Genomic DNA, 118,374 nt, shown 5'->3' on the forward strand with positions numbered 1-118,374 from the left:
CAGGTATATCTTTTTTTTCTCATCATTATTTGTTATACTTACATGATGCTCTAGATATCTATATAAACACTCTTTAACTGAAAGCTACTAGGAAAAAAAAAGTGTAAATAGCCTTACATAGAATTGCTAGGGTTTGGATATAGAAATGTTCTCAGAAAAGTGAGTTGCTATAAAGTGTCAAACACAATGTTCTTTCCAGATTTTCCAGCAGTAGCAGTTTGGTTCTGTCCTTTCTAATGCATCTGTTTTAAGATGTTGGAGCGTATTCTCTCCCTTTTCCCCCGCTACTCAGAAAGCAAGATCCTGTTCCTACTGATTACACTAACATAGGATATTCCTACAGATCAAAAGGAAAAGAGAATCTGCTTAAGAGATTTTGCAGTCAACAAAAGATCATGAGGCTTTTGGCTATTTGCAGGCTTGCTTTGTCAGTTTGAGTAAGTGAAAGTTAAGCACTGAATATCATCATTCAGATCTCATAGCCATAAATTGGGCAAATTACTTAGAATTTGTAAATAGACATCCCTCAGATGTTTCTCAGATTTTCTGTAAGAAACTTCATGCTTCCATTTCAGCACTCCATCCTTTCCCATCCAATACTAACGTCACGAAGGTTTATGAAAACAGTTCTCCTGCATCATTCCACAGTATTTTGTGTGTAGTCCACAAGATACCTTTTAATTCAGTCTGCAGTAAATCCAGAGGAAGAGTCCAGATTCTCATCTACAAATCAATAAATCAGAGGACTATATGACAGGAGAAGAAAACACATGTAACCTACTGTTTTCAGGTTGCTTAGATGTTGTGAGACTGGTGCACCAGCACCTCCCTGTTGCTGATTAGATTTTGGTGAAGTAATTTGAGTAAGGTAAAGTAATTACGTCTGTAAGTCCTTGGCTGGGCAAATATGTGATAGATTGTCTGTATGAATGGTAAAATAATGCTGGTATATGACAGTAGAAAATGAGCACTCATTTATCAGTTTACAGTAGACCTAGCTACAGATATGAAAGCAATAGAATAATGTTCCTGACACAGCTGAAATTCAAGGTTTAATTTTCATGATGAAATTTGAAGCTGGTGTAAAGAATGTTTGAAAAAATATATATTAGAATGAACAGAATGAACACACAAGGAATTTTCAAGAAAGATGCCACCTTTATTACTCGAAAGACTATATTGCATTACATCATAATTAATGTTTTTATCTGTTCAACTGAAATGTGTGAACCTTCATGGGAAAAAATGTATAAATTTTATATTAAACTTGTATGAAATCTTTCCATATTTACCCTTAATATATTTTTTCTTTTACAGACATATATCTGTCAAGCTCATGATTACTAAATGTGATTCTGTCACATTTAAAAAAATGTATCTGTGACAAAGATGAGATGACTGTGAACGAGGCCAATGACACTGAGCTACAGCAGGACAGAATAAAGCAGAAGGTTTGATAATGAGAGATTACACTTTCCAGCTATTCTTGAAGACCAGAGGGAGGGAATTATTTGGTTTATGCTGGCAGCAATTTCCCTAAGCCATGTGAGATGGCATACCTCAAGCTGTTGCAAATGTAGGCAGAACAACCACAGGCCATGGCTCTTGGTTGGATCTAGATTCCCTGGGGCATAGAATATATTGAAAAGGCTCCTAAATAGGGGCTGATCACTTAATTTGACTGTTTGAATGGAAGTCCCACATATTCTTCAATCACTAACACTTGTTCACATCTCCCTTGAAGCTTAATAATCACTTCTGATTTTTTTTTTTTTAAATTAGATTAGCTGCTCATGGTTACAGTTTTACAACTGTAACATATCAAATGTGTTAAGCAGTACTTACGCACTGTCCCCTTTTCTGGGTTCTGTAAAGCTGCAATGAACAAAGATTATTGAGTTCCTGCTGTGTTTAAGTTTCCTACAGGTCAGTTTTAATAAACTGTTTGTTTGTTCAGAAATGCACAGTAGCCACATTAATCCTCAACCCTTGAAAACTTAAAAGTTAAACCAAGCTTTCCCCCCCAAAAACCATTCGAAAACAGAAATATATTAGTATTCATTTGTACATATTTAAATAGCCCACAATTTATCCCTTTTCTGTAAGGAAATTGTGATTAATTGCAATGGTTAAAGATTGTGTTGCACATTTTTCTGAAGCGACAGTACTTATAGCCTTTTGTCCTTTATAATGTCACCACAAGAAAAAATCATCCAAGATTTTCAGTCTTAGTGAACAAGAAACACCTTCGTCTTTATCAAAATACAAAAAAACATGTATTCTTATGTAAATTCTATGTCAGACATATAAATGACCCTTTTTGTCATTCCTCTACAGGAGTTGATTGATTCATGCTACTCTAAAATGTACATACAAATCACAGTGCTAAGAAAATTTTCTTTTCATGATGTCAAATAATGTAAACTTTATTATAAAATACTTCACAATTACTTATATTGTATTTCAATTTAAATCCAGCCAGGTATTCTGTAAGGATAATATGCCTTAGACAGAAGAAAGGCACTTATATGGAAAAATGTACTGACTTTATCCAACTAATTATGTTTAGATAGGTAAGAACGTTAATATGTGTATGTGTGTCTGCTTGTGTGTGTATTGTACAAACCATTTGTAATTGCCATAAAGATTAGTTACCTAATTAGTTGCTACTGTATATTATTTTTAAAAGATCCAGATAGAAGATACATTGGCAAACATTCAGACCATCTTTATGCTATTACATCTAATTGTAAACATCAACACATTTAATTATCATGTAAGCATGAACAATTATGTCACTACTTTGTAAACATACATGAAAGGTTATGCATCACTGCCATATATTATAAAATATTATTAATATAATGAAAGACAACCATACTAAACTTCTTCCCCAGTCTTTTGTTAACTCATTTCAGAAAGCCACAGTAATGAGGATACTGTGATTCTGCTTTAGAATATGGAATATCAATTCCATATGAAAAATTGATAGGTTTCTCAATTTTTCCTTTAATATTTTGTTGAAATTACTTATAAAAGATTGTAAACCCTTGACAATGTGAAGTCACGTACATTCCACACACACAAAAAAAAGCACAAATAAACAAACAAAAACCTCACACGGTTAAGGGGAGAAAATAATCTAGGATCATAGAAGCTTCTTTGTGCTCCTACACATGAAAGACACTGATTTTAGAAAATGCTGACTAATGCATTACTATTTTAATATTCAATTTTGAATATTCATTTTTTATTTTTACTATTTTCAATTTATTCAATATATATTCAAATATATTCATTTTTATTTTTACTACTTTAATATTCAAATTTAATATTCAGTTTTGATTTTAATATTCAATTTTGATTTGCACTTAAATTTGCTAAGTTTTTAAACTCTGGACTGACATTCTCATGTCAGATGTTGGATGATAAATATTGCTTAAGGATTTTCTAGTATTTTAAAACTCTCACAGCATTTCACATGAAATTCTTAGACCATGAATGCTTTGGAGCAGAAACCTGAATTTTGTCCACTGAGTTTTGTCCAGCCAAATACAACCAAGTTATGAATTTGTAGATACTACGGTTCATCTCACGTTAGTGGATATCACGTTCTAGTTCTTAGTAAGAACCCTTTAGAACTGGGCAATATAATTTCCTGAACACGAGGCATGTTTCAACTTAATACTGCACAACACTGAACATTAGGCATGCTTCAATTCTACCTAGCAGCTGGTAGGCCCATACGGTCTGATGAACTCCTGTTTACAAAGACTAAGTCAAATATAAAAATTGTTAGGCATGTTAGTGTCGAACTGCATCTATTCTAATAAGCCTGCTAAGACCACAGGCTCATTAGCTACAGGGCAGCAATCTACTGACATAACTATACTATTTCCTCCTTAATTACTCCAGAATTTTTCTGTTGTGAAAAAATACCTATGAAACATGCTGTGAAAACGGCTGTAACATCAGCTGAAGGAAATAGTCCACTACTTACCAGCCAACTACTTTTCCATATATATCACCTAAGTTCTGTGCTGGTAGTTACACACAAGACACAACATGGTTACAATGCAGATAATTTTTTCTATATGTCTTCTGAAAAACAAACAAACAAAACAAAACCAAAAAAAAAATGTACCAACTGCAAAGCAAGAATGTTAATTTTGTAAGTTAGAAACTCAGAGTTCAGGAAACTCAAGAACTGAGGTTAATTCAGTAAAGTCAGTTCAGTACTCATGCATAACTTTTAAGGCATAGTCCTTATTTACCTGTTCTTTGTAGAATTTTTTCACATTTGCCTAATTGAATACATTACACTATGTTCTAGGAGTATATCGAGGATAAACTGTGAAAAAGAATAAATTACCAAAAGAAAACTGATTCATCCATCACATAACTAGGACCAAAAGAAAATTGATTTATCTATCATGTAACTAGGAAAGTCTGTAGGAACAGAATATGTCTGCAAATTGTAGGTGAAGAATGAGGAATTTGAATTGTGACAGTGAGAACTGAATCTACCACAAAGTTGTAATGTGATGGTAATCGAGACACTTAAACCAAATTTCACATATGGCTCCTAATGGCTGCTAAAAATGGCCACATTTTCTGGGTACCTATTTGAGTCATCCTTGGCAGATACATAGAAGTGCCAAATGATCACAGCTGTGACTGAAATGAGTTGGATCTGTGCTTGTTATTTAAAGCGTTCTGAAAAATGAGGCCCAAACTCTTTCAAATTAGTGAACACATTAGTGTTCACTAACTATTCATGAACACACGATCATTTTAATTTCTTTCAAAACTTTAATTTCTTATATAGACTTCCTTAGTACTGACAAAATTATTTTGCAACTTCTTGTCTTTTTAATCACCTTTGTAGCTTTAGCATGGATTTTTTCATTGTTTTGTCACAGCTTTCATAGGTATAGTTCAAGGCCCAAACTCATGACTTCTGTCCTACCAAAGCATTTATGCCTAGTGTCAAATTCAAAAATGACATTAATGCTTGCAATGCCATTTTCAGTTGCAATAAACCAATTTAGCCTCTGAATGAATTTAGCATTGTAATGTTAGACTGACTGTAAACCTTATGTTGTTAAATGAAGTTTCAGATGGGCATAGGAGACACTACTTCCATTGCATCATCTGGGAAGTTCACTTCCTTGACTGTTTCTGCTGTTCCTACACCCACTGGAAATGCAGAGTGTCTTCACCATTTTCAGAAACTTATAAACAGCACCATGCAAGGACATATGTTGAAGATTGAGCATACATCAAAGATTTCAATTTCTGACCTCTGGGCTACTTCCAAGCTAGCTTTCATCTGAGCTGTTTTGTTTTTTGTTTTTTTTTATTAATTAAATTAACTGACAGTTTATTTCCTGTGGTAACAAGATCATATTTATAGACAGGATATATTGAGATCTATTTCTTTTATGCTTTTGGTTTCTACTTTGCAACAACAGTGTTTTAGTAGGAAAACTTGGCTATTTCTAGCTAGTAGAAGAAACTAGCCTGGGAGGATCACAAAATCACAGAATGGCTGAGGTGGGAAGGGACTTTCTGAGATCATTTAGTCCCACTCCTTCCTCAAGCTGGGTGAGCTAGAGCAGGTTTCACAGGACTGTATCCAGCCATGTGTTGATTATGTCCACAAACTGAGACTCCACAACTCTACCATACTTACATGCCGATATTCAAATTAGTTTATATTTATTTCTACATTTTGTTTCCTTCTTGAATTTCCTAAAAATTCTCCCTGCTAAATAATTATACCATTAGAACATAGCTGGGATAAATATTCATCAGCATTCATCAACCTCTAACCTACTTCTAGGACAACTGCTTTCTTAAATTGAATGCAAATTAAATACAGTACCTTCCATATATGATAAACCTAAACTAATATCAAATAATAGAAGGAGCAGGTTAAAAATATGTAGGGTGAAAGTCACAGTGAATTTGACTGTGAATTCAGTCCTTGTTTTTACAGCTCTTTGTCCGCTATACAGATTTAAACTATAAAGTCTGCATTTTCTACTCTGAGGTGCTGATCATGCGTAAAGTTAATAGATTTTATCTCTGCTGAATTCAGAAGCATTCAAGTTTTCCATTGTTAATCAGGGAATAGGTTGTTCCACCATTGCAGAAGAGATGGTGTTTATGCTCTGAGAATCAATGTTTTCTGCAATTTTGTTGAATATCATCTGTTCTTCCGGAAAATCTAACTTTTGATCACTTGCAATGTGTGACCACTTATAAATTGATAATATTCTTGTTAGCATGAAGGGCTTCCACTTACTATGTATTTTCAAGTCTAATATATTTTCTAAGTTGTAACTGGGGAACCTATTTGACCTCTTCTGTTACTGTTCTAGTCAGCTTTCCTGGAGGGTAACTCTTTTGTTACTGTTTACTATCTTTTCCTCCAGAACACATTAAATCTTAGTAATAAAGTATGTGTAATAAAGTATGAGATTTACTCCCTGTAAATCTCAGAATTATGGATTCTACTGAAATATTGTGAAACATATTGCAACAGTTTAGTAGAGAGATGGAGAGAAAGAAAAGATAATAAAGTGTAACTCACACAGGTAACCTCCATGCATACAAAATTCATCATTGCCTTTATAACCATATGTTCAAACTTTTCAGTCAGCAAGAGGACAGGGAGTGTGCATGTGTAAAGTGTAGGAGTATGCTGAGGTATGGACTTAATAATAAAGGAAGGTAAGTTTACAAACCAAAGGAAAATCTTTGATCTTGGAAGGGATTGTAGGAAAGGAGAGAGAGAAGAATAGTACCCTGAGTGTCAAGTGATGTAAGTTTCAGTGTTGAAATGTTGGTCCTGAGTGCTAAATGATCAAAAAGGAGGAAAAGGAAATCATAGCATGAAAAGAGAGAGTATTTCTGAAGGGAAAGCTTAAGTTCTGTTCTCTCAGCTAGAGGTCTTAAGCTAATGAGCAGAAAATTATGGGAGATTCTGAGTTAGGGATGTTTGAGTTGTGTTGTCAAAACTGAGCACAAAAAAAGCAAAATCATGCACAGAATTGGTGGCATGCATGTTGACATGCACATGTTGAGGACAAGACTTGAGCTAGATTTGAATGAATGAGATTGAGAGTGGAGACAGGGAAGAGGTGACACAGTGATAAAAATTTATCCCAACCTGTCCTTACTACACAGTGTCCCAGTTTTCTATTTTAGCAGTGAAAGTGAGATGAAGATTGCCCTTTTTTTTCTTTTTTTCTTTTTTTCTTCAAATTCCTGGCCAGCTTCCTTTTCCCTGTGCCAGAATGTTTCCCTGAGAACCCCGAACACAACACCCCAGTTTTTCACTTTAAAAATATGATCAGTCTGCCAAGAGATGGAAAGAGTCTGCAGATTGCTACTGACTTACCAGTTATTTTGGCATCATTTTCCACATGACCTATCTTGGGAGATATTTTAACTCACATTATGAGTGATGCTTCCAAATGGAAACCTCTGTTTTTAATGGTTAGTTTTGCAGCACCAAGCACTCTACTGATTTTGATCTGATTTGTAGAACTAACATTTGCTCTAATGCTTTCCATATTTGTTATCTTTGCTTTCAGCTATAAAAGTGTAAATATACTAGTATTCAGTTAAGTGCCTGAAGTACAATTTATTCTGAAATTTTGTTGACCATATTGTAAGGGACAATAGAGGTTCAAAACATACACCTCCTTTCTAGAAAGTGGTTAGCCTTTCAATAAGCTGAATGAATGTTTAGTGTACCTATCTGAGAAATAATTCCCGAGTTTTGGGCAAAATGATTCCAAATATCTGTCATCACAGCTAGAAATCTAGAATCTCACCAAATGTTTCTGGTTGTAAATGTAGATTTTATGTTTTAAGGGTAGAAGAAGTTCATCAGAAAGGGAAATACAACCACTGATCTTTGATAGAAAAGATAAATTAGATTCTGACTTCCCCATCCCTACTTATCTGGGAGTGACTTGGGAATCCATTATATCAGCATAAGTCTAGTGGGAAGGAAACAACACAATCTGCATTCTCTTGGATTCCCAGACCTTTGCCATTCTATTGGGATGGCAGTGATTCTCTCCTTTTTTGCCAACAGAGGAAAAGGAAAAGAACTTTCCTCATTCATTTGTGTCAGAGAATATGTTCCACTACCATTTAAAATACAGTTTTCCCCCATAATGAGTAAGCCATAGTATTTAGCTTCAGAAAACAGCCTCTGGATGGAATGTGCAATGTGTTCCAATACAGTTTGCTTTCACATGTGCAATTTGTTTGTGACTCATGAATCCCCATCAATATGCCTTCTGTAGAAGACGTTATAAATGCCATCAATCCTTTATTTGTATTTGAATCACATGTATAAGGCACTGAGATACCAAGCAGATTTTGAGAGGTCAGCAGTTTTCATCTCTAGAACAACAAAAAAAAATCATTTATGTGCAAGATTTTAGTGAAAAGTCAATGTGAAAGAGCAACAGAAATTCCTGACAAAGCCTCTCCCCCTCCAATCCCTCCCACTGCCTATCCTTTTGCATCCTTCCTAAGTATCACCTCTCCTTTCCATCAGGACTGGCACTCAAAGATACCAGATGGCAGCCTCAAGATTGTAGCACCCTTTAATGTCTGCCCTTTACTGTCTGGCAAAAGTGTTGACATTTCTGCCTTGAATGAGAACTGAAAACATTTAAAAATATATTCAACATGAACAGTCAGTGTCTAAGATGTTGTTTACACACTGCTAATGGGCTTTGACTTTAATAGAATGATCTTAGGTCTGCAGAACGCACAGTCAGGTGTGAACTGGATATATTTTCTTCTGTTATTTCTATTACATTAGAGGAATAGCCATCCTTTTTACCCATAAACTTAAGACCTGTGGATACTATTTCTGTCAGCAAATAAGAAGGCACTGTTGTGAGCTTTCTTGCATGCATCAGCTAAACTATGAGAATACAATTTCTTAGACTAACCCCCAGGAAGCTCTTGCCTCCACCTTTGGGGGGGAGTTGTTGCATTGGTACAATCAAAGAGAGGTCAGCTTCTTAAGTTGAAGGTGCAAAAACAGCAAGTTCATGGTTTATTATACACTTGACTCTTGACCCATTGATGGGTTATATCACTTACTGTCACAGGTCTTTGTCTTTACTTGTGCATTGATGTTCAGGAGGTAAATTGTATAAATGTCTCTTCATCACTGAAAGAAAATAATTTATTTGTTTGGCTAAACTGAGCACAGAAATAATGGAATGAAATGTTCATTTCTAAGAGTAAGTTTCAGGAAATCTCTGGAATTTGTTTTTCTGAAGGACTCCATATAGAGACCTGAATCCATAAGAAGACAGGTATTTTCTGTAAAAAGCTAAACGGTCTCAAGTTATAGTAGAGCATAGTTACAAGAAACTCTTGAGTATGTCACAGCTTTTGGGATGAGTGGACTGGCATGTGTAAAGAAAGCACTATACATCTCCTGCATCTAGATCATAGCACAGTGTTATTTCTGATACCTACTGAAGCAAACTATTTACCTCCTCTTCATCTTAAGTAATTAGGTTGCTGCAAGGGAGTGATGAACATCAACTGATTTTAAGCCAACGTGCATATGTGGAGATTAGGTTTGGATTTATCATTGGTGGAAACCTGGGTGGAGATAGGAAGGAAAAGAGGACAAAATATGTAGCACACCTATTTATTTCATGGCTGTAGTTCCATGAATCTGAAATCATATGCTAATATAAATACAATGTTACTCTGATACCAGCCTGATATAACACAAGATGATGTGAGCTTTCTTTTAATGTATTTTAAATTTAATATTCAATTTTATTATGCATGATTTTCATCAGATTTAAGATTTTGCCTCAGTATATTGACATTGTGACACTGAACTGTGAGCAGGATGTGTAATACTGATAAATAACATCACAAAGGGTGCATTTCTGTAACCTATTTTTTTAATCTTGATGACATTATCAGTACTCTGAGGAGAAGAAAAAAAAACTTATGGAACATCAGTGTGCCATTACATAGCCATGTAATAATTTACATTACTAAAATTTTCATGTTATGTTAATGTTATAACTCTTTCCGTAAAGTTTTTGAGACAGCATGTCACATTTCACATCTTTGCGAAGTTTTATTTTTTGTTGTTGTTCATTTGTCCTTAAATTATTCCCAATTGTTAAGAGGCACAACTTTTCCATTAATGATATAGGTGGCCATTTAATTCTCAAATATGTGGAATAGTTCATGATATATGGGTGACAAAATATAGGACATAATTTACTACCTAATCCCTAGGATGAACATGTACTGCTTCAAGGTTTAGTGCAGAAGGACTACAAGTGGCTGCAAAATAAATACTACTTTCTGCTTGTACACCCTGTATTTTGACAGGCCATATTGTCTTGAGATAGAACATCAGAGAAAGAATGAATAATTTAATCAGAAATAGATGAGACAAATAGTTTAAGGGACAGTACATGGATTTCCTGCTTGAAAGCTGAAGTCTGCCTGTGCTTCACATGACCAGCCAACCATTCCACTCTAAAAGCTGTAAGCTGGTTGCATACAGGTTTCCACACATTCATTTCTAAAGCAAGCAGGTAAAACATTCAGATTGCTAGTGGATGGAATGGGTTTTCTGTGGATTTAAGGGGCACATACTTTATACTGCCCTTATGAAAAGCCTGTATGGTAATTTTAAAAGTAAGATTACCTCATTGATATGAAATTTTAAAAATCTATTTTCTATTCAGCAAAAACCTGAAGACTGTAAGGTTCATTTGCATATATATAAATTGCTATGGATTTTCCTTTTGCACCCAAGCTTCTATATGAAATAATATCCCTTATGATTTATATAGAAAAATAAAATAAAGTAATAGTACCATTGTACTTCAGTAGGGATCTCCATTCTCTTCCTTAGCATCATTAAGAACTGTTGGACAGAATTATTTTTGGATGGAATGAGCAGAATGAGAAAATCTATGTCTTAAATTAGAAAAAATCACATATATTAAGAACTAAATATGAATGGTCTCTTTTGATCACAAGAGGTGGAATAAACATGTGGGATGCAAATGGCTTATGTCAAGACATGCTGTTCCTGCATTTCTGTGCTGTTCTTTCATATTTAAAATGCTGTTTTAATTCATCTTTGCATTTGTACATGCTGAGTGATAGGGTTAAGAGAGCTAGAGTTGTTTGTACATCTAAACCCTTTTTATTGGTATTTTGGTGACATCTAGTGGTGACAAAGCTTTTAGCCAGTTTTATGTTGTATGCTGATGTAGCAGGAACATCGCTTTATGGAGAATGCTTGTAACTAGGGATGCAAAACTGGGATTTTGTAAACTGCGGAAGAAAAGGATCAGCAACAGTTCTCACTTCTTCTTTTGCTGCCTAATCACAGGGAACAGCAAATTTCTGGTTCTTTCAAATACAGACAAACTGATATCATGCCAATTATTTTAAGGTTACAAAGAAAGGTTCCACTGATATTGTCAAGAGCAAAACAGAAGACTGGAAGCAGGATTAGGTGATGCCATAGTGAAACCTTGCTATCTGTTCTTCAGTCTCTGCCTGCTGCTGACAAGACTAAAACATTGTGTAACAATTGTAAATGCTTGCATACCATAAGGTAATAACTGGTGCTGACAGAAAGCCACAGAAAATAGCTGTAGATGGTCTTTTAGATGAGTCTAAATGAAAGAGAACTATTCTCAGCTGCCCTGGTTGTGAATACCAAGCCAGTTTTACCTATGTTATGTGGTTGCCTTTGTTAGAATTCACATCCATACCTGTGAAATCAGTCTCCGGCCCAGTGTGTACAATAAAGTAAAAAAAGAACTCATGCTGTGAGAGTTCTCTTTTCTGTCCCCCAAAGAATTAGTGCTGAATGGAGATACTTTGGTTGAACAGCACTATTTTCTACAACACAAACATTATATTTTTGATAAATATTTATGAGGAGTTGGCAAGGGAGGAAGAGGTTATATTTTGTTGATTAGAAAAAACAGTGATTCAATAAATGACATTAAGCTACTGGCTTTTCTGCTTTTGTTTCAATAATATGAATATATAGAGAGAGAGAGTGTGTGAGTGTGTTTTTGAAAGAGAGAGAGAAAGAGTGTGTGAGACAGGTGGCAGTGGGGTTGCTATAGCAATTACTTGTCACTAATGATAGGAGGGTAATTACTGCAGCAAATTCCCACGTAGCTATTCAGCACACAAGTTAGACTATTTCCCATCCTAAAATATTCTTTCTGTATTTGTAGGATTACCTTTTTCATCTGATGGCTACAGGCTACATTTCTAAAATTGACAATAGTGTAAATCTAGATTAAGTTAATTATTTATTTATTCTGTCACTGCAATCGGGATTTAGTCACCCCACTGACTTTCAAAGAGCTGGTGAAGTTCTGCCTTTTGGGGTCTACTTTTCTCAATACAAAATTTTGATTTTTCAGAATGCTTTTGGAAGGTTCAATGTCAAAAAACATATTCAGGTCACCTTCAATTTTGCATTAGAGTAATCGAGACTAGTATGTGATTGAGTCTGACTCATCACTTAATTGCACAAGATGTAAATCAGGATTTTCTGCAGTGAACTAATAAAATTAAACTAATAATAACTGTGCAAATAACTACAAATCAGCCTATGTTTGAAGGCATTGAGAGAGTCATTGAGAGAGTTTCATTGCAATGTGTTCATTAGTATATTTTTCATTTCTTCTCTTTCCACTATTTGTAGCTTAACAGTGGCTTATCACCTCATGCAAATGAGAAAAAAATCTACATTGCATTTCATCTTTAGGCTAGCTTAGTCTGCAGCGCTTAAAACATTTCTAAAGAAATAAATATAGCTGCAACTTCTTTGCTGATACATATCATGAAGATCTATATTTTGTGTAGAGTGGTCATCACTAATAAAATGGTCACAAAAAGTACCACAAATACATGGTGTTACCTTGGCTACAGTATTTCTTAATGATTCTCTTTTCCTTAATGATTCTCTTTATCCTTTTACCTGCCTTTTACTAATGAAAACGTGGATTATGGACATTACCTTTTAATTAACTGGTGGCAAATATGCGGAATTACAAACTGCTTTAGAAAATTTATTTTTTCCCCCCAGCTGGCTGGACCGTGATGATTTGAGGGTACACACTATAATTTCTGTCTTTTCAAAAAGTTGAAATAATAGATTTCATAACTACGAGCTGGAAAGATAGCACCTATGGTCCTTAGAAGGATGTACCTGTTGTACCATAATTAACAAACGTTTGATGCACTCCGACTTAAATGTATTTCTTTCTGTCTCTTGTTATAAAATTTGAAACTGTGCATCTCTGTGGTTACCGGTATTTAAGTACCTAGGCTTATTTCACTTTCCATCCTTAAGACAACTTACAGAGAAATTCATTTTTCCCTCTTTTTTTCTCCAACGTTCCAGTTTATTAATGTATGATCAAGATAAGCATTATTTGCTGTATTAATATGCCTAAAAGAAATGCTTATAAAATGTAGTTGTTTGGAGTTCTTTTTTAGTACAATTGAGTTATTTCAATTCATAGATAAAACAGGTTAATATGCTGAAAGTTAAAATCCATTTGCCAGCTGGTGACTTTGTACAGCAATTAAAATAATACTTGCTACAACAACATGAATAATTGTATGTTCAAATAAGGATTTTCATAATTTTCTTTCCTTTGTTTATGCCTCAGGTGAACATTTTATACATAGGAAGATTGATTTTTAATGTTCTTCTGATGTGTGAATCAATAAATCTTATGAATCAGTTTCTCATAGAAAGCACTTGAATTCCCAAGGATTTCATAAGAAGCACTTCCCATTTTTCTCACTAAAAATATATAGCTTGATGCCAATTAAAATTCAGTGCACAGTGTACCCAGTAACCCTGATAATCAGTAAAAACATGTCAGAGAGCAAGATGGTTTCTCCAGCTGAATGGAAATCTCAACAAGCAGTTAACCTACAATAGGAAGAAACTCATTACTGGGATAGCTTGCTGCCTTACAGCACTTGAAAAGCTGATTAAAGAAATAATGACGTGAAACTATATATAATCCTGGCAAAAGCGGATGACATATTTCAGCTTGCACCAATGCTTATGTTGGCTCAGAGCAAAAAATATATATTTATTGATTGGTTCCTTACGTTACATTAATGTACAAGAATGTCCATTATTCCTGAAAACCGACATCATTTTTGTTTGTTTCAGCTCTTTGAATCCTGATGACTTGAGTTCAAGTCCCAAACGGACTTCTGATCAGCAGGGTAGCTGATTTCTGAATAAAGAGAGAGAAAAAATGTGTAAACTTGGTGAAGTGCTCCACAAGCTCCAGCTTGCAAACCTCGCAGAGAGTACAGCCCATCCAGCTCACAGACTCTCACCTAATACAACATGCTGTAAGTTGTGAAGAAATGTGTTTAAGTATAAATAGTCTCTACTGGCTTCAGGAAGTAAAACTGTTCCCTTAGTTTAGTCAACACATTGCTTGCTGGGGAAGCTGAGAGGCCAATGTCCTAGGCTCACCAGTGATTTCTCCCTGTAAAATGAAAGTTAGCAATAATTGTGTGTATAATATTGTCTATTAGGTGGTGCATAAAGGCTTGCATTGTATGTACATACTGTAGTTGTATAGAAAACATTACAGAGTGAGCCTGCTTTTAGCTTGATGCCTCATACAGTGGTAATTAAGGAGAACAGCCTTTTGATTTGCTACTATTTGCAGTTCTGCAGGAAAAACTGAGTTTAGGCTATCTTGTGCTGTGCATTGTTGCCATGTTTAATCTTCTGATTCGCTAGGAACAATTACATGCGACACCTATGGAGAATTTAATTGCTTAGCTCCTGCCTCTACGGCAATTGTAATTATGGTGCAGTACTATTTGAAAAAAAAAAAAAAGAAAGAAAAAAGAAAAAAGTGTGGTGTTTTTTAGAACATAGCACTGAATAATACCAAGGTTAGATTTATACAACAGCATAGTTCCAAGAATTAGCTTCCAGAATTAACCCTGTGTTTCTTTTGATGAGAGGCCAGGCAAAATAAAGGTTATTGTAAATATCCTCAGTAAAGCTTTCCGTTCAAGTCTATCCAATGCATTTATCCTCCCAATATATGTGGGAGTTAGCACAGCGTCTTTTTTTCCCCTCCTTTTCCAGCTGAGGAAACTAAGGGACAGAAATGTGTTGCCTGATTTGTCTTTATGAAAAATCCAAAGGAGAACAAATTAGTATGTGAAAAAATTTGAATTTATAGCATTCCCAAGCTACTTTTACTTTTCATGGGTGTAGCTTTGAAAGAAACATAATAGGCAAAAGGCCTTTTTAAGCTCTAAAACCCAAAAATTTCTGTAAAATGAAACATAATAAATAAATGAATAAATGTTGCTGTGTACTATTCTGCTGATAATTCCTGTTGAGCAGAATCAAAGATGTCATTGTCTGAATCATTGTGCACAATCCCAACCAAAGGAGGTGGTAGGCAGGATTATCCTGTTGCATTCTGAAGGAAATTTTAAAGAGCATCCAGAGGGAACTACCGTATTAGAATTTCATTTCCTCCTTATAGAAAAAAAAAAAAAATAATAATAATAATAATAATAATCATTGCTTCATTTGCAGTAAGGCATTTTTATTTCTTTCATCACCTAGATGATTTTCAGAACTGACCTTGATGGCCATTCATTCCTCTTGTTGGGAAGTCCTCTGGAAGCTTCACAAATTTAGTGAAGCTAGTAGTCTTTTAGAAGTGGGCACGGATCAAAGTCAGTACCAGTACTCCACAGAATATAGCCTATCCTGGCTGAAATGTTTATGACACTTAGTAGTAATGCTGAGCTTTATTTCTCTCAAGTAAAAACTAATTGTATAGCAGTGAAATTCACTCACAATTTTCCACAGGTTACTTGTTCACCTACAACAGCTGCTATGGTCTCCTTTAAATGATACACAACGTGGCCAAACATGTGACCTATACATAGCAAAAAGGCAACCCACTCCTTTGGTAATTATACTGTACAAGAAATATATGTTTAAGATAACTACTAAGTTTTTCTCCTTGCAACCTATCAAACATAGATTTAGTCATGCCAGAGAAGGTATAATGCTGTAATTGCCTGTAAGAATCTTGCTAGCATTTAGACAGTGTGCTGCAAAAGTAAAGGTGCACAGTATACCCCTGCAGATCTGCTTCTGTGATTAACCTGAGAAATTTTGTATGAGAAAAAAAGTTACTAACAGAAATGTGTTTTCTTCAGATAATTATTAACTTCTTTTGATACTGACATCAACAGAGCTGACAAGATCTCTTTGAAAGTCAAGATTACCTTTCTGGAAGTTTTGCATCTTTTGTCATTAAAAGAAAAAATACCTATGTTGACATTTTAAGTTTTTCTCATTTCATATTAAAAAAGCAAAAGATTTGATGGAAGATACTTTGAAGGTCACAGGGAACACATGTCATACAAGAGCCACTGTATTTTGTTCCACGCTGTATATCCTTTTTCTTTTTTCCTTTTCAGTCAGTAACTCTCTAAATGCATTTAGTTATGACATTAGGTAGTCATTTAACTGAATTAGCAGTTCCACATATGAACTATCCATACATATTCTCTCCACCTTTTATTGTGTTGCAAAAAACTTCATCTGGATTGGGACATCACTGCTCAGATTTTCCACTCAACATGATCTGTGTGTTCAAAGCCAACATGATGATCTCACTTAGAATCTTCTAATATCTTCTGATATCATAAAATAGTATAGGAATTGTTTTCTGAAGACCTGTAGTTTACCACCATCTGACCAAAAAGCATTGGACAAGTTCGAGTCACTTGAAGTCTTTGTTCTTTGAATTTCTCACTTCTAAATTAAAGATATTATTAAACTGTATTTGCAAATTGCTTTTTGAATTCAGTTTTAGGTTTAAAGTCACTCTTATCTTTACTGTACCTTGAAACTGTTTTCTGACTTTGTTTTCCTCCAAATTTACATATCTATCCCTCAACCAACTTCAAACTGCATCCCTTGTTTTATAATGTGAACAGTGCAAGCATAGTACAGAAGAGAAGAGACTCCAAACAGTAAATCTGAACGCACTTTTAAACATGCTTTTCCATTGCAGATATTTGCAAATGAAACTGTGATGCAGCATTTAATTCCCACGAGAAGTGCTATTCTCATTATATCTTCTGTCTGTATACAAGCTTCTGCTGTGTTACTTGTATTGCAATTTTCAGCAGGGACTCAGAAGAGAGAAAGGATAGAAACTCAGACAGAATTACTAAACTGTAACACAAAGATAATGAACTCTAATGCAACAGGACAGCAAATTAAAAGACTGGGAAGTTGTTAGCCCATGTAAAAATAGGAAGAAAAAGAGCTTTATTCCATACTTTTGAAGCATTCTTCAAAGCTCAGAGAGCCTACTAAACGAAGCAGTCCAGTTAATCTGCCCACAGCTCCTCAGTTCAGCTCTCTTTACAAAAGAAATCCAACCAGACATTTTTAAGAGCAATTATTTTTTTATGAAAAGGAAATAACTAAGACCTAGAAAGGCACATTAGGGGCTAGAAGACACACCAATCAGGAAATGGTTTAAGATCCCCATTCAGCTCAATTTGTTTTAAAGTATTTCAAACCCCCTGAATACAGCAAATTCTACAAATAGCCAAGTGGCTGGGAGACATAGTGCATATTGCCAAACAGATTTAAATGCAAAACCAAGAGTCTTGTTTCCCAAAGCTGTGGAGGGTGATTATAACACTGTCCAGTCTTAAGGCAAAGCAAGCCCCTGTTGCTTTTATGCATTTCCCTACCAGAGTCCTAATGTTCTCCTTCTGTGCAAATATACCTACAGAAGAACCATGCAGAATTCTGGTGGTTCCAAAAGTGGCATGGATTTGGCAAAACTGGTCCCTGCTTTACAGCATTATCAACCACAAGCATTCAAGCATCATACAACATTCCCTGTCCTTGGCCTTTGGATCAAAATTCTATAAATATTTATTTAATAACACATTTTATAGTTGTATTTAATTTTCATTTTGAAAAACTCTTGTGAAAATCTAAATATGTTATTTTTTTCTAGAGGCGTGAAACTTAGGAATTTATATTTCTATTAAAACAAATCCTCAGCCTCTCATCTATGCACATAATACTAATAGCTGAAAGACATAGAAATGCACCTTGTTTCACGGGGCTGTGATAAAATCTGAAAGTTGATCCTGTTGGATTCATAGGCTGCAGTTTAGTTTCATTGTTCCAGAAGTTTATTGGAAGTGTCAGGTAAAAGGGTACAAACCAGTTGTAACCGCGGCTCTTTAAGTTAACTGGCATTCTGCAGATGTTCCAACACTTCTAATTTATGGGACTGGGGGAATTTTCTTTTTTCTGCCAAATACAAGCCATCTGAATCTCTTAGTCTGGATGGGAGCCTGGCAGAGAATTGAAAGAAATGAAGGCAATATTTCCAGATTTTTGTTGAAAAAAAGCACTACCACTCAGGAAATCAGATACTCAGCTGTGTCTGCAGGGTGTAGGAAGCTACAACATAATCCTTCAGCAGCATCAAAGAGACTTGCAGAGTCCTTTGCAATACTTTCAAGACAGAATAATTCAGAATATTTCTATCAAGACTATTGATTGCAAAGCACATTTTCTTTCCACTTAACCACATTTCTGATTTTTAAGGCTTGCACAAAAATGGTGAAGTATATGGAGCTGAATAGCCAGTAAAAGTTACATACAGAATGCCTGATCAAAAACAAGTTATCTGAGACATCTCATAAGTAACTGCAACTCTTTGAAGGGTAAATTAAAACCATTTACTGAGAAATAGTATATGAAATAATATGTGTTAAATAAAAATAATAAAGGAGCATTAAAACAGAATTGGATTATAGTCAAATGGCAAAGATCAGATTGGTTTCCAAGACACAGGGAAACAACTACAATACAGCGAGGAGGTTTTCAGCATAGAAGCACTGTGTCAGATATGCAGTGAAAGCAGTCATTTCCAAGTTTCAGGACAAGTTGCACCATGTATTGCAAAACAAACTGAAGATATATTAATAAGCATGTAGCTTGACAACAAAGCTGTCATGATGACCGTGATCAAGCAGAGAAAAAGCTTGGATCTCATAAAAATGGAATAGACAAAAGTTGTTTACAGATTATATGTTTGTGATATTGAAAACAAATTAGCATTAAAAAAAAGACTAATAATAATGATGGCCTGGTTGAAGAAAGTATGAACTATGCCTCTTTTATGTATAGGTGCATGTTGCAAATTCACAGTGGCATATTTATGCCACATTTACTAGCTATCCCTTAGATTGTGAGACAAAAGTGCCCAAAAGCAGAACCTAAAAGTGGCTTTTCATTATCTGAAGAAAAAGGTTGGGAGAAAAAAAAAATGTAGCTAACTCAGTGATCTCAAAACATTATGACACATCATACGTATAACACTGAAAACCTTGTGAAACAGTGAGATTACATGTAAGATTTCATAACCATTGAGGCTAAGTCAAAGCTGAACACGACTGAATTCTCTACCATGTGAGTGGAATATCCATGTTTACCACAATAAAGCAAAAATATCTAACTACAGTTATAGAATAAAAGCTTTAAGTAGGTGAATATAATTCATCTCAAAATAAGTGCTACCATTAAAGATAAGAGAATAAACCCTCGACCCCAATAGATGTAGCACATTTGCAAGACATGAATGGAAACACTGAACTGTGACAGGAATTACAGTTGCATGTAGATGAAATGTTGTATTTAATACAAAATATATATATATATTTCAACCTTTGAAAGTAGTGGTTAGATGATTCATTCAAAGGCCATGATACCTATTCTTGCAGATCTGTGTGGTCACACTCATTGCAAATCCTGCAGGTAGCACTGAAGTTTAACAAAACTAAGGTTAATACAGTTTTTCAGTTCCTTTGGGGTACTCAAAATACTACTGCCTATGTTCTTTCACTGACAAACTCTTACCTAATCAGCAAACAAACACTATGACAGAACTGAATGAATTGTTTAGATAATAAAGCCCTGGGATTCAGTATTTAAACCCTATGAACAAATGCCCAGTGATACACACAATCGCTTAGCTGAAATTTTGTCTGCCTCACAGGCTGTGCTGCTAAGTGATTTTATTGGGTAGTTATTGCTATTTTTATTTCCCATTATATTTTGCTTTCATTTGCATTAAATGGTAAGCAAAATGAAGTCTCAACTTCAATATTCAATTAGGTTTATTTAGGCATTAAAATAATTGACTGTTTTATGGAATCTGGCTTCATTTGAGCTACATTCTGTATCCTTTTGTCATTATCTTTTCCTATCCTTCAAAGAATGTTTCAAGAAAAATGTTTATAAAAACCTCTTTTTGTTCTGCTAACCCTGCAAACTAAACATGTTCCATTTATTTTTAAATTAAGTGAAAATTAGCCAGGTGTGATAGATAAGCTTTCTATACACAGGTCTAAATATTGACAAAAGGAGACGTGTCACTGGAAAAATCATCAGTCTAGCAATTATCACGTTAGCATGTTAAGTGGAAAAAGATGTGAAACTTCCAAATGTGTCAATACAGATTATTTCGTTTCCACCAGCTATCAGCTATACTGTGAACATCAGTGCCTTAATGTATACTCAGCAGCAGGTCGGCATTTGCAAGCAAATACTTTAACGTAGCATGCAGAATTGCCAGATCCGTGGAAAAATTGTGTATAACCCCTTCAGAAATTAGCTGCTGAGCAAATTTCTACAGAAATTCCACACATTTCTATAGAGAAAGCCAGACAACGCAGGGACAGAGATAGAAAACGGGGTTGGGAACAAAAAGTCAGCAAGGAGTGTCTTTCTCACAGAAATAGCAGGGACTTTCAGGTCCAGATCTGAGTGGACCCAAAAAAAAAGAGGAGATGGAGCTGTTCACCATATCCCTGGAGAGGAAGCAGAGGCAAAGAACAAAATGTGCTAAAAAGCATTTTGTTAGTAGGTCCAGAAACCAGCTGTGATTTTAACATCTGGTTCTGCCAGACTAAATCCAGCCTCCTTCTGTGCAGTTCTGGCCCTTTTACAATTTTTGGCCCAAAACTTAAACAGGATTTGTGACAGAAAAAGAAAGACTTTTCCTCGCTTTCTTCCAACATCTGCTACTAATTTCTGATCCCTACATATTAAGAATTTCTCAGATAAGGAATGTATTTGTCATTTTCAAAACCCGTAGCTCATTATTTGCAGGTCAGTTTAACCTTTTACATTGCTTCTGTCCATCAAAGAATTTTGCAAGAAGTTAAATTAAGGTGCTTTCATCAATGAGTAGTGGGCAAAGAAGGGAGAAAGACAGAAAGATGTAGTTGAACAGGGTGTATTTAAAAATACGTGTTAGATTTACAATGTAAAAAAATCTAACCCGCTCCAAGAGCACTGAATGAACTAGTATCTACACTAGGTTTGAAGTTTAAATTCTTTCTCTGGTGAATAAACAGACTGACAATTTTGTGGCAGCTTGTGAGAGAGAGAATCACAATATAATAGCTCTCAAGATACAGTCTTTTGGAGGAGGAACTTACAGAAAGTACTCAACACTCTGTGACCTAATGGCATGAAATAAATCCCCTTGAGACCAATTGAAACTTTATTTCAAGGATCTAATATAATCTAAGTTGTGTTTTGTTTGTTTGTTTGCTTCTATATAGGTCTTTAAAAAACACATTTATTTTTAAAAAGATGGTGTTACATGATGTGTGCTCAAAACGTGAGCCATTTTTGGTAATGATTAATCTGATGTTTATCAATAAAAGCTCAACAACATGAGCGGTGCCTGAAGCAAAGCCTGATGAAGTCTACAGACAGAATCCATCCAATTTCAGAGAATTTTGGTTAAACCCATTACCGAATGACTCCAGGCCACATTATAGAGATAGTTTTTTTAAGAGTTAGAATACATGACAATTGCATTCTCACTAAATTGCGTTCTACCTTTGCAGACTCCTCTAGGAAACATGGTAAAAGATATGTGGGATAAGGTAAACCTGATGATGCAGCTTGGTCACAGAAACCCAGTTACCATGGTACTGCATTTATTTGTAACAGCATTCACTGTACCATGGCCTAATAGACCTTAAAGGAAGATAAAATCTTTTCAGTTTTATTTGTATTAGTTTTTTCAGTAGAAACATCCTTATTTCATATTTTGAGCCTCTTTTCCCTCAGAAGTGCATTATGCAGACTGCTGGTGGGATAGTACAAGCATAATTCAAAACTTGAAACTACTTTTTCCAAATAAACAAAACTGTATATGACAGTTTCTAGTAATCTGGCAGATTATTTAGATGCATTATCTTCCCATCTATTTCCTTCAATAATCTTATTGTCCTTTGACTTTTAGACAAGAACTTCCAAGCACATAAACCAGTGGCAAAATGACAACATCCAGATAAATATCACAGTTTGTACACAAAATGCCTTAATGAACATTTCAGTTTTTCCTATTTTTCACTGTAAATAGTTTGCACTGTATTAAATTTAATTGCAATCAGCCTCTGGTCAGAAAAAGCCACGACACCGTACCCATTTATTCTTTTTTCAAAATTCTCAGGAGTCCAGGCTGGGAATTTTCTGAAACAAACAAGAATAAGTATTTTGAGGTAAAATTCCAAAAGTGAACAAGAAAGATATTTTAAGGTTTGCTTTATGTCTTTTTTACTTTTCCTTGGTGCTCAGCATCACACAAAATTTGGCCCCAAGTCATAGAGATTTTAGGCAATAGTTTCCCCATGTTAAATTTTAAAAGTAGTTGCCATAGCAACTGCCAGACACAGCATATGGTGTGTCTGTTACCTCCAAGATAACAGAGCAATTTCTAAAGAATTTTCTTTACAATATGTTACGAACCTTTGTACTTTTTACAATTTTTAGAGTGCAGTATAAGGTACTGTTGTTCCCTGACATTCTCTTCAAGTTGAATGCTCATTTTGCAACTCTCTCTTTCATATTAGGCAAATATTTTCCTCTCTTCCTTGTCTTTTTATTCTCCAATATTCAGTAAAACATGGGAAGAGGAGACGTCTATTGAGTTTTATCTGAAGATTTTATCTCATTTTGCTAGAATGTTACCTTTCTTTCACAGTGACAATCAAAAGAAAAAAATATGGAAGAAGACAAAATACAGAAGACAACAGAAATCTTAGTAAAACTTCTTTAATCAATAGGTATTGGGCAGTCAGACATTTTGCAGAGGTATCCACAGTCTTCAATCTGTTGACTACCGTATTTGCCCAACTAATCATCTCCAATGAAAAATTATTATCTATGCAAAGTGGCCTCAAACAAGAGGAACTGAAAAATACAACCTGAAACCTGTTGTTTGCTAGTTAGTGCATTCTCCTTGAATAGCAAAGACCTATATCTTCCAAAATGACTTGGTCCTAACATGTGTTGCTCCTGAAAAGAAAAGGACAGTTTGCAAGTGGGATTGCAATACTTGCCTTGCTCCACTCAGGTGAGAAGACCCCACTCAGCAGAGCTCTCAACATTTAAGCATTGCAATGCTTACTTTGCTTTGCAGAATTAAAAGCAGCTTCATGAAATAAAGAAAATAGGTCTTTATTCCTTCTTATGCCCTTTTGTGGTTGTATAGGCTGAAACAGGATTAAAAGAATAGTTACTAGGATACGTAATAATGTTCTGCTCTGTAATTCTCTGTCTCTTGAGTCCTTCATTCTGACAACTTTCTGCAGTTAAGGCACATTCTGAATAAATCTTCTAAAAAAATTAAAAAATAAAACTCCACCAAAACAGGATATATGACTCTACATTTAATTCTTCCCCTGAGGAGAAACTAAGAAAGAGAGTGAACCACTCATTATACACTTAGCTTAATGCACAACTACAAGGTGCTGACACTACCCTGATGAAGACAGAAGATAGTGCAAGTACAGAATCAAACATTTTAAAGGGCACTTGGCATGTATTTGTTGCCGTTGTTTCTTGGTTTACTTTTTATTTACTGTGGTTATTTCTAAGGTAAGGAGAAATCATTCTGTAATTGGAATCACAGTACCCTCAAGAAATATTTGGCCAAATGTTTTGCAAAAAAAAAAAAAAATGCTTATATTTAATTAAAAGGTTGCATGGTTCATTGCAGTGATTTACAGTAGAGATACATTTTCTAAAATCCCCATTTGTTGCTGGTGCGAGGGGAGAAAGATACCAAAGAGCATAGCTGAAGGTGCTATTTCTCAGCAAGCATAGCTTGCAGTAAGGTCTGAAATGACTGTGCTGTGGGAAAAAATAGAAGAGATCTTTGCAGTTAAAAGGAGAAACATCATTTTTATTCCCAATAATAACATTTAAAGTTAACTAATAACCACAGTTACAGGAAAAGCAATTATAGTAACTTCAGCTTTTAGGTCCTAAATGGCATTTAACAGAAAAAGGAGGGTCATGTGTGAGTTTCAGCTCATTTTAGTCACACATTATCAATTTATTAGTCTAGGGCATTTAGGAGATGAAAATAACTCAGTCTCCTGATTGATTGGAGGATGGTAACAACAAATTACATAAATATTAAATTAATAAAAAATGCATTATTGTATTTAATGTAAAAGTCATGATAAACTGAAAATTCTGTAACATAGGAAGATATAGTTTTCATACACCATTGCTCGTTTATGCTGTAAATTATCCTCTTACACAGATCATAAATTTAGATCAATTTGGTACTCATAAATGTAAAGTTTTTTCTTAAATTGTTGTTTCATAGGTTCTTATGGCTTAGTTTTCCTTTTAGCCCATATAAAGATAATGATTGCTTTTCTATAAAATAAATAGATCTTCTAGGAAGCACTGTATAAAATGTTCCTAACTCCTGAAATCATCAGAATCATAAGACTGTATAGATCGTTTGCAAACACTGCCTATCTCAGCATGTGTATTAACATACTATGGCAAACAGGACACAAAGTATGGTTTGGAGATTAAGTATCATGCAAGCAGTAGACAATCTTACACTGGATTGTTTGTAACACAGTAAATCACAAATGGAACAGCTGTGAACAAATTGTCTGGCTGCATAAAAGGCAATCATCATGTTAGGATGCATAAACTGATGTAAGACACATTGAATATAAGCTGTATAAGCTGTAAGACACATTGAATATTTCTTCCATTCTCCTAAACTTTAGAAATATCTCACCTGGAATGCTGTCTCCAATTTTAAGGAGCCTATAAAAAGCCATAGAGAATTTTGGTTTTATCTATAGGAAGTCAGAGAGTCTTAGAACATCAGTCAAGACTAAAAGAACAGAAGTTGTCTAGTTTAAAAAAAGAAAAATGATCAAAGTCTTGCAATATCAGAAAGTGTGCCCCAGAAGATCTGTGACTATCCTGACCTCATGACTGAAAGGACAGGAAGTAACATGCTTCAGTTGCAGGAAGAAAGACTGAATAAAGATACTGCAGTGTTTGTATATGTTGTTCATAGGGTCATCTTATCAATCTTCATTGTTTGCAGTCAGTTTTAGTTGGATGTTGGAAAACATCTGCCAAAATGACAACAATTTATAAAGGCCTTTTCCAGCTCTATTTTTCCTACAGATGCCTCATTTTATTGCCTTACTTTCATTCTAGAGTTCTGCAAAAGTTCTCCAAGAGATGTCATGGTTGCACCTTTCCAGATCAGTTTGTTATTTAAAACACAACAGGATTCTCTACAGGACCAACACCACAATGTCTGGTGCTGAGATCTGTCTGCATAATTGGGTACATGCACACTAACTGGCAGCTCCAGTTACCATTTCTCTCAACTGGGAGAGCAGGAAAAGAGGGAGAAGGCATCACATCACCTAGCATTGCACTGGCTTTTTAAGGTTCTGTCTTATTTTCCATAATAGGACAAGGGAGACTGTTTCTTGTCAGGGGCAAGACGGCAGAACAAATGCTGTTCCAGAAACTCCATGGTGGAGACAAAATCGTTACCATTTCAGGTTGTCAGCATTGACCTAGGATATCTCCTCAGCTGCCTCTTTCACCCATTTTCCCAAGGTTGACAGCAGCTTTTGGTTTAGATGTATGGTGCACATTAAAAGGAGGAATAATGGCAAATATATTACTTTCAGATATAGAGTGATCATCAAAGATCTGCCCAAGGCTATGATGCATTAGCATCAGATCCCGTCTTCAGGAAGTCCATCTGGGTGGAGGAGAGAGTTGTCATTACCTTCTGGCTTTACTACCCCACCTACTTCTACAGTCCAGCAAGCAACTAGTTTGGGGTCAACAAGTCCACTGTGGGTATGGTTATAGTGGAGAGCTGGCTCTCTATCCACTCCTCAACAGTACAGAAGTTACTGAAAAGATTCCCATCCCATAGAGTAGTATTCTGCACAAGATTCTATTGAGAAATGATCTGCAAGGGCTAACATCCAGCAAAACCTGCCAGCTCATGGATGGCATTATGTACTTGATGCTAGGGTCTCTGCAAATCCCAAAGGAACTGTTGATCTCTCTCCTGCTTAGTCACTTCCTTCTTCTGAAACAACCTCTTTCCATTAATCCTGAGTTTTTCTAGTTCTGTTCTTAGCAATCAACCAAAATCTCCATGGACACTGGCTGGCTGTACCAGCCAGCACCAGGCCACATGATGTACAACAAGAGGCTTAAAGAAATAGGTTCATTCAGTCTTCAGAAGAATAAGCAAAGGGGAGATCTTGTTGCTGTCTTCGGCTACCTACAAAAATAGGGTAAGAAGTGGTGGACACAAAATGCAATGTGGTAAATTCCAATTAGGTGTTTGGAAAAATACCTGTATCATAGTCAAACAGTGGAACAGGTTTCCCAGAGAAGTTGTAGCACCACCACCACCCAAAACTCAATCAGATAAGGTTCTAAGTAACCTATTTAAGTCAGTGTTACTTTGAGTGGGGCTAGATGATCTCAGGAGGTCTCTTCCAACCTGAATTATTTGGTGATTCTGTGATTTTATTCAACTCAATAGAGGAAAGTGTCAGCAGGCAGTGTTTGCCATTGAAGAAACTAATTGAAAATCTGAGTGAGCCTGAGAGAAAATGTGAGAGGGTGGGATTTATCAAAAATTAGTTTGTGCCACAGAGAAGTTGGTATTGTTCCCTTTGGGATATATTTTTTCCATGTTGGCATAGAGCACATTGAATTTACTAGAGTTATTCCTCATGAAAACATAAATAACACAGAATCAACTCCTAAACATGAACATAGCAAAAATAAAATAGCTGTTAAGTTTCTTTTCAGTATGGCTTATTCTATTTCAGAAAACATAGAACCCAATAAGTTATTTTCAAAGCACCTCTATAATTAAGTGTAAGTGAAGTATATCACTACAGCATATTAGTGACTCCATGTAAACATATTTTCCTCCTGAATGGTTATAAACAGGCAAGCCATAACCTCGTTTTTAGCTTTTTTCCACATTATAAATTCATTTTTCTCTTTGCAAAATGTCACTTTCTTTCCAGCAGGTTAATCCCAGGAGGTCTGGTAACTACAATTACTCCATTTAAATATTCCACATATCTGTCAAGACTCAGAAGAATTCTGTAGTGTCAGTTTAAATATAAATATATATAATTCTAGTTAATAATCATCACTTCAAGTCTGTTATGAAAACTGTATTACTCATTCAGAGTATGTGTGATGTTGTGTACGTATGCAGCATTTGTTGCAGCATTTTCATTGATTTATTGGTTAGAAAAACAACCATACTAACTGCAAAACATCAATGACCTCATACAGAAAACAATGCTCTTCAAAGGTAAACTTGTCAATAAGTTTTTATTCTCATTATTTAAGGAAAAAAAGCATCAGAAATTACCTAGTTTTTTGTATACAGAAAGCTGAAAATTTATATAATAATTTAAAAGCAACTCCTAGCAAAACATCTTTGATGTTTTCATTTCTGTATTATTTTCAACTAAATCAAACCTTTTCATTTACCAGTGATCAGAACTTTCTTTTTTTCTTGGTAGGAGGTCAGAAAGTTGACAATTTTCTGTCATCTTACAAATAGCCTGAAACACTACACAGTAAAAAATAAACATCTTAATGGTTTGAAAAGTAAAATTGTAATGTTAATCTAAAACATATCACAAAGTTTGTTTCCCTTAAGTTAGATGTCTTTATTATGTCCCTGCTTACTTAGCCTGCTAGAATAGCCTTTGTAATAAAGATAAAAGTATAACTTTTTTTACAATGAAAGTTTCAAAGTAGTAGAACATATATCCTTATGCCCAGCAAACACAACTAGTACCCATGAATTGCATTTCAAAGCTTTTAATCTCCATGACAACCCACCTCAGATTCTTCAATAAAATGCCACTTTACATGCACACAAACATACTCATTTATGCACACCTACCATGTGTTCATAAATATCACCAGTGCTGTGGATCTTAAAATCATATATAATACCACTGATTTCTTTCTCTTTGAGAGCTAGTCAGTCAGCACTCCAGCTAAAAACTTAATTTGTATCATTCTCTTTATATTAACTGTTGAATAAATAAAAGGCAAAGAGATAATATACAAAATGTGTTTCAAAGAGATAAGGCCATACCAGTTTTGGCAAGCATTAGGAGAAATACCTGACAAATAAATAAATATGAATTATTTCAAAAACCTGTATATCAATCACAAGTTGCATGGCAGAATTACTCACAGTACTTTTTCTATCTCGGAAAGGAAATGGTTGACTTATTTATTATAAGCAGAGCGCTCTATAAGTTGTGTGAGGAAGGATCTAATTATTGATATGTCACATCTTGATGTAAATGTGGCTCACACCTAATACGGGAAAAATCACAACAAATGTTTAAAAAACTGTCCCAAGACTAAAGTTCAATTTAAGCCACTCCAGGAAATAGAGATCTGCCTACACAAAGGAAACAGATATTTGCTGCCAGTTGCCCCATTTGTAATACTGCATTCACAAAATTCACTAATAATGGTCAGTTATCTTGCCTGATCTGTGTTTTCAGGACTAATGCCCTGGACTATCCATGCTTCCAGAGCTGTAAAACACCTGCTAGAGAGAATGTGCCAGTGCAGAATGTTGTATTTTCACAAATGGAAGAAACATCTATGCTCAGAACTAAAAGTGGGTCTGTCAAGCCTTGCCGTTGGATGACCTGAACTGGTTAGCACAGCTGCAACTCATATCCTCCTCCAGCCCATGGCTTCAAAAGGCAGCATACCCCTCTTACCCATAACTCTTTGAAGCATTTGCTTCAATAAATCTAGCCGACATTTCCAAATAACCTGTTTTAATAATCTCTCACATCTAAATCTACAAGACTCTACCCAATCCAAGATATTTTATTAGTCTGGCTTACATGCACGTGTTTCAAGTACAATTTAAACATGTTAAGCTACTCTGCAAGGTAATGGCTGATGAACTGAACAGATCTCTTTTTCCTTTCCTTCTCCCATGATATGTCAAAGGGTAGCTTAACCATCAGCATCAAATTTGGGAGAAGCACCTTTCTCCCTACATATAAAAGAAGAAAAATTCTGAAGAAGCTTTCAGTCATGGTAACAGCCTTCCCTGTGGCATCCCAGGTCACCTTCCAATTTCTTGCAAGTCTGCTCATCACAACATATTTTATCCTAATTTGTTATGTCAGTGCAGATCACAGAATCATAGAACAGCTCGGGTAGAAAGGGATCTCTAAAGACCATCAGGTCCAACTTTCCTGGGAAAAGTGAGCCTAGATGGGGTTATCTGGCACCCTGTCCAGATCATGTAGGACATGTATGTAGCTGCCTTATTGTCAGTCTGGACGTAGAGGTGAAAAACACAGCAGAGAAAACAGTGGAACAACTCCAAGTATCTATTGTGCTAGGTATGAACAGAAATTCTCATCATTGTCTTTGTTGTCCATTCATTTCTACCATCCCTGCACTGACCTTCTCCAGAGGTCACTCCACTGTACATGTTAGAGTAATGAAGGCCTCTTCAGTGTATCACTTTTTGCATGCTACGTCAGAGGAGCTTAAGCATTTAGAAGGACTTAAGGGCATGTTGAAAAAGATTTAGTTAGAAGACCTTCTCTGCATACATGAATGACTTGGCCTTTAAAGGAATCTCAAAAGACATTATGGATTCAAGGTGGTTGGCTCACATACTGTCTGCCCCAAAAGCCTCACCCTCTTTCTATGGCTCTATCAATATTGAAGATCTATCATGCATTCTAAAATGGCATTGCATTATATTCTAAAATAAAAATAACTTGCATAACCTTCACAGATTAATACCAAATTAAGTTATGTACAAACTTCAGTATATAAAGTCTGCAGTCCATTCCATGCAATTCATAGTAAGAATAAGTATCTTCTTTCTATTGAAATACTTTAAGTGTCAAACAAATGTTTCACTTAAAAAATAAAAAAATAAAAATAAAACATCCATTTTATAACTACTACATCATGCAGTTAATTCTCAAGTCAAAAATACCATTTGTCTAGGATCCTAATGACATTTATAGGGTCTATAATTAAATAAACAAAAGATACTTTACCATGTCTCGGTGTCTTGTCCCTGTAAAAATAACATGCTGTACTTCTGCAGAAATATATCTTTTTTTTTCTTTTTTTTTTTTCTGTTTAGTTTATTACCTACGGAGAAAAAGTTTTAGGTATCTTTTTATGTCTTGTAGCTGTAGTCCCTAAACTATATGTAATTACTTTCAATGAAAAAAGAAAACTATAATGGGAATAGCTTTATTGTCATATTTTTACTAGTGGGTGTGAGAAGTGATTTAACTTACAGGTACTGATTATTTAATTGTATTGATATAGAGCATACAGCCTACCATGACTAGTGAATCATTCAGACTGACAAGAGGAGGTGTAAAAACTCTTCTTGCTTCTATTCTGCCACATCCTTCCATTTTACAAAGGAAAAAGCTTTATTCATAGGTGGGGGTTAGTAAGCCATTAAAGTTCTTGATAACAGCTATGAATGCATAAAGCAAACACATCAAATCCATATGGTAAAATTCTGAAATTAATTGGATAGTGAAACAAGCTATTCTGAGATGACTATATCATCAGATACACAATATAGCTAACTCTGAGCCTACTTATGGTTTAAAAATAATCTTTGTAAACTTTAAAAAATTAAGCTTATATACAAATTGCTTATTCCATTTCATTTGTTAGTGTATGACCTTTACTCAACACAATTGTTGCGTAAACCCATTTACTTGTTTAGATGTGAAAAGACACCGCAAACTATTAAAGTCTTAGCTACATCATTATGTACGAAAGTAATTGTACTGTGTGTTTTTTCAACCTATGGACCTGCAGCAGTAGTTGATTAAAAGAGCATGAATTTAGCCTGCAAAATAATTGTGCTTTGGACAATACTTGACCAAAAGTAATTAGCAGAATTTAGAAAAATTCTAGTATGGCTTTCAGCAACCTGAATAGATAAGTTATCTATAGGTAAGCTTGAATATGATTGCTTGAGTTCTACAGTCATATTATACAGGAATAATAGAGTTCAGATATTGGATTCACCACAAAGCACAGACTTTGGGCTCAAAAAAAAAAATAATCTGTTTCTCTTTTCTTCTTCATCAGGTTTGGTTATATTTTTCACTAAACACAAGGTGAAGAAAAGTAAGAGACTAATGGATTCATAAAAATCTCGTCAGTTATTTTCATTATCTCTTCTTCCTGGGGATAATTAAAAATAAAATGCATGTCATCTGGTGTCTAAATAGTTATCATTTTATATAGTTCCAGACAACAACAGATTTTAGAGCTATGCTTTTCTCATCCTTTTTCCTGTAATCAAATTATGTGCATCTTTCTGTGTTTTATTTTTCACTATGTAGTATGCATATCTGAAATTATCTTGTATTTTCAGCATCATTAATAATTCCTTTATTAGTATCAATTAATGTTCTAAGAAGCTGAGCAAAAGTAATAACCTGAAAGCATTAACTAATGTGCCTAGTAACAGAAACATTAAGCTTAAGATTAGATTTTTCTTTCTTGTATCTTTGTTTCTTGAAGAAACAAAAAACAAAACTGACTTAGAAAAGATCTAGTATTGGAAGAGCTGTGAACTAGTGATTATATTCACTAAATAGTGAAAGATTTCCTCTTTTAAGTACTGTCACATGTTTGTTTTGCCAAAAATGAAGTGGGTTTCTTCAACAAATCACTAAAAATCTGTCTGGTATTTGTAGTTCATGAACAGCAATGTCATTGAAGGGAAATATTGTCTCCCTTTTTTGTTTGTTACAAAGGACTATCATAATGTGTCTGACTGCAAGGCAAAAACGGAGAAGTTGAGAATGGTTGTACATCCTGCACAACTTCGGAAGTGACATGTTAGTAATGGTCCATGGCAAAAAAAAAAAAAAAAAAAAAAAAGCTGCCACATCTAGACAATTCTTTGGTAAGAACAAATTTTATTTAATGGTATAAAAATGGATGGCTAGGAAGAGAATGAGACAGACTATTCTAAGTAATGTATCATGAAAAAAAATAAATAGAATTTAACTTATGATGACACTTGAAATGAAAATAGTCCAAAGATGAACTTTGCAGATCCTGAGGCAAGAATCTTTGTGTTTGTATATTTCTCGTGGTTTACTTATAACAACTGGAATTTCATCATTGTTGTTGATTTTCAAGTTGTTTTTCAGAACAATGCATAACACTATTTTTACTTAAACATGAAATAAATATAAAAAATATGATAATTCAACTTATTTATCAATTTATAATTACTAAAAAGGATGAAACCACTAGAATTGAACTCACTCTTTGAAATGACAAAATTGAAGAGAATCATAAAAACAACTTAGAGACCTGAATAGGGAATTTGAGCATTGATACAGGATGTTTCAAGTCTGATAAAGAAATCTATTAAAATATTGTAATTCTGAATCAAATTATAAAAATATTTTTAGATGAAGTGAAAAAAATCAGAGAATTGTAAAGCCTAAAGAAGAACAGATAATGCAATTATAAGAAGATACAGGTGAGCTACTTAAATTATCATATTCCACTTAACAACTCAGTGATCGTAATCATTTTACAACTCTATTATATCTAAAGCTGGAAGAATAATTTAGAAAATCATTAACTCCATCTAGTGGTGATTTTCCATAATTTTCACTTACAGCTATGCTTCCATAGGGAACTATATTCCAAGCTTTGATTCTAATTTGTTACACTTCAAGAAACAACAACAGGTAACAACAGCAATCCACTTGATTGGTTTATGAAAATCTTTTAGGCTTTTTATAGTATTGAAGCAAATCAGGTTCAAAACCTATGCTGAAGAGTTGAAATTATATTCTAAAGGAACTCAATTAGTAGCAATGCCAACATCTCTTCCAAGAATGGTGCTCAAAATATCTTGAAAAGAAAATCAACAGCATTTTTCATACAGTATAGCTTGGGAAACTGAGGCAAGGGAAAATTTGGCTAGTATTTGGCCACAGCAAGAATGTGGAAAAGAGCATTTGTCTCCCCAGCTGCTCTGGTCAGCCTTCAAACCACAGAGAACCATGATGAGAGAGGACTTCTTTCTCCTTGGATATCTTTGCTCAACCCAAGAACAAACTGATAGTGACTGGCACTCCATAAAGCCATATGAAATAAAATGTTACTGGTACTCTCTTTCCCAAGCCATTCCATATGTTCAATTATTTCTTCCCGAAGTGGTATTCTGCATGCTGTCTTTATCAATGCCTGTGGAATGACAGCATTTAAAAATAACTTGGTAGAGAACTGGGAGGGACTTGGTAGCTAAACAGTTAAAAAATGCTGGAATTTCATAGGGTACTTATCAGGCATGATCACCCAAAGAAATCATGGAAGTCCTCTTCCAAATTTTAAAGTAATGGAGATACAGAATTAGTTCAGACCTTCATACATGAGCCAACTGCAAAATAGCAAGAGATCAGTCAATTGGGAAATCCTTTCTTGAATAATCATTTGGTAAAAGTAGTTTGATAGTAGTTTGTGTTTTGCTATGAGTTCCAGCTGCACTTCTTTTCTGACTCGTCATAAATAAGATGTAGATCAACACAGTAAATGCAGAATTTCAAAAAAATACTATACTTTTTGTAGCAAGTGATGCAGCAAAGAGATCTGTAAGAAACACAGCTTTATTTAATGTATTAAAAAGACCAGTACTGAACTTTTATATTTTGCTTTTTAAATTACAACCCAGACATAGTCCCTTGTGCACAGTTCTAATACAGTGTGCTTACAGCTATATATCAGAACTTTCTACTCCTATTACAATCCTATGTTAGAAAAAGGAAACATGCCCAACAGAAGAACAGACATTTTAATAGGAATAATTGTCCAAGTTTAAATTTTAAAACTATCAATTTTATAATATTTTTTTATTTGTAAATATTTGCTTATTTGAAAAGAATAAAGGCAGTACTCTCTTGATAGAGGTACAAGAAAATAATGGATTCAAGAAAATAAATACTGTCCTGTTATTTTTAATTTTTTGTCAAGCCAACGTTAAGGCCTTAGGCAATTTGCAAAATGTGAAAAGTCTGGACAACCAAGGATTGTGTTAGTGAGTGTCAGCTCTAAATTTCGACAACAAGATAACACTTATAACATCTCAACCAAACTTATTTGTGTTCTTCGAAGAAGGTCTCCCTCTACAGAGTAGAACGACAGCAAATTAAACACAGAATGCTTATCTCAGGGTAGCACAGCTGAACTCAGATATTATAATAATTAAAACAATCAAGAATTCAGGTAATCTAGGCATTTGAGAGCTGAGAATGCAACCTCATCTTAGTGCTTGAGCAGAAATAGTAAAGAGGTTACAGGTCAAATTTCCTTTCTCTGTAAATACCAAAGGAATCATCAGTAACAAATATGAAAATCAAGAAACATATTCGCATGCCACTAGTGAATAATCATTCCTTGACTAGTATTAGTTCATCTGGTATTTTCCTTACATTCATCCACAACCTTTATGATAGCATTGCATAGGCCTTTCCCTCCCTAATTTTGACAAACCAAAAGAGAGAGAGAGAGAGAGAGAGAGAGGGGAATCATAATTCCCTGATATCTTCCTGCCTTTTACTTAAGTGAAATACTTAAGAGAGTTCACTGGGGCCATCACCATCTTTCTTCCACTTTTGTCAGACTCCAGAACTAATCTTGCATGCTGAAATTCCTATATTAGCATCTAAATCATTTGAAAAAAGAAAAAGTGTTTCAAAACAACACAATTGTAACAGGATCTGGATCCTGGAACTGGGATCTTCATTCATATGTAATTCAAAGGCCTTTGTGCAGCAACAGAACAATGATGTACTCCTCCCTAAGGGTACAACACCACTTACACATGGGAATGGAACATTCACCCTGTTTCCATTTTTTCTTGTCTGGGTCTTTTGAAAACAAAGGACTTCCAGAGTGCACTGAAGGATGATCTACTATTGTCTGAGAAGCCAAAATTAGCATCTTTATTGTCACAATTAAACCCTAAAGACTTTAAAAAAATGTATTTTTTAAAAAATGACACCAGCTTCCTTTTTGGTGTGTGAAGCTTTGACTCTGTATCTGTAAAAATTTTGAGTCTTAGCTGTCTTAGTTCTGAATGATGTTCAGAGCATCAGTATCAAAGAAAAGAAAATATGATAGACTGGTTATTAGGTGAAAGGGATTTAGAGTGAACTGTAAATGATAGTCGATTATCAATGACAATTCATGGCTGTGTTCCCATTTTTTTCCAAAATCTGAAGCTCTTTGCCTCATTAAAGATTAGCAAAAGAATAACAAATCCTCTGCTTTTTTTCTTCTTATTATTATTATTACTTTTTAATTAACTTCTCCATGAACTTTTAGCAGAATTAACATGCTACTCAAGTAATATGAGGGGACAGAATGTTTCTTCAAATAAAGTACATCATCTAATGTACTCTTTTTGTTGACTTTGAGGTGCTTGAGAATTTTTTTCCATTGCATCCACTGACTGCTCCCTCATCTGAGTCTTCCTGGATGGCTGATGCAAACCTGATTCATGCTGTACTGAAATGGACAAGGGCACTCCTACAATCAGTTTTCTGACTTGCTTAGTTTTTACTTTATAATAATCTGACTACAGTCTACCTGAGTAAAGCACTTCCATTTTTTTTTAATAGATTCAGTTGCTTGCTTACTTCTGTTTAATTATAAAATCCTTAAGATTTTCATAATAAACCAAACAGAAAATATCATTTCTTAAAGGAACATCCCCTGCCCACCTTTAAAATAAGTATTCTATTTCAGAAGTATTTCTCTTTAGAAAAACTAATATATGTGCTTGGATCCTGAATAAGGCATGTAAGATCACTTCTCTGTAAGGCCTGACACTGTTCTGCCCTTTAAAAAACAAGATTCATCTTACTGCTGAAAATATATTGTGACTGGTTGTTTGCATCTTAATCAAATACCTCACAAAGTTTCATCCAGCATCACCCACAACCTGCAATTAAGGGCTCTACAAAATATTTTATGCAAGGCAAGTATTACTGACATTTAAATATAACTTTCAAACATAAAACAAAACATAATCTATTCAAGCAAAACAGAACATTTATAACTACTGGCTAGTGTTTGTTCAGGCGGATTGGGAGATGATAAGTGCACTTGGGAAGGCGCAACCCTGGTTATACATGCAGTCTGGGGGATGAAATGCTGACAATCAGCCCCACAGAAAGGGATCTGGGGTCTCTGGTCGACAGCAAGCAGAACATCAGAGTGCCCTAGCAGCCAGGAGGGCCACGCGTGGCTGGAGTGCATCGGGCACAGCATTTTCAGCTGGTCAAAGGAGGCGATCATCCTGCTCTGCTATGTGTTGGTGCAGCCTCACCTCAAGTACTGTGTGCAGTTTTGGGTGACACAGTATAAGAAGGACATAAAACTGTTAAGAGAGTGTCCAAAGGAGGGCTACAAAGATAGTGAAGGGTCTAGAGGGGCAGGTATATGAGGAGCAGCTGAGGTCCCTTGGTTTGTTCAGCCCAGAGCAGAGCAGGCTTGAGGGGAGGCCTCATGGCGGCCTGCAGCTCCCTCGCAAGGGGAGCGGAGGGGCAGGCGCTGAGCTCTGCTCTCTGGGGGCAGTGACAGGACCCGAGGGAATGGCTTAGAGCTGGGACAGGGGCAGTTCAGGCTGTATAACAGGAAAATGTTCTTCATCGAGAGAGTGGTTGGGCACAGGAACAAGCTCCCCAGGGCAGTGGTCATGGCACCAAGCCTCAAGTTCAAGAAGCATTTGGACAATGCTTTCAGACACATGGTCTGATTTTTGGGTGGTCCTTTGGGCAACCTAAGAGTTGGACTTGATGATCCCTGTGGGTCCCTTCCAGCTCAGAATATTCTATGATTCTATAAGTAGAAGTTTCCCTGCCTTTTATTTACAAGATGAAAAAGGAGAATCTTCCTAAGTTTCTTTAATTTGCCACAACATTTCAATGAACAAGCAAGTTAAAAATACTTAGATACATAATCTACAACTTTCTGGTCATCGCATGTATATGTAGCACATAACAAATGCTTTTGCAACTTCAGAAAGGGTAATAGATACAATGCATACAATCACTTTCACTTCAATATTGCAGTTATTCCCCCAGTCCCTCAGGGTTTGTCTCCCAAATGCATTTATCTTGCAGAGTGCTAGTCATGGTTCACAGTGTTCAGATATATCAAAAGAGAAGTGCCATTTAAACTTTTAGCTCAGGGAGGAAAAATTATAAGCAATTCAGCTTATGTCCTGTTTGAAAGGTCAAGGAATGGAACAGAGTGGTATTGCATTTATACAGACACATTAAACTCCTGACCCAGAATGAACACAGCAATGCAGGCAGTATCTGAGCTCTGCTGGGTGAAACCACATGGTCTCACAGCAGGAGAAATATCACTCCTAACCACTGCAGCTTACATACCTGCTTATTATCTGAGCAACCCAGTACCAGGAGACCTGAAATTGCTGTTTTGTGAGGAAATTCCTGCTGCCAAGAGGTGGTATGTTTGAGTTTAAAAGACACTGAGAACAGTCAGAAGTGATTTTAGATCAAAACATTCAAACAAGAACCAGAAAAGATAATAGAAATAGGAAAAATAAAAAAGGGGGGAGAAAAAAAAAAAAAACACACACTTGTGTTTGGTAGTAAATAGTGAGCTAATACTAATGGTAATGTGAAAACAAAGGAACTAAGAGAGTCCATGGTAAAAAAAATAAAAATAAAATAAAATAAAATAAAATAAAATAAAATAAAATAAAATAAAATAAAATAAAATAAAATAAAATAAAATAAAACAAAAAAGGTAAGCTGGGCACGTTTCTGTTAACACCAATTTAAAAGAAAAAAAATAGTTTACTTTTATTAATATATGATCATACAAATGGAATATAAAATGCTGCCATCATGGTTAGGCCCTAAAAGCTTGAAAAGCTATGCCATGACTGAGCATCTCCATATGTGAGCCGGAGCTCTGGAGTATGGAGCCTACCATACGTCATATGGTTAGAGAAGGATGCTATTATTTGTCAGAGGTTTACATAAATAAAGAAAAATGTTTGATGCTCCATCTAAAAACAAAACAAGACAAAAAAAGCAACATTAAAATGTTGATTCTTTCTTTAGAGTTTTTTCTCCCTTTTGGGTAGGGCTACCTCAATGACTGATAAAGAGTGAAAGATATATTTTTTTTCTGACCACAATTGAAAAAATAAAAATAAACAGAACAAGTCAGCTGACTCAAAATGGAATATAGTGTATTTGGAAATTATCAGCATACAGAAAAGGAAATGAAGGTATATATTACAAAAGACGGGGGTTGTACAACAATACCATCCCCTCTGTATTCAATAAATCATTAGCTGGAACATTTATCCTGAGTATGGGAGACTGGGGTTTAACCCCTGACTCTCAAAAGACAACATAAGAGCTCACTTCCATTGGCAGTATGCCACTTGCTTTTATATGTTAGAATAGTCAGTAAGCCAAGGAAAGGATGGGAACAACAATAAAAATTCTTGAAAATGTAGATTCAAATCCACATAGGAGGATGAATTTACCCTGGACTTTTCATGTATAAGGTGGATGCTAGGTTATTGGACAATATGGGACAATGGGACACCGACCATACTGAGGCGCGTTTAGGAAAACCAATGTAATTTGTTATATATATATATTTTTAACAAAGTCTCTAGTTTTTGCCCTGTTTCACATCAAGAGATGCCCTTCTTCTTTTTCAGAATTACCCACTGTAAAGACATGTGCAATACTCAGTTATTCTGAGGATATCTGGTTAAAAGCTATTTAATGTACAAGCTTTGGACAACTGAAAGAAGTGTGCTAAGCCCCAGGTATGCAAACACTACATACAGAAGAGAAGATAATAGGGATAATACCAAAGACCAGAAATCTTGGGCCACTGAAAAGACCACTCAAAGCCTTGAAGAGTTCCCACTGGAACTTTCTAACTGGTGAGGGAGAAAGAGGATTATCACAAGCCTTGGGAAAGAACAGACTTTTATAGGATATTAGGGTGCTTGTGTGATTCTGCAAAATACATTATAGTATTTAGGGGAAAGGCCAAAACTGGGGGAAGGGTGCAATGGAGGTACATTGAGAAAGACAGCTTCGAGGACATGGGACAACAGGTAGGGGCCAGCTGTGTGTAAACAGTCATCTTGCCAAGACCTCTGCCTGATCACATCAGCCTTTTCTTATTAAACTCTGCTGGACTGTCCTGAGTAAGCTCTCTCCTCTGCATGTGCAGCTAGCAAACTTCAAGCCAGACAGCTTGCAAACATGATAAAAGATCTGGGGCCCAGCTACTGGGCGAGCTGGTATCTGGAGGCCAGATACTGCAGACTCCAGGTTTGGCAGACGAGTTACCAGGGGCAGTATAGGTCTGCACTAGGTATGGGAGAGACCACTTTGGGTGGCAGGATAAGGTGGGCGATCTGCTAGCATGCTTTAAGTCTAATTAGCCAACAGTTAGGAACAGAGACAGGACATTTCTATTCACATTTGTGTGGCTGCAGCATGTGTGTATGTCATGCCTGTAAAGTCCCTGTTCCTTTTGCTGTTTGTGCTACTTGTCGATTTGCTGTGGCCAACAGCGCGCACGCGTCCCATTACAGCAGCGTTCAAACGCCACAAGCGTTTGTGTAAACACCACACACAGAGCTCGAGCTGAGGAACTCCATTTTACTACGGCAAACACTGTTACCACGACTGTGACATTGACCAGAGGCAAAACTGTGGCCGTGCAAGCGAGATAGCTTAAAAAAAAAAAAAAAAAAAAAAAAAAAAAAAAAAAGCTGTTGTAGGGTCCCCACAAGCCCCCCAGCTCCTGACGCCCCCAGCCCGGGAGCTTGCCTCAGCCGCGCCCCTCCCGGCCCCAGGGGCAGCGGGCGCGGCGCTGGGCGGAGCAGGGGAAGGCGGCGGCTTCCGCGACGCCGGCGGATGTTGGGGTTTGAATTGCCTGTCAGTTAGCGCGGGCGGCTCCGGCTCGCGGCGGCGGGTGAGTGGAGGCGGCGGCGGGCCCGGGCTCGGCCCCGCCGCCTGCGGAGTGGCGAGGGGCGGCCTGAGGGGGGCGGTGGGGCCGTGCGGAGCGGGAGCTTCCCCCCGCGGCAGGCGCGGTGGGGCCGTGAGGCCGCCCCGCTGCGGGCGCTTGGCCGCGGGACTGAGGGAGAGGAGAGGAGAGGGCTGGGCGAGCCGCGGGGAAGCCGGCCCGGCCCAGGGGGTGAGGGGGTGAGGGGAGGCGACCCCCGGCCTGCAAGCGGCACGGGCCGTGGGGCCACAGCCGGCGGGGCCGGGCAGCCCCGGGTTGTGCCCTGGGGAGAAGGGGTACCCGAAATTCTGCCTGTTACCCTGTCCCCCTGATTAACACAAAAGTTTTTAAAAAGCACCTGAGGGCCTGGGGCAGTGAATTGCTCTAGAGCGCAACAGAGCTGCTGTCGCTGCGAGGACGCTTTAGCCCGTTTAGGCAAATAAATAGATTCTGTTTACGCCCTGGTTTTACAAGCATCGGGTGATTACGTGTGCCTGTCTTGCAAATAGGCTAACACGGGGTTGCTTTGTCCCTGCAGAACAGGTGGGTAGGTCCTGTGCATGGAGCCCCAGCGCCTGCCTTGCCATATCCTTTGACTTGCAAATCTGGGCTCTCGTGAGCGCTTCCCCGAGAGACTGCGAGGAAGCAGGAGCAACCCGCGGGCGTGAGTAGCCAGTTTGTTTCTTTTGCTGGAGCCGGGGGAAGGGAAGGGAGGGGATTCTTTTCTTGTTTCCAGACAAACCAGTGTTTTCTCCTACTATGGCTCTTTGCAACATAATAACGTGAAAAACGGGTCTTGGGTGGCTTTATGTGGAATTTCTTTGTTGCACTAGGTTGTGGTAGAACCAGGATTGTGAAACTGGCAGTGGCCGTTCCTGGGAAACCCTAAGAGAAAGGAAGAAGTATATGCTGTGGTTTTTGTCTTTTCTCCCCCTGTCCCTAATTCAACATCTTTATTTTTTTATAGTTTAGAAAGGAGGAAGTTTGGTTTTGGGAAAACTGCACCCGTAATTTCACCTGACTGTTGTGTATACTGCCACAGCCTAGACTGGTTGCAGCTTTGCTTGTTTTCATTTTAGATTGCTTTCTGGCAAATGTCTCATGTCACAGTATTCCATTTGCCTGTAACAAAGTACAATACTATAAAAAAGTTGTTTCATACTCAAGAGTTCCTTAGGCTTCCTTTTCATCTTTCTCACTCTTTGTTACAACCCTCCTCCTAAAACTCCAACCAAATAGTGTCTGCAAGACTCTATTTACAAGTGCTCGCTGCAGCCTGAGGATTGTTCTTGGAGCCGTATCTGACAGTCATCTAAACTGAACCGTAGATAGCAAAGCTCCAATAGCTCAGTCTATCAGGCTTCCCCTTTTTGGAGGTGCAATTGGCTGCCTCCCAGCGCACTTGGGCAGGTATCAAGGGAATTGTTCACCTACCTGTGAGGTCAAGCATGGACTTGCAGGCAATGATCCCAGGATGCTTGTCTTCCTGGTCTATGTAAGGTGTCCTTCAGCTCCTGAGAGGAGGCAAACAAAAGATCTACAGGTTTATACCTAAAAGGGTTGTTCTTCTTTGCACTAGAGAAAAAATAATCATCTTAGGACTGCTTTGATGAAGTGTGTGTTATCTTTTTTTTACTTTTTTTTTTTCCCCCCCAAAGTTGTCAAGGAAGTACAGCGCACAGTGAAGGCTAGCTCCCTCCATATCTATGTGTTTTTTTGATGTTGAAAATAACTACAAATGCTTTACGGATAGGCCCACACATAGAAGTCCGATGTGGCAGCTAATTTTCCAAAGAGAAAATAAAGCATATTGTTACTATTTTGAGGAAATAAATAACCAGCACTTAGTACATTCCATTAGTGCGGGTGTATTCTGAATATTTGCATGCTGTTTTTTGAACTCCTATCTCTTACGATAACAGTTGACTTCTAATATTATTTCTTTTGTTCTTGTTCCTATTTTAAAAACTTTACTGAATTTGAGGATTTTTCTGAATTTAAAATGAACAGTAAAAACAGTACATTGTGGATTCTTAATGCACTAAATGTATTTAACTCTTCACCTCCTTTTCATGATAGGCTGCTAGAAGAACTCGCTAGAATGAGTGAAAGCAATTTTGACATTCAAAGTCCATGTAAGTAAGGTTTTTTTTTTGTTTTTTTTTTTAATCAAAGTAAGTAAGGTTATTTTATCAAATAGCTACGTATTTGCATATCTAATACCAATTATAAAATGCTTTAATTGGTCTGAAAGAGCAGGTGGATTTTCAGTAATCAAGTTGTGTTGGAACCGCTTGTCTCAGAATAAAAAAGAAATAACTTGTAAACTTCCTTGGGTTTGTGTTTGCTGTAAGCAGAATACTTACGATCTTTTCTGCAGATGTTTTAAGAAAGTAACCTTGAAAGTTCAGCTGTCACACCTCATCCAGCTGTTCAAGATGTATTGTTCAAGAAACTTTTTTAGGCTGAAGCAGTACCTCTTTCTTTACTATGACTGTTCTTGGTGTTACAGTATCAAAAATATATTTTTGTATATCTATTAAGAATTGAAGGAAAGAAACTCCATGTCTGTGTATGTCCAAGTGTGTTGGTGGGTTAGGAACCCCAGAAATGGGGAAATCCCCCAAGGTTTTAGCTGACAATAATATTAGTCTCAAGTCCTTGAATGTTTTGAAACTAGTATATATTTTAAAAGGTACTGTTAGCATGTGACTTGATAGTCATGATACCAATAATGTTCTTTATAAATATTATCACATAGGTATACAAATAAACAATTAAGCTGCTTCATGGATTTCAAGGTGGTGACATCTTTGTATATTATACTAAAAAAATTTAATGTCGTGTATTTCACATATTTAGACATTCTTGACTGTTTAATAATTATCTGCAGATATGTTGGGAAGAACATTTTAGTTGAGAGCAAAATCAGCTTGTGAGTTTGCTTGGATGATAGCCCTCTTCTGAATCAGAAGGCAGGTGGAACCTGTGAAGTGTTTTCATGCTAGGGAACTAGAAAATAAACAGTACCCACTCTTACTTCTTTACTTACTGTGGAATTCAACATTTCTTAAAGAGAGTTGGGTTATTTTTATTGGATCCCTTGAATTAAACGTATTTGTGCTTAAAGATATTTAAAAAAAAAAAAAAGAACAATGCACTGGACAAGTCCTAACACTGTAATCAGTTCTACAAGGAGTCTGCAAAGATGTCACTATATATACTTGTCCCAGCATCAATCGTGTGAGCTTCAGTACCAGGTAATCTAGCTGGGTGTTAAGTTCATCTCCCAGCAACAATCCTGCTGCCCTAAGGTGGCCCCTTAGCATTTGCATTCCTGGATTGCCACAAGACAATGCTGTGGATATTCCTTATCTCATCACCAAGGAAAACTTCGCTCCCTTACAGGGAGTCATTCTGCTTTACTTTACTGGGAGCACTTTACTGCTCCCAGCCAGTTTAACCCTTTTTGCAGTCAGGTCTTCTTCCCTTCCACACCAGATCATTCTTTGGGTCATGAATTACCTTTGCTGAAAAGCGACAATTTGAATTTCCCCTTCAGTATCTACGGTCCTTTATCATGTAATCTACTTCAGGATGCATGCAATTAAAAGAGATAAGACTTACTGCTTTACAGCTCCAGTATGCTCACTGCTCCTAACCATGATGTTTTTTAGCCTGTGTTCTCTGTGGATGGACAGACAACTGTCCTGAAAAGTATGGAGAAAAAAAGACCTATGTGGAACACAATCTCACTGTTCATTATTACTGTTTGGTAAGTATGTGATACTGATCTTGAAGCTCTTTTGTTTTTACCTGCAAAACAGTAAATGCAACCAATATTAAATAGCTGTAACTCATCCCAAATACTTCATTGTAAAGTTTGAACTGTCAGCGTAAACTTGTAGCCTTGAAGGCTTGTATACCTGTTGGGTGCAGCAGATTAAATAAATCCCAACAAACCTTTAAGGTTTAAGATGAGGGGAAATGGCCACAAGTTGCACCAAGTGTGGTATTTATCACACTTGTAACTTTCCAAAATGCATGTTCTACTTATACTACCTTCCAAACTCTAAAGCTCAGATTTTTGTAGATGACTTAATAGGTTGGATATTAAATCCTTAAAAGATAAAGCAGAGTGGTGGAGGTTTTCTGGGGCTATGTAAAGATATTTCTGTCTTATATTAGTTTTTAGCAGCTAAGGAATTTTAGGTCTGTTTGTGATAATATTCTTAGTCACATGTAAGGCCAAATGAAAAGGTAGAAAACAGCTTTTCTTGGTGGAGCAGAACAACTAGGAAAGTGAATGCTTGTAACACTTGAGTATTATGAAGATGTTAAATTACTGATTTATAAAATATTGAGGTTTTATTCTAAGAAACTTCCTATGGTTGTCTTTTAGGCTTTGGTTCCCACCTCCTTAAAAACAAATGAACATGATTTTATTAAAACATTGCAAGTACCATATAACAAAAGAATTCTAGAGAAAAACTAGCTGTGCATCTTATTTCATTGCCAAATATCCCACACTTGAGAAAAAAAAAAAAAAAAAGATATTTCCTTAATCGGTTCTGGTATAAACCAGAATATCATGTGTATTAGACTAAAAGTATTGACACAATTATGTGGTTAGAAAATGGTACTATATTGCAATTTTGCTTCTGAGAGAACTATAAAATGAGATTGGAGGGAATATAAAAGGTATCAAGTTCTTTAGTTATTTAAACTCTGTGATGTAACTGCTTTACTAGGCAGTTGTTTACTCTGAGTTATTATCAAGCTCTTGTGACTTGCCAAGTTACTGGAATCTGTTTTTATCCAATTCTCCTCCGAAGTGAATTACTTTTGCTCTTAGGTTGCACTTCAGTACGGATACTTCCTACTGTGCTTCATTATCTCCCCAGCACAATTGTCATTCACATTAACTAAACTAATTTAATTGTATTTCCTCTGAAGCTTTATTTGATGAAAGTAATTGTTTGACAATTACCCAAGTAGTCCCTATATTTTGAAAAGGAAGATAAAATACTCCATCTTGAGCTTTACAGTATTATGTAAAACTTTGATGTTAGGAAACTATTTCCATATTACTGATTACTGTTCCCTGTTGTCCCATATCTGATGAAGATCATCTAAGTGCATAGATGCCTTGGATCATTTTCTAATCGTTATGTGCATCTATAAACAGGGTTAGATTACCTGGCCATTTGCCATATCATCAGTCTAGAATACCATCAAGTGCTTGGAAATGTAAATTACTCATGGCAGATTTCAGTGATTTTAATGTCAATGTATTTGGGGCCAGAAAGAGGCAACTCTGCTCTACTTAAAATGTTTATACGAGCATTTTTAGACTAAATGTCCGTCTTCTATTTAAAAAATACAGTGTAGGTAATTTTAAATCTTTAGGTAGATGAATCTTTTAATACTTCTTGTTTTCATAGTTGATGTCAAGTGGTATTTGGCAGAGGGGAGGAGAAGACGAAGGTGTGGACGGATTTTTGATCACAGATATTAGAAAAGAAGTTAACAGAGCTGCAAAACTGGTAAGAATGAAGTTTGCAAGGAAAAAAGAGTAACTCTTCATTAAGCGCACACAGTGTCATCTGTGGGGTTTGTTTTATTTTCTTGTCCAATTGGCAGTGTGTTAAGCCTATTCAAGCATCTGAATCATTCCATATCAGTATCGAGTGCAGTGGGTTCCTAGAAGCCCAAAGCCATAATAAAACTTGTAGAATTTTTCTGTTGTTATCATTTCCTCTGTGTGTTGCAGATTAATTAATGAGAGCAAATCATACATGCATAATGCCTTGTGGCATTATGCTGAGCCTTGAGCTGATGTGCTGTAATTTTAAAGATGCAACTGAACTATAAATACTGATAAAGTAATTTGTATTTCAGCTTACAGGTAACTGTCAACATGCGTATAAAAACAATACGTAATCAAATTCTATAAAATAACTATATATCTTTGAAATGTGCATAAAACACAAGTAAATAGTCATTTGTACTTTAGATGTTACTATTTTATTTTAAAAACATATTCTTCCCAGAAATGTAACATCTGTAAGAAAAAGGGTGCTTCAATTGGATGTGTAGCTCCCAAATGCAAGCGAAGTTACCATTTTCCTTGTGGGCTACGAAAGGAATGTATTTTCCAGTTCATGGAAAACTTCAGGTAAGCTTGGTGATTTTATTGTGTGTTTTCTCATTTCAGTTCTATTTGTACAGCAGGTAATTGGTTTTTTTTTTTCATTGTGGCCACTGGAGAGGCTGTTAGATCAATGACATCTGGATTATCTGAAGGGGAAAAAAGAGTCTGATTTGTGGAAAACATGAAGACAAAATTTACATTGCTGAAAATTCACTTTATATGTACTAGTTACGTACTTTTAAAGAAGGAGAATGGTTGGCATTTGGCTTTATTTTCTTTGTTTGTCTACCTCCCATGTGTTTGTGGAAATGGCAAGGAAAAATCCTCGCCTTCCTTCCCTTGGTTTGTCTTGCTCGTCTGCCAGCAGTCAAAATACACTATGCTATTCCACTGTGTTTCAAAACACAAGACTTCGAGATCTGCTTATTAGAGGTAGACTGCAGGAGAAATGAATTTAGTATCAAATACCTAATAATGGTTTTATGCTCTTTTACAAGAGCATGTTTTGATAATGTTTTCATTCTGCCTACTGTGAGTTGAGTTTGCAGGGTGGGTGCATTTAACTTTTAAATAAACAACTCATGGTTTAACATGAAGTCAAGCACGTGTAAAAACAATGCATTTTCAGAAAGATTTGTTCTACAGCTGCACATCCTGTCTTACTTTGAAAATCGCGGGTAAATTTTAGAATTCACCACGCTACCTAGACTTTGTATAACCATTGTGCAAACTCAAAATTGATCCATTAATGTCATGGTAACATTGAAATATAGGAAGAAACTGAGGTTCTGATGGCAGGAAATGTAATTTGGACCAAAATAAATATTGACAGAAATGGGGATATTATCCCCATAATTTACCAAGTATCAGTTGGCAATATGCTTTTTCCTTACTGTTGTTTTATTGAACTACCCTGTTAGATACATGATTTGTTTACTTCTGCCTCTTTTAGCTTGTTTCAAAGTGTTTAGTCAAAGGTATCATAGGAAATTCATTTTGTTATCTTCATTTTTTTGTGAGGAAGGTTCCTAAAACATTGTTTTCATAAGGGAACCTTGTGTTGTTATTTGTAGATCTTACTGTTGGGAACATAAACCAGTTCAGATCTTTCCGGATAAAGAATCTAGAGGGCCTTCACAGTGTACGATATGCCTGGATTTGGTTGAACACCTTCCACTGTACAGTGTATTGAAAAGTCCTTGTTGTAAAAATGCTTGGTTTCATCGAGAATGCTTGCAGGTAAGACAGGTTCTCCATTTCTTTTTTGTCCATGGAGATCACATTTCCATTTAAAAAAACATGGGACAATTGCTTAAAATTATGTAGAATTACTTAAGGATAATATGACTTAAGGATACTTAAGGATAATGATAATATACATACATTAGGTTTCAAGAAAGATATTGAGGCTCTGGAGCACAGAGAAGGGCTGCGAAGCTGGTGAAGGGCCTGGAACACAAGTCCAGTGAGGAGTGGCTGAGGGAACTGGGGTTGTTTAGTCTGGAGAAGTGGAGTCTCAAGTGAGGATCGGGGGAGACCTTATTGCTCTCTACATGAGCAGTGGGGAGCTGGAGGTCAGCCTCTTCTTGCATATAACCAGCCATAGGACTAGAGGGAATGGCTTCAAGTTGTGCCAGGGGAGGTTCAGGTTCTTTCTTCTCAGAAGGAGCAGTCAGGCATTAGAACGGGTTGCCCAAAGAGGTGCTGGAGTCACTGTCCCTGGGAGTGTTTATGGAAAGGTTGGGCCTGATGCTTAGAGACATGGTTTAGTGGGTAATAGAGGTGGCTGGGGGGATGGTTGGACTTTTCCAACATTAATGATTCTATGATTTGAAGGACAATATTAAAATTGTGTTTAGGACACCAGTGTGTTACAAGAAGGATTTTTTAAATGTTATTAAACTTTTTCCCTGCTGTTTCTGCATGTCTGACATGCTTCCAGGCTTTGGTTCTTTTTAAGAAACGAAGTTCCACCTAGGTAGCTGCCTTCTTGTGTGCTACCATTGTGTGCAGAATCTGAATGCTAAAAATGTCATTTGTCAATAATCAATTCCCTTTGCCTAAGTCCGTAGTTGGAAAAGTTATGAGGTTCTTTTTGTAAATTCATCCTAAAGCTGGAGAATCTGACTGAAAAGAAGGATTATTCTGTCACTTATGATCCTGACTCTTGCATTTGAACTGTTGAGAGTGTTAGAGACACTTGTCCCCTAAAGGAAGAAAAAATATCATTTGCATTAAGGTCAAGTGGCATCATTATTGTCATCAGACTTAACACGCATGCCAGGATGGTGTCCATGAATTTTATGGCTATAGATGTTAAGACCTATATTGTATTCTAAGGATGCTAATAATTCAATAATTGTTTTGGTTTTCTGTTTTTTCTTTTCTCCCCTTTTTTTCCCCTGACGCAGTATCAAGCTTTGAGTGCTGGGATATTTTTCTTTAGGTGCACAGTATGTAATAACAAGGACAAATTTCAGGAAGAAATGTTGAGAATGGGCATACACATTCCAGAAAAGTAAGTAACTTTGTAAATAATCAGTTTTATACAAACCTACTTTGATACCCAGTGTAATATGAATCAAGTGAAACCCTTATGGATTTGCTTAATATCACTTTTGTAGATAGTTATGTTTAATTTCTGTGTTGCAAGGTAATTACTTCACCCTAGGTTGTTTTTTTCTTTACCTCCTGGGGATGTTTATTTGTTGCTAGAATGTTACATGATCAGAAATACAGTTATAGTAACAGACCAGCTGCCTTGTTTATAGGGATGCGTCTTGGGAACTTGAAGAGAATGCATATCAAGACCTGCTGCAATGCTATCAACACTGTGACATTAGAAGATGTCTCTGCAAAAAAGGAAGAGACTATAATGAACCTGACAGGTATGACATTTTTTCCAGGAAGATCACTTGGGGATGGAAGGGGTAATTCTAACCACTTACTGAGGCAAGGCTGTGAGCCATCCATTCATGTGAATGGCAGCTAGAATATTGCCGATAGCTTAGAGAGGCTTGAGCAATCTTATAAAATGCTTTATTCTGCTCTACCATTTGCTTAATTTTTGATCAAGTTCATTTTCTGTATTGCTTTTTATTGCTTTATTTGTGAGTTTCTGAAATGTATGTTTTATTGAAATGAGTACTCTAAGCTGTCAGGCAGAGCTTCTACTTTGAAGATCTGTTCACGTGGTAGGTTTTTCCCTGTAGGTGTTAACTAGGCATCGTGCAGATTTGGCCAAGCATTGCTTGGTTCATTCTTGGTGTATGTACTAATTTACTTAGCCTTTAACGGTTATATCTTTTGGCTCGCAGTGTTTTAACTCCTATCAGTCATGTTCTGCTATAGTATATTTAAGCAAATCTGAATAAATGTAGACAAAATTCTAGCAGATATTTAAACACTATCATTAATGAAGAGAATTATTTAGAATGTGTAAAAACCATCAGATATGCTACTTTCAAGAACTCAACATTTTGGAAAGCTCAACAGTGGTTTCCGCTAAAAAAAAAAAAAAAATTTTGCTGGCTAGCAACATGAGGACAAAATACTTGCTTTAAGCTATTGACTTCAAGGCAAGGCAAGGCAAGGGTGCCATACTCACTCATACTCATTTAATACAAGGTGCTAGAACATGGGTAGTTGTTTTTCTTTGTTGTATCCATGAATTGTAAGTACACCTTGTCTGAAGAAAGTTCCCCTTACATAGTCTTACCAGATCAACAAATTATGCTCTGTTATTTTAGTGTCTGGATTAAATTTACTGTTGAGTTTTAATCAGTTTCATTCTTCTGTGTAATTCTAAATAAGTTTTTAATTTTAGTAAGTGGGAAATAAAGCGTTGTCAGTCTTGTGGTTCCCGTGGAACTCACTTGGCCTGTTCGTCTATGAAGTCATGGGAGCAAAACTGGGAGTGCGTGGAATGCAGAAGTATCTTTGCAAAACCAGGTAATGTTAAAAATGTGATGGTGACTTCTTCAGATGGTAAACTTTAAAAAAAAAACACGTATTTTACAGCTAGCAAATTCATTAAGTTGATATCATTTCACAATGCAGGGAAATACAGCAAACAGAAAAAGCGTTCTTTGGCTACCTCTGAAAAGACAGATGGGACAACTTGTTTGCTGGAAGAGCCATCTCCAAAGTACCCTCGGCAGTCACCTGGATCTCAACACAGCTTTCTCCAGTGTGTAATTTTGTAGAAGAAAACAGATTATAATATAGAATAGTATTTAATTATGAGGAGGTGATGGATTATTGTGTAGGAGAGACTTTTTGTAGTAAATTGCAAACTGAGTAAAGTTTGACCAAAAAGTTTCGTGATTGCAGTTATCCAAGTAAGATATGAACACTGTAAATTTGCTATAGTTGTTCATATTTGGTGGCATGCAAGCCAGTTTTTAGACTGACAAAATAAGATTCTTGTAAAGGGAATATTTACCATTTAGATGTAATGTTAAGTGTACAAATGGCAAAACTTAAAGCTAAGGTTCCCTATCTGTATTTGTGCATGTTAACTATGCTTGAAATCTAGTTTACCAACACTTTCATATAAATTGTGTTTTTTTTGTGCAGTAATAGAAACTTACCAAGTCTGTAGAAATTAGTATTTTTAATTTAAATATTGTACTAGTCAGGACTTCCATCTCATAGATAGGATGCAACAAAAAAAAAGATCCTAAAACCACTTCATAATAAAACACTGACTTTTTTCTGAAATTGTAATTCACACACTGTTGGGCTTAATTTGAATAAACATACACATTGGTTTTGGTATTGAAACAGTGGGGAAAAGTATATTTCTACCTTCAAAAAAAAAAAAATTAAGCTGCTCTTAAAATATCTTTTTGCTTATAGATCACCAAAGATAATATGCCAGAACAACTTATCACCCTGCTCACGCCTAGAACTTCCACCATCCAACAGAATGACAATGTCCTTATCTCCGCTGATGTCAAACAGGAACTGGTCCTTGAGAAAAAAGTACTTTTTTTTTTTTTTTTTTTTTAACATTGAAGAGTGATCTTAGCACATGACTTCGTACCTATTTCCTGCAGAAAGAACGTTGTGTGTGTCTGTATGTAGGTGTAGCGGCTATATGTGTGTGTGTGTATGTGTGTTTATATATAGTCACTAAGATACTGGAATGAGTACACTGAAGTCATAAGATGTCTTCTGATGTTTCTAAATGCTAAGGGGGCATGTTAGGGGAGAATACAGTGATACCTACTGAGAATTTTTAGGTTGGATGGCAAGGGGATCAAAACCCAGAAACATATATTTGTCCTGGAAGAAGCATAGCTAGACATTCTTTAGAAACAAGATTTTATTTTATTCCCCTAATTCCTTTTTTCAAATTAAACATGTCCTGAATTTTCAATGGTTTTGCATTTGCACTATAGAAATAGTTGGTGATTTTGCTAAAATCAGATATAGTACGTTTTAATGTATAATATTCACTCTAAGGATACAAAATTCTTTGTCTTTTAAGTACTTAATTTGTGAATTCTACCTGTGTAATATGTGCTTAAAAACCCTAATGAGGGAATTAATTACCTACAGTGTACAGGGTATTTTAAAATAGTGTTGGTGGCAAAGTTTAAAGAAAAAAATGAAGAAGGGGCCTTATTTAGGCTGGTGCTGTAATTTTTTAATGGGAATTGAAATATTTTTTCCTTTTCAAATATATATTGTTATTATAATGACAAAGATATATATATATATTAGTAGTTGTAAGAGTAACTTGGTTACAAAATGTCTCTTCAAATGCAAAAAAACTTATGTGCTCTACAATTTCTCACTTGTCTCACATTGTTCAGACATAGAATGATGTTGTGAGAATTGTTTGGCACCTCGTTGGTGTAACTAGATTGGCGCAAAAAAAAAAAAACAAAACTATTCGCTTTAGGCTAAGGTAATTATTTTCACTCTCTTTTTTCCTAGCTCTTAGATGTATTTTAACTCTAGTAGCGATTTATTTTAAAATTTGAAGAATCTATTCCAGATATTTTCCTGGTATAATTTAGGCAGTACTTCAATATGCTAAAGTGTTTAAGAGTTTTTGTTTCTCTTAAAAGATTTTTGGTTACTGTCTGTATAACTCTGATTGCTCATTGAATCTTAGGTTTCAACTGGAAATTCATACAATTTTCTTTTAGGCAATTAAGAACACAAAGAAGGGAAGTTTCCAGTATACTTAAGGAGTTAAAGCAACAAATTAGTACAAAAACTACAAGGCTTAACATCAATACAGAAAATATCTGGAATACTGCTTTAAAAGGATTTAGGCAGCGTAACTTCAGACCTACAAACACCATTGAAGTAAAGTTCACAAACTGCAAAAATAGGTTAAAGACAGATACTTCTACTGAATCAAAGCACCTTTTCTTCCAACTACTAATGGGACATCTTCAGAATTCATCATTGTTTGAGGGCTCTTCTGCAAAGAACCTGTCCCTAGATTTGCAAGGTACTTAAATGCTTTGTTCAAAAATAAAGAACTATGTAACTTTAAAGGTTTTTGTCTTCAGCCAGTGTGATTGTCATTTTAAGATCAAAGCCACAAAGGTCACAAATACGTGGATTTTCTTGCATTCCTTTGCTAAACGTGTAACACTAAACATTTAATTTCACTGCTGTTTACTTTTTAGAATAAAGCAATATTTGGTGTAGTTGGAAATATTTTTAACTAACGAGAAAAATACAGCATGTAATTAGACTTGGGACTCTTATTTTTGTTCCCTGCAAGTGAACAAAAGTGAACAAAATTTCCTTACATTTATAGAACATTTATCTGTGAAAACATGCTCTCTAAAGACGCAAAGCTAACTTCTTTGAGTTCTTGTGCTTCAAAATTAAATGTCTTACTGGTCTTACTGTTTCAAGCAACAGGAGATGACAAACTTCACTTGTTGCATCCTCTAAAGTAAGAGTGAATTACATTGAGATTTTTTTATAAAAACTAAGAGGATCACAAGATGATTTTTAGGGGCATATAGTAAATACATTTTGCTTCATTTTCAGCTTTAAAAGAGAATCTATATTTTGAAGCTGGGAAAATGATTGCAGTTTCTCTAGTTCACGGTGGTCCATCTCCTGGTTTCTTTTCCAAAATATTGTTCAGTTGTCTTGTCTACGGTCCAGAGAATGTGAAGCCAAACTTGGACGATGTTGCTGATATTGATGTAGCACAGACAATAAAAAAGGTAAATAAAGCTAAACTTATTGGGAAATTCTTCTTCAAGTCTGTATTTAGATATAAGGGCTTATTAAATGTAACCTTAGTTCAAATTAAAATGCTCTCTCTCTCAACCCCCCTCCCCACCCCCATGAAAATATGTACATATGTATGTAGTAAACAAATTCCTAACTTCAATCTTTGTTACAGATAAAATATTCAAGCAGTCTGTCTAGCCTACAGTCAACTATACACGAGTGCTATGATTTCCTTGCTGCTGCTGGATGTTTAAGACCTATAACAGATTTGTGTGATAAGGATATGCTGGTGAATGACTTATTGACCTATCATGTAATCAAGAGAATTATTTCACCCTTAGAAAGGTTTGTTTGGGTTTGTGAATTTTCAACATTCCTCTTTTTTTCCATACTAAAATACAAACTAATATGTTGCTGAAACTTAATTTCACATGTTCGTGATTATTCTCCATTTAATTGAATGAAACAATCTGTAACTTTTGGTGGATCAAGTAGTGGTTGTTGACTAGTTTGTTAGTTTAACTGGAAGAATGAAATTATTATGTATCTGTTTAACTTCGGTATTTTTTGTCTAGTCTGTTCTACTACTTGGTTGTGTTCTTTTTTTTCTTACTGTGAAGAGGGGAGTTTGTCATTCTATAGTTTATAACAGTCAAAGACCTTAGCAGTAGAAAAATTCTATTGTTTTAGTTTTAATTCAGAAAAAAAAAAACAAATTTGAGCCTTAAGTTATCAACACTTCTAAAATTTAAGATGTCTTTTAAAGCTCTAATTAGGGAGTGTGTAGCATTATGATGGTGATGATGCACACAAGTATAAATTGACCTTCTTGAAATGTAAACACTGCATCAGTGTTCCTATGTAGTAGTGACTTCATCTAGGGAAAAGATTTGCAGCTGTTGACTATATTTTGATTTGTCTCTGAACTTGTAATCTAAATTCATTTGCTCACTAAAAAGGTATTGGATGGTAGTTTTTTTTAATGGATATGTTTGGATTTATACTGAACATCTATTGTGTTACCTGTGACAAATTTTAATAGACCAAATCTCTGAGACATATGAAACACTAATTTAGAGTATGAGGATTTTTTTTTTAAATTAACCTTTAAAGTAACTGGAGTTCATTTAGCTACTGTGTTTCTGATGCATGCTTGGTCCTTTTTTCTTTTTCTGTTCTCCTCCTAGTTTTAGGCAAGGATTGAAAACTCTCGGTGTGCTAGAGAAAATGGAAATGCATCCAGTTGCATTCTCTAGCATATTTTGCCACAAACCTGAAAGACTTTCAGCAGAAACTCTCTGTGACCTATTTACAATCCATTGCTCATCAGGTGTAAAGGAAGTTGGAGGTGCTGATTTTTGGATGGGTTATTTGCAAGATGTGGAAAGTAAGTAATACCCTCCCCCATTCCCTGTTTAAGGCATTTGAACTAAGGGGAGATTTAGGTTAGATATTAGGAGTTTTTCATTCTGAGGTTTTCACTTAGAGGGTAGTGAGGCACTGGAACAGGTTGCACAGAATGCCCCATCCCTGGAGGCATTCAAGACCAGGCTGGATGTAGCCTGCTCTAGTGGTTGGTAAACCTGCCCAGAGCAGGGGGGTTGAAACTAGATAGATGATCTTTAAGGTCCTTTTCAACCCAGGCCATTCAATGATTCTATGATTTAATTGCTGGTATACCTATAGGGTTTGGTTTTCAGAGTTCACTGTGATAAATAAAAAATTTTGAGTTAACTGTCAATTCCTAATTGTCCCCACTCCCCACCTCTTTCTTAACTTCTGAAACTGCTCAATAAAACTGCTTAATAAAAACTTGAGAGCAATAATAAAAACTGAAGTGATGTAGAAAAAATATTTTAACCCCTTCTCTTTGGCTATGCTGTGAACATATTAGATTGTTTTTTTTTTTTTTAAAAAAAAAAAAAAAAAAAAAGGAAGATGTGGTATCTGTGGTGTCTCTTCCTGCAGAAGTATGGATTATTTTTTTGTCTATTGACCTAAGATTTTTCAGAACTAACCCAAGTGGATTTTTCTTGCTACAGTCTTTATTCTTTGGTCATGTAACTGCACGTTCATCTGACAGGGGTTCCCTGATTTCACTATTTCCCCTATAATACTATTTCCCCTATAACATGCAGTATATGTTTTATGGGTGATAAACAATGAATAATATGATCTAATTCTGTTTTTTAGGTGGTGAGTCTGTAGTGACGTTGGAGGATATTCTGTACTTTGTAACAGGTTCTTTTTCCATACCGCCTATTGGTTTTGATCCTGAACCTACTATTAAATTTCTGTATGTAGGTTATCCCATTGGAAACAGACTCCTGAATTGCTTAGAGCTTCCAATAACAAAGACATATGAGAGTTTTAAAAATAAAATGGAGCTCACCATCAGAAACACACTCAGAGTCGAAAGAGAATGAATAGTTTCGCTACTAAACTGATTGTTGGAAACTTCAATTTTCTCGGGGAGTATCTGCTGGCAAGGTGCTATTGGATTTTTGGATTGCGTGTTCTCTGCCTTTTCCCACTTGTCCTCCACAGGCATGCTGAAAGTAGTAATCTTCTAAAATGAAAAACTGTTTTCAAATTATAATCTTTTTTTTTCTTGTTGAATCACTTTTGTGGTTTGAAGTTGGTTTTATGAGCCAGCAATCTCTTGCAGAAGTAATTAAAATAGCGTTTGTGGTTGTTTGTTTTTTTTTTTTTCCTGTAGACTTAAATGAAATGTTACCAAATTGTAACATTCTAGCAGTCTCCTAGAAGTATGTTGACTGTGTTACTTACATACTTCAGCAACTTATTTCTCAAAGTCAAATCAGGTGCTGTTTTTAAGATAACTGCTGTAGAGCTTTGTCTTAAATCACTGTGATGCAGTTCTTCAGTTTGATGTTGTTATTTTCAGTAATTGTTTTTATATTGATGATTCATTTACATTTTGGTTCTTAGGAACCTACGAAATTTAGGAAGCTTGAAGTCTTTAGGTTATTTTGTTTCGAGCGTTAAAATCCAATTGAAACTTGGAGAAAACCTAGGCAAAATAATCAGGTGCAAACAAAATCTGGTTCAACTTGAGTTTCTTCTGTTAAAAAAAAAATCTTTGGCATTTGCACACGTTTCTGCATTCTACTGTTATATAGTAGTTTTTTTCTATTTTGGCTATATGTAAAATTAAAAGCTTGGCGTAAGTCTTAAATATGCAACTATAAGTGATCTTTCAAAGTTAAATATAAAAGAGTAAGACAATGTTATTGTATTGGAAATCATAGAAAAAAAAAAAAAAGGGAAGTTTCTTTCCTGCATAGAAGTCAGTATTTTCATATGAATAGTCACTAAAACTATGTTAAATTTCAGTCTACCATCAAGCCTCTTGTCAGTGTCTGACAGTTGTCTAGATTTTATTCTAACTACAACTGTTCAATTTTAGGTGCATTTTGAGTAAATCCCAACCGTGTAAAATATTTTAATTCTGCAGTATTTGTATAAATAATGTTAAGCCATAAAAGACCAGTAGTGAAATTCCTACATAGTAACAATATTACTAGCACTAAAGCTATGATATTGAAAGAAAATTTAAGTAAAATTAAGTACAATTTAATTTTAATGAATACAGGTCTCTTTTCTGAATAACTTTTTTTCCCCTTAATATCAGCTTGGTCACTTATACTGTGTCCCAAACACAGGTTATTCTGGATATGTATATAGATACATACGTGTATATATCTATATTTTTTTTACATTTTTCAAAATACTGAAAAGTAAACATACTTTTTTTTTTAATCAATAAAGCATGTTTTTAATTGAAAATACAGGCAGGATTGCTTTTCTTTCAAATGTCTTGGTAAGAAAGTACAGTTAGTGTCCTGTATAAATGTGGTGCTTTAAAAATAAATCAAAATGAATCCAGGTTCTGGTTTATGGTTCATCACGTTTTCCTCCCATTAACAAATTGTATTACTAGATGCTAATTATGTAGCAGCATACTGCAATGAAGACCTGTGGAAGTGGCAGTCACTATTTGGGACTGTGCTATCTGGTTAAAGACAAAGAAGCTGATGTGTATTTAAGTTACACAAGTCATTTAACAACATGTAGGTATTTTAAAATCTTCCTTAAATTGCTACAGCATCTCTTCATTTCTTCTTGTTATACAGAACTCTCTCTATCATTGGATAATAAATGTGCACGCCCACTTGTTTTTGCATTTCAAAGTCTTAAGTTAATTATTCAAAAGTTTTGTTCAATTACATCTTTTTATTAGCTACTTTGAAATAATCTCATCATAAATCCTTTGATTTGAGTTTTAAGAGTATTTTAAATTAAGGTAGGAGTAGTGGTGCTTCTCTGATTTTGAGCCAGAATTGTGGCAAAGTCCCTTTCAAAATGAACTTTAAGCTGCTAATGACCTCTTGCACAACATCATTTAGCTTTTTTATATACTAAATATTTTCTCATTCTCCTATGATCTCTTTCTCCAATAGCATGTCATAGTTTTTGAATGCCATATAGCCAATAAAGTTTTTTAGATTCTCAATTGCATTCAGAATAATGTTACCCTTTACAAAGAAAGCAGTCTGTTGTTAATTGATTTGCGTAACAAGGACTCACGTTCATTTTTTTTTAAATACAATTAATCTCCTACAGACAGAATATTATGCTTTGAAAATGAGTGGTGTACCCAGTGCACTATTCTTTTTTCATCTCTGACTAGAGGTTAATGTCATCTGTGATAAAATCCATTTGAAAACTTGAAGCAATTTCTTAAGCTGTACTGACTGACCATCAAGTTTTTAATTGATATGGTAGGTCACTGAAGTGGAATGCTGTTGGGTAATTTCCTTGTTTTATATAAATGATAACTAGAGGCACACTGAAAATTAGGCAAGTTGCTTACTTTAAGTATTTCTGCAATGCAAGAACAGTAACTGTGTGTATGCGTTAGCTGTTGTATTTTCCTCTGTTTTTATAGAAGTTGCATCCTTCATAAGATTTGACAAGACCATATGAGAACTATTACAGTCCTCTTTGTGTTTGACTGGCCAAAGAACTTTCACTTAGTAGTTTCTGCATCAACTCCCTAAGCTTCCCTTAACAATTTTTACATAATATAAGCTATTTCCTCAGGTGATCATTTTCTAGCAAGCAATATTAGGTTACTATTATTTCATCCATGCAAAGGATGCTAACTAGAACCAGCTGTTAGCATTTTTGATGAAATATACTAGTTTTTTCCTTGTATGTTTGTACTTGAAGTCTAAAGCATCATGTGCTGCAGCCCTGACATTTTTCATTGGCATGTTCAGTCTTGGAATTAGAAGACCTGAAAAATTTTGGAGGTATAACCAAGCAGAGCGTTAAAGTCATTAATTCACAATTGCATTCTGCATATGCATTTAAAAATTGTATTAAAAAGTAATTCAAGTAGAAGGAGATAAAACTGGAGGCTACAAAATATGCTTTAAAGTTCATCTTGATTTGTGGGAAAGCATTTTAAAGCTCAGACTTTACTGTTTTTACTGTTTGTTTTTTTTTTTACCTAAGGGACCTGTTAGTTGGATAAAAGAAAATTGAGATGTAATAACTTCCGATATGTCAATCTTAGTGTATACAGCAAATTAATAATTGTCAAAGTATTAACATTTGTAAAAACAACACAACCCTATAATTTTGTATTGCAGTAATTTTTAAAATTTATGGTAATTCGAGTATTATGCAATTATGTATAACTTTGTAAATACTTTCAGTTCTCACTCAGTCGACTGTGCCATGAGTGCCTGTAATATTGAAGCTTCAAGCAATATTATGTGAGAAGTGTAGCAGCAGTGTTGAAATACTAAATTGTGGGAGATAACTGTCATGTATATGTTCAAAGTGCAATAAGGGGTTAAATTACTATTGTGTTAAATGTGATGTTCTTTACTGTTTTGCTTTTGTTTAATGGGTTTTAGCTTTGGAAGTGTTATTACTGTTTTCTCTACTTTTGTTAGCTTCTGTTATACACGTTTTGTATGCATCTATTGCATGTTTACCTCACTATCTTTGTCAAAGGCTGAGGGGGGCTGTTCCTACTGTGTTTCCAGCCTGTATCGTGCGTCCTATGCCCTGTAAGGCACAGATGTTTGTACTTAAATCCTCTACCTTTTTTTTCCCCTCAATAAATTACTGAAAGCTGTTGCCTCTATTTGAAACACCTGCCCTTTCCACCTAGTTAATTGATTGCCTCTGCGCCACTTTATTTCTCCAGCAGCCCTTCAGCTGCTCCTCATACACGCCCGGTGTGAGTAAAGTCACAGCACCTGCACCTCTTGCCCTTACAGCGGCCCCGGGGCCGCGAGGCACCGCCGCCCGCCCTCGGCACAGGCCCGCTGCGGCCCGGCCCCGCCACGTCGCCCGGCTGCTGCGTGCGCGGCCTGGGGCGGGGCGCGGCGCCCGGCTGGCGGGGAGGAAAATGGCGGCCGGTATCCGGGAGAAGCAGACAGGTGAGCGGCTCTCCGGGGCTCGGCGCCGGCCTGCCCGGCACGGGGAGGGGAGCGGGGGCGGCCTCACGCCGCAGCTGGGGCTCCTCCGGCGGCGTCTTCCTTTCCCTGGCGGGTCCCCGGGGCGGGATGGAGACTTCTCGGCTCCGCCGCCCCGGCTCTCCCGTGGGCCTCCTTCCCTCTTCGCTCCCCGGAGGAGCGGGGCGCCGGGCGCCCGGCCGGAGGCAGCGTCAGGCCGGCGGGGAGCGCGGGGCCCCGGGACGTGGCCGCAGCCGCAGATGTCGGTGCCGTGTGGTGGTGCCCGGGGGGGCTCTCAGGGCGCGGGGGGAGCTGTGGCCGGGAGCCGGGTTGTGCCACCCGTGTGGCGGCTGCCCGTCTGGTGAGACAGATATCCACGGGAAACGGCGCCTAAAGCCGCAAAAATAAATCTTCAGCTGCCGTGGTCCTGCACGTACGGGGGCCTTGGAGCGCGCGTTGACCCCCAGCAAGTTGGGAGTACGGGGCTAACAGCTCCAGCTAGCTGCACAGGTTTGCTGTGTGTGGGTAAAAGGGTTGGTTACTCCGTCTGTCCTTGCACGTTACGGTGAGTTTATAATTGGCTCTTTCATCTCTCTCGATGCTGCATTGTGGAGCTCTGAGCCATCTGTTTGAACGTATTTCTAAAACACGAAACACGGCGCCTCTGTGTTCACGTTTACTTAGCGTGCTTGCAGAAGTTTTTGTCAGTAGTTTGAGCTGTGGTCTTGTTATCTCGATAACTGACCTGTCCTGGTGGCATAGAGGATGCTGGGTGCATTTATTTAACGTGGCACATGTGAAATCAAATGCCTAAAAATTCCAACCTGTGTCTCTAACCTTAAGTTTATACTACTATCTTTCCATCTGTTCTGTACTGTAATTATGCTTTCTCTAATCTTGTTCCTGTGACCACTTACCGTTGACCATTTACAATCCTTTCCTTCTTTTATATATCTTTCTCATAAAGCCCGATGTCTTTTACCCTTTATCGTATGCAGCTGTACTCTTTTCTTTCATGTCTCACCTTGTTACGTGATTATTTCAGTCGGTGTTTATACCTGTGTTGTCTTGCACTGGGGAGGTTACACGCGAGGAGGTAGATCAAACAACTAAAAGGTGTTCACCCAGATGAAAAGATTTCCATCATTTGGTACTTGTGCTACCTTGTCAGTGCACCATCTATTGTGCTTTGGTCCTGATCTGTAACCTGTTGGAGTGTCACCGTACATCATGGTAAAAACCTGATCCTTGCCCCATAGAGTAGTCTGCCTAAACGTAAAGGAAATGCCAAATATGGAAAAGAAACCTAGAGACTTGCTGGATGTTTGTTATGATTGTCACAGCACATCAGTAGTCTGATCATTGTCTTTTGTAGAGAGCTGATGCCACGTTTTAATTTAAATGGCAAACTCTACAGGGAAGTTGCTTCAAATCCGGTTGTGCCAAAACGCCTAACTAACTTTATGCAGAATTGCTCATACAGCTTAGATGTGGGAGATGTCACTGGCAGCGAGGGAGTGAAGGCTTCAGGAACAGTCTGTAAGCAGTTCCTGGGATTGCTCAATGATTTAAAAAAGTATTAAGCAACATGGAAGGGTTGATTCCAGGGGGACCTCATCTGAATACTGTGCCTAATCTGTTGCTCACTGGTACAGAAGTGTTCAGCAAAGACCTACCAATGTGGGCAGGCACTGGCGCGTTTACCTCATGAGGAGAGGCTGTGGGATGGGAGCTTGTTCTGCCTGAAGGCAGCTTCTGCAGGGAGCCAAGGGCGGCCTCCTAGCGCCTGAGAGGGTGCTGAGAAGATGGAGCCAGGCTCCTTTGCAGCAGGGCATGGCAGGAGGGTGAGAGACGGCGGGCATGAATTGAAATGAGAGGTGTTCAAACTGGGTATAAGGAAAACTTTCCTACCATGAGTCAAACACTGCAAAAGATTGCACAGAGTGGTTCTGGCACCTCCATTCTTGGATGTTTCAAGATCTGACTGGGTGATACCCTTAGAAGCCTGGGGTGGCCTCACACAGAACCTACTAGAGGGAGAGGGTGAACATCTGGGGTCCCTTCCAGCCTGGGCTGTGATACTGTAAACCTCGTGAAACTGCCCTGCGTACTGTCACAAGCTTCATTTTGCTTAGGAGTTAGAATTTAATCAGAAAGATACTAAAACTATTTTTAAAGCAAAATGTGATAGAATATAGCCCATATAATTAAAGATAGAGATTCTTTCTTCACGCTTCGGGACTTGCTTCTTTTCTTTTTGCAGTGTCTACTGGAGCCCATAAATTCTAGTTAACATGTTACGTGTCTGTCAAAAGGTGCATAAAAACAATGTAAATATGACTTGCTGCACTAATATTTTATGTTTTCCCTCTCAAATGTTTTAAAAGTCTGCTGAAGTGTTTAATGGAAATGGAATGTATCTTGAATGTAAAGAGAGCTAAGCATTATTCTACTTTATTTTCCAGTCGCTTTGAAACGTATGCTGAACTTCAATGTTCCTCCTGTTAAAAACAGCACAGGAGAGCCAGTATGGAAGGTAAGGACTATTTGAACTGGAATGGGAGAATTTTATGTACAGAATATACTGAAGTATATTCTCTATGTCTTTAATTTATAAGGAGTATTTTTCCTGTGTGTTATGAGTACAGAATTAAATATCAGAGTTGTTGAGAAAAATACGTATTTCTTATATTGGCTATTTAAATGCCTCATTCGTTCTTTAGGCAATATATATATATAGGAGGACGTTTTTGAAATATACTTAAGTCTCACATATTGACAGAAACATCCATGATACCTGACAAGTAAACTCACAAAGAAAGAAGTCCGTGGAAAAGGAAGAACTATTGGTAGCATTACATTTAGGACAAGCTGAGCTCAAGTTGTTCTCATTACGTTTAAAAAGTAAAGTTGTCTCATGAAAAATTTTTGCTATTGGAAAGCATATAGTCTGTTTCTTCATCTATTCTACTGTCTATTATTTTTTTCTCTGTGTTTCTCCCATTTTTTCCACTCATATGTAGTCAGATAAATTCTGGTTCACAATAACAAATTTCTGACAGCAGATTGTTTGACTGACATTTTTCAGAAGGAATTGATGAATTTTTACCAGTTTATCATTGAGTTTTTTTGTTTGTTTGTTTTTATCTTTGTAAGCACAAATGGAAGTCCACGATAAATGAATGATTATAACTTTTAAGGTTAGGACAGTAGTTCCTTAAGCCTAAATTCCTGTATTCATTGTTTACATCATAAAAAGTTGTGTATCTGTTTCAGGTTCTCATCTACGACAGATTTGGCCAAGATATAATCTCACCTTTGCTGTCAGTGAAAGAGCTGAGAGATATGGGGATCACTTTGCATCTGTAAGTATTTATTTTATTTTTTTAGTAATTTTATGAAATATTCCCCTGAAATCATGAACAACACACTGAAAATCATTCAATGAATAACTATTAAATATTATTCACTGTTAGCAGAGTTTCCTACTACGTAGATGAGGACCCTGTTCAAAAAAAAATCCAGTAAGGATTTTTGAGGATGTTTATACAGATCCCTCTCTTGTATATATATATATTTTTTTTTTTTGGTACAGACTGCTACATGTGACTGTACATGATCTCTGTTTGTCTTTTTACATGTAGACTTCGTCTCATCTAGGCTAAGAAATTTAAAGTATTATTTTAAGAGATTTCCCATTTTTCTCCATATTACATTTAGTTAGTTCATCGGTGTTCTTTAGCTGTGGTAAAAGTCATGGAGGAAATTCGGAAGATGAGTTTATTTTTTTCAAAAGTTTATTAACTTTGCTAAGTGAAGGCTAGAAATCAAAACACAGTTGAAGGTGTTGACTTAGCAGCAGAAATGTTAGAGAAACATGTAAGCACTTTGCCTTTCTCTGTTTTAGTTAGCAGGAAAGGCAAGTGTAATAGTACGAGTTACACAGGTGTTATGTTAAGTAATAATTGGCATATGAACGTTGTGATGCAGTTTTTTTTTTTTTACCTTCCCCTGAATGGAATAATATATTGTGAAGCCTTTTCTCAAACGTTGAATAAATTTCAGAGACTTCTATTAACATTTTGAGCTACCAAAAATTATAAAAGTGTGATTTTTTATTTTTTTCTGTTCTTTCTAAAATCTGACTAAGTTCTAAGACTTAAATTCTGACTAAATTCTGAGAAATTAGAATAAGTCTTTATATAAAAATAACTTCTTTAAAATTTATAGCTTTATATAAATCAGAAGAGGAATGCACTAGAAATGTATTTTTCTTCTTTTCAGGCTTTTGCATTCAGATCGGGATCCTATTCCAGATGTTCCAGCTATTTATTTTGTTATGCCGACAGAGGAAAATATTGATAGAATGTGCCAGGTAACTTGCATGCTAGATGTTTAAAACAGGTGGATACAACAGGCTCCCTGTGGAAAAAAAAAAATGTACTGATGGAAGTGTGACTGTTCTGTATCTAGTTTTTGTGTGTGTCTCAACACTTCTGTTTATATTTCATGGATATTAGCACATCATTGTCATAAAGATACTGCCCAAAATTTTTACACGCAAAACTTCTGTTTCCCAGAAAGTAGAAGTGTAAATACGTCTTCAGAGTTTGGGGAGTGAAAAGGCCTGAGGCAGCGGGCAGAGATTGAGATATAGACAGTTCCATTTAATTGTTTAAAAAAGCAAAAACAAAAACTTCTGTAATGAGGATGGTCAAACACCGGAACAGATTGCCCAGAGGGTTTGTGAAGTCTCCATCATTAGAAATATTCAAAATGACTGGACCCAATCCTGAACCACCTCATCTCTTTGACTACTTTGAGTAGGAGGACTGGACTATGCGATCTGTATGAACAGATAGCCAAGTACTTCAAAAAATTTCATTTGACTATAGATAATTGGATCATCACATAGTAAATGTTTGCGTATTCTTTAATAATTAAGGCTTGTAGTAGTACTTAATCAGGAAAAGAGGTTGTGGCTTTGCTTTCTTTTAGGATCTTCGAAACCAGCTTTATGAATCTTATTATTTAAACTTTATTTCTGCCATTTCAAGAAGTAAACTGGAAGATATTGCCAATGCTGCCATAGGTGCTAATGCTGTAACTCAAGTGGCTAAGGTAAGAGAATCCTCCAGTCTCTAACGTTATACGTGCTACCATTACAGGCATTACTGCAGTCTTATATGACCACATCTGTGCCATGCACAGTTTTTCTGACTGAACTGTGAACAAAATAAATGTTCAGCTAGACTCAGTGATTGGCATGGATTTACTGGTGGGGAAAAAGGGTATCTGCAGTCATCTCATTAATCCAGCTTGGTATTATACTTCATCTTAGTCAAAAGTCCAAGTGCTGCAAGTCCTTTGTACTGAATGATAAGAGTGGAAGTACAGTGGTTTCAGAGTATTCCTGATCACATTAACTCATTGAGCGCATGCAGTGGGAATTTTAGCTACTAGCTACACAAGAAGTGCAGAATGAGTACAGTTTTTATTTTAAATACACAGAGCACTACAGAGGTAGACGTTCCATACATGCACGCTGTTACTCAGTACATTCCTATACCTTTATAATTTAAAGGCTGGTGTCTGGCATGTATTCTCGTCTTGAGTGCCTGTACCAAAATCTGCATGTTATAAGCTAATGATTTTCATATATACTTAACTACATTCACTTGTTCTCACTCCTCTTACGGAGTACTGCTGGCATGAAAGAAACTGTTGTGAAATGAAATGAAAGCTGCTAGTATTGTTTAAGATTTAGGTCTTCTGCAGGGGTAAATTGTTGTAGCACTGTGCACTGACTTTTGTAAAGCTGTTTTCCCACTGTTCTCAGTTTATGCTATAGAACGGTCTAATTTTTTTTTCTAAATGTACAAGTATTTTAAAGAAAAAATAGCATTTGTGAGTTATCTCCTAATGTGTAGCTATTGCCCTCTTTCATCTTTCCTGTGTGAGAGCTCCGTGCTGTTTATATTGTAGTTCTTCATAAAGAAAATAACCTATAATATTATAATATCGTCCAACATTTATTTTTTTTTCCAGTGATGGTTTGCTACTAACAATTTGTCCAAAGAAATACTTGAAGTTGGACTGCTTTCTTTTAGCACTCCTCAGGCGCTCTCATATCCTGTGTTATCACTGGGTCCTTACACAGGCTTTTATAACTCATACATTGTATCTGACATTTGTTTCTTTTCATATGTAGTTCTGTAACATTCACATTTGAAAACATGTGGCAATAAATCACAAATAGGTATTTTTATATCTTACTCTGAACTGTCCTGACCATTGTTCCTTGATTTCTAGGTGTTTGATCAGTATCTCAATTTCATTACTTTAGAAGATGATATGTTCGTATTGTGTAACCAAAACAAAGAGCTCGTTTCATATCGTGGTAAGTAAAAGTTGTTCGTGTAAAAATTCTAATGAGATGCGTAAAGTTGAAGCTTAATTTTGAAGTTCATTAACATCTGTTAATGATTTTATTTTCCTTTGATCTGCTCAGAGTTCAGGATGATCTGTTAGACATATCATTTAAAGTCATGAAGGAATCATTTCTTAGACTTCTTGGTTATAGCTGCTGATTAAAAACTGCTAATAGAGCCCATCTTTCTCAAGTTCTCAGAAGACAAAAACTAGGGGGGAAAAAGCACCTTTAATGTTAGAGAATGATTATAACTGGCCACACATAAATTTTAGATGGGAGGCTTATTAATGTTCAGAGCATTGGAGTTCCTGTTTGAAGAAAGAGTATTAGGCAAGTAATTATTTAAAATATTTCCTAAATTTAACTAAAACAAAGGAGAGGGCATTTATAGGATGAGTCCTGAGGTAGTGCTTGACTTGAGACCTGTGATAACATTAGGTTTGATGTTTCTTTTTCACTACTGTGTTCTTGTCAGTATTAGTTATTTGATAGAAACATTGCTAAGCATCTCTTGGTTTTACTTAAATATGGGAGGGAAATCTTTTTGTTTATAGCGTGAAATGTTTCGGAACTTGGGCATTATCCTTAATCTGGAGATGTAAGGTAAATTTATCTATTAAGAAAAAAAGGGGGGGGGAGTCCATTACAGGAGGTTCTGTAAGGTTTAGAATCTTTAAATATAGATAAGAGAATTATGGTATGCAGTTAAAATTAAACAGGTAATTCTTGATGATTTTACATTTAAGAAGTGGTTTCCAAGTGGATGGCCATTCCTGTTCCATAATGTGTGTTTTTCTAGAAGAGATTTTTAGTAATACAATAATTACGAAATCCAGAAGTTAGAGTATGCGTTGTTAGAGATAAAGGGGAAAATCTGTGTAAAGTTTGACCTTATAGTGAGCAATAGTTAATATTTCCCAATTTTTTTTACTTTTTTTTTTTTTTTTTAAATAAAAAAGGAAAAAAGGGGAGGAAAAAGTAATGGAAGTGTTAGGGAGGGGCATTTAATAATTTGATATCTTCAGCAACAAAAGCTGTTGGCAGTTAGCAGCCATTAGGTAAGAAGAGAATCGCTTTCTCAGTATTAATGTCGCATGAACTTATTTAACCCTGATTTTAACTGTTTTCCACACCATTTTAGCCATTAACAGACCAGATATAACAGACACTGAAATGGAAACAATAATGGACACTATTGTTGACAGTCTCTTCTGTTTTTTTGTTACGCTTGGTAAGTTTTCAAATTCTAGCATATTTTCAATCTGTGTTCCTTTTAGAAGAGACCCATATTCAGTATGGTAGCTAGAAGTTTACTGATTTCATATAGCTGAGTTAAGGCAGAAGTAGACATGTGACAGAAATCTTAATAATTTGCTGAGAGCTTTAATGGTCTTGCTAAAATTACTGCTCTGCATCAGTGCAAAAGAAAATAAAGGTTGTCCAACATGGGAGGTGATACGTTTAGTCTTCAGTGTCAATGGGTGAGGAATACTGAAATGCAAAGTTTTGGTTTTATTGTAGTTTGCACTGTGGGTCAGCAGTGCTAGGAATTTGGATTTGCAGCTCAAAGAAAAAAAGGGAGGGGAAAAAAACATCACACAAACCCTGCAAGGATCTAACTAAAATAACTCAGAGTAGGCAGATATATTAAAGTTACATGTTGTGAATTTTATTGTTGCTTAGTTCATGTGTTTTTCATAGTGGCGACATCTAATCTAAGTTCTCACTGAGATCAGTAAATCTGAGATAATAATCCTTCAAGAGAGTTTGGGGTCTCTGTGGGGCAGTCTGTTCAAGACAGGTTCTCTTGAAGTAACTGAGTTCTTCCAAGTATTAACATGATACAAATTAAGGCCCTTTTACACAGACACTTAAACTCATGGTATTTGAATTTTCATATTTGTATAGGTCAGTGGGATACAGCAGCTAAAGACTGTGAAACCTGTTCCACTGTAAAGTGTGCTTTTGAAATTAACATTCCCCTGCAGTGAGATGTAACTGATACATAATTTTGTGTTTGTTGTGGTATTACTTATTATTGTTTTCAAGTGACTTCTAATCTTCTGAAACAATGTTTTAATGCTCCCATGAGAGTTCATTTGACCAATTCTCAGTATGTTAGCTGTTGTTCTAGAGTACACTATGCAATTCATAAATTCATGCATGAGGTATTCACTTACTTTTGTACAACTTCATGTAATATATTTCTATGTAGTATTCTTGGTTTCACAGGTAAAGACTGAAAAAGAAAAAAAATAATATAGAATTGGTATTGTCCACTTGAAAATTTTTATTTCAAAATGTTACTAAAAATTTGTTTTATGAAAAGTATGCTAACTTAAAATCTTAAAATTATAATGCAAGTGGAAGTCAATATATCTTTTATTAGGAGCTATTCCTATAATCAGATGCTCAAGAGGAACTGCAGCTGAAATGGTGGCAGTGGTAAGAAATGATTTTCTGAGAAAATATTGTTATAAAATTTTGCTTTTCTCAATACCACATAGAGATCTAGTAGCATTGTATCTTTTTCGTTCTGAAGGAAATAAAACTGGAAATAGATAAACCAGTTTTTCTTTCTGATTTTAGTACCATGAAACTCATCTGTAGAAATTGTAAAATTATGCAATCAGTTGTTAAGAAACTTAAATCAGAATGATTTTTTTCTGTATGTCTAAGAAATTTTTCTCTATCTTACTGAGAAACAGACATTTTTACTGTATCAAAGTAAATTTGATCATCAAATAGGAAGGAAATTGCCAAACTAAATCACAATTAAAAATCACTACAGTGCTGTCTTCGCTAAGGATCATCACTGTGCTTCATTTCTTCCATCTTCCTCACATCTTTCTTCATTAGTGAAGCCTTAATGTTGATAAAATGTGAGCATTTAGTCTGCATGCATTCATACTGGGGGTAGTCACAGTTTTTGAGATGCTTACTGTGGCCAATTTTCTGCTTCTACCTTGGTACCTCTTTGTTGCCTCCTGATGGCATTTTTTTTGTTCATGTGTTCAGGGAAAGAGTGGTAATTGCCTGAGAGGGATATTAGTGGACATAAAGTATTACCTTCTGTGTAGTCCTGAATCTAGATAAAAATGCAGGAGGGAGAAAAAAGAAGGAAGAGATTTCTTGGGAGTCAGGTCTACTGTGCAGTTGATCTAGACTTCCTGCAGTTTATAAACTACACTTACAACACTTATAAACTACAAAACCAGCACAATCTTAACATGTTGATCAGATAAAGAAGTTTAGAAGCCATTGGTTTGTTAAAAGCTGTTTTGTGTTTTGTTGTTTTTTTCTCCCCCCCCCCCCCCCCCCCCCCCCCCAGAAATTAGATAAGAAGCTCAGAGAGAATCTAAGAGATGCCAGAAACAGTCTTTTTACAGGCGATACACTTGGGGCTGGCCAGTTCAGGTATGGTGTTAGTAATAACTATGTATTTTTATTTTTCATATTTGAGTTGTCAGAAGGATCTCATTAGGATAAGTCACCGCTGTGTGGTGAGTGAAAACTATTTACAGGGATTAGATTCAAATTCTTTATTAACAGAATTAGCTATACTTCTAAGTAAGATTACCTGTCTCCTTAGTATAACTGGGTTGGAAACTTTTGATGAAAAAATGTACAGTCCTAAGACAGTGAATCAAAAATCATTTAATGAAGCAGACAATTTTGTTCACACTCTAAACCTAGCCCCTGCTATTATACTCAGTTTGCAGTACCAGGATGTGCAGCTGCATGTTTGAACATACCTGTTATCAATCTTTAGTCCATTAAAAAGGAGGAAATACCCATTTTCTCACTTATGAGCAGTTATAAGTTGTAGTTATGTCAAAAGCAAATGTTTTTCAGCTGATCTCTCTATCTACCTGAGGAGGACTGCATAAGGACTGACAGTTGGATAATTAGACAATTAAGAATGGTTGTCAGTATTTGAATTGTATGAGGGAGAAAACAGGGTTGGGAAAAGACTTTGCAGGTGCTTGTATGCATCTGGAATGTGTTCTCTGTCACCTGTCCTACATCTCTTTGCTGACAGATAGTTGAATACTTGACAGGCTGCCTAAGGAAAGTGTATTATGGTAGTTCACACTGTACATGAAAAGTAAGGAGACCTACTGGGAAGACTAACTTAAGGCAATGGTTATGATCTCCTAACTGGATCTAAAACAGTCATTATGTATTTTTATCTTATTCAAAGCAGAATTTTGGTAAAAGACGCACAAAGTTTGTGTGGCAAAATGAAATGAGATTGAAAACCATTAGGAGAGAGAATAGCTGTGAAATACTAGTTCCCTCATTTCCATGGGAACTGAATTGTAAGCACTGTTCTTCCTTCAAATGGATGGCTTGTTTTTTGATAGGATAGCATTATTACCCTCAGAAAATCAAGATACAAAGCAAAGGAAGTACCTTTACAGTTAAATGTCTTCAGATCTCAAGTTTGCTTTTCAGAATGATACAGGCAGGTGACTAAGGCTCTTGAGATTAAATATCTACATAAAAATACTTTATTGCAAGGAAATCCAGAGCACGGAATTAACATGCTTTTACTCTGTTCAAATACACTGCAATTTAGCTGTCACATTTATTGTAGGATTAATGTGCTTTAGGGAAATGGATACACCAATGGCCTGTAAATTCACAGCCTTCTATCTTCACTATAATTTTTTCATGTAGCTATAAGCCCAGATACTTAGGCATGTCTGGATTTTTTCTACATGAAGTTGAGTATTGATGCATTTACCATAATGCATCTCGTGAGTTTGTAATCTTTTCTTTATGGACTTTAATACAAGCAAAGAGGAAAAATGAAATGGAAAACCATTGAAAGAGGGATTTTGTATTTGAGGTATGTAATGAGGATTAAGGTCAAATATGACCCGCTCAAGCACGTTTAACACTTGTTTAGAACTCAGATATGTATCCACTCAAAAAGGTATTAGTTAATACCTAAGGCTAGTTACTGGTTGATGTTTTGACTTCTGCTTAAAATTATGCATAGTAATCTCACTTAGTACAAAATTAAATAAGCTTTTTATCATTAATAAGACAGTGGTTGATGGAATTTCTGGCACTGAACAACTCCAGATGCTTTGGGAGAAGGATGGAGGAACTCTGCAGTAGGGAATTTGGCTTTTAACTTAAAATACAATGTAGAAGGTGGCTGATTGCACTCAGGATGTTACTGGAATGTTCTGAACATGTTTAAAGTACTAATGCAGTGTCATCTTTTCAGCTTCCAAAGGCCCCTATTAGTCCTTGTTGACAGAAACATAGATTTAGCAACTCCTCTACATCATACTTGGACATACCAAGCTTTAGTGCATGATGTTCTGGTAAGAATAAATCTGATTTTGTTACCAAAATTTTTTCATGCAGCATGTTATTAAACTTAGTACCAAGTTTTCTCTAATTTCAAGAACTGTTTTGTGTGTTTTATTTGAAAGTTGTTTAGTTAAAAACAACTTTGAAGGTTTTTTTGAGAAGGTCTATGTAGGAATAACTTCTAAAATTGCTATAAAGTTGCAAGTTTGATATAATCAAAAGATGGGTAATTCAGCAATCCTAGATTATTCTCAAATAGTTCATGATCTTTTATGTTAACACAAAATTCCATAAATTCAATTTCTTTTTTGAAAAATGCTTATAAAGAATTTTAAAAATTATTTTAGTATTATTTTGTATTTCAAAAATATCTCTGTTTGATTTTCTCCACAAGATGGTGTAGATGTTCAGCATAGAAGTGCCAAGTGATATGACCATACTGTGAGGAATCTGAAATAGATTTATTTTTTCAAATGAAGATAGCCTTAAAACCCTTAAATTTCCTTGCGTTTATGTTATAAAACCACTAGCAGAAATTTACTTGAATGAAAGCCAATACAATTTACCTATTTGCTATTTGTGCATTTCATACCTGGTTACAGTGTAATTAATACAAGATATGAGTAAGAATAATTAATTTCTGGATGTTTTTTTTTATACCCTAGAGTTAGTCACGAAAATCATTTCAAAGCGTAGCTTTGAGAAATATTTTGGTTTTATTGCCGAGGCTGTTAGAGAAAGATGTCAGATACCAAATGCACCTGTGTTGATATGATTATGTGTTTGTAGTTGGTTGTGAACTAGTCATATGTACAGTGTTGTACAAATGTAAATAAAACTTGTATTGTTGCAATGAAGATTTTTTTTTAGCAGAAATTGGACTGTTTATGACAGTTTAAAATCCTATTTTATGCAATTCATTTGTTGTGAACAGTCCTTTCCTCCTAACCTAAAAGACATTTTTTACAAATAAACATCTTTTGGCCTGTTTTCTTTAGGAAAGGGCTATATGAGGAAAGTATGGTTTGCACTGTTTTTTCCAATAACTATTGAACTGTCTGGAGACTGGCAAATGGATATACTGCATTTTTTTCTGAAAATCAGTGAAAAAGTAGAGAATGGAGACTCAAATTAGAATTTTACACCTGCAAATGCTATGGCATAAAGTCAACTCTTACTGTCAACACTTGTTCGTTGCCTGTGAGCCGTTTAATAAGCAAATGGTTGCTGACTAGCTAGTAAATACATGCCATGCTCTGCCTATGTGCCTCTTCCTCACCTGCTACATAGAGAAAGTACCATTGGGTAGCCTCAGGCATGTGTTGGGATAGGACTTTGGTACATCAAGATAAAAAGGGATCAAAGATGTAATGGAAACTAAGGATAGCTACTGCTGCAAATATGGAGAAGTATTGGAAGAACACTAGGAGAATGATTTGAGGGTTGTTGGAAACTTACCTGTACTGCATCAGGCTTTAGTAGTTTCCCTGGAACAACTTGTTAAATGTTGCTTGTTGCTTCTCGTTTTTGACTGAGTTGATAGGATTATGAATTTGTGTAATAAAATTATAATCAAATGGCCTGTGATTCCATTAAAAGGGCAAAAGTTTAATTTAAAAAAGTCAAGTTATTCACCTTAAAGGCAAGTGTGCCAAGTTCTTTGTATACTGAGCGTAATGTTTCATGAAGTAACCACAGCAACCTTTGAAAAGGCCATAAATTGTTATTGAAAATGGCAATAATTACATAAAATGTACAGCCAGATAAATTGTTTTACATTTAAGCTCTCAGTTAAGATAACCGTGGAATTCTGGGGAGTGTTAAACTAAATACTAACCAAGCTGCAAAATGGTGTGCTGTGTCATTTGAAATGGTGATGATGGCATCTACACATATACAGACTTGTATGCAGAGATCCCCATTTCCAATTAAAATACCCCTCAGGAATGGTTATGGAAAAGTGGGAGGCACAGATAGAAGGCCTTTAACGGACAAAATGTGGAGGTTGAAGGAGGGGAACTGGAATCAATCATTTTGGTAAAACCTGTCACTGCCAGAACTAACTGGGAAACTCAGGTCACTGGTGAGCTAAATTGAGCCAAAACACTCACTGTAGTGGAACAAATATACATTAAAAATACCCTATGTTTTTAACTGAAACTTTAAGCATGCTGTGTGTAAGATGAGGTTTCTACCCATTGACTGCATGTGCTTCCTTTCAGTAGCTACTTGGTTTTGCTTATATATAGGCATGAATGATTTAGAACGAAATACTAAAAGTGTGAACTTTGCCAAGTGATAACTAGAAACGTTTAAAAGTTGTTTTTATTTGAAAGTTTCACTTAATATGATCTACTGTAATGAACATAATAAAATGGAATTTTATTTCTGGAAAAAAATACATAATATAAGATTCTTGACAGTGTCTGTAAAGTCAACAATGTAACTCCTTTTATCATTATTTGCCAAGCAAAGATCACCTCTGAAATTTTAAACGTTCCTCAAAAGGGTTAGAGTAAATTCAGCAGTAGGATACTTGCTAACCTCTGTGTTGAAAACCTGAGGGGTTATACTGTCCCTGGCTAAAGTAATGGGGGAAAGGAACAAAAGGCATACAGGAAGCAATGTGGTGACATGGTACGTGAGCATAACTGTGTCATTTAGCTAAAAGACATAATTTATAGGTTTGTATATCTGTGGAAGAATAAAAGCTATATGGAGAAATAGCAGCTTTGTTGCAATCTGTTGTTTTGTCACACAGTATTTCACTAGTGTTTAAAAAAATAAGGAAAGATCTGTGAGGGTTTATCTAAGTAATCCTCATGGCAAACATTCCCGATGCTGATGTCTTGACCTTCTTTGCAAGTTTGATACATTTGCTGTCATTTTGTAAGTGAAATTCAGCCTTAGAAACTTCTTTTTGTATGCAACACAGAAACTTTCGCTACTGTAATGTTTTGCTGTGTGCATTTAGTGTTCAGGTATTGCTAAATAATTTATTTTCCATGCGGAAAACAGTGTGCCTCTTGGTTCAGTTTAAGAAGGTTGCTTGCAAGACAAATCAGATGTCTTTGCTTGACATTTGTTGCTTTGTTTGATGGCTTTTCAGTAAGTGCAAGTAATATTTTAGTTCATACATTGCTATTCTCTAGTTAATAACTTGTTTACCATCCTCTTATAAAATGTTCATAAATAGTTGTTGCTATTTTTTCTAGAAAATATTCTGGAAGATAATTGAGTATAAAAGATGGATTAAATGATTAAAAACTACCAAATAGTTAGATAAGATTCTTTCTTTTATTTTAGGATTTCCATTTGAATAGAGTTAACTTGGAAGAATCAACAGGAACAGAAAGTATTCCAGCAGGTGCTAGACCTAAGAAAAAAAATAAGAAATCCTATGATTTAACTGCATCTGATAAATTTTGGCAGAAGCATAAGGGCAGGTAAGCTTTATAGGTACAAAGGTTATATTGATTTAGACAGTTTGTGTGGTAGAACTTCCTTGGGTTGGTTTGGCTGCAAAGGCATATTGATTATATCATAGCACTGCAGATTAGGCTCAGGAATCCGAGTATATGCCTGGAGAAGTTTTCTGTGGTCTTATGATGTTAGTATGGTGGGGTTGGTTTGTTTGTTTTTAATAGGCTCAACTATTTAAATCTAATTTGAAGTGTACAAATTAACAGGCTTGTTAGAACATTTTTGGAGCACAAAGGGCTCTGGGTTAGGAAGTTCAAAAAGAAACAGAAAAGTGTGCAAATGAACAAACTACTCAGATGAACAAATATCTATACAAAGTTCTGTCTGCGTATAAGGCTATTGTACTTAAGGAAAGAAACATCGTGGTTTACATGGCCTGTACTATGTGTTTCACTAAGTATTAAATTTTAGGGGGAGAATTTGCTACATGTAAATTCCTGTAGAAAATTTTAAGAAAAATAAAAATAGTGAGGAGGGTATAAATTCAAAGTATCCTTCATATTATGGTAATTCTATTTTAAGCTTTTTTGGAAAGATTTTTGAGGATTTATTTTTTTTATGGAATGATCATCGTCCATATTCATTGTATCTGCTTTCGGCTACAGAGCACGAAAATGTTTTTATCAAAATTACATAAAAATGTTGAAAGCAGTGAGTATGTATCTTAGAAAGTTTAAGTAAACATATAGTAAGATGTCACTGCTCATGGACTTGATAATGCAGAATGATGCATGTATTGATATTTCTGTCATTTTCAAGATCATCTTGATCATATAACTTGTCTGGTTCTAGTGTTTCAGTTTGTTGATTTAACTGAGCCTAATGCAAAGTGTTGCATTAGTCCTTTTCCAGAGGTAGCTGAGTCTGTTCAACAGGAACTGGAATCCTACAGAGCCCAAGAAGATGAAGTCAAAAGACTTAAAAGTATCATGGTAAGGTTTATATTTGAGTTTTATCTAAAGCCTAATAGATGCTCAGCATACTACACCAGTTGCAAAAAAATAAAAAAATCAGTGCATGCTGAGTCTTAGGCATAATGTAAACACGTAGAGGACTGTAAGTACCATAATTCATGAGAGTTCAATTTCTTGCATGTATTGACATTACGTTCATATGACTTCCATAATAACTGTAAAATACAATCTAGACTTTACTATCACTGTGAGAAAATAGGTTCTGAGTGCCCTGACTGTATTTCGATGTAGTATTTTCTTGCTTACAATTATTTTCATTCCTTTTTCCAATTCGTCAAAACCAGGGTATTGAAGGGGAGGATGAAGGAGCAATAAGCATGCTTTCTGACAATACAGCTAAGCTAACATCAGCTGTTAGGTAAGTTAAATAATAAATAAAATAATACATTATTTTTTAATTAATTGGGAACAATTTATAATTCCTTCTGTCATTTCACTTTCAATACCCTTCAAAATAAATAGTTTTAAAAATAGGCTATTCAGCTCAGTAATAAAAATTAAATGGTGGTAAAGTTAAAGACAGCACCCTTCACAAGTAGTTGTGCATACAGCTTCCACAGCATGTGCATGTTTGGCCTCTAAACAGGCTTTGGAATGCTTCCTCAGCAATGCTGAATGATCTAAGTACAGCATAGATTTGCTTACAGACTCTGCACGGGAATCGTATTCTGCTTCTGTATTCATAACTGCTTTGAATGACACTAGAAGACTGAGGTTTAGACTAGTTCCCCATTGTAAACCTAAATTGTAAATTGTTTTTCATTCCACTACCGCCTTGGAGAAGGGGCCCAAATCAGAAGGTGAAAGGAAAGATACTTATTCTGATAGTAGATGAGGTGGTATGTCCAATGTCCTGTAAGATCCAGCATGTGTCTGCTGCAACTCAGCAGGTTAGTTTGTATTTAATCTTTTCAGCTCTCTTCCAGAACTTCTGGAAAAGAAGAGGCTCATTGATCTTCATACAAATGTTGCAACAGCTGTTTTGGAGCACATAAAGGTAGGATTGCTCTCTGACTTGATTTTCTGTAAGATGCTTCTTGCCTGGAGCAATATATTTGACCAAATAAAGCAAGATAGGAAAGTGAGCCTTCTCAACTGTGCTACCTTTTACAGAAACCGCTGTATAACATTACTTAGTGGTGAAGGGTGAGAGGGAATGAGTTTTGAATGTCTATGCATGAAAAGTAAATACAATTTCTTTGTATTGGAATTTACTACTACACTCTTGTCTTTTTTTATGATGGCCACAACCTTTACTGTGAGTTAAATTCTTTCTAAAATAAGTTTACAATGGAAGTGTTAGGCTTATTTTAGATGTGTCATGGCAAATTATGATTTGAGTCTAAGCGTTCATTTTCTCTTCTGTGTCTGCGCTTATCACAAGAGTACTGTTTACTGTTCACCTAATAAAAATGATATCCAGAGGTGTGGCAGTAATGATGCAAGTTACTAAACTGGTCTTTCCAGCAGGGTCTGTGTTAGATGTGCTTTGTGCATAATCTAAACCCTTAAGAAGGATGTTTGTCCTCTTTCCTGCTTAAGTCTGCTGCTCTTGTAATGACAGGAGGGATGGGCCTACACCAGCATTACTTTATATACAATTTGTCAGGCAGAAGACAGGTTTCAGAGTGGGATATGGAATGGAAATAATGTTGTTTTTGAACAACAATGTTCTCTTGGCAACAGTCAGATGCACTTGTTCCTTCTAGATTAGGTGGTAGCAACACACTTTTCCATTACCTAGAGGTAGAAGGAGTCACTTATGTGTCCCTCTGCTGTAGCCCTCCTGTACTAACCTTTAGGCTCCCTCCTCTGACAGGAGCCTGCTACTACAGAGCTCCCAGGGAGTGATGATCTATTTCTCCACAGATGATTCTCAGTTCTTGTCCAGCAAAATGTTCAGGCTCCTTACCTTCTGTAGCTGTCAAAAGCTGTCAAAGAAGTTTGTGAGACAAATGGGAATGCAGTTCCTTCAGTATGTTGATGATGCATTGTCTTTTATCAGTTTCTTTTGATTTAGAAAGAATCGCTTCCTTCTCCAAATACTACCTAAACTATCTAAACTCAGGCTAATGCAGAAACACATCTTTTTTTTTCCATTGGAATTTACCAATAGAAAAGCCTTTTCACTAATGATTGTAGAATTTCTTCCATTTCCTTTGTCCTGTCTGTTTTCTCCCCTCTTTTTACTCTTCAGTATTACAAAAAGAATTTTTCTAATTCAAGCTGTGGAATTTTAAAATGCAGGATGAGATGTTACCTCATGTACTCCTCAGAAATATTTTCACAAAAAACAGTATCTCAGCCAGTACTTCGTAAAGAAATTCTGATGGCACCTTGAGGCTGTGGTAAAATACGTTTTATATCTGTTTAAATACAGAAACCAGATTAGGATAAGGTAATTTTTTTGACATGTGCCCAGGTCTCGAGGAGCTAGTGAGGCACCATGATTTTCTACAGGTTATTTTATTTTCACTTTTAAAATGATCTTGAAGTACCTTCAGACTTCAAAATAGATTCTTTGCATTGCCCATTATGTTTTACCTTTTTTATTACAGTAAATATTTGAGCATTTTTTCTTCTTACATGTATGAGAGTCAGTGTAAAGAATGCTATGAGACCCGCTCTAATTAGACTGAGTTTAATTTTTCTTCAGTGCTCAGTTAACATCTGCTTTCCACGCGGTCTTGGATCATTTTCTAAGACACAGCAAGAGGAAACCAGAAATTAATCACATAATCAAAGGTCCTGGCAGTTTTTTGGAAAATCTGCGTTCAGTGAAATGATGGAAAGAATGCATTACTTTCTGCACTAAATGAATCATCAACTACTTATTGTCGACACTTAGAACAAAGGCATCCTTGTTTTGCATTGTTTTTTCTCTGGAGAAGCTGGTGGCTGAAGGACTGTACCCAACTGTTAACAATTTTAAGACTAGAACTATGGGCATCTTTCTACCTACTTTAGAGTTTCAAGTAATACATATCTTGGCATGTCTCCTACGAATGCTTAGATTACTGAAGTATGTCAAGATATGGCATGTACACTTATGCTTTTCTAAAACAATTAAATGCAGAGAGGGGTAGGTTATCATTGCTGGAATTCTATACCTATGAATTTAAGTTGTGGATTCTAAATTATTATGTCTTAGATTACTAACACTTGTTCAGCTTAGGATTTTGTTGAATACCTACATAACTTTCTTACCATGTTTCTCCGGTTTTATTACTTGATCTCAAGGCCTGATACTTTGAATAACTCAATTATCAGGATGGCCTTCCCAATTATCCATTACATACCTTGTAAAAGAATTCCACTATTTTAACAGTTCTGTTTTGTCTTGCCATGTGAACAGAAAAAGTGTATGTAGTAAAATATATACGTCACAGTGGTCCAGGCCAGTTCTCTGTAATTCAGAACTGGTAATTAAGTAAATTCCCATGAAATGAGAGGTTTTTCTGAATTCAGCTGCAGTCACCTTTCCTTCATTGTTCTGTGGGTAGCTCAGTACAGTTCAGTCAAAGGAAAGTGGCTCCGGCTGCCACCTCCAGCCTTCTCCTAGAGCTTGTCTTTGTCCTGATAGAAGCAGGCTATAATTGCCTAACTAGCTACACTATTACTGTTGATTTCTGTGGGCTGTTACTTTTGGCTGTTTTCTGTCAGTATCTTTGAGAAATTCTTTCCAGTAATTAAAAATACTTGTATCTTGTTGTCTTCTGCATGTTCTCACTCTCTTAAAGGAAGTACCTTTGTACGGTAAAGAGGATTGAAGTCTCCTACAAAGCCTTACAAAAATGACCCTATAAGAGATTTCAGTGGATCCTGCTTCCACTTTTCTGCTTAAAAGTGAAGGAATTTTATGCCTCTTTTGGAGTCCAGCACTCAGGTGGAGATTCCCGCGTGTCTCAATATCTTACCCTAAAATAAACTTTGGCTTATTAACAGCTTATTTCTAGAGATGCTAAGTTGAAAGTTTTCACCAAAAAAAGGGGGGGAGAGGGGGAAGCAAAAAAAAAAAAAGCTAAACTGTGGAGCTTTAACTACAGTAAAGATCTTATCCCTGAATTGAAACCAGAAAGGTCTACTGAATGGTGTTAGCGTGGAACAAGATGTCACATTAGGAAATGAAAAGCAGGAGGCAGGAAAGGAATAACTGGAAACGTAAACACATCTTGATTTTATTAGTAGTTTTTATTATTTTTCTTCACCTTGCTATCTGGCATGGCACCTGTAAGAACCTCTTCCTTGCTGTCTTGCCCTATTGGAATTGATGGTCCTAAAGCTCTTTGCCAACCTAAGTGATTCTGTGATTGGATCTCCAGGATTGTTTAGCTCTTTCTCTTAGCTTTTTCTCTTGGCGTTTCTGGGAGTCTGTCACTAGGTGAGCAAAATGTCTGGTTCTTACCAGCACTTCTTAGAACAGTGGGCTCTTTGGAAAGTATCTTTCTCCTTTATGTGGTATGTCTGGGAAATACCTGAAAAGCTAACTAGCAGAGTTCAAGGCTATTCAGTACTCCATGTGAAATCTTATTTGTAGTCCACCTAATTCCTAGCATACATGTGTAAGAAAAATACTGCCTTAAATAGCACCTTTGCTAGCAACCTTGGTTAGTTACCTACTGATGAAGGAGCTGAGTAGACTCACCATATTGATCCATATCACTAGTTCATGCTTCTGTCATATCAGCCAAAACATTGAAAATTTTATGTTGGTGCTTATCTCTGGTGTCCCTACTTGCAGCTTATAGATAACTATCTCTGAGGATAACAGCTACCGCTGTGAAGTGTGCTCGAGAACTGACCACTCGCTACTTTGAGGGCAGAAGGATGTCTTTTGTTTGTCATAGTGGCTACGATTATGTAGAAGGTGTATGAGGTGACAAAAAAGGAGGTGGAGCTTGACAGACATAAATGAACTGAGTTTTTTAGGATTTCCAGTCTGTTTCTTTTTCCCAAACAGTGTTAAGTTCACACCCCAAAAGTATTTGTCCAAAATTTTTAAGATGTACCATTTAAGATGTACATGTACCATTAATGTTTCTGTTTAGGCTCTAAGCATAGTGAATATATGCAACCAGTGAGGCTTTTTTGGCTGCAGGCAGTCTGTTTTGTTTGGTAGTCTTAGCCAAACAATCACGAAGTGGCACATAGCTGAGAAGAATTTTAAGCATTTTGTGCTCAAAATAAGTTAACAACTGTAAATCTGCTCTTAAAGTATCTAATGTTTAAATTATATAATTTTATTTAAAAGTTGATCTGTAAACAAATATATTGAATTAATATATTTTATGTTGTCTAGTTTTAGATGCCATCTGTTTAAGACATATTTGTTCAGAACACCAGCTAAGATAATATAGGCACTGCCAAATTCAACAATATATTTATCTTCCTAAGATGAAGGTTCCAGATTTCATGACAATCCTTTGTTTGTTGGATGCCTTTTGTCTGGGAAAAATATTTTAAGCTTAAAAGCATTGACTTTAACTCTTTATAAGGAGCTACAAATGTATTTAAATCACAGAAAGCAAGGAATGGGAAGACTAGAAAAATTGTGGTGGCTTCTTTGCAATTGTTTCTCTCCAGAAACAGCTAAGGAAACTATAACACAAACAAGAACTGTAGAGTTGTACAGTGCCATGGAGAGGAGTCACAGAACTCGTCTGACATGCCAGATAACAAATTGCACATGAAGTAGGGACCTGGAAGGAGGCTAGTAGTTCACTTCTATTCACTTTAAACTAGTGCACTGTGACCACTGGTAATCACTTTACCTTTCAGCTAAGTTATTATTAATGGAAGTCTTTACACAGTGTAACTACCAAAATATGGCTGTGACTGCTCTTCTAATAGAGCTCAAGGCAAATACAGATTGAAAGAACCTTCATCTCCTTTTTTGTCACCTCATACACCTTCTATGTAATCGTAGCCACTATGACAAACAAAAGACATCCTTCTGCCCCTCAAAGTAGCGAGTGGTCAGTTTTTCAGCACACTTCACGGTAACTGTTATCCTCAGAGATCGTTATCTTTTATAAGCTGCAAGTACAGTTGCTACAAAGGTTTTAAATTAAGTTGCTCTTCTGCAAGTAACTGCTTTTCTTGGTGTGTTCAGTACATAGTGAATGAGAAACGGAATTGTTATGTATATAATACTGGGAAGCAAGGGGCTACCTCCAAAAACTTCTGGCAATCAGCTTATGATATTAAAATATTCTTGTGACTGATTTTGTGTTGTCATCTGTAAGTCTTTTTTGCCAAACTGAAAAGTACTCAGAATGAGTTTCCTTCTTTTTTGTGCTTTATTTCCTTATTTGTTATCTCAGGAAAAGAAAAATTAGTAGGATTCAAAAACAAATCAAAACCAGACTTCTAAAGTTTTTCTGTTGCTGTCATTACACCAACCACTGCACCAGGTTAGAAGGTGCCATAGTAATTTTGCATGCCTTGGCAGTATCAGGCAAAATTTCCTGAATCTGTTAACCTGAGAAAAACCCCAGTGACTCATGCTTCAATGTGGTAATACCATTTCAGTCTCCCAGTGGGTATGATCTGGAGCTGAAATACTTCCAAGGCAATGAGATGGAGATCCACTCTTACAGTCTCTCTCTTTTGGAGCCAATACATAGCTGACGGTGTCCAAACACCAGAATTTAGTCAGTTGCCAGGCGTTAAGGTTTTGTAAGCTGAGCGCTTGTAACATCTGTTGTGATACTACATGGTAATTTTCAAACCTCAATAATCTGTGATGGAACATAAGTTTTTTAATACGCTTTAAAATGCATTTTTGTATACTCAGATTGAAAGTTCAAGATCAGATGTGCAAAGCTTGGCTGTTTGTGCAAATGTGCTGTAATGCAGTCATTAGTTGCATAGTCACGTGAGGTCTTCCATAAGCCTTTGCCTCATTAATTTCATGCAGTACCTGTGACATCCTTCTTAAATAAAAGGGGTGGTAGGTTCACGTCCTGGTCTGCATGTGACTGATGTGATTGCAAGTGAAAAGTATGTCATAGTGTAATGAGCGGCTTCTTTTCCAGTGTTAGCCAGATAACCTAAAGATGGAAACTTCATAATTAGTGTGAATGAGATATTTTGTACCAACCCTTTAGATTTGAATGGAAAGCTACCAACTTTTCTCTGGAATGATGCCTTACCATATTCAGGAGTTCCTTGTGTTTAGCTGCATTGAGTTAATTGTCTTGTTGATGGAGAGACTTGATGTTCAGCATAAGTTTGATATAGCATTCACTTATCTTACTACAGCATAATACTATTTATGATGGCATGTAGCTTTCAGCTACAGCAAAAGCATAGTTGAAAACAAAGCTCCTATTCCAGTTGAATATTTGCATGTCAGACTTCTTAACAAGTTGCTTAACTTGCATTTTTGCTTCTGATATGAGAATTGCATAAGCATCAAGTTTCTGGAATTGATGAAGGCAAGCATTAGTTATTTTTTCTGGCAATTTACTTAAAAAGAATTTTCTAAAAATGGTCTTGATAACTAAACTATGTACCTTTTTAAAGAGGAAAGAAATATTCTTCCCAGTGTGAAGATGATAATCCTAACGCTTACTCTTAAACAGGCGAGAAAGCTGGACGTGTATTTTGAATATGAGGAGAAAATAATGAGCAAATCCACTTTGGATAAATCTCTCCTGGACATGATTTCTGACCCAGATGGTGAGTACTTTAAATCTGAACTTCATGTCAACATTGTTGAGATGCAATAAGCCTATACACCCTATAAAGAACATATATGCAAGCTGTGCAAGATCTGTGAAGGAAAGAGCTTTTTACTGGTTTTAGTAGCAGTCTAGAGAATTAATTATTAGGTTGAGTAATTTCCAAAATACTGGCAACTTTTGCAGCTCCATTAAAATCCATTCCTAACCCCTTGTTTCTGAAGATCAAAAGATTTTAACTTCTGTGCTTTTCCAGTATTTACTAATATAGCATGGAATTGTGTGCCCTGAACAGTCCTGGTTCTTTTGAATCCCACTGCATGTTTTGGAATGCATCTATTGTAAAACCAGAATGGAACGGGGCATTTCATAGGATTTGGTTAGGTCAGGAAGTAGTGGTGTCGGTAGCTTTTGCTTGTGTGAGGGGACGAGGGGGGGAAAAGGTGGGTGTGAGAAGGTGTAGAGAAGGGAACCAAGACATAAATTGGCCAGTTAGCTGGAAGACTCAGCTGAGGTTTTATATGCCTTGACCCACCTGTGGCACGTCCATTTTCATTGTCTAGAAGCAGAGCGTTACAGCTGCTTCGTATCTGGCTCATACATAACAAAGCTTTACAGACGGGGTGATGCTCTGGTTCTCTATCATCAAGAGTCACTAGGGGCCTTTCTGTAAAGAGCTGAGATAGAATGGGTTCTTGGCTTTTTGTGGTATCATAGCATAGAGGCAGTGGCCTCACGTAACTGTCATTGCAGCCTTTTACAACCTGAAGTATGTTACAACACACTGATGGATTCCAGTGGGATCTGATAGCACTCAGCAGGAACAAAATAACCTGCAGAAGATTGTAAAACTTAGGTTATGAACACAGACCTGTGCGCAATAGGAAATATTGGCAAGTGTATTGGCAAACATTAAGGTTTTAGAGACCTCAAGTCCCTGCTCTTTTCCCAGTGTGCTCTTTAAGAAAATGTTTTGTTATTGCATGCTTGTATGTATAGTCTTGTAGCTGCATACTGAACATAATACATGCTTGGAGTTTCTGTAATGATTCCGCTGGGAAGGAAGGATACATATAAAACCTGTTGATTTTTAAAAATCTTTTATTAGTGTCTGTGTTATAGAGTCAGAAGGCAGTAGGAGTCATAGATGGTTGGTGGAAGTCTGAGCTAAAGTTTTACAGATCTCATTGCATCAAGACTAGAAACTAACTTTCAGCAAATCTATAATGTCAGATATCAATCTGTAATTCAGTAGAAATCTGTTGTTACCAGGAAGTTAATTAGAATATGGACAATCTTCACTTCTATTAATCAACAACACAAAGTAGTCCTTTTCCATGTTCAGAATTAGCTGTTGGTGTAATATTTTGATTTCAACTCTAATGTTTGCATGAACAGTTGATGATTATATATTAAAACAGAAATCATTATGCTTGCCAGCATATCCTACTGGATCAATTACTTTTTACCTGAACTGCTATTTCCTATGCATATTTAGATTGCAGTATATATCTAATTGTTTTCCAAACTTGATGTATCATATCAACATTTCTTTTAACAAAGATCTTGGGTTTACAGAAGAGAAAGATTGGACATCCAAGCTACAGTTTGCCTTCATAAGTTAAATACTGAGATGTTCACAGTAACTCATTAGAATTTCATATGCTTTGCCTAGATTTAAGACATTTATATAACAAAAGGATATAAATGTAGGTAGTGTGATTATTTCAGAGTATGCTATCTTGTAAAACTGACCAGCTTCCAATTGTGTGGTTTGCTGTGAGATACTAGCAGTGAACATTTGTTTTGAAGAACTAATGCCTCAAGTCTGCCAACACTTGCAGTGGTGATTTACTTGTTTGTATTATCTGTGGGATACCTGCTTTGTGGACAGTATCTGCAAAGCCCTTCACAATAGCACTTAGAGTTGACCACTTAACAGCTTCGGCCTCCCATTTTTACTGTCTATAGTAATTTACTACTTGTGACAATTAGCTGCCTTGCAGTGGTGGTAAAACTGAAGTTACTGGTTTTGCTTTGCTCTAGTAGTCGAGCAGTAGCCCTAAAGGCTTCCAGCTAGTTTTTGAATTTAAGATGAAGTTGTTCTATGTTAGGTTTGTCAAGTTTTCTTCAGCATATTTACCGCTCCCACCTTCCATGCTGTCACAGACCATAGCTTAGAAAAAAGCAAATACTTTATAGGCAGCTGTCCTGAGTCTTACCATTGTTTGTCATAGCTATGGTTTATATCAGCAGTATGCTTAAAGTACTTTTGCCAGAAAGAGTGGTTTTCCTAAGACTTAGTTAAGTGTACATGATATAATCAATGATTATTTTTTAAAATTTGATATTTTTGTAAGAGAATATCACCTACTCATGTCTAAGTGAGACCTCTTAGCTTCCATGAGCATAAGTCTTCTAGGAGTTTTGTGGGCATGGGAAATGCTGTTAAGTTCTAGAATGTATTGACATAAGCTATAAACTGGCAATTTGGCTTTTAGTTCCAATGATGCAAAATTTTTTTTTCAGTTCTTGATTTTCTAGCTTACTGTTTGAAACTTACTTCCTAGAAAAAGAATTGTACCAAGTCATAAATGTTCATTATGACAGTGCTTACTAAGAAGTGTAATTCTTAACTTCTGTCAAACTAAGTATATGCTCCCTTACAAACAGAAGTTGCATATTAGACTAGGTGATCCCTGATGTCATTATCTACAGTCCGTAGTTAGGATGAAAAAAATAAATAAACAAACTTGTTCTTCCTTACAAGTACAGAAAAGTGCACTTTTTAAAATATTGAACTATACCTAAAGGTAACACACTTTTCTAATGAAGCGTTGAATTACAACTTTGAAATGTTTGTTTTGAGAAGTTGTACTTCTGAAATCTTGCATTTAAACTATGCTTTTTACTAATAGTGATCCTGTTCGAGGAAAAAAAGCAGATGCTATTCAAAACCTGGTATAGTAGGTTATAGTCTAAGAATGACACTAAGAATCACATTGTCATTTTGATGCAGCAGAGATGAATTTTGCCATTGATAATGGTTCGCAAGAAACTGGAGCAGCGTTCTCCAAGGAATGGTGTGATGATAAGTGATTCAAGAGGTGAAATCCTTCTTGAAGACAAGTTAAAAGCTCAGCATTTGTTCCTGACCAAAGGTTCACATAAGTGCTTTTGCAGTCCTCAAGTATTTCAATACGGTCAACCCTAAAGCTACATAAACAAATCGTAGAGCTCAAAAAAAAAAAAAAGCCATGGTTTTTACTTTTATGCTTGTCTTCAGTCTTTTTCAAAGATTACTGCCTGTTAATGCTTACAGTCCCCTTATAAAACAAGACATAATGTAACTAGGTAACTTAGTTGTATGTTACTTGAAGAATAGTATTTGTTCCAACAAGCTTGGCAAGAAACAGTGAGCCAGTCTAACCCAACTTTTAATAAAATTGCCAATTTTACTGCTGTATATGCCAAACAGGGCCATGCTTAGAGGTAACGAGTACCATCATAACTAAAGGCTTGAATGTACAGATGTGTTATTACTGAAGGGCAGTTAACATGGCATAGTAACGATTTTTTTTATTTATTTCACTGCAGCAGGAACTCCAGAAGACAAAATGCGTCTATTTCTTATCTATTACATAAGCTCAGCTCAGGCACCTTCAGAGGTATGTCCTTTATTAAATCTTACCAATCAGGATTTTTCTGTTTTGTCTCAGCATTAAATAGGTATTTCTGCTTCTCTCTGAAGGGAAGTATGAAATGCCCAGATCAATATTACAACTTTAAGTACATTGGGTAGTGTTACCAGGTAATCTGTTCACAAAGCATTAGCTACTATTGCAAAGGATATGAATGGCTAGTGAGAAGGAAGATAATCTTTTGAAACATTTAGTCAAGAGTCCCTGCAAGACCCATCTCGGCACAATTTTCATCATTCTGCTCTACTGCCCAATATAAGTAGATTTAAAAAAAAAAAGTTAATGACTCTTTTCACCCTATCCTTGTATATTCAAAAATAATTTGGTTTGTTGACTAGCAGATACATAACGTAGAACTGTTTTTATGTCAATATCTGACTAATTCAGGAGGCAGTTTTTTAATAGTTCTTTTGAGCTTATGATGAAGTTTTTTATTGTATTGTAGAAATATGTAATAAGGAATTAATATAGATAACGAATCATTTTATGGTGAACTGCTGTACTGGCTCTATCTGGAAAAAAAAAGTTAGATTAGGCAAAGAAACTATTCTTATAAATGTACAAGAACTTCTATGTAAACTTCTCTTCATTGTTATTAGTCACTGTTGTTCCATTTTATGGAAATGAGAATTCTGTCAGGTTTTTGAAAGATGCTGATATAAACAGACTGTTCTCGTAGCTCAAAGTGGACTGGTTTAATTCCACAAATACAGTTAAATTTAGTAAAAATGAAAATAAAATAGCATCAAATAAAATAGCAATCATAGAAAATTGCATTTTAAGGTGTATTTTCAGATTTGGAAGAGGATGGAATTTATAATTGTTTTTTAACTTTGGTTGTCAATGCTATAGCTTTACATGTAATATTTAGGTAAGGATATCTTGTATTCCACACGGAGGGAGTTAAGAGTAGTATAAATCTGTTGTACTTCTCCACTTTGTAATTTCAGATTGATCTGGAGCAGTATAAAAAAGCATTAACAGATGCAGGTTGCAATCTTGCTCCTTTGAATTACATAAAACAGTGGAAGTAAGTAACTTTATTTTTCTCCTATGTAATTGGGTAATTTTACAGAATACAGCGTTGGTATCAAAGAATTATGTATTACTTCTTATACATTGTAAATTATCCTTAAACATCTGTTCTGGCATAATGTTTTGCTGTCGTTGTTACGGTAATACATGCAAAATCTTATTTTACAATTGAACTCTGAATGCCAGAACTCTGCTGAACGTGACACGTATCGGTGTCCTAAATTATCCAAGCCAGAAACAATGCACTGAATTCAGTGACAAGTTGGGCTAGTTCAGACTCCATTTAGGGATATGTTACCAGATGGCCATGCTGCCTATCAGTTGCTGTAGTTACAGATGTTATAAAAATAAATTCTCTGTATTTTAAATATAAAATCAAATTCCTTCCAGTTCTTTAACCATTGTAGCTCTAGACAAAAGGGATGCATGTAATAAACAGTTACTTTCTGAAACAGTTTGAGAAGCAAAAGTATTTTCACTTTCAAATGACCAGAGTGGAACATTCTGCAGCAGGATATGCCATGAGACGAAGCATTTGATCTCTACCCCTGCTTTCACAGGGCTTTCACCAAGATGGCTTCGGCTCCAACCAGCTATGGAAACACTACGCCAAAACCTTTGGGGTATGCTTTTAATTTTTTGTAAGCCTTTGTTTTTTTTTTTTTTTAGCTTATTTCAGTAGTACCAAAAGCGTAATTAGTTCTGTACATGGCTCAGAATGAAGTATTTCTCTATTTGTAAATAAATAAATATTTAGACACAATTACAGAATTATCTCCTCTTAACAGTGCACAGGATTTATGCACAGGAAAATTGAAAGATATGTGGCTAAATCCAGAAAGTAACTTAACATAGTGATACTTGTATACCTGCATGTTAAATATACAGGTTCTTATAGGAGAAGAATTCAGCATATTGAAATGAAGCTAAGACAGCCATAATGTTGAGCCTTATTTAATCAACGGCAGAAGATAAGAACAGCCCTGTGCATTCAAAATGAGTTCTCTCCAGGGCTTGAAGACTGTCTGGGATGAAAGAATGTGCTTCTTTTTCTTTAGGAGCTTCTGGAGGGGTTGTCTGTCAGTTCAGTCAAAGGTGCAGTTATTTATTATCCCATACAGCATCCTCCTTATTAGCAGTACTTTCAGAAATGCGCTGTGACTGTCATAAGGAGACTGTCACAGCATGTTTAGAAAGAATGCTGATGCTGTCTCACTTGGAAAAATTACTGTTTGGTAGGTGGGAAATACACTGAGCATTTCTGCTAACTCTTGTGATTAAGACACTCACTTGAAAAAAAAAAAAAAACAACACTCAAATCCTTACGCTACTGAAATTTATTTTTAAAACTGTTTAGTGGAGCAGAGTAGAGAACACAAGACTTCTACTAATAGGTGAGGATCTAGTTGTTAGATGACAGGTATATATTCCCATACAGGTGGTTGCCATGTGGTGTGAAAAAATTGAATGAATTAGTACCTAAATTGCATCAGCTTTAATGGAAATTTAATATATAAGCTATATCAAGCTTGAGAATGCAAATTAAAAAAAATAAATCTTACGTATCATGTTTATTTTGTTTTTCAGTCTGTTTTCACGTGTTATGAATACAGGATCACAGTTTGTGATGGAAGGTGTGAAGAACTTGGTACTGAAGCAACAAGTAAGTTTAAAGACCAATATAAATAATAACAATAAAATTAGCCTATCAAGTAAGCATTGTGAACATTTAGAAAAACACCTTTCTTTACCTCTGTCATACTAATAAAGTTAGTTGTACAGTAAACAATGCCATCAACCTCTGCTGTTGGATGTGTCTCACACTTTGTGGTTTTTAGTTTTTTGGTAAGTAATGAATAATGTTTAAATTGTCTTTGAATGCCTCCATTTGTAAGGAGTTAGGTTTCAGTATGTGCCTTTAAGACTCATTTCCGCAATAAAAAAAAAAAGAGCAGCTATGAAATATTTAAAATAGACTAGACCTTCATGAACATGAAAAGTCCTCTGCACCTTTGCTTAGAACATCATGTATTAAATGCAGCTGTTCCAGGATGATTGAAAGGCTCAAAGCGTTCATTCTCCCTTCAGTTACAATTGAAGCATTTCCAATTTTCCACCTAAGTAACAGACAGCAACCTGAAACTTATCTCCCACTAATAAAGACTTTGGCACTGGGGTTAGGCTTGAAGGTGGATCAGCTTCACTGTGGGAGAACAGAAAATATTTCCTGTGAAGGCTTTCTATTTGCTATAATAAAAAGACTGAAGCAGTAGATGAGTGACTACCATAAAAAGTGCAATTTTCCAAAACTGTAAAAAGAAAAGTACATTTTCTTAGATTTGGAAGTACTATATTGCTATTGAAATAGAATTAAAATGAGCAATAGAAATAATGTTTGCCAACACGATTCAAGGATATTATTTTGCATTGCAGTAAGTTAAATCCTTTCTTAGGGCATTCCAGGCAAGTGTAGCTGTCAGTTGAGTTTCCTGGTCCATAAATAATATAATGCTGGAGATAACTAGGAATTGTTCACAAGTACACCATTAATTTCACATTTTGTTTAACAGAATCTACCAGTCACACGTATATTGGACAACCTTATGGAGATGAAGTCAAACCCTGTGAGTATAATTGCCTTTACACAGAAAGAGATGGAACAAATGAAATCTTTATGTTGTGATACGTAATATGCCAGAGCTATGTTTTGTTTGTGATAATAGAGTTAAATCTAGTCACAGTGTATCTCAGTAATAGAACCATTTTCATAACTATTTCATAAGATTTTTCGGCATAAAGGTAGGTTCTAAGTCATGACAATTTATTGCGTCAGTGGAACTTCTGTTTTGTGGGAGCAGTTCTATTCTGAGCTTCTATTACTGTTGTAGTATACTGAGTTTCTGTTGCTCCTGAATTTCTAAAAGTTAAATTGTCATCTGAAGTTTTCTTTGAATCAAAGTAGTTATTTAAGAGTACAAGTTCAAAAGTCAAGTAGTTGCAAATCGGCTTATTGCAGAAAGTTTTCCACATCTTTAAAGGTTTGTTATTTAGAGGAAAATTTCAGTAGTCTTTCAGTTTGAAACGATGTTTGTTTGTTGTCAGTAAAGTCTTCTTGTTCCTGTGAGAGTGTACTGAGACTTGCCTAAGTTACTGAAGTTTTGAAATGTTTAAGTGCTTGGTGTACAGTCAAGACATTTGCTAGAATTTACAAGATTTGGCTAAAAATAGCCCCAAATCTTTTCTACATAGTTTGCAGTCAAAGCTGTCTTTTTTTACTACGTATTTAGTTTATATTTACATATTTAGACATCAGAATCAGAGAGAAAATTGTAGTAGCTCACCCTGGTTTATTTGTATACCTAGAAAGAGGTTAAGGTTTGAAAACAAATCCCTTTGTTTTCATCATTAGAACGTTCTGGGTTAGTAACAAAAAATCTGATTTTTGCACTATTTTGCTTAGCAAATGTTTTAAAAAATATAAAAAATGCATAGATTTTTTCAATTTTAGATGGATTTTCACGTTGATGCTTAATGATTTCTGCTAGTTAGCTAACACTTTTTGGCTATTCAGAGCTGGTCAGCCATTTACATCCACTGACCCATCTTTACCTCTTTAATATGGAATGCCAATATGTTAGTTAGCAATTCCCTCATCTGTGTATCCTCTTGTGAGTTAGCCAGTGCCAAGAGGTTTAATGGTAGGTTTTAACTCTGTGCTGCAGTGTTGGTGACAGAAGTGTGGGTATGCCTGGTGAGTAGCAAAACTCACCAGATTTGAAATTCTCTTAGTCCAGTTGCAGCTTCAGGTACTAACAATATGTAAAGAGAAATAAACAATAGTAAAATAGGAAAATGATCAATATGCAAGTAATTGTCTTTTTTTTTTTTAAACAGTACTTTGTAGATAACATGTCAAGATTGTTAGGCAAAAAAATTGTCTTCTGTTAATTAACCAAGAAATTTGTGCCATTTTCAGCAGCAGAGTTGATTGCTGTTCCTATTTGCAAGACTTGGAAAAGATGTGCAGGGCTAATTTTATCTAGTCAACCAGTAGAGGTCACTCAGAACACTTAATATGGTAATCTGAAATTAAAAACTACTGGTAACTTAGGTTACCAGTAAACTTTTACCAGGAAACCAGTTTATTTTGAGAAACTTCAAAATAAACACTACTTTTCTTGGGTTCCAAATTTAGAAATTGATTTGGAAAAGTTTACAAGTCATTTTTCCTGACTTGATATTGTCATGTTGTATTTATAGAAAACAGCCACATTTCCCCTTGGTAAATTGGAGAAAACGTTGATCTTCTCACTTGAAAAAGGAGGGATTGAGATTATCTGCCTGTCTGTGACTTCAGGTTACGCTAACATGTCAGTGACTAGAATTTGTGACCCAGAACAGGGAGTCCTACTTTTCAAGTCACAGGGGACCAGGCAAGCCCTAAAGAAAGATTCTCTTAACGTGTAGGAAAAGTGACAGCAACTTTCTCAATAAGTAGGTTCCCCCTTTCAACTAACAGAAGAAAGCCAGAGAGTTATTATGGAATGTTTAGGCTTGCTGTAGGATAAACCAAAATGAAACTGTACCTGTAAAAAGGCTGCATGTAGAAACACAGCACTGTGGCCTCTGCTCATCTTCAGATGTTTGAGGTCCTTTTCCACCCCCAGAATAGAAAACTATTGCCCTGCTGGCAAAAAGAAAGGGAGGGGACATGACACAGGAAAAAAATATCTTTTTACATTATCTCCTTTATAGTTCATTGAACCTTACTGGCCAACCACAGCAATCAAGTTAAACGTACACACAGATAAAAGTTTTATGCAAGACAGAATATTCAGAAGTCAAGCAGTTACGATGCATGCAAATAATTTAAATTATATTCCCAATATAAAATGCAAACTATATTCATTAAATGTGCAGCTTACACCACTAACATTCACAAATGCTGTCAGTTAAAACTTTGAATCTATTCTGAATGGTATGCTCATGCTGTGTAAAAATTGTCTGCAGTTGTCTTTAAATCGATCTTTACGTTGATTGTCCCTAGTACTTGTTTAGTCTCACAGGGCCATTTACTAGGAAGGACAAATGTCTACATCTGTGCTTTCCAAGTTCCTCAGAGCAGGAACGGATAGAGCAGTTCATAGGGGCAGTAATACCATCCTGTTATTTTTGTCTAGACTGTTTAACTACAGCTGGACTTTCTCTTGCAATATTTGTTCTGAAACATGATGACCTTAAAGTAATTAGTGTGGTCTTTGTTACTGTTCTTTTTAAAATAATGACATTGATCAAAGCAGGTTTTTATTAATTGCTTTTGAAATTATGATTCATAAAGGAATGTTCTATTTATAAATCTAGTAACATAGTTGTCTGTTTTTTAATCTCTATTTAGTGATACCTAACCTTAAATTTTCTGAACACACATGCAAAACATATAGTCAAATATATACAAATTTTCATCCATAGATAGTAAATTGAACAATTTACATAAAATGGTTTGATTCTTGAGTACAGACAATATTTGATGTACAAACTTTTAATACTATTATCACAAAGTCACAGAATTTAGTCAATCAATACCGTATGTACATTTGTATTGACTTACTTATGATATATACGAAAGGAACTGTATTTTTGTTAACGTCATCTCTTTCAGTGAATATGAACTTCTAGGCTTAGGGATATAGCGTATGTTTACTTTTCATGCATTAGAACAAAAAAGTTCTAAAACTGGGGGACTTCCTTAATTCAAACTGATCATGTTAGCTTCAGCAGAAAACCAAATACAGCCTGAGCTGCAAGGGTACTTCCATGGGTCTTTCTCCATTTTAATTTGAAAGCTTGAAAATCAATTTAAATAGCCTGAAATTTATTCCTGAATAAATATCAGCTGTGTAAGGACATCTCTATACAATTGTCTGTGTTGGCAGAATAGACATTGCTTAAAGCAGAAGATTTCTGTTTTCCTGCAGCCTTGCTCGGATTATAATTATTTTTAAGTAAAAGGTTTCTGTTTACATCTCTGTTTCAGTCTGGTAATATCTCTGTGATCCTAGTTCGCTCATTACTTCAGAGTTGCTATACCACCTTTATAAAACAGGCTGCCAAAATCATGAATGCTGGCAGACCGCAAATTCTGCTAAAATTCCAAGTGGAGTGTTTAAAAGCATTTTACAGAGATTCAGTGTGAAATTAGATCTTAAGTTTTTTTAAAAGACAAACTTGAGGATAAGAGACTTATTTTATGTATTTGCAGAGGTTCTTAATCTCAAATAGATTTTCTTTGTGTGTACCAAATATCATACTACCACATGTATACTAAATATTTTGTAACATTAGAGATAGTTACGCTGTGTGAGCTCTAGTGAATTCCCCAGATAACTTGTCTACTACTGGAGATTTCTTTTCTATAGAATCATCAAAACACAGATCTTGCATGTAAGCACCCAAATGAAAACCACTTTAGTCCTGCATGCAATTTATCCATAAATTAAACATCACAGTACCTGGATGAAAAACGTAGTATAGGAACAGATGCAAGCCACACAGTTGTCAGAAGCAGTTATTAAGAAGCTTTGTTTTTCTTCTGTTAAGAGTTGGCAAAAATCCTGCTTGTTGCCAATAAAAATATTGGAAGCGTCTCAGTGTTCTGCATGAAGGAAAAAAAAAAATATAGTTTAGACAGACTTTTCAAATTCTTGTGGAACTCATTTCTTCACAAGCTTAATTTTGGTTTAATAGTAGTCATAAATCATGAAATGAAACGGTAAGTTTCATAACAGTAGCAGATTTTGATCTATCTTGTACTTAGCATTCATTGCCATAGAAGTGTTTTGGTTTATAGTATTAAATCACTAGCTGTTCTCTGGAAAATTTGAACATTTATAACCGCATGATGGTCCTCTGAAGCTGGTGACACCTTAATATTTTTTTCTGCATGTTGCCTTTCTGTTTGTTATGCAACTGATGTATTTTTTGGAAAGTGTGTAATAGTCAATTGTAGATGAATCAGATGCAGTTCATAATTCTCTCTTGTTTTTCTGTACTGGTTTAGTTATGTACAAGTATCTAAGTAAAGTATATGTGGACATCACAATGAATTTTGAATGATGGTATCTGCTAAATTGGGAAATTACATTGGTTTAAATGATACTTAATGTAACGTACAGAAATACGTAAGCCAATTTTTTTTTTTTGAAACTAAAATATGCTTTTTAATAGGAGACAGATGACTACCGATATTTTGATCCCAAGATGCTACGAGGCAGTGACAGGTAAGTTTACTGTGAGTTTTGCTTGTTTCCTTCTATGTCATGAAAAGGCTAACTTAAAAAAATCATTCTTATTTTCCTTGCTGACTACGTAATACCTCTAATTATTCATCCTAAGACAACACAGTTGATATTGAAGGAATTCACAACCGGAAACTGGATCAACCAGATAAATCTGTGTAACACTGCAAAAAAGACTTGGAGATGATTCTTAATTTTAACATAGCTTCAAAAAGTAATTTTCATCACAGCTATGAGAAAACAATAAGCTGATTTAATTGTGGGGGTTTATTACTGGATGAATATGGGATAAAGTAGATCCGGACCTGGTTTTAGTCATTTGCATTAAATAAGAATTTTATTTGTCCTGACTTCCTCTGTTCTTGAATCATGCAAACTATATTTCCAGTAGAATAAGTAGGAGGAAGCAAATTTCAGAGAATTATCTATGTTTTACTTGAAAGTATTATTACAGCCTGTGTAACTTCAAAGGTCAGTAGATTTTGAAGGCATCAAAGAAAAATGTGTATTTTCTTTCATTTTAATTGCAACTTTAATTGTTTCATTCTGCTTTTGTAACATTTTTTGGAAAATTTTCCCTACCACCCTAACCGTAACTTCCTCCGTAAAACCTCTTAATCGTAATGGTGTAGCTGTAACACATACCTGCTGCCTGTAGTCATTTCTGAGATTTTGAAGCATTAATAAGAGTATCCGCAGGCACCACAAACTGATTGACTTACCAAGTTAACCAGGAGGTTATTCCAGGAGGCAGGGTTTGTCATAAACCATGCTAATGAAGATTTTTTTTTTATTCGTATGTCATTATATTTGTGCTTCTAGCTAGCAGCACTAGAATTTGAGCTTAAAAGCTCAAAAAGAAGCGTTGTCATAAAGCTCATGATTCAAACAGCAGCCTTAAAAGTGATGAAGGAAAACTCCCATTTATTTGTTTGTTTCTGTAGAATGGATGATGACTTTTCAAAACAAATTGCTTAAATAAAATACTTCAGATGAATGCAGAAAGGCAATTAGTGTTCTATTTTAAATTCTTGTCTAATATTATTTAGTATCTCATAACCTTGTACATGATATAAAATACTTACATTTTGCATATTTCAATCAATATCTAATAAGATATACTTTTTTTAAAATAGCTCAGTTCCAAGAAACAAAAATCCATTCCAGGAGGTAAGTCCTGTAGAAATTACTTTTTGGTGTTCAGGTATTAAAAAAAAAATTCTAAATTACTAGTCATTTTTGATGATTATGATTAAGAAAATGAGAGGTCCTGTTTGCAAGAAACACTTAGTGCTTACACAGTCCTTTGAAAGACTTAAGCCTACCATCTAATTGCAATTAATACTAGATGTAATAAGACTAACAGTGGAGGGGAAAAAAAATAAGAAAATACTTCTTGAGATAATTAGAGTAATTTAATAACACCATAATTGGGTACTCAGTAAATTAACACCCCTATTTTTATGTCAGAGCTTTAGCATGTTCTCTGAACTTAAACTTATACAGTCTTGAACAGTAATGTTGACCACTGAGTTACATGTCAGTATTTTGAACAGTCCCTGTAATTTAAGGAAAAAAAAAACAATCAGTGTTAGCAGTTGCTCCATTTTCATTGTACACAAATGCCTGTAACTTTTAGTCTTTTTCAACATAAATGTTTGCAAATAGAAACAGCCTTGATTATTCATTACCAAGGTAACTTATTACCAAGTTCCATTGGCAAAATTTTTGCCTTGGCAATAGACAGATGTCTCTGATTTCTCTTGAAATGTCTTAATTATCCTCTTGAGCAGAAGTAATGACACCTCATGGTGTCGTATAGATGGTCATAGCAAAAATGACAGTAGTAACATAGAAACTACCCAAAATTCATATGGTCGAACAGTTTTGCAGAATGAATGTTAACAAAAAACATGCAACTATTAAGTCTCCGTATTCTGTTCATTAATTGTTCTGCTTTTAAACACAGCCCAGGAAATACCGATGGCCCTTAATGTTATTATTACTAGTAGCAAGCGGGAAAGGGAAGGACAATGAAAACGTGTTTCTTCATAACAAAAGTATTTTATTCGTTTCCCAAATTAGTTCTTAAGAATCCATGAAAATACTTTAACTCTTTTTATGGACACCAGAGACATCTCTACAGAAAAATGTAGTATCTTGAAACTATGTAAGTTCCAAATATTTCTTAGAAATGAAATGACAGAATAAAGCGACATGTTAAAATCATTCTGCTTGCCATTCTACATCCTAGTGAAACTATTATTTCAAGTAGAGAGCTAGTGAATTTTTATGCAGTTCTTAGTCTGTGTGATTGAGATTACTTGCTACATGTTTAATGATTTGGTATATAGTTTACTACTGAAATGTTAAGAATTTGACTGCATATTCTGATTGTGTGTGTTGCATTTTAGGCAATAGTGTTTGTAGTTGGAGGAGGCAACTACATTGAATATCAAAATCTTATTGACTACATAAAGGTACGTACACTTCTTTTGGTTGTGATTAACTTACTTAATCTAACTTACAGATAGAAACCAATTTGAGCAAGCTCTCTAACATTTAATATTTGGAAGATTAAATCTTACAAAATTAGCTTTTACGTTAATATTATATATACTATCTAGAGGAAAAAAATGTATCTGAGAAATTGGTAGAAAAGGAGGATTATTAATTCAGAAGAACAGTTGGTTCTGGTATTTTTGTTAATGCTGCACTTCTGAATGCAGAGGATATGCTGATCATGTTGACATCATGGAACGGTTTGGGTTGGAAGGGACCTTAAAGGTCACTTAATTCCAGCCCTCCTGCCATGGGCAGGGGCACCTCCCACCAGACCAAGTTGTTCAAAGCCCCATCCAACCTGACCTTAAACACTTCCAAGGATGGGGCATCCACAACTCCTCTGGACAAAATCTACACATCAGTATCTCAGCATTTGCTACTTACCTACATTTAGAAGTTTTTGCTGATGAGTTAAAGGCAACTCATTCTTGAAATGATGGATCTTTTGATTGTGTATAGGTAAGATTTGATTGTGTGTAGATATGATAAGAGTTATCATATGCACAAAGAAGAAAATGTGTAACCAACTATGTAATGGTGGTGTAAGGGATTTAACATCTCCGGTTCAAGCTTGCCAGCCTAACAGAACACACACACCAAAAAACAGTGGAGGGAGAAAAGTAACCAAATCATTAGAATTCTTGCAGGGATTAGATGCAAGTGCTTACCTTGATAAAATTTAGAATTAGGAAATATGTTACTTAAGAGCAGCAGCATACCATTCTTCCTGCCTGATTTTAACTTATAGTACCATGTTGGTGAGGTAACCGATTTTACTATCTTCCTGTCCTGTGGTGCATTACATTGAAGGCTTTCCTAGAAAAGAATAAATATGAACTATTAGTAACTGAAAAATACTTCTTTCATGTAACAAGCGCTTCATAATTTTCTGTTCTAGTAAATAACACAAAACAGGGAGCTAGAACTTGTGAGCTAGGCTGTTTTCCTCCTCAGGTAGCCATTTTGGAACATAGCTGGTCTGAATAGGGGAAAGGAGAGGAGGAGGAAAGTTACAGAAGTTGTTTAGATTCACCTTAGCACTTAAAATATTCTTCAAACTATTTAGAACATTCCAACTGTAGCAGAGTGCATTGTCAAACTTTTTGCTTGCTCCTTAGTTTACCCAAAGCTGTTTCAGGTGCCGTATCAATTCAAAAGATGGCCATCTACATGTATATTTGTTACTCCTACTAAAATAAACCTGATTTTGCCAGAGACTAATATACTGCTTAGATACCTAGCTGCATACTGACATAGCTGAGGTTAGCTATGTATGCATATATGTATCTATATACAGAACTTTTACTGGATGGCAAGCTAAATACCCACTTTTTCATATGGAAGAGGCAAGAATCTGAAGTTTCTGAGGAGTAAGAGGGCAAGCAGGAAGTGATAGGGTAAGCAGAGGGAGAGAACAGATGGAACTGAAAGCTTCAGGAATGATGGTAATGTTAGATCTTGTGGAGAATGAGAGGTCGGGCATAGGTTTTCTGTTGTTGTTGTTCTGGAATCTGTAGACAGAGATGATCATGATCTTCATGATTAGTTGTTAGAGCTGAAGTGTGCTGGACGTTTCCCTGGTCAGACTGTGTACTTGATCAGTAGGATATGACCTCCCAAGCGGGAAGCCTGCCTCACCGTTATTGTCTTGTTAGACTAGGTGATCTAAGAGGTCTTTTCCAACCTAAAATGATTCTGTGATTTTATGTAAGACTGGAATTGTACAGGAATGTGTATTTTAGAGCTTCCTGAAAGACAACAGTCCTGTTTCACAATTCTTTCTAGTGTTTGAGTTTGTTTTATTTTTGTTTTTCCTTAAACGCTATTCATTCATATTACTGAAAACCGAATCTGTCAAAATATATCTGTCAAAACAGTTTTAGATTAAAACCTTACCTCTTCAGGCCTCAATTAAAGACTGGCCTGAAACATGGGAAGAAGTAAGCTCGAGTTCCTGCTCTGAGACAAGAATAGCTTATTACCACAAACCACTCAAAATTAATGAAGATGAGAACTTGAACCAGGATTACCATCTCCACTATTAGCATGTGACCACCAGCTACTGACTGTTAGAATCTGCTTCTGTGACTTTCTGCTGAAACAGCACGAGTGGCAACATATATGGAACAAAATTGTTTTGTGAGGGCTTGCATTCCTATTTTGCTCTTTAATAAGTAAGCTTTAACTTCCTGTCAGTAAAAAGTAAGTTTACGCAGATAGGCCTCCTTGTGCTGTTCTTGTCTTGCCCATTCTCCTAACTATATACATATATATATACCTGCTTATATACTGCTTACATATAACAGTAAAAGTTATATATAACTATATATTTATAACCCACATATAGCAGAAAATACCAACAGGAAGGTGTTTTCTGTTTTTTAAATTGCAGAAATTTGACTAATAGGGAAAAATTCAAGTTAATTTAACAGTGAAACAGATTTCTGAAGCCTGTACTTAAACTTCAAGGAACCATGGCATTATTAGCCCACCACCAGGAGTAAATCCAGTCTGAAACTGTATTACTTATACAGGTTTTCACTTCTAAAATGATGCATTATCAAACAAATACTATGAAACTGTTCACTGCACACTAGAATTATTATGTATCCAACAGAGCTCAAGGTAATGTTTCACAAATAAAAAAAATCTGCTTCAAACCTCATCACAGGGAAACAAATGACAGAAGCTTCCTGGCTGTAATACAACAGAAATACGCTGTTACTATTCTTACAGCAATGCCCAGTTGTTCTAGGGGATAGAGGTTGTTCTTTTTTTGTTGGAGGCAGCAGCAAGGGGGACCTTTCAGATAAGGTTATTACTTTCCCCAAGCCATTCATAGATGCATCAAAGAACTTAACATTCTGATGAGCTGAAAAGTGTATAATGCCACATTTATCCACATCTTTAGGCCTCAACTCTTCTTTTCCACTTCATTTTAATTATTATTTTTTCCTGTGGTGGACCAACTAAACCTTTTTTTTTTTTTTTTTTTTGACAAAAAGCGTAGGACTTAAAAATCATCAAGAAATAAGTTTTTGGTATGCATTTAGTTAAAGCCACTTCTGCTGCTCTGTTGAACACTGAATTTCTTCCTGACTTTTCTTTTTATTAGGGTAAACAAGGCAAACATGTCCTCTATGGCTGCAGTGAACTTTTTAACGCTACACAATTTATAAAGCAGGTAGGTACCTTTGACAGCAACACCATCATAACACTGCTTACAGTAATAAATATTATTTCCATAACCTTTATTTTTTTTAATTTATAGCTCTCAATGGTATGTTTTTTTAATACAAAAACAAATTGCTGTGACAAATTAATGTACTTATTACTCTGTTTTCACCAGTTTGTAGTATGGGGGTTGGAGTCATCGTTAATTTTGTTTAACTTTTTGGCCTGTATCGTCCATGTGAGTTCACAAGTAATGCAATTGAACTCATAATAATTGCCTTAGCATAAATCCTAACAGGAAAAAAAAACAAAAAAAAACCTGTTCTTGATACTTTCCACAAATAGCATGTCTTCCCAGGCTACTCTAGCAACCCTTACAGCTTAAGGTTGCTACTCAACTATGATCTTGAAACTTTTGTCCTAAATTTTGTTATAAATTTATGAGTACTGGCATAAGGGGAACTTCAGGTTGCTCACACCTATATTAAAATCAATCTTTTTAAAGCTGTTAATAAACTTATAATTGCCATTACTTTTCTCACTCTTTCCAATATAAATGAAAAACACATATTATTCACAGCGATCAGCAATAATAGTCCATCAGTATGGTTTTACTTCTACCCAACTGCTACCTATAGTTTTACTTTTTCCCAACAAGAGAATGAATTGTTATTCAGACCTACATTTTGAAGAAATATATTCATTCTTGTTGCACTCAAAGGAAACAAAACAAACAGTACTATCAGCTTATAGCTCTTCAGTCAGCTTACTAGTTTCTTTGTTCTTTCAAGACTGACTGTATGTACTATTCCTTTAACACTGAAATTTAATTGTATCATATGATATGAAACCCAGAGCCTCTCCTGTAAAGGTACACATTAAATATTCTGTTACTAGCATGCTTTTGGATATAAGAAATTACCAGAGGTTATCAGACAAATGTTTACTGTATGAACTGGATATTCGTTGCACTGAAAGAATAAAGTTACCAACCTGTTTTTTGTCTCTTCACGTGCAGCTGTCCCAGCTTGGCCAGAAATAAGACTGAAATACTGTGACCTGGATGGCAATGTGACAAGAAGAATTCTTACAGCATTCAGATATCTTCATATCTATAATTTTGTCATTATATTAAAACTCAAAACACCTCCATTAACATAACTTTTAAAAAAGAACTGTAATTAATACCGTGTATATCAGCATTTCTGAAATAAACCTTAAAACCTGATACATTTTGTTGAGGGTAAGTTTCATATCATTACTTTCTAACTGCAATATTAACTATGGTGTATGACAGAGCTGTCTGAAAAGCATAGCGTTTTCAAGATCTCATAATTTCTGTTACAGTAAACAAAGCAATAGTTTGAAGAAAAGGTCAAGTCTGTCTTTAGGAGACGTGTTCTTGAAAGCCAGCTATCTTCATTTAACAAAACTGAAAAGGACAAAACTGCCTTTTAGGATCACAGACAAACGGCCTTAGTGCAAGAGAACTCTGGCTTCCACTTGTTATGCTTTTACTTCACTGAAGTTCTTTTAGTTCTGCTTACATTTGTGCAGGCTTTGCTTGATGATCCAAAGATGTACTTGGAAGTTACCTTCAGTACAAGTTTTTGATACAGTAATTTAGCTTTTCTTATCAGGTTACATGTTTCTATTCATCTACTTGCCTACACAGTCGCAAACTATAAAGCCCATCAATAATTTTCTTCTGCACTGTTGCTTTGACTATTATGTTTGGGAAGAAACCAAGCCCTAATCACAGGGCAGCTCTTACATACAGCTCTGTTTTTCTAAGTGCATATTTAAAATATGCTTATTAACAATTGCATTAGGTAGAGCCAGTTTAGGAGTGGGCAGTAGTTCAGAGAATCTCACAACATAATTAACTTTCACCAGTAATGAAAGCTCTAGAGAGCATGTGCAGGAACTGAGGGACAGCAACAACACCTCTTTATAGCTGTAGGTCTCTGCCTTACAGAAATGTCCCTTCTGAAAGCAGCATTGCTGCTTTCAAAAGCAATAATATGTCTTCAAAAAGAGATAAAGACAATTTCAATACTTTAAACATTCCTCTCTTTCCTCCGCAAAGTACATGTTTGAGTTTTGGTGTATTATCAGTCTTAAAGATCTTAGTGAACATTAAAATCTCTAATTTAATACAACCGGAGGTATTGCTGTTTTTTTGTTACATGGTCCTTTTCCCTAACTACCTCTCTGGAACTAGGGAAGTTACAGTAGTTCTTTGTCACTAACCCTCAGTTTTCAAGTCTCAGGACTAGCAGATCTGCCCTGGAGTCTATATTCTCATTTAAAGAAAAGCAGCACAATACTGAGTCTCAAGTACACCATACTTGTTCTCAGGAAAATGTTAGGCAGTCTAGTCTGCAGCTGTTGAAAACTGGCACATCTGTTGTCAAATCTTACCAATGGCTATTTAAAAAAGTAATTCACAGCTTAAAACAATAATCCTTCATTTTCTTTCTTAATGCTACAATTTAGAATATTTAGCTGGATATTTTGTGAATTAACGCGTTTAGTGCCTCTGTTGTACAGACTTTCTAGAAAAAATATTAAAGTAACCAAAAACATAAAAGTAACCAAAAACAAAACAAAACAAAAATAAGCAGAATGAAGAAGAGAAGCCTCTCAAGATCACTACTTGATTTAAATGTCCTTATCAGTGAAACACCCTTGTTACAAAACCAGTACAACTTCCCTGTCTTCCCCAATAAAATTTGCAAAGATCAATGAAATTTACATTACGCTGAACAGAATGCAAGGTATCAGCTTTTTTCTTAAAGCACATCAGTACTTCTGAGAATAGAAATGACCCTATCATTCAGAGTTATCAAGGGAACACTGTCAAAACAGTCAGTGGAAGCCTGATGAAAACTGTAGTTTTAATAATTGGGGCAGTCAACCCTCAAACACCAAATCTGTGATGTTTTCCAAATTCTTTTTCCTCCTTTAGGTGTCATTTGTAATTTGTTCTGCTATTCTCCTGGCCTGGCCTACCTATACAGAATTTCTATCTCGTCAGGATCTGGGCTCCCAGTGCCAAGCTCACCACTACCCTAGCCAGGCTTTCTATAAAGCCTGACAGTTTTTAGAAGTTCATTCATCAACACTGGCATGAGCCCTGAATTCCATAAAGGCCTTAGAAACCTGTTCCAGTGTCCCAGCAGAGACAAGGATTTAGCCCTAAAATGCTAACATTGATACCTGATGAAAGGAAACAGCCAGTTGCCTTCCCAAACCCGCAGCAATGTTTGTACATCCAAAGTTCCGGAAGCAAACCGGTGTCAGATTCAGAGGACTCTTCTGGCACAGGATGACCTTGCTTTCTGTTACCTATTGCTCATAAACACTCGTTTCGGGAATGAAAACAGTGCTAAGAAAATAAATGCAGCTCTGGCTGACTTACATACAGAGGTTTTCACAGTAAGAAATCAAGGACAAATGTCTCCATCATTTTGATGCTGCTCAACTATATTTTCCCAATGACAACAGAAAAGTTAAGTTAAATGACCTCAAAGGATATGCACCGAAAAACAACCATATTAATCTCCTTTTACTTAAAATTACCACATTAAAATAATTCCCTGTTGTTCAAGTGCTCTCACCAACTCCCCCCAAACGCAGCCTCTCTATACTCTGCATTCCCATTTTCCTGGCACGGCGAATGACCAGTCAACATTTCCAAGCCCAACTTCCCAAACATTTTTTTTTCTCCTCACAATGGAGGTGAAGCTGTCAGGGAAGGGGTGGAAGCGCTGACTGCTCTTTGCAGCTGCAGCTCAGTTACTACCTCATTTTGCTGAGGACCAGCGTTGGCTGTGTCTGCAGCCCCGTGACTCCCAGAACGCCAAGCCCCAGCCCTGCACAGCCTGGATCTCAGCTTTGCCGAGGTATTTTCATCCTACGTCATGTTTTCTACGATAAGGCTTCCCACAACTGGTCAAATCCCAGGGCTTGAGGAGTGGCAAGAACAAGGAGGACATGTGCCATGGGCCTGCGTTGCTGCCTGCTGGGTAGCTGGGGGGCTTGGTTGGTAGCAGTGAGGGCCTGGAGGGCCTAGGAACGAGCCAGCCTCAGTTCCAGAGGGGCCACCCCCTTGTCCCAGCTGAAGGCCAAGACCAGAAGGTAACTGGGATGATACCAGCAGCAGGAAGGGCTTATAGGGCTGGCAGAGCTCAAGGCTCTACGAACTTACGTGGTTCACTGAAAACCCTCGAACAGTCAAATACTAAATTCAGCAAGGATATGTAGCCAAAGGGGTTTGGGCCTGTTTCACAAAGGGACGGGGAGAATCAGGCCCTTCCCAAGACTGTAGGGGGGACTGAGCACTCAAGGAGCAGCATTGAAGAGGAAAGGGATCATAGAAAGACTGCTTGGGGCATCACGAGTCCAAGAGGGAGATTCTGTCCTAAATGCCATCGGTCAGCAAACCTACAGAGACACTGCTGCACGCTGCCCTGATCCTTCCACGGTGGCCATGAGCAGGGGCTCCATCCCATGGGATGCTCCAAGGACAGGGGCTGCCCCCCCTCCTCTCTCCTTCATGCGGAGCCATAAGCCCCTGGTGGCTACGTGTGACATTGAAAAATCACACCCTGCTGAGCCAGAGGTGGGACCAGGGACACGGTGGCATTCTCCACAAGACAGATCAACTACTATAAATTCACATATTCAGGCACAGCCCTGAACCGCAGGGAAAACGAATGCAGCCTACCCAAAGAGCATTTGCAGATCTTTTGTCAGCAGAAGCTGTAAGCACAAGGATAAGACAGCTCAAATGACTGCACCAGACTCCGAGATACTGCATACTGTTTGGTTGACCCTGCTGTTCTTGCTATTTACTGGAAATCCTGGATGCAAAGGAAACACAATCTTAACCAGGCCCAGATATCAGACAGAAGTTTATAGAACACTAAGATCACCTTTTGTCACAACTAACAGTCCAGATATTTTGACAGAAAGCACAAGAAAACAGGAGTTTATGCAAGTCAGCTGCTTCAGCATGTTCACGATCAGATTCTCATATCTTCAAGAGAGACTGGTACTCCTACAGCCATATGCAGCTCCGTTTGGATCAAATCTTGACAAACAGTAAAAGACTAGCTGTCAAGAAATATCCACATGGACTATCTTACTACTGTTTTGTGTATTCTTTTGTTCATCCCCAAATTCATTAGAACTTACCAGAAATGTCTGTACTTTACGTAGTACAATGGCAGACATGCAATAAATATTCCCACGGGCATAAAGACAGAAGCATATTTCATAATTAAACTCAAAACATCCTTTTAGGGATCTTAATATTTTCCATATCCCAGTTGTAATTAAATGAACGTGTTGTCTTCTTTATGAAAGTACTTTTCTTGTATCTGACACTTAAAAGGTCTGACTGTATCTAAATTTAAGAAATCTTGAAATCAGTTGTTTTGAAGTGGGATAAGAGTTTACATGATTATGTGAATTGAGATAAAATTGTTACTAATCAAATGACATCAAATTATTGTGTTTGCTAGAAGTGAACCTGCCTTGTATGTGGATATTATGAGCCATACTTAAAATGGAATGCAATTAACTTCACATAGATTTTTTTTTTTTAATAAATAAAAGTGTTTTTCATTACTCAGTGTTCCTTTTTCCTTTCCCCACTGTGATCAGAATTTAACTGCCTAAAAGTTCATCTGGCAGCGGAACTGTTGTTTCCAGCTTGCCTACAGATACAGTCATTTCTCAGGGGCTGGTTCATAGCAGACCTTTTTGTAGATAGTCTTTAAACTTTGCCATTTCGGAGGCAAACACTCTCGATCAAAGGATGAAAAACAAAGCGGCCACAGGAGATCTTTCTCCACTGACTACCTCCGAAGGGTCCTCTCGGGTTACGAGCTCTCAGAGCAACAAATCTACCTTTAGTTTTTATTTTTAACTTCTAGATTCTAGGCCTGTAGGCCTACAATTAACTGCAGAAGAACCCTGTGGAAGAGGAATACTTAATTTTATTTCACATGCTATTTCTAAGGAGAGGAGGAAGGGGAGTTGTGGAGGGAGGCTGATGCCATCGCACAGCACCCAGCCCATCGGGCTGTCCCCTCTGCAGGACAGCTGCACCGTGGACTGCAGAGCAGCGGGGTGTCGGTAGGAGAAATACAGGGCACGCACTTCGAGGGCAAAGATTGTGGATAAAGAACAGAACCTAGGAAGCAACAGACATTTAGCCACAGAAAAAAGAGCAAGGGAGAACGAAGCATGGCCAAGCGCATGAGCACTGTCCCTCCTCAGAGAGCAAGGGGTCAGGATGCAGGTGCAACTGGAGGAGTGGGGAAGAACGAGGGAGCCATACACATGGTAGAAAAACTGCCAAGAGGATGGAATAGCCACCATTTGAATTAGATTAGCTCTCAATTTGAGTCTCCTACAAGAAGTGAAAGAAAGTACGGGCACTCACACGTTCAGTAATATCCTTGAAGGAGGAAAGTTTTCCTGCTGCAAGAGAAAAGGGCCCTGTTCTGCTGAAATGAACTACAGGCTATTTAACAAGACTTAACAAAAAGAAAAAAGAGCATTTTAGAACAATGCATCTATTATAGCCTTGTTTTCCAGCAGATGTTTTGAGGTGACACAGAACAGCTTAGTAGCTGGGTGTTCTGTTTTAAAGACCATGCTGTGAGTCGTTCCGGAACAGAACTATTTTGGCTATACAGGGCTTTTAAATTACCATCTTTAAAGTGCATTTAAGATGGTAAGCTGTGTGCAGCTAAAGACATTTGTTTGAGGAGGAAGGGCAGAAGGCCAAGAAAGGTACCTCTGACGAAAGGAAAATCGGCTCTATTAAATCAGAGGGCACACACAGTACTATCTTATCTGTTTTTCATACATCGCTCTGCAGCCTTAGTAAAGTAATATATTTCACTTCAATTCAAAACTAACATTTTTAGTACACAGAAGAACAGCTTTTCCTTTGCAAAAATATTTTTGCAACAATCAGGTGTCTGAAGGCACTTCCCAAAGAACTAGCACGAAGTGAATAATGATGCTATGAACTACACTTGATCCTTAAAGATGCCTTTCATTTTGAAATGGGGCCTTCATTGAAGCAATAGCTTCAATTCAAATAGCATTGAAGCTATTTGAAATGAAAAATTAAAAATGTTCAATATGAACTTAGTTTCATGAAGGCTGAGTTCTGTAGGCTGAGCCAGGAGGCTGACAGTGCTTATTTTGCCTGTCACTACCTGAAGCACCAGGCCAAAAAAGAGAACCCTAGCGCTACTCCACCATCATCCTTTACAGGATGAACTTAAAAGAAAGCAACCTGAAACCCACCTTCGGCACAAGCAGTACTAGAGTACTCAGATGTGTGCTCTGTAACTTACAATCCAGGTATGTGTTTCTTAGGAAAACTGTTTGTGGCCAGCAGTGTTTGTTACTGTAATTCTGCCCAGAGTTAGCACGTGGAAAATACACTTACTTGCTGAGGCTGAACATACAACGCTGTGTCTTGTTCAGGCAGTTCCCCTGCTACAAAAGAGGCCCATCCAGAACCTGCAGAGATGGTGCCTCTGCAGATGCTTAGTTTATCTCAAGCCCTGAATTAATACCATGAGTTCCTACAGTACATTGCATTTCTGATAAACAGTCTAAATATTTGAGAATAATCAACTGAGCTGAACCTACTGAAAATCTCACAAGTTACAAATGCAATGCAAGACACAGGAGAAAGAAAGTTTTCTAAAGTTCCTACGTGGGGGAGAAGCAGCCCTGATACAAACGGGACTCTGCACAGCCCTGCCTCCCCTGGCACTGCCTATGCTCCCAAGAGGTCTCTGCTCCCGTGAGCCTCTCTGGTAAGCATCCACACTCAGCGTGTAACAAGCCGACCCTCGGGCAGTCTCTGTATTCTGCTGTTTGACTTGTCTGACACTACACAAGTGCACGAGTTGGCTGCAATTGTTAAAACCTTCCATTTTCAATGTAGTTATTTCTATCGCTAGTGAAGAAATCAGACATCATGGGGAGGGGAGGATGACGACACATGCCACAACATCACCAAAACCACCCACCCCACGCTATTGGTATTTTGTTGAAAAGTTTACTAAGAAAACTTGAAGCAATATTAATAATGCAATGTAAGGCATTTAAAACTGTTTTCAATCATGTCTGTTGCATGTCTGTACTCATCGTCACCAGGTATCACGTTCTGAAGGTTTTTAACTTAGGGCCAAAGTCACACCTTTGCAAATTACTTTGATTTTAATAAGACATAGACAGAGTTTATATAAAAACAGACACCTAAGAACTTTTCAGAAGTGCTAATCATCATCTGAATTCTGCTGCAACTGAAGGTAGCAAAAACACAGGAAACAGCAACAGCCAGATTAGCAAAACCAAGCAATCCATCTAGACCAACACCTCCTGCAGCGTCAATACCAGCCGCTTCAGAGGGGGAAAAAAATTGCAGCAGATCACTTGTTTCCACTGCAGATTTCCATCTCTCTATTGACAAATCACAACAGGTTAGCCCAAACTATCAATATTTCACATGCCATAATCAAAAACCTTACCATTACAATTACCATATTGGTGTGTTTGATCTCACTGATGCTTTGCAGATGCAACATCTGTGTCCTAGCTGGCCTGACTTAATCACAGGTTTAATGTTAACAACCCAACAGTCCTTTTGAGCACTTCTTGGAAATCCCTAACATACATGTGTAAGCACAAACATTTTCTCCACGTAAAACCACAATGCCAACTACAGGTAGAGTTCAGAGCTGCATACTTGCAGACACCGAGAGCTGTACTATACGTATCTCTGCACACAAAACAAGGTAGTGGGAAGTGGATACAAGATCCCAAACACCTCCCTCACTTCCTTACAGCTGAATAGAGCAGAAATGAGTCTTCTAAAAATAAATAAATAAAAATCAAACTCTTCAACAACTGTTGGAAACCAAGCCAAAATGATGGCTGCCACCACTAATAGGTCCCAGAGGTCCTGCTCACCACCACCACAGAGAAGATACGTAATTTCAATGTAAGCAAATATTTACCATCTTTTTATTTTCTAGAACGTATAAACTGCATATGCTTTTTAATCATAGCTGTGGCATTTATCATTTCAACATTTACTGTGAAACCAAGGAGGCTACTAAAACTATCTCACTATTAATGCTAATGGTATCACCCATTGCTAACTTGTTAATATTTTCTAGACAAATTACTTCTTTACCAAGTCCTTTTTTCAGCACTTACTTCTCTTCTCTGCTTACTCTCCATCAGGTATTTCTCACACATGGATTTTCTTTCTCACTTACAAACATCCACTAGGGATTCACTAAAATACCACTGGACATCATTAATAGCCAGAGGATTAAAAACTACTTAAATCATCTTGATAAGAAAGCAAGAACCAGGAAGAAGAAACTGAATGGTTCTGCTGAGGAAAAAAAAAAAATCAAAGCAAATTAAAAAAAGCAAATCACTATTTAATGGCAGGTGTCTCCCCTGCTAAACCCTACAGATTTCATGTAGAAAATCCTCTCCTTACCCTCTAAAAATCAGCCTCCATGAATGAGAATATTTTTCACTTAAATCAGGAGTAGAATCTTAACTCTTTTCCATACAGATAGGAACCATTGACATGGCAATCTTAAAATAAATCCTCTGCCTTCAAGTTAGTCTTGGAAGCAAGCAGATGTAACGCCACATTTTTCTGCAACAATTCTTTGTACTGCTGTTGAAAGAGATGCCCTGCGTGCTGTCAGAGGGACTACTCTGCTCCACACTAAAATAACTTGTTTCAATGAAATTTTGATGAAGGTTAATGCACAATTGGCTTAATAGCACTTAAATCTGGAGAGCAGCAAGTGCCAGGGAAGCAAGGATTTTTGCATTTTCTGAAGCCTGAAAATCAGTAATGTACTGAAGCCATAAACGGTGGCAGGAGAAAAGACTATTTGAATTCCCGTCCCCTCTTAAATATTGGAGAGGTCAAGTGATTGACTGAAGTTCAGAAGTTATATTTTAAAACCTCCAATGGAAGGAAGCAGTCGAAGGTAAAATTTCAGTGCTAAGAACTGTTTATTTCTTACTGACCCTCACGTAATTCTGCTCCTCGCTCTCTGTGCATAACGCCCGCTGGGTTTTACAGGCTGCAGCCCTGGCATTCCTCAGCGCTGATGCTGCCATAAAACCTGGCTTTGTCCAAGACCCCAGTTCTCCTGGCTGTTAGTTTTGTGTGCAAAAACTTACAGCACATCCGAAAAATTTAAAGGGTGATATTAAAAATAGTGTCTAATCCAAATTAGACAATAAAGGGTTGACAGTCTAGATCGAAAAATAATAATGAAAAAACCACAGTGAAACTAATTTATTTGACATTTCTGCAGAATTTCCAGAATTTCTACATAGTACCACAAAACTTCAAGTCAGATTATTGTTACTAGCCTTGGCTTTGTTTATGAACCTTTTATGTATGTGGAAATTGTTCTAACAACAAAGTAATTTCAACAACAATTGCTTATCAGCAAGAAGAAAGTCTACTCAACACTACTAATAGCTGCCAAAGGTAACAGATTAAGTCAATGTACTCATCTGGAAGTTCTATACCAAGCTATTTTGGAGGCATGATGAGCCAAGAGAGTCAGGAAAGTGTTCAAGAGGTGAGTTAATCTTATTTTTCTGAGGCAGGAAAACTTCCCACATGCCTTTTCTGATTTGTCTCAATTTTCCAAAAATAAAATAAAGTAAGAAGGAACCCTAGCGAGAGATTACGGATGTATCAGGGAAGCTATTTTGGCCATGGTGAGATCATTGAACGCAAGAAGTGAAAAGCCAAATTTAAACATGGAGGTAAGATCAGTTCCTACAAAGTGAATGAGGATGAAAATCAAAAGCAAATTTACTTAGAAACCTAAAGTACCGTTCTACAAAAATTTCTCTCTCATAGGAGGGAGAAGAGATTAATTTCCTAGTAAGCAAGCAATAAGAAATATTACAAGAATTGGGTACTCCCTTCTGCCAAGAGCTTGAGTTTACAGGAAATTCATGCTAAGGAAAGAGGAGAATCAGAAGGCTGCCGTGTTTGTCAGTAAGGAAATCTATTTCTTCCTCTTCCACAGGTGCATACACAGGGCCTCTGACCTTTTTGGTCAGTCCTGCAGATTAAGCCCAGAGTAAGTACAGAACAAATAATCCTGGAGCTGACAGAAAAGGAAAGGTAAGATTCAGTGGGCAGAACAAAGCTGAGAAGAAATTGCTGTGGAGAACAAAGAGGACCAATCTGGGCACTAAGGAGCAACACAAATTGTTCAGTTAAAAGCATAAGGAAAGATCCCCTCCATAATATCTGACAAATGGGAGTTAATCATCCTTAAAATAAAGCAGAAGCATTTTGGGAATAAGACTGGGGAAAAATATTATTAGATTTTGAGCAAACGAAATATCATTCTTCAATTTCCTTTGAAATTACTGAGTAGAGTATTTACCACAATAAAGGAAAGGATTCTGCTCTGTTCCTGCTGGAGGACAAGTGATTGTTGAGACTGTCAGGTGAGTATTCTTCATGACTTGTTTGAATAGGATTAGTAATTTAGTAAGAAGCCTGTACCAACATGATTTAAAAATTCAAACAAACTCACTGAGAAATAAGTCAAAAACTCAAATAAACAGACATCAATGAAATAAGTTTGGAGGACCACCTACATTTTTCCTGAAACTTGATATTTTTCACTGTTCATTATTTTTTTGTGGCTGCTTATTAACTTGGAGTTCTCCACATCCTAAAAACACTCTGTTTTCTATTAAAGCTTAGTGAGCACAACAGTAAGTTTTTAAATAACATGCATGTGGAACACTGCAGCCACAAACAGCCAGCGAAGCTACGTGCCATTAAAAGAGATCAGAATACAAAAAATAACTATTGCAAATTGACAACAGTGAAGTTATACTCATGTAAATGCCTGCATTTATCTCTCCCAGTAAATTCAACAACCTTACAAGTAGGTCATAATTTCTTTGTTTTATAGGATTAACAATAAACAGAGGACATTAAAAAAGGGGGGTAAAGTTTAGCGTTTTCACATCGCTTCTGTTTCCAGATAAACCCTGTTGTCATTATTGCACACACCATGCAAAGTACTGTCCTTTCCCCTCCGGTTCATTCATTGTTTTTCTCCATCCTGATTTAACATCACAACCATGAAACCTGAAACAGCCTTACATAAGGCAAAACCGCAAGATTAAGAAACAGTTTTAAGACTAATTTAGAATATATAGACAGACAAAGACAGAAGTAAATTGGCACCTAGGACCTTGCTGCAACATTTGGGGAGGCCTGATGAGCTAGTCTCTCCCTTGCATTGCACCATAAGCACAATTCTGTAGTGCTTGTCTTGGTATATCTTAACAGCCAGCCTCCTGGATATCGCTCGCTAGTTCAGGAGCATAATTCAACTGTTATGCACACTGTCTGCCCAACAAAAATAGAGCTTCATCTACACAGCAGACCTCTGAAGCACCAGCTAGAAATTGTCTGAAAAATTACATATACTGATGTCAGCTAAGTTCTTAGTATTTCTCCTTGTTTCAAACTTCTTGAGGGAGAAAATAAATATTTAAAAAAAATAGCTTCCAGAGATGTTATCAAGAATCAGGTGAATTTTAGAAAAACTGGTCTCTACCAGATGTTTAAGAGACCTTAGAATTACCAAGTCTGACCCAGAGTTGACATTCAGTGTCTTGATCATTTCCAGTACACATGTATGGGCAAGTAAGTGATGGGAGGGGAACACAGCAACATAATGCCCCTTGGACAATGTGCTATTTGAGCACAGGGCACCATGAAAAGGCACAGCAGCAGTATGCACAGCAATGCTTGTGTACTATTCTGTCTCCAGACACAACCTAGAAGCAGAGAATGCAGAGATGTCAACCTGGAGGAAAGACCTGCACCTAGGTCAACTGTACGCATTACAGCAAGTATGCAATCCTACGTCTGGAACAGAATATACACACTTGTCTTGGAAGTGGCTATTTGAAACTTGACATTAAATGCTTGTAAAATTACTGCAGTTCTCCTAAGCTCAGTTTCATTCCTCAAAACCACAAGCCTGCTGACAGGAACAGGTATCGCTTCCCGTTCCACCAGCCTGCCCAAGATGACTGCCTACGGGCACTCTCAGGACTGGCTACTCCACGCAGGCCCTGCCCTGACCAGTTCCCCAACAGCACTACCCGCTCTACCTACCTGACACAGCTAAGGCAAAGCAGCATTCTCGACATGATCTGGCAGCTCTTATCTTAGGGATTTTCTCCAGTTCCCAAGCAATTCATTCCCGACAACAGCCAACAACAGAACGGTGGGGAACAGCGCACCTTGGCCTACACGATGAGGAATACTTGCTTCCTCACAGGGCTCCGGCAGTGGCTCTTGCACTACACAGTCTGTACCTTTTCTCTGAGCAAACCTCTTGAGATGAGGGCTGCAAAAAGCACAGGTGTGGCCCATGTAATCACACACAGAGCTGAAAATTTCAGCCTTGGGGCCTGAGTTTCTCAAAGGATGTGTCTGAACAAAGTGCAACACACCGTTGTTCCAGATATTACGAAGGACTTTCCCTTTGCTGCCCTCTACATTTATTCTCTATTCTTCCACTGCTGTATCTACTAGCTACTCAAGAAATAGCTGCTGTCAACCAGGACATCAATCCTGCAAAGAAAACTTTTTTTTTTGGGGGGAGGGGGGGGAGTGAGGGGGGGAAATGGAGGGAGCTGACTGAGCTGAGGTGACTCAGGACAAGGTTATCTGCCTTCAGTGTCTACAATTAGGGTGAGATCAGTGATCTCCCTCTCCAGGCCATCAATCACCCAGAGCCCTTTGCTCTGCAGGGTGTCAGCAGCTCTGAGGGGTGCTCCATGAAACAATCCCCACAACAGTAACCAGCTGCAACAACAGAAGGATGCAGTAAATGAGAACAAGAGTCTGGAAAACTGTTTGGCTTATTTGCTTCTATCACACTGCTGTGGTTACAAGTACAAAAGAGGGAGAAAAGTGAATGCTGGATAAGGGTTTGTTGTTAAAACGTGGAGTTATGGGCTTCCTTGTGCACTGCAGAGTGCTTCCATCAGCACTAGAAGACTTTCCAAGAAGGGTATAAACTAATCCAAAGCACTTATTTCAGAAACTCAGAATCTGGAGCGTTCTTCAGAGCACATACCAAAAACCAACTGATGTCGGGGCAACCTCTACATTAACTAGAATAGATAATTGGTGACACGGTACTCTAGACAACCCTCCAAAAGGCAACTCATAGAGCCAAAGGTCTGAAAAGACTTTGGTTTGGATTTAATTCCTGGAACTCTGAAAACTTTGTAATTTTCATTTTTTTCTCTCCCTCAGTCCCACTAGTCTTAGATTTCCATTATGTTATTTTCTTCTTATTCAAAGTGTAAAGTTCCCTCAATTACAGATGTTAAGTAAGCAATTTCACTGAAGGTTGCAATTGCAGTAAAATGAAACATAGCTAACAGTGTCACAGCATAACACACTCATTAATGAACAACCCAAAAACACCTCTCTACTTGAACTGCAAAATAATGATACCCTTTAAAATATGGTCTTTGTAATGGTTTTATTTCTATTTCAACATAATCACTTTCAAATAGGAAGCCCTTTGGAAATTCATCTTTCCATAGAATTATCTGACAGCATGAAATCTGATGACCAGGAACCAATCTGAAGATGATACTAATTGAAAAGCAGATGGTATGTCACAGATAAAGCTGCCTTGTTTCTGCAGGATCACTTACTTGCCACACCATGCAGTTCTCCTCTTTCTTATCAGTGAAGACTGACATCTGCCTGCCTCTCCTCACTCTTCCTTATCTCCAATCCGTTCAAGCGAACTCTGATATGCCAGCTCTGCTGATACCTATCTAGCTCCCAGCAGAATGTTCATTCAGGCGTTTTATTAGGAGGGATGGTTAGTTATGTCTAGCAGACGTACCTCAGGGTACAGTACATCTGGTAATCATCCCCAGAGAAATCTGAAAAGTGGTTTTCAAGGGTTTATTGCAAGATTTTTACATAGAGTTGAAGAGTGAAAGACATATTCTAATACCAGAAGGCATAACTGACATCGTTCATTTTGCCTTGTTCACATAATTATGGAGAAACAGGGTTTGTCTCTTTAAGATGACGTAGAGCTGAATTGCTTCAGAGGGAGCAGTAGGGGATTCTTTGTCTACAGGAACAGCAGCTACCTTTAAAATGACCCTTTTTCTTCCCCACAGCCTGCTACAAAATATGGCAAGGTTCCTTCAGCAAGGATAAAGGGTGAAGAAAGTAGCTCCAGCTCTTCCTCAAGCACGCTGACTACACACCTAGGCTACACAGAAAATGCAGCATGTTCTTTTTCCCTTTACTTTATCAAGGCTTACTCTTTCCCATCCAATTCCACAGTACACAGCTGATTAAAGATAGCTCCAACGTACTCTCTACTGCTCATTTTTCACTAGCACCTCCCATATACTTGTAAACCATGATGTTGAAATGCTTCATTTACTTTACCAATCTATGAAACATAACAAAAGAGTTACAGATTGCATGCTAGGTAAATTTTCCAAAAGCGGTAGTTCTAATAACGATTCCTTTAATACGTTCATTTTCAAAACAACTAAAGTGTGTGTTTTGGGTCCCTTCCCAGCTTCTCTATACAGATCTAACAGCTCCATTTACACTATCTCCTTATTTACAAGCTACCAGTTCTCCACAACATTTTTTATCACTTCTTGGGCTTGGTCTTCCCAAGTACCACAGCTTAAGAACTTCTTCCTCACACAGAAGACTCATGAACAATTCTAGCTACCACATACTGAACAATACAAATCATCACTAGAAACAAAGCTTACATGAGAGAGTATTTCACAGAAAACTTAATTATTACTTTGACAATTAAAATCAGCAAAACAAGTGAAATAGTGCTAAACTTTAACCTCCTAACTATTCACTTTGCTCTTTTATTCCAGTCCTCCTTATTATCCAGCCTCCTGCCACGTTGCTCTCTCTCATCTCTTTTCTAAAAAACTTCAGTGTACTTTCTTTTTCTAAGTGTATGATTTCCAGTCTCATGAAGCATTTTGGAGGAATCAGCATCCGAAAACTCAGACAACCTATC

General features: G+C 36.4%; 2 protein-coding genes and 1 long non-coding RNA gene across 3 annotated transcripts in view; all 3 read left to right on the forward strand.

Annotated features, from left to right (window-relative positions):
- LOC137857648 (uncharacterized) overlaps positions 1–16,830 on the forward strand; it is a 695,515-nt gene extending 678,685 nt beyond the window's left edge. Inside the window, exons 4-6 of the long non-coding RNA XR_011097206.1 lie at positions 1,318–1,451; positions 2,479–2,573; positions 14,261–16,830. This is a non-coding gene — a long non-coding RNA (uncharacterized lncRNA). The remainder of the gene's footprint in view (positions 1–1,317; positions 1,452–2,478; positions 2,574–14,260) is intronic.
- A 23,657-nt stretch (positions 16,831–40,487) lies between these two features.
- G2E3 (G2/M-phase specific E3 ubiquitin protein ligase) lies at positions 40,488–60,189 on the forward strand. The gene is made up of 17 exons (XM_068684393.1): positions 40,488–40,612; positions 41,181–41,306; positions 42,722–42,777; positions 44,320–44,417; positions 46,087–46,188; positions 46,696–46,820; positions 47,870–48,035; positions 49,208–49,314; positions 49,568–49,684; positions 50,623–50,747; positions 50,856–50,985; positions 51,657–51,782; positions 52,958–53,268; positions 53,823–54,004; positions 54,187–54,359; positions 55,202–55,401; positions 56,208–60,189. Exons 3-17 carry the CDS (start codon positions 42,744–42,746, stop codon positions 56,438–56,440), a joined length of 2,229 nt encoding a protein of 742 aa, XP_068540494.1. The 5' UTR covers positions 40,488–40,612; positions 41,181–41,306; positions 42,722–42,743; the 3' UTR covers positions 56,441–60,189.
- A 171-nt stretch (positions 60,190–60,360) lies between these two features.
- SCFD1 (sec1 family domain containing 1) lies at positions 60,361–103,415 on the forward strand. The gene is made up of 25 exons (XM_068684394.1): positions 60,361–60,496; positions 62,977–63,047; positions 63,788–63,876; positions 64,796–64,886; positions 65,510–65,632; positions 66,824–66,911; positions 68,086–68,175; positions 69,334–69,389; positions 70,276–70,361; positions 72,187–72,286; positions 75,582–75,721; positions 76,600–76,690; positions 77,017–77,090; positions 77,648–77,729; positions 84,319–84,415; positions 88,015–88,085; positions 89,069–89,148; positions 89,714–89,776; positions 90,741–90,816; positions 91,724–91,777; positions 96,378–96,430; positions 97,585–97,618; positions 98,863–98,928; positions 102,129–102,197; positions 103,206–103,415. The coding sequence occupies exons 1-25, from the start codon at positions 60,466–60,468 to the stop codon at positions 103,227–103,229; spliced, it is 1,899 nt and encodes a 632-aa protein (XP_068540495.1). The 5' UTR covers positions 60,361–60,465; the 3' UTR covers positions 103,230–103,415.
- Positions 103,416–118,374: the final 14,959 nt, after the last annotated feature.

Source organism: Anas acuta, chromosome 5, assembly GCF_963932015.1.
Source record: "Anas acuta chromosome 5, bAnaAcu1.1, whole genome shotgun sequence".
NCBI lineage: Eukaryota > Metazoa > Chordata > Aves > Anseriformes > Anatidae > Anas > Anas acuta.

Coding starts and splice junctions, on each gene's coding strand:
- SCFD1 (XM_068684394.1), top strand. CDS start 60,466: ATGGCGGCCGGTATCCGGGAGAAGCAGACAG. Junction 60,497..62,976: donor TATCCGGGAGAAGCAGACAG/GTGAGCGGCTCT, acceptor TTTATTTTCCAG/TCGCTTTGAAACGTATGCTG. Junction 72,287..75,581: donor CTTTAGTGCATGATGTTCTG/GTAAGAATAAAT, acceptor CTTTTATTTTAG/GATTTCCATTTGAATAGAGT.
- G2E3 (XM_068684393.1), top strand. CDS start 42,744: ATGAGTGAAAGCAATTTTGACATTCAAAGTCCAT. Junction 49,685..50,622: donor GACTATAATGAACCTGACAG/GTATGACATTTT, acceptor TTTTAATTTTAG/TAAGTGGGAAATAAAGCGTT. Junction 55,402..56,207: donor TTATTTGCAAGATGTGGAAA/GTAAGTAATACC, acceptor TCTGTTTTTTAG/GTGGTGAGTCTGTAGTGACG.